Source organism: Pan paniscus, chromosome 12 (assembly GCF_029289425.2).
Source record: "Pan paniscus chromosome 12, NHGRI_mPanPan1-v2.0_pri, whole genome shotgun sequence".
In the NCBI taxonomy this organism is placed as follows: Eukaryota; Metazoa; Chordata; class Mammalia; order Primates; family Hominidae; genus Pan; species Pan paniscus.
Genome location: NC_073261.2, coordinates 55391655 through 55511669, shown reverse-complemented (window position 1 = coordinate 55511669; position 120015 = coordinate 55391655). Strand labels below are relative to the sequence as shown.

Sequence of the window (120015 nt, the reverse complement as noted above, 5' to 3'; positions counted from 1 at the left end):
TCCCATGCCTGGCTTGGCAGGTCCCATGCCCACGGAGTCTTGCTCACTGCTAGCATGCAGTCTGAGATCCATCTGCGAGGTGGCAGCCTGGCTGGGGGATGGGCATGCACCATTGCTGAGGCTTGAGTAGGTGAACAAAGCGGTCAGGAAGCTCAAACTTGGCGAAGACCACCGCAGCTCGACAAGGCCTACTGCTTCTAGACCCCACCTGTGTGGACAGGGCATAGCTGAACAAAAGGCAGCAGACAACTTCTGCAGACTTAAATGTCCCTGTCTGACAGCTCTGAAGAGAGCAGTGGTTCTCCCAGCATGGCGCTTGAACTCTGAGAATGGACAGACTGCCTCCTCAAGTGGGTCCCTGACCCCTGTGTAGCCTAACTGGGAGACACCTCGCAGTAGGGACCAACACGCACCTCATATAGGCAGCTGCCTCTCTAGGACAAAGCTTCCAGAGGAAGGATCAGGCAGCAATATTTGCTGTTCTGCAATATTCGCTGTTCTGGAGCCTCCGCTGGTGATACCCAGGCAAACAGCGTCTGCAGTGGAACTCCAGCAAACTCCAACAGACCTGCAGCTGAGGGACCTGACTGCTAGAAGGAAAACTAACAAACAGAAAGGAATAGCATCAACATCAACAAAAAGGTCATATACACCAAAACCCCATCTGTAGGTCACCAACATCAAAGACCAAAGATAGATAAAACAACAAAGATGGGGAGAAACCAGAGCAGAAAACCTGAAAATTCTAAAAATCAGAGTGCCTCTTCTCTAAAGAATTGCAGTTCCTTGCCAGCAACAGAGCAAAGCTGGATGGAGAATGACTTTGACAAGTTGACAGAAGGAGGCTTCAGAAGGTCTGTAATAACAAACTTTTCCGAGATAAAGGAGGATGTTCGAACCCATCGCAAGGAAGCTAAAAACCTTGAAAAAAGATTAGACGAATGGCTAACTAGAATAAACAGTGTAGAGAAGACCTTAATAGCCTGATGGAGCTGAAAACCATGGCACAAGAACTTTGTGATGCATGCACAAGCTTCAATAGCTGATTCAATCAAGTGGAAGAAAGGATATCAGTGATTGAAGATCAAATTAATTAAATAAAGCAAGAAGATTAGAGTAAAAAGGTAAAAAGAAACAAACAAAGCCTCCAAGAAATATGGGTCTATGTGAAAAGACCAAATCTACGTTTGATTGGTGTACCTGAAAGTGATGAGGAGAATGGAACCAAGTTGGAAAACACTCTTCAGGATATTATCCAGGAGAACATCCCCAACTTAGCAAGGCAGACCAACATTCAAATTCAGGAAATACACAGAACACCACAAAGATACTCCTCAAGAAGAGCAACCCCAAGACACATAATTGTCAGATTCACCAAGGTTGAAATGAAGGAAAAAGTGTTAAGGGCAGCCAGAGAGGAAGGTCGAGTTACCCAGAAAGGGAAGCCCATCAGACTAACAGCAGATCTCTCAGCGAAAACCTTACAAGCCAGAAGAGAGTGGGGGCCAATATTCAACATTATTAAAGAAAAGAATTTTTAACCCAGAATTTCATATCTAGCCAAACTAAAATTCATAAGTGAAGGAGAAATAAAATCCTTTACAGACAAGCAAATGCTGAGAGATTTTGTCACCACCAGACCTGCCTTATGAGAGCTCCTGAAGGAAGCACTAAACATGGAAAAAACAAACGGTACCAGCCACTACAAAAACATGCCAAATTGTAAAGACCATCAATGCTAGGAAGAAACTGCGTCAACTACAGGCAAAATAACCAGCTAACATCATAAAGACAGGATCAAATTCACACATAACAATATTGACCTTAAAAGTAAATGGGCTAAATGCCCCAGTTAAAGGACACAGACTGGCAAATTGGACAAAGAGTCAAGACCTATCAGTGTGCTGTATTCAAGAGACCCAGCTCACATGCAGAGACATACATAGGCTCAAAATAAAGGGATGGGGGAAAATCCACCAAGCAAATGTAAAGCAAAAGCAAAAAAAAAAAAAAGCAGGGGTTGCAATCCTAGTCTCTGATAAAACAGATTTTAAACCAACAGAGATCAAAAGAGACAAAGAAGGTCATTACATAATGGTAAAGGGATCAATTCAACTGGAAGAGTTAACTATCCTAAATATATATGCAGCCAATTCAGGAGCACCCAGATTCATAAAGCAAGTCCTTAGAGACCTACAAAGAGACTTAGACTCCCACAAAATAATAATGGGAGACTTTAACACCCAACTGTCAATATTAGACAGATCAATGACACAGAAGGTTAACAAGGATATCCAGGACCTGAACTCAGCTCTGCACCAAGCAGACCTAATAGACATCTACAGAGCTCTCCACCCCAAATCAACAGAATATACATTTTTCTCAGCACCACATCACACTTATTATAAAATTGACCACATAATTGGCAGTAAAACACTCCTCAGCAAACGTAAAAGAACAGAAATCACAACAAACTGTTTCTCAGACCACAGTGCAATCAAATTAGAACTCAGGATTCAGAAACTCACTCAAAACTGCACAACTACTTGGAAACTGAACAACTTGTTGCAGAATGACTAATGCGTAAATAACGAAATGAAAGCAGAAATAAAGGTGTTCTTTGAAACCAATGAGAACAATGACACAACGTACCAGAATCTCTGGGACACATTTAAAGCAGTGTGTAGAGGGAAATTTATAGCACTAAATGCCCACAAGAGAAAGCAGGAAAGTTCAAAAATCAACACCCTAGCAACACAACTAAAAGAACTAGAGAAGCAAGAGCAAACAAATTCAAAAGCTAGCAGAAGGCAAGAAATAACTAAGATCAGAGCAGAACTGAAAGAGATAGAGAGACAAAAAACCCTTAAGAAAATCAATAAATCCAGGAGCTGGTTTCTTGAAAAGATCAACAAAATTGATAGACCACTAGCAAGACTAACAAGAAAAGAGAGAAGAATCAAATAGATGCAGTAAAAAATGATAAAGGGGATATCACCACCAATCCCACAGAAATACAAACTACCATCAGAGAATACTATAAACACCTCTGTGCAAATAAACTAGGAAATCTAGAAGAAATGGATAAATTCCTGGACACATACACCCTCCCAAGACTAAACCAGGAAGAAGTTGAATCTCTGAACAGACCAATAACAGGCTCTGAAATTGAGGCAATAATTAATAGCCCACCACCCCAAAATAGTCCAGGACCAGACGGATTCACAGCCGAATTCTAACAGTGGTACAAAGAGGAGCTGGTACTATTCCTTCTGAAATTATTCCAATCAATAGAGAAAGAGGGAATCCTCCCTAACTCATTTTATGAGGCCAACATCATCCTGATACCAAAGCCTGGCAGAGACACAACAAAAAAAGAGAATTTTAGACCAATATCCCTGATGAACATCAGTGCGAAAATCCTCAAGAAAATACTGGCAAACCAAATCCAGCAGCACATCAAAAAGCTTATCCACCATGATCAAGTCAGCTTCGTCCCTGGGATGCAAGGCTGGTTCAACATATGCAAATCAATAAATGTAGCAAGGCTGGTTCAACGTATGCAAATTAATAAACATAATCCATCACATAAACAGAACCAACGACAAAAACCACTTGATTATCTCAATAGATGCAGAAAGGCCTTTGACAAAATTCAACAGCGCTTCATGCTAAAAACTCTCAATAAACTAGATGTTGATGGAACATATCTCAAAATAATAAGAGCTATTTATGACAAACTCACAGCCAATATCATACTGAATGGGCAAAAACTGGAAGCATTCCCTTTGAAAACAGGCACAAGACAAGGATGCCCTCTCTCACCACTCCTATTCAACATAGTGTTGGAAGTTCTGGCCAGGGCAATTAGGCAAGAGAAAGAAATAAAGGGTATTCAATTAGGAGAAGAGGAAGTCAAATTGTCCCTGTTTGCAGATGACATGATTGTATATTTAGAAAACTCCATCATCTCAGCCCAAAATCTCGTTAAGCTGATAAACAACTTCACCAAAGTCTCAGGATACAAAATCAATGTGCAAAAATCACAGGCATTCCTCTACACCATTAACAGACAAACAGAGAGCCAAATCATGAGTGAACTCCCATTCACAATTGCTGCAAAGAGAATAAAATTCCTAGGAATCCAACTTACAAGGGATGTGAAGGACCTCTTCAAGGAGAACTACAAACCACAGCTCAATGAAATAAAAGAGGACACAAACAAATGAAAGAATATTCCATGCTAATGGATAGGAAGAATCAATATCATGAAAATGGCCATACTACCCAAAGTAATTCATAGATTCAATGCCATCCCCATGAAGCTACAAATGACTTTCTTCAGAGAATTGGAAAAAACTACTTTAAAGTTCTTATGGAACCAAAAAAGAGCCTGCATTGACAAGACAATCCTAAGCAAAAAGAACAAAGCTGGAGGCATCATGCTACCTGACTTTAAACTGCACTACAAGCCTACAGTAACCAAAACAGCACGGTACTGGTACCAAAACAGACATATAGACCAATGGAACAGAACAGAGCCCTTAGAAATAACACCACACATCTACAACTATTTGATCTTTGACAAAAACAAGAAATGGGGAAAGGATTCCCTATTTAATAAATGGTGCTGGGAAAACAGGTTAGCCATATGTAGAAAGCTGAAACTGGATCCCTTCCTTACACCTTACACAAAAATTAACTCAAGATGGAGTAAAGACTTAAATGTTAGACTTAAAATCATAAACACCCTAGAAGAAAACCTAGGCAATACCATTCAGGACATAGGCATGGGCAAGGACTTCATGACTAAAACACCAAAAGCAATGGCAACAAAAGCCAAAATAGACAAATGGAATCTGATTAAACTAAAGAGCTTCTGCACAGCAAAAGAAACTACCATCAGAGTGAACAGGCAACCTACAGAATGGGAGAAAATTTTTGCAATCTACCCATCTGACAAAGGGCTAATATCCAGAATCTACAAAGAACTCAAACAAATTTACAAGAAAAAAACAAACAACCCCATCAAAAAGTGGGCAAAGGACATGAACAGACACTTCTCAAAAGAAGACATCTATGCAACCAACAGACACATGAAAAAATGCTCGTCATCACTGGTCATTAGAGAAATGCAAATCAAAACCACAATGAGATACCATCTCATGCCAGTTAGAATGGCAATCATTAAAAAGTCAGGAAACAACAGATGCTGGAGAGGATGTGGAGAAATAGGAATGCTTTTATACTGTTGGTGGGAGTGTAAATTAGTTCAACCATTGTGGAAGACAGTGTGGCAATTCCTCAAGGATCTAGAACTAGAGTTACCATTTGACCCAGCGATCCCATTACTGAGTATATACCCAAAGGATTATAAATCATGCTGCTATAAAGACACATGCACACGTATGTTTATTGCAGCACTATTCAATAGCAAAGACTTGGAACCAACCCAAATGTCCATCAATGATAGACTGGATTAAGAAAATGTGGCACATATACACCACGGAATACTATGCAGCCATAAAAAAGGATGAGTTCATGTCCTTTGCAGGGACATGGATGAAGCTGGAAACCATCATTCTCAGCAAACTATCACAAGGACAGAAAACCAAACACTGCATTTTCGCACTCATAGGTGGGAATTGAACAACGAGATCACTTGGACACAGGGCGGGGAACATCACACACCGGGGCCTCTCAGGGGGTGGGGGGCTGGGGAAGGGATAGCATTAGAAGAAATACCTAATGTAAATGATGAGTTGATGGGTGCAGCAAACCAACGTGGTACGTGTATACTTATGTATCAAACCTGCATGTTATGCATATGTACCTAGAACTTAAAGTATAAAAAAGAAAAAAGAAGTGAAGCCTGAAGATGTGACCGAATTGCTGCAATCTCATGATAAAACTTGAATGAATGAGGAGTTGCTTCTTATGGTTGAGCAAAGAAAGTGGTTTCTTGAGATGGAATCTACTTCCAGTGAAGATGTTGTGAACATTATTTGCAATGGCAACAAAGGGTTTAGAATATTACATACACTTAGTTGATAAAGCAGCAGCAGAGTTTGAGAAAACTGATTCCAATTTTGAAAGAAGTTCTATTGTGGGTAAAATGCTGTCAAACAGCATCTCATGCTACAGAGAAATCTCTCATTAAAAAAAAGAGTCAATTGATGTGGCAAAAAAATACAATTTTTTATATATATATATAGTTGCTCTTCCCTTCCTGAAAATGTCATCCAAAAGCCATTAGGTAGGGCCAAGCAAGGTAAGCATCCCCATAAGGGAGAGTGTCTGCCACGGTGAATCCGCATGGGTGTGTTGGGATCCAAGCAGGGAGACATCCACACAGTGTCAGCATCAGATACCTCGGCCACAGTGGGGTGAGCAGAGTCTCCTCAGTAGGGGTGGGGCACAGAGAGGCAATGCAGCCACAGGAAACTCGTTACACACCAGGAAACTGATCAAATATACATACTGAGGAAAATAGGAGACAGATTTCTCACTGTTCGAGAAGGTAGCATAAATACAGAAAAGAAGAAAACTAGAAAAAGCTCTTCCAGCCTGGGCAATATAGGAGGACTCTGTCTCTATAAAAAATGAGAAATTAACTGGGCATGGTGGTGCACACCAGTAGTCCTGGCTCCTCAGGAGGCTGAGGTGAGATGATCACTTGAGCCCAGGATTTCAAGGCTGCAGAGAGCTATGATTGCACCACTGCACTCCAACCTGTGCAACTAGAGGACTCTACCTTAAAAATATAAATAATAAATAATAAAACTCAATAATATAAAAACAAATAACCCAATGTGAAAAAGAGCAAAGGACATGAATAGATATTTCTTTACAGAAGATATACAAATGGCCAAGAAACACATGAAAAGATAGACAACATCATTAGTCATCAGGGAAATGCAAATAAGAACCACATTGAAATACAAAGTCACATCCACTAGGATGGCTATAATTGAAAAAACAGACAAAAACAAGTGTTGCCAAGGATGTGGAACAATTGGAATTCTTATTCGTTGCTAGGGGAAAATGTAAAATGGGACAGCTACTTTGGAAGACAGTGTGGTAGGTCCTCAAAAGTTTAAAGATAGAATTAGTTGTTTGACCTAGCAATTCCACTCCTAGGTATGTACCCAAGAGATATGAAAATATATGGCCACCGAAAACTTCTCCAAGAACATTCACAGCAGGATATATTCATAATAGCTAAACAGTGGAAACAACCCAAATGTCCATCAACTGATGAATAGATAAACTGTGGTATGTCCATACAATGGAATTATTCATCCATTAAAAATGAAGTACTGATTTATGCTACAATACGGATGAACCTTGAAAACATTATGGTAAGGGAAAGAAGTCAGTCACAAAAGACCATATATTCAACAATTCCATTTATATGATATGTTCAGAATAGGCAAATCTATAGAGACACAATGTAGATAGTTACCTAGGGCTGGCAGGGATGGGAGAATTGGGAGGTGAAAGCTAACAGGAATGGGATTTCTTTTGGGGATGATGAAAATGTTCTAAAATTGATTATAGGAGTGGTTGTACAACTCTGTGAATATACATATTAAAAAACATTACACAGTGTATTTTAAATAGGTGAAGTGTATGATACATGAATGATATCTCAATAAAGCTATTACCCCCAAAAAAGGACATTTGGGACAATTCACAAATTAAATAAATAATATAGTAACAAAATATAGCCCATTGAATACATTAGGAATCCATTTGTTGATATTGATCTAAACAATGCACAAAGAGCTTGATGAGGGGCAGGATATATAGATAGTCTAAAAGTTCCTCCCTGCAAAATACTTATTAAATGCAAAGGGAAAAATAACCTTACAGGGAGAAACTTAATTCTTATTCAAATGATCAAAGTTAACATCACCAGTACAGGATATATCAAAATCATGTACCATCTGATAGGACACAATGAGAAGAATTCAATATCACTTCTGTGATATTCCTGCCAAAGATGCATAGTCTGAATTGAATTGTGAGGAAACATGAGATAAATCCACACCGAGGGGCTTTCTACATAATAACTGGCCGTGAAAGTCAAAGACTGGAACTAACTGTCACAGATTGAAGGAGACTAAAGAGACGTGACAACTGACTGCAATACATCTTTACTGCATCCTTTTAATAATAAAGGACATTTGCAGAACCATTGACAAGGGGGTCTGAGGAGTCAATTGTGATAGCATTAATTTTCTAATTTTGATGATTGCATTGCGATTTCAAGGGAGAATGTCCTTGTTTGTTAGAAATACAAAATAAAGCATTATGTCAGCAACTTGAGTTCAAACAGGTAAGTGGAGGAGGGCGTTTCTTTGTAATGCTCTTGACAATTTCTCTGTAAGTTTCAGACTGTTCAAAATAAAACAAGGAACTCCAATATATACAATCTAACTAACTGGTCCATATTCTTCAAAAATATCTATTACAAACATACACAAAAAAAGTTGATAAACTGTTTCCAGGTAAAGGAGGCTAACAAGAACTTAAAAACTAAATGCAATGGGTAATATTGAATTAAATCTGGGACCAGAAAAAAATAATAATATTATAAAGGATATTATTGGGACAATTGATGAAATTTGAATAAGATCTGAAGATTATATATCAATGTTAAGATTCCTAATTTTAATCACTGCAATGTGGCATGTAGGTGATAGCCCTCAGGAAATGCACGCGAAAGTATTTAATAGTAAAACGGCATGGTGTCTGCAACTTATCCTCAAATGCTTCCATAAAAATAATTTTATAAGAGAATGACAATGCAATTGCAGCTTAAAGACAATACTAGAGTTTTGTAATATTCTTGCAACTTTCCCATAAATTTGAAATTGTTTTTAAAAATTTTAAATAATATTTAAAATGGAATATAAAACTCAATACCATGTACATACAATAAAAACGCACACCAAAAAAAGAGAGCTTATTTTGTGAGAATATATGACAACAAAGACTAACAGTAAATACAACCCAGTGGTTTGGAGGAGGGGATTGTGAAATTCAGGGAGAAGGAGAATGTGAGTGCGTGAGTGCTCAGTCTAAAGAGATTAAACACACAATTTTTTTTTTAAACGGAGCTTCACTCTTTTCGCCCAAGCTGGAGCGCAATGGTGCGATCTCGGCTCACTGCAACCTCCGCCTCCCGGGTTCAAGCGATTCTCCAGCCTCAGCCTCCGGAGTAGCTGGGATTACAGGCGCTAGCCACCACGCCCAGCTAATTTTTGTATTTTTAGTAGAAACGGGGTTTCACCATGTTGGCCAGGCTGGTGATCTCCTGACCTCAGGTGATCGGCCCACCTCGGCCCACCTCGGCCTCCCAAAGTGCTGGGATTACAGGCATGAGCCACCGTGCCCGGCCTAAATACACTATTTTAAAAACAGACTAGGGAGGGGAGCTGCCGAAACAATCCCCAAACTTCTCACTTCACACTTCTGAGGAATGAGATGGGGTAGAAGTAGGGACAAGCATGAAGGGAGGTGTCATGTTTTAACTTTATCTTTTGGCACTGTTTGAACTTTTATTATATAAAATACAACCACATAAACAAATATGTAATTTTTTAATACAGACAAAAAAATGATGGAACATCTATATAATGTTACCAAGACAGCTGCTAGGAATGAGATAGAGCTACTTCCATTAACATGTAAGAAAACTATGACCTATTTTTTTAAGGCAATTTGCAGAGTGGCAGGGAATATAAATCATTGTTGCAAAAAACATCTAAATAGTTCACATATGCAACGTAGTAACTATAAGCCATGCTACTTCTGCAGAGAGGATTAAGGAAGGACTTGTATACACTTGTCTGATTATTTTATGAGTTTGTGTTCACTTATAATCTTTAAATTAATCTTATGTGAATATATTCTTATTAAAAATCAAATAATATACGTATTGCTTTTATGATTTAAAATACATATTACTGTGGTTTAGAGAAGAAATTGTTTCTTAAAGGACAATTCCTATTTCTTTCTTCAGCCTCAAGAGTCAGAAGGCAAGACAATTAGTATTTTTAAATAAGGAAATGTAAACTAGTTTTCAGTAAAACATAATTTACAACAATAATGATTATGTAATCATGCCTCTATTAATACAGCAACCGTTTAAAATAATGCAAATGCGCAATAACCAGGCTGTCTGTTTCCAATTTCCTTGGACTGGATGGCGAGAATCCCACTTTCCTGGACTTTTCCACCCACATTTATGATCCCGCGCAGCGTATAACCACTACGTACCTCTCCAAACCCAACAAACTTTGCAGCCTGTGCAGACAAACGTTTCTGTGTTTCTCTCTCCATTTCTACTTGACAAACCCCTGCCTGGGGCTGTACTCGGGAGTCACCTTCACTTCCTTGCTAAGTCAGGTGAAGCCTTACCTGACTTTCTCCAGGCTGGGGAAAGAACCCCCACACCCCTCACCCACTCCCCGGCTCCCATTGCCTCTTCTTTCCTCTCCCTACGGTGCTGCCCACTTTGCGCGGTAATTTTTGCTCCAAGGGCCTGCCTCCCAGAGGCTTGGGGTGCAGGGAAAGTGCTCTAAGGGTGGGACTGATTTAGCCTGGACATTCCTGACCGGTAGCACCACGCCCATAATGACCCGAAAATAAATGCCTGCGTAAATTGCTTTGGGAAGCGCTTGGGCAATTTATTGAGAGTAGTGAAAATGTCCCCTTCCTGCTGAAACAGTAAGAATCTTGAAGAAATAATCCTCCCCAAAGGAGAAAACTATATACACGAAGATTTTAGGTTGTGTATTATTTTTATACAGAAAAACTGGACACGGAAGAATATCAAGTAATTGAACGGTTAAGTAAATTACACAGTAACATAATAGAGCATTACTCGGCCATTGAAAAGTATACTTATGAGGATCATAGCACATAGCAAATACTGAAGTGTGGCCTCAAGTAGAAAAGACTGAATACAAAACTACATGTTCACCAGGACTAACATTATGCAAAATAAAGATGCACATTAAAAAAAAAAAAGACTGAGTCTTTTAGGGGTAGCACGGGGATATTTTTCCTGCTTTCAATTCTATTATTGCTGTTCTAGCCATGCGAACAGTGCACAGAGGTTGGAAGTGGCGTCAAGAGGAGTCTTACCATTGTGTATATGACTGTAAAACTGAGAAAAAGAAGGTAATATCAGCCAGGGTAATATCAGCCAGCATTTCTAATGGAGGGACTTCCTGCACCTTGACCTGCCAGTCGGGGTTGTGGCCCGACAGTGGCATTCCCAGGGGGGTCTCAGAACAAAACGACGGCCACAGAGTCCACCTGCACAAAAGGGCAGGGAAGGGGCCCCTCGCCCTTGACCCTTGGGCTCTGCTCCGGCCACCCTGAGCCAAAGGCTGTTTGGGTGAATGCGTGGGGTGTCTCCAGCGATCGATCCCTTTGGACTGGCTTCCCCACTAGCAACCTGCGCGTCCCCACCAGAACCAGCCGGCTGGCCGAGCGAAAGCCCGGATTCGGGAGACCTTGCGGGGAGAGCAGCTGGCCCTCGCCCACCCGGCCGCGCTTTGTCTAGGGCGCGAGTCCGCCCGTTTCCGGCCCCGCCCCTCGCCCTGGTCCCAGTCCGCCCCTCCCCCTACCCGGCTTCCGCGTCTCCGCTCCCGCGCTGCCGGCTTCCGCGGCTTCCCCCACTTCTCAGCCTGCTTCTCTCTCCCCTCTCCTTCCTTTCCTGTCCTTTCACACTCGCGCCCCAGCCCCCGTCCCATCTTCCCCAAGGACTTGCAAACTTCGCCCCTGAGGAGCGGACTCTTCGGTTCTCCGTGGAAAATCAACCAGACCCAAAACAGAGGTCCCGGGTTTGGGGATACCACGCCGCGCGCCTGAGCATCCGGGCTCCATTTCTCCAGGCGACATCTGCGGGAAGGGAGACCTAAAGGCCAAGGCTGGGGAAGAGAGGCAGGTGCCTGGAGTAGTGGACCGTGGAAATGGCGACGGCGGCCTGCACCCAGCGATCCCGAAAGTGCCCATGTATCCGTCCATCTGGGTTTTTTTTTTTTCTTAGATCATCCACTAAGGCCGGGGTTTCCGAGTGAGGCGCCCACTTCGCATCCCACAGTACCGCCAGGTGTGTTTCCCATGAGCTCTTTAAGAGAGAACCCAGGAGCTCTTTAAGAGAGAACCCAAATAATGTGTGAATACCTTCTGCAATAACTTCAAGTCAGAGGCTCAGACACACACACACACACACACACACCCCTAAAACATATTTATTTCGTGGAAGAGCGTGTATCCCTCGGCTGTCCTTCCAGCTCTCCCTTGGTGCGTGTGCAGGACGCACAGAAGGGTGGAGTGTGGGTTGCGATTATTTTTACACAGAAGGTGTCACACTCTGGGATCTGTTCCGCAGGGAGGCCACAGGTGCCAGGAGACGCGGGAGAGACTGGCTCCTGCCAAGAACATTTCTTTGCATTGTTCAGTGCGGTTTTTTATTTTTATTTTTGACTGTTTGTTTGCCTAAGAGATGACCTCCCTTGCCAGAAAAAAAAAAGTGTTGTAAAAATAAAAGGAAACGGGATAACGATGTAAAAGACGAATAGATAAACCCGGTTCCGCAGATCTGCGGCGCGCGCGCCTGGCGGCCTCGGATACATTCATTGAAGTTGCCGCGCACTCGTACCCGGGTTCACCTCGCCCCTCGCTCATTCCTCCCGACCAAGGCCCATGGTCAGAGGTGTCCTCGCCCCGCGGCCGTCAGAGGGCGCGGCCTACACTCGAATGCCGGCCGAGCCCTCCACGCGCTCGGAACTTGGGCTTCCCGGTGCAGCCTCCCCGCGATCGCAATGCCCGCTGCCTTTCCCGAGCCCAGTCCGGAACCCGCCTCTCTCGGGGACCTTGACCTCGCGCGGACCTCGTCGCCTTGCTTAGCTCTCCCTGACCTGCTTTTGAACCCGCTAATCCCGTCCCGAACTCTCGCCCCGCGGCAATCCCTCGCCCCGGCCCTGGCGCGCTAATTCCCGCTGACCCCGCCGCCCCGCCGCCTCTCTCCGCTCGCGCGGCTGTGACCAGGATAAGGGCTTCCCGCCTCTGAGTGCAGGTGTGATCTGGAGCTCAGGCAACTAGTGACCCCGCATTGTCCCCAGCCCGCGCTCGCACCCCCAGGACCCAAGCAAAGCGTCTCTTGCCTCAAACATTCTGCCCTTCTCTTGCTTCCTCTTGTTTCCCTAGCATAATTCATGTCTTTCTTTAAGAAACCCATCGGACCCACAAAGATCAAAATCTTCGGTAACACACCAAGCTGGCGACGCTGTGGGGAAGCAAGCACTCTCCCACGTGGCTGGCGCGCAGTGAGGGCGCAGGAAAGGTAAGCAGGAGACCCGCCGCTAGGAGCCAGCGCCAGGCGGGCGAGGCGGGCAGGCAGGAGGAACCGCGGACAGGGCGACTTGATCTCATTTTTAAAACCGGAGAGTGAGATGGGACGAGAGCTTGAGCTTCTAGGGATGGGGCTGAGATTCTGGAGAGACACCTGGTAGTCATTTCTTAATCTTTTGTGCTGCTTAGAATTTTTTCTTAGATGCATGTTTTCCTTTTAAAAGAAAAAGAAAAAAAAAAAGAAAAGGCAGAGCGGGGTGGCTCACACCTGTAATCCCAACAGTTTAGGAGACCAAGGAGGGAGAAGCCCTAGCGGCCAGGAGTTCCAGATCAGCCTTGGCAACATAACGAGACCCTCCTCTCTGCAAAAAAATAAAAATAAAAAATTAGGCGAGTGTGGTGGTGCCTGCCTGTTGTCCTAGCTACTCAGGAGGTTGAGGCAGGAGGATAGCTTGTGCTTAGGAGTAGAAGGTTGTAGTGAGCCGTGATCGTGTCACTGCAACCAGCATGGGCGACAGAGTGAGACCTTGTCTCTTAAAAAAAAAAGTAAAAGTCATTATTTTAAAAGTTGATGAAATTAGTTCACACTACACACATTTACAAACACAGGTCACACACACACACAAACACCTCCAAGGCAAGGGTCTGCATGTTTGTTTGGGGTTGTTTTGTCTTGTTTTGTTTTGTAAGCAAACTGAACCCAACACAAGGCACTGTACTCCCCTTCTTGGTGTTTATTACAGGACCATGGAGGCTTAGTAAAAAGCATTTATTTAAGGGGAGTTATTTTCAGAGGCTGTTTTCTAGCCAGGAAAAAAAAAAATCGGATACTTAGACTTATCCCCTGGTATGCGCAACATGTAAACAACCAGGTAGAATGCTCCTCCCACCCCCAAAGATCAAACTCCAGGGTTCCAGCCTTGGCTCTGTATCAGTCTGACTGCCCCTGGAAGGTTGGCCATCTCCAGTGATATAGGCTACATGACCGACTATTCGAGTCTGTTTGGCTCACAGCTGTCCCCTAGTGCCTGGCATATTTTAGGAACTCAATAAACATTTGTTAGATGACAAATATTTCAAAGAATGTGCAACAGCTCCTGGAGAACCTGTTTCCAGTAGATATAAATTCCTAGCAGCATCTTGGGGTAAGAGGACAGGCCCCCGAGGCTGCCACCTCTAGAGGGCCTTGGATAGTGGCCAGTGCCTTCCCACACAGGCCCAACAGTCACCCAAAACAGGCTGTCATTCAGCTCCTCACCCTTGCATTTTGAAAGTCCTCTCCCAGGGTCAAGAGATAGAGAATTCCTCTAGCCTGGTCCCACCCAGGCCAGTGGCTCCTAGAGACCCAGTCCCTAGGTAACCCCTCCTATTCACCATGGACAATAGGCCACTCAGCAGACAGGCCTTGGATGCTTGTGTTGGGACCCACCTGAGCCCAAGAGCAGAGCTTCTGGCTCACATGGTGAAGGGGAAACCAGAGAGAAGGTGACCTAGGAAGAGGTGCCAGAGATGCCTGGCTCCTGATTGCCAAGGTCAGTCTGGAACCCGCTTGCAGGTGACACAGATCACTGATCGCAAATGATTATTGCTTGAGGCAACAGGGCCCTAAACCTGAGGGTTTCCTAGCACTGGGGACATGGGAGACAGGTGGTTAGTGACCTTGAATGTACAGTGTTCTGGCTTGCACAGAAGGCATGGCAAAGACAAAAAGGACAAAAAGATGAAAAGGAGACCTACCTACTTTGTAGTGACTAGTGGCAAAGACGAAAAGAAGACCTGCCTAAGTGGTAAGTCACTGTAGGCAACCTCTCTGAGGCACAGTCAGGAAGGAAAGGTGAGCCACTGCCCTTGATGGAAACACAGAAACGAAATGCTTCAAATCCATTCTAACAATGACATTTAAATTTGTGTTTTACTGGATTTGTTTGACTTTTAACGCACCACAAATTCAAAAGGTATCAAAGGATATAAAGGCCACCCATGCTGACCTCCAGGCCCCTCCCCAAAGACAGTCCAGAGAGCAGTCCCAGTGATCCAAGCTGCACCCTGAGCTTTCCAGGAGCACCACGTGGGAAATGCCTGGGAAATGATGCCTGCCCCCTCCCGTGTCTCCCCCGCGACACACACACACACACACACACACACACACACACGCACACACAGCCTTTGCAATCTCCGTTTGCCTCTTTGCCAGAGGACTCAGATCTTTCTTGGGCTCGAGTTGCTGTTCCTTCCCTGAATTGTTCTTCCCTGGGCCTCAGGAAAGGCTGATGAATAGGCTGGGGTTCTCAGGTTGGGAAAAATGCAGGATCTGGCTTTGGGTATGAGACTGGAATGATAAACTCAGAATGCTCCCCAGGGTCTGTGCCAGGGCCGAGTTGGATGAAGACAGGGCTCCAGCCTAGGCCTCACAGCACAGTGTCCTCTGAGCCCAATGGCCACTTTTGGGAAAAAGAGGGTTGAGCCAACCTGGGAGGAGAATTGCTGTCCTCAGCCTTGGCAGCCAGTTGCATTTCTCCTGTACCCACGACCTGGGACAGGCACTAAGGTAGTCAGTGTGGAGGGCCCTGGAATCTGGGTTCACAACCCGCATGCTGGACAGTCTCCTGCTGCTCCCCTTGGGCATGGCTAACCTCCTCATTTCTTCATTCACCCTGGCAGGAGGAGGAGAGGGAGCAATTAGGGCTACAGTGTGTTCTTGGCTCTAAGCCTTAAATGATACAAGCTTAAATCTTTCCTTCAGCACCCACAGAGTGCCAGGTAAAGTGCACTGGGTTAAGTGCTCTGAATATATTAATTTACTCCTCTTAACATTTCCAGAGGTTGATACTAATATTAATCTCACTTAATGGATGAGAACACTGAAGCCTAGAGAGGTTCAGCAGCCTGTTAGCAACTAGTTAAGTGGTAGAACCAGGATCTGAACCCAACCTAGCCAAGAGCCATGACTCTGAATCATTGCTCCAGAGACTGTATTCCTATAAGGCTGCAGTCCAGGTGGCTCCTCCCCAATGGACAAAACCAGAAAGAATGCTTCCAGAAGGTGACTGATTAGCTGGGGACCCATAGCCATCCAGTGGCATTTCCCAAGCCTTGCCGGGCTCATCTAGCTGTTCCCAAGAAACCTCCCCCACTCTTCTGGTCAAGCGCTGACCTGAAGGCTGAAAACCAGTTTGGGAGTCACAGACGTGCTCACACAAAAGGTAGAAATAATCCAAATTTCCATCAATAATGAATGGATAGACAAAAAGTGAGCTAATCATACAATGAAATATTCTTCAGTCAGAAAAAGAAATGAAGTACTGATATACGCTACAACATGGATGAAATTTGAAACATTATGCTAATAAAAGAAGCTAGGCACGAAAACCACAGATGATATGATTCCATTTATATGAAGTATCCAGGATAGGAAAATCCATAGAGACAGAGAGTAGATTAGTGGTTGCTTAGGGCTGGGGGTTTGAGGAGATAGAAGGCTGGGGGATCGAGATTTCTTTTTGAGGTGATGAAAATGTTCTAAAATTGACAGTAGTGATGGTTGCACATATCTGTAAATACACGAAAAACCATTGAATTATACACTTTAAATGGGTGAATTTTATGATATGTGAATTACATCTCAATAAAGCTATTACCAAAACACAAAATCAACACAACATACACACATAGTTCTAGAACTTAAGGCCACCACCCAGTCAAGGTAGATCCATGTCCTTGCAGTCCAAGTTTCCTTCAGTCTCTGTAGAGGCCGCAGCTCCCCTGCAGTGAATGATACTGCCCCTCAATTCAAAAGGCCCCTCCTGGGCTGTGCCAGGAGCCTGAATCCAGCCTACCGAGAACCTCTCAGACTGGGAGAGAGCCCCCTTCACAGAGTGAAATTGGAGGGAGGGGAAAAGATTTTTGCCTTGGCAGGGCCCTTGGGGTCCCACACAAACCAGCTATATGACCTTGGTCTCAGTATCCTCTTCTGCAAATTGAGACAACTGAGCCCCCGTCCTAAATAGTCTTGTGAGTATTTCATTAAATTATGAGTCTAGCATAGCTTCCGGCACTAGCCAGTGTATTCCATGTTAGAAAACAGATGAAGGATTGAGTGAATTTGGGGGATGACATAGATAAAATCAGAGTGGTAGGAGTAAAGGGATTTAATTTGTTAAGAAAGAAGAAAAAGTTTTAGAAGATTGTCTCAAGTCTCTTGCATCTCTTTTGTTCATTCCAACTCTGCACCCAGTGGGATTGTAATTGTCCGAAATGGACAAGTGAAAGAGGGCACTCCTGGAGAAGGCAGAAAAGAAGAGGGGAAATTAAGAAGCAAGAAAAGGGAGATGGAGGAAGGAGAGAGTGTTGGTGGGGAGGTTACCAGGGAAACTGCCTCGAAGACTCAAGGGACAGGAAGGACAGAACTGCCCAGGGAAGGGGTGGCTGAGGGGAGGGAGAAAGGCTAAAGAAAAGAAGGAGAAACGGAGGCAAAGGGAGGGGGAGGTGGCCAAATCATCAGGTGAGAGGGGAGGAGGAGGAAGAGTCACAGAGAACTACTGGGGAGAAGAAGGAAGAAGCCAGCTAGTCTGGGACCAATCTGGAGACGAGAAGATTACCAAGTCAGGAGTCCAAAAGCCCCCCTTCCAGAACCTGGGGACACTGGTCTCCATTGGCTGCCGACTGGGACCTCTCTCCCTATTCTGGCCCAGCCATCCTCTCCCTGCCCTTGGGCAGCCCTGGAGAATCCTGAGTCCTGTGGATGGAGAGGGCTTTTCAGATTAAGCTGGACACCTGGAGGTTGGGTCCAGTCGTGTCCTGCCTGGGTCTGTTCAACCATCCCCGAATGAACCTCCTCCCCGCAAAACTTCTCCCACCTCCCAGACTCCACCACCCCTGGCTTGCCTCCTCCCTGACCCCACCTAAAGTCCTGACCATTTCTCATTTCCTGAACCAGAGCATGCTGATCACCACTGGCCTTTGCTCCAGCAAAGTGCCAGCTTCCCCAGCCCTCAGGTGGTTCCTAACCAGGCTTCACCTGGAAGGCTTTTAAATATATGGATGGCCACTAGGAACCACTAAGGAGCCATTTGGTCTTCAGCTGAGCACCAGTCATTTTAAGTTGTCTGGGTGATTTAATATGTGGCAAGTGTTGAGAACTCCAGTTTGCCTCCTTCCTTAAGCTTCCTGACCCTGGGCCAAGGCCACAGCCAAGGCAGTACTGCCTGATATATATTTGCCTGGTTAGGTACTTAAAGGATCTCCTCAGGTCTGGCATGTTAGCAGTGGTCACTCCGGTGTGGCCTTCTTTACAGCCCAGCCTAGGCCCACAGCCTCCCTGGTGGAAGCCCTCCTGGGTAGGCCCTGGGGCTCAGCAGATCAGGAAAGTTGCCAGCACCTTGCATCGGGCCTGGCACACAGGCAGCAAATCTTGACGGGCTCTAGAGCTCCCACCACTTGGCTGGAATCCCTGCTGGGGCAGAGAAGATGGAGCAAAGGGGTGCAAAGCAGGTAAGTGCTGCCTTAGGGGGCTCCCTGCTGTGCCCTAGAGGTGTCTTAGGGGAAACTAGGTCCAGAAACCCACACTGAGGTGGCAGAGGGAAGGATTCAGCAGCAGCGGAAGCTATTGTCCTGCAGCCCAGAGCACACAAGGCCAACTGAAGACCCTGTGGGCCTAGGCCAGAGAAGGTAAACGCCAGGTTGGATAGGTGGTGGGTCCAGAGGTGGTGCAGTGGCTGGAGTCTTTGGCTTCTCACCCTGAACCAGGCAGATTCAGCACAGCAAACTTGGGTTCCCTGTTCCCCACTAAGGGGTAACCTCTCACCCATGCTCATAGAGTGCCCCTACAGCCCACGGGTCCTTCTCCTGCATAAACCCCAGAGTGCAACACTGGCATCCAGCACAGACATGCCACGGGTCATTTTGTGTTGTCTGAAATGAGCAGTGACTGAGCCTGCAGGGGCCAGTGATCCAGGAGGGGCCTACACAGTGGAATTTGAGGAGCTCTCCCACCTCTCTGGACACCCCAAGGAACTGCCTATGGTCTCACTGTTGGAGCTAACTCCTTCACTTTCAGTGCTGCTACTTTTCTCAGAAATAAATATATTTTTATTGTTTTATGAAAATAACAATACTTACTGTAAAAATACCAAAATCCAATACCATCTCATCTTAAAATGTCAATCCTTCCCTAGCAGCGGGTGGGATAGCGGGTCACTCCCAAACAGGCTGGTGCAGAGGTCAGGATCCCAGGCACTAGAGGTGGGGCACAGACAGGGGGCTGGAGAAGGAAGCAGGGTGCAGAGGCTTTCTGCCAACTCACTTATGCTCCCTGAGTGGTTTCTTTGAGGATTGTTCCTCTCTGCTCATCCCAAGCTCCCAGCTCTCTTTAGCTGCAGAAGAACTCCCATTCCTGCATGATGGCTGAGCAGAATGGCAGGCAAAGACTGGATTTTTGGGGAGGACGGCAAGTGCCGCTGAGGATTTCCCAAGGGCCTTAAGGTGGGCCCCAAAACCAGCGAGGAGAGAGGAGGGCAGGAGACCCAAAAAGAAAGTTAGTGGAGCAGAGCTGAGGAACCCAGGCTGCCTGAGCCTCTGGGGCTCTGGGTCTGAAATGGCTGGGGAGATGCGCTAGCTGAGAGAGGCAACAGGGTCGTAGAGGCAGAGGGGTCAAAGGGGAGGAAGGAAAGAAGCAGGAGGAGCCCGGGAAGGCACCCGACGCCTGCGCACCGCCTGAGAGAGGCCAGGCCCCAGGCTCAGCTACAGGCAAGCGCACCCGAAGGAGCCAAGCTGAGCAGGACAGAGTCCAGGCCTGGAAAGCCGGCCTGGAGAGCCGGCCTGGTGCACCGGCCAGAGCACCCCGAGGGATACGAAAGAAGAAAGAATGCTGGACACAGGTTCTGAGCACCTGAACCGGATACTGAAGGCTCTGCCAGCGCTCCAGAGCGCTGGCAGTGAAGGACGGAACGGCTCCGCAGAAAGGTACTGGGTAGTGTCTGGGGGAGCCTGGCCTACGAATTCCACCCACTCACATACATCCCTTATCTCCCCTAGCACCCAGCACAGGCCTCACATTGCCGACCCTAGAGAGGGCTGCTGCGGGTCGTGGTGTTGGGGGTAGGGGGCAGGGGAGTGTATTTATCCACAGGCACCAGGGATCCAGTTCCTAGCACCACGAAGGCTCGGGAGGTCAGTCCCTCCCGCTGAGCGGCCAAAAGGCAAGAAGGCGGCTGGTGCGGGGCTGGAGGGTCCCGGGGGAATGACCAGAACGGGCCCACGCCCCGAAAAGGCGGCAGGAATTGGAGGGTGGCGGAGGATGCTGAGCAAGGTTGAATCCAGAGAGGATGGCCTCTTTACCCGACTCCAGCCGGGCTTTGGAGAAACCCCAGGGGATTCCAGTTCTAAGGGGAGCTGGGAGCAGGAGTGCCCCTCCCTGCTGAAGGTCTTCCCATTCCTCCCACTGAGAATGAAGGACCTGAACCACCATTGCCCTCCCCCCACCGTCTGGCATCTCCCTTCCAACTCCCCTAGGTTCAGTTTCTCAATCATCTTACCAAAAAAGAGAGGAAGAGTCGAAAGAAATTATCTGGGCTCCTGGGGTATTGGCGGGTTGAGATCACAGTGAGGCCGCAGGTGGAGACTGAAGGTGAAGAGGAGAGCAGCAGGCCCGGGACAGGTCCCAGCTTCGAATGAGGAATCCCTGATCCCAGTGAATTCGTGCCAGGCGGACTCACCACTCCTCCAGCTCTGCGTCCGTCTTGCACTGGGCAGGAAGTTTCCTCTAGACCCAGGCAGGGACCCAACTTACGCACGCTTTGTTCCCCAACCCACGCACATACTCTGAAGGCGCGGTACCTCACCCCTACATCCCCCAGTACACCCTCACCATGTGTCTGTACCCGGGCACATGTGGCCCAGCCTTCCTCACCAAGGACCCGGGGGACTTAGCGAGGCAAGATGTCCTCTGTCTCTAGGAAGGGGAGGACGCCGGTGGGAGCCTAGTGGCTCCTGCACAAAGCGCCTTCTTGGGGGGGAACTAGACCGCCCAGGCAGCGAGCTCAGGGAGGCTCGGGGGCCGAAGCGGCCTGGGGTTCAAGAACCTATGTTCCAGAGGCTGGCCAGGCTCCCAGCTCGGCCTGAAAGGGGTCTGACTAGTCAGGGAAGGGCTCGGTGAGGAGACCCAGTCCTCCTCTCCACTCCTCCTCCATACACACCCCGGCGCCTCCGTACACAGAAACCCTGGTTTCCTTACTCCATCCCCGCATGCACGTGCACCGGGGCTGGCGCCCCACTGCCCAGACCTGCCCAGAAGAGAAAGCCAGGATTCCTGAGGGAGGCCGAATCTCATACCTCCAAGAGAGAACGTGAGAAAGGAAGAATAAAGGGTGCAGGAGAAAGGAGAATACTGGAACACCCAAGAGTCAACACCCAGCTGGCTTGGAGCTGGGCAGTGCTCCCTGCAAGGCTCCCCGGGGCAGACAGGGAAGAGAAAGCTGCCAGAACCTCCGGGGTCCTGGCTCCGAAGGACTCTATGGGAGGCTTCTGACCTTTCCCAGGAGTGTGCTGACACCTAGGACCTCATCCATGGGCCCTGGAAGAGGACTCCGGGACTAAGACCCGAGTTACTGGTGTGGAAAGATGCCATTTGTGAAATGAAAAATTAAAACCATGACAACAAACAAAGCCTGGTACGGTCCAGCAAGTGCTGTTTTTCCGTTTTTGTCTGCACAGAAACTGGGGGCTCATCTGCAGCAAGCAGAACCGCTAGAGCTAGGGGTAGGGGTGCAGTGTCCAGGCAAGCCGAGTGTTTGCTTATATTTCTGTTTATAATTTTTGTATACTAGATGCATCTTACTCAAGTAATAAAAATAAACTTGAGAGAGCCAGAGAGGCAAAAAACTGAAGTGCAGAGTAGAAGTGGTGGTTGGGTGAGAGACAAGACTTTTGGGGAGCTTGGCGGATGGAGAGGGAGAGGGTCTGACCTGCATGGCAGTCATTAAGGAGTTCACTGCCACTCCCAGGGCCTGGCCGGGAGGAACAGAGTGCAGAGCTCACCGCACATCATGCAACATGGATTCCTTCAGCCGAGCTCGAGCTCGGTTCCACTGGGTCACACTTTCCCCAGGACCCTCCTGAAACCTCTTTCTCACTCCTCCCTCCTACATACATATACATTCCTACAGCCCCGTGCCCCAGGCCCACAAACTCTCAGCACCTACAGGTAGTCCACGCTGCTCTCCCTCTGAACCGTGACTTAAGCCTTGGGCTCAATCCCACCTTTCCTGCCCCCCCACCCAAATCACTTTGTGGCTGCATTTCCCTTCCTTCCTTCCTTTTTTTCTTTCCTTCCTTCCTTCCTTCCCTCCTTCTTTTCTTCCTTTCTTCCCCTCTTCTTTCCTCCCTTCCCTTCTTTCCGTTAGTATTACCAGCAAGACCTCCCGACCTGCCCTTTTTACCATCCCCTTTTCCTAGGTTCTATACCCTAAGTGGAGTAGTTGTTAATCACTCAATTAAATAATTGGTGTGTGTCCCCCCCAACCTCACCTTCTGCCGGGAACATCTGGCATCGGAAACACACAACCATTCACATGCACATTGGACACACACTATGCCACTGAAACACGCACACACTCATACACCTGCTTTCCCACTCACAGGGATAATGGAGGCTGCACCAGGGACACACTCAGCCATGCTACAGCCACTTTCACGGGCATATCCACGCCAGCTCTCACAGACACCCTTAACCAGATTATTGGACAGACCAAAGCACCCTGCTCACGCCAGCAGGTCAGAAAAACGAAGGAAAGTCTGAGATTGTAGTGCTTTAGGGGAAGGGTCACAGGCCTTGTTGCTCGTGCACACATTTGCACACACACCTTCGTTTTCAATCTTTCGTCCAGGCCCCCTTCTGAGTCAAAGAAGGCCCCTTCTGGTGCGTTGAGAGAGACACTAGGCTCGGGAGAGCGCTGGCCTCTCCAGTAAATGGTGGGGATCCGCACGCCTCAAAGGGCTGCGCCCCGGGACCCCAGCTGCTCAGCTCCTCACAGCCTGACCCTGCTTCACTTCCAGCCGTGCTCACCTCCGCCCTTTACCTCTCCTCAGCCTCGGAGAAGGCGGGACCCGGGAAAGCGACAGAGCACGGGGAAAGCTCCGCGGGGGAAACAAGGAAATCCCCACCTTCTATCCCTGTCTCGTGGTGCGGTCCCCTGTGACGGCCTCAGACCTGCGGGGAACCCAGGACTTTGCCGCCTACCACGGTCTCAGCCTTATTCTCGAGCCTCTGGGCGCCTGCAACCGGCTGTCTGTCTGTGTGCCTGTTCACTCTCCCCCGGGGATGCGGGTGAGTCGGTCTGCTTGCCTCACTTTACTAGCCTCATTCGCCCACTCTTGCCTTCCTCTTCCAGGAGTGCCGGGGGAGGGGGTCCTCCGGTCTGGGTTCATGAGTGTGGGTGTGGGTATAAATCTAGGGGTTGGCGCACTGAGCCTAGGCCTGCGCCCCCGCCTCCAGCACCCCCACCGACCCCACCCCGCCAAGCGCCCGAGCAAGGCCAACCTCCTGTTCTCTGCTAGGTCTCTCCGAGGTCGCCTTCTTTGCGCACTTTGGTTATTGATCCTGCTGAACCGGCCGGAGCGCAGCGGCTGCGCTTCTCTGGGAAAGAAGGGAGTGGGGAGGTGAGTAGGCTAGGGGAACGGTGGAGGGGAGGAGAGGTTTATCAACTTTAGGAGGGGGTGTACGGCGTTCCTCAGGGCCGCCCCAGTCTCCCTCTGCCGGGCTTGGAGCAGGGCTAGACTAGTGGTGGAGTGGGACCACCGCTCCCCTCCCCCTCTCCCCCTGGCGCGGAGCTCCGGCGCAGCTGGGAGTCTTGGAAACCTGACTCCCGCCCAATCAGCAGGGAGGGGAGGAGCAGCGGCCGGGAGCGGGGCCTGAGGAGGAGGAGTCGAGCGGGGGCGCGAGGGGCGGGGAGCGGCGCTCCGGGCCAGCCTAGGCTGGCTCCGCCGTAGAGGGGTTGGCAGTGGCGGTCGGCATGGGCGATGGGGGCGCCGAGCGCGACCGGGGCCCCGCGCGCCGGGCGGAGTCTGGTGGCGGCGGTGGGCGCTGCGGAGACCGCGGCGGAGCGGAGGACTTGCGAGCTGATGGCGGTGGCCACAGCCCAACGGAGGTGGCCGGGACCTCAGCCTCCAGTCCCGCAGGCTCCAGGGAGAGTGGAGCCGACAGCGACGGGCAGCCCGGGCCCGGCGAGGCAGACCACTGCCGCCGCATACTGGTGCGAGGTAAGGGGACAGCCCGCGGCCCTGCTCCACTGGACCCTCACCCTACCCATACTGGGGCCCCCGACCTAGCTGCAGCTGACACCTCTCAATTCATATATTCATTCATTCGTCATCCAGTCATTCATTCAGCAAATATTATTTTGAGCGTCTATTGTGTGCTGGACATTAAGCTGAGTGCAAGGGACAAAGCAGCGAATGGGACCGAAGCGGTCCCCGTTTCTCCGCCTCTCGGGCCAGTCCCCTAGTTCTAGGCCCACTCGGAACGGCTACTGTGGCGGGGGCAGAAATGGAGTGCGGGATGCTGAGAGCCTGGTCTCCGTCCCGTGACCCTCAAGGCAAGTGCGGAGAAAAGCGTCACGCGCGCTCCGCGGGGACAGGACGTGGAGGGAGCAGCGTCGGCAACCGCGGGAGGAAAAGGCCCCGGCTCTGCAGGGCGGCCGGGGTGCTTCCTCGCCTCCTGCCTAGCCGCGTTTCCCGTCCCCGGCAATCGGGACCCGCACGGATTGCCCAGGGGAGACGGCGCGGGACGCGGAGGGTGGCGTGCGCGGCGCTAGCCCGCTGTGCTTTACTCTCTCGGTTCCCACTTCCTCGCGGCGCCTGGGCCCAGCCGGCTCTCGGCGCCGCCTTCCCGCGGCCTGGCCTTTCACGTCCTTCCCTTTCTCCCTCGGCCCTCGTCCTCCTCTAGTCTTTCCTGGCCATTCCTCTCAGCCGAACGCGCCTTCCCAGCACCTTCTTCCTGCAAGCTCCTCCATCTGGACTGCTACCGATTACCCAGCTCTTCCCGTCCTCCTCTCCGCGAGGCCGAGGCTCCCCAGGTCCCCAGCGCCAGCCTTTCGCAATGCCAAGGGTTCCGCTTTCCCTCGATCTGGGCCTCGCCCGGCGAGATGAGAGGAGAAAGGGGACTCCGGGGTCTTGCCCTCAGCCCGACCCCAGGCCGCGGCCAGAGCCTGAAGTCCGCTGCCTCCTCCATCCCTAAGCCCCGGGACCGGGAGACCCAGCGCCAGAAGAGGCCACTGGCGGTAATGGCTCCCCCAGGCTCCTTCCTGGGCTCCCTCCTCCCGGCTTCCTCCTGCTGCCTCTTTCCAGCCTCTTCACACGCGCCGCTCGGGAGAGCCACTGGGCCTCTGGAGGCTACCGGCCCGAGCGGATTTCTTTGGCCTCCGCCTGGGGAAGGCGAACAGGCTGGAAGCTGGCCCTGGGTCGTTCCAGCGAGGGGATTATGTTTGATCTGAGCTCGGCTACCCTCAAGCTGACTGGGACACCCTGGGCAAGTTGGGCACTACCTCTCTGCGGCTGCTGGGTGTGGGTGGCTCTGGGGACTGGAGGGTAGAGCATGCATGCAGCCCAGTGTGAGGGTGACTGATGACTGCCTTGAATACAGAGACAGGGGCCTTAGCTCTGGGAAACATTCCTGGTGCCAGATGTCACTGGGACAGTGGGTGCTCACTGCTACTCATAGTTGACTGCTTGAGTCAAAGCAGTTATACCATCAGGAATTCCAGCAGGTGTGTGGACCTGTTGGGCACCAGGGATTAAATCCGATTTTATTCTTTAGACTGTGGGATGTCTTGAGTGAAGGCATAAGCAGACCTTTTGGTTCCATTAAAAATATCTGTAGGACTGCCAGAGAAATCAGTCCTCCAATCCCACACATTCCCAGGGGAGGATCTAAAGTCACTGCCTGTGACACTCATCACCTTGAACCCCACCTATGGGTGGACATTTTCTTCCCCCCAGGACAATTGTGAGTTCTGTGCCCACCTAACATCCTCTCCACTCTACTAACCCTGTATGTAGAGCAAGTAAGTTTTGTGTACAGATGTCAATTAAATAGCCTTCATGGGTAAACTCATAGGAAGTGGAATTCAAAAGTGACCCTCCACCCTGTGAGGTGGGGCCACCCAAGCTGGGAGCAATCCACAGCCAGGCAGAGATGGGCTTGCACTGGATGTGAGACAGCCTGTGTGCATCTTCAGGGGGTGTACTTTTATAAATGTATGTGCACACACAGAGGTGCCAATGCATTTGTAAAATATAATAGAAATATTAGACATAAAGCATAGAGGATATATTTACACACTTGACAGAAATGAAAGGCAAATGGGGCTTTTATAAATCCCTCTGCCCTTCCCCATTTAATGATAGGGAGGTTATTATGGGCCTGAAATGCTCAGGATGTGATTTGCCACTAATCTCTCCTAGCCAGGGTCACCTGTGTTACTGGCAGTCCCACCATGGCTCAGGGCTCTGATCAATGAAACAGGCCTGGCACTGGTGAAGGAAAGTCTGAACTAACTGCCTTGGCCCCTGAATGAACATTCCTTCCATAGGCCTTCAATACACTTTGCCCTTGACCTCAGAGAACACATCCTCCCAAAGAGCCTTTGGAAGGAAACCACTAAAAGGTAAAAGGGAGGCATTTGCCCTTGCTGTCCTATGTCAATGTTGGGTTGGGGCCTCCCCAGGACCTGTCCTTTCTTGGGGAGGCCTCACCCCTTCTGGGTCCTTTCTGCCTCCCTTTCATTCTGCACTCCTCCACCTAAGGGCATACCACAGGGGGGTGGGGGGGCAGGTTTGTTGAGGGAGTCCTTTGGCACAGGGAGTAGGAGGAGAGCTTGGGCACCAGAGTTAAGCAAAGTTGGTTTAGATTACTGACCTTACAGCCCTTTAAACCTGAACCAGTTTCTTTGTTTCTCTTTGCTTGTTTCCTTATCTTACAAAGGGACCCATAGCCCTTACCTTAAAGGACTTGCCAAGAATCAGAGGTGATGTCTATAAAATTGCAAACACCCAGTAGGATCTTCATAAATATTTGTTGACAGAAGGAAGGGTGTAGCTCTGAGGTGACCCACGAACCACTTTTGATGGGTGGGGCAGTGGACCTTCGTTGTCCGAGGCCTCTCCCAAGTCACCCCTTTCCCCCTCCTTCTGGCTCTGGGCCCAGGGCCTGGGCTGTACTGGAGGTGAGCACCTAGGGGTTAAGAAGCCACTAATGGTAAAGGAAAATTAGCACCATCTTGCAGACCACACAGTGCAGCCCTCCCCAATCTCCTTGGTGGGACCCTTTTTGGGCCAGTGACTCAAGCCTCTGCGAATACAGGGTGGAGAGCCAAGGAGGCCAAACGTGGTGCGTCTCCTGCCTCAAAATGAAGACTCCTTCATGTCACACATGGGCACGGACCAGAGCTGCTGAGATGATAGGCCGGGCGCATAACAGGCACCCCGCACATCGCACCGCGGACGCAGCGATCCTCCCATTTGGACCCTAAGGCCTGAGAAGGCCGCTCCACACCTCCGCGTGCACAGTCCCTAGACCTGTGAGGGCGGGGACGGGGAAATCCTTTTGTTTTATGTTGGAAACCTTACGCCAAAGGCAGGCAGGAAGCAACCAAAGGAACAACAGGCCGCCTGAGCCGTGGCTCAAACAGCACAGGGCAGTGGCCGAGCACCAGGCTTTTCGGTGGAGCTGGGATCCCAGCAGGCAGAAGAGGTGGACAACTCTGACCCCAGACTCCCTACAACCCCGCGATCGATGCTCCACCTGCACGCTCAAACGCACCCGTTTCCCAAATTAATCCAGACGCGAATTTAACGACCGATTTTGATAGATCCGGGAAATTCTGTCCACCAGCGTCACCCAACACAGCAACTTTTACAGACAATGCGTGGCGTCCGTTCCTGCTCACCCAAAGCGGCCTCTCTGGGCTGACAGCCACCCCAGCGGGTCCTCAAACCCCACTCGAAACCCTCCGAACCCCTGTGTCTGGGAGCAGTAGGGTGGGATGACTGCAGGATCCCTTGAAGAAGTGACTCGCTGCAACCCCACCACCAGCAGCAAAAACGCTTTCACCCGGGAGCTGCATGGATGCGCGGATGGCTGGGGACTGAGGGGACCGTGAAGCCCAGGCCTCTTGCTTGGGCTGGGCGATTCCCGCCGTGGGACGGGTGGGATTGACCTTAGTGGAGTCCAGTCCTTCGGAGAATCCGCGGGCAGTCGGGACCCACGCTCCGGAAACACCCAAGTCCGAACTCGTACACACAGCACAATGGCGTGCAGCCGCCGGGGCCCTAACTCCCAGAGACGCGTCTGAAGAAGCCATACAAGGGGGCGCAGCTTCGGGGCTCTGGCTGGGAGGTTACTGCAGGGACAGACGCCTCGCCTCCAGCAGCCGGGTCCAGGCTCAGGGCCGGCCGGCCTCTGCTCGCTTTCTGCTTGGATTACCAACAGCCACTGGGCTTGGGGAGATCGGCCGGGCCGCAGGCCTAGCCCTGCTGAGCAGGCGTTTAGTAAGGACCACAGGACTTTAGTCTCAATATCTGAGTCTGTTAATAGACCTGATAACCGAGGACCAGCCCCCCAGGCAGACGTGGAAAGGTGTAAATGGTTCATGCAAGGAACTGCACTTTGAGATTTTTGTATTTGTTTTTATTTTTTGGTTTTAGCATTTGTAGAGGGTTTCTTTTTTGTTTGTTTGTTTTCTTGGAGTTGCTTTACGTTATTTTTTCCTTTTACTTGTTTTCGGCAGGAGGCCCACATTCCCATAGCGTGTCTATTCCTATGCCGGGCCCTCTTATTTGGGTCTTCTTTTGTTTCCCCCCCTTCCATAACCCTTACCCCCACAAACACACACTGAAGCAGACCAGCAACCCGAAAAATCATCTTGTAGATGTGTCTTGTGTGCCCAGTTTTCATTTTCAGGGAACGGTTCAGGAAGATTAGACAGCTCCTTCCCTCCTCAGGCGATTTCTGTTCCCCGCCTGGTCTGGTAGACCCAGGAACCCATGGAACTGCCACCGCATCCCCTTGCCCCACACACCTGCATCTTCAGGGATGGTCCCCCAGGTAGCTTCTGGGGAGTCCGAGGGGCAAGGAGGCCAAATCCTTTGGAAGCCCGGACAAGGAGTGGGTACCTGGGGCTACAGGAAAGGGAGGAGATGGCAGTGGCATGCACCCGCAGTCAGTCAAAGCCACCGGGCTCAAGTCTTCCTCTTTTGCACAGCACCTGTAAGGAGAGAGGGTGTCTATGCATCACGTTGGCCTGGGTGCCATTTCCCCAATTACCCCTTGGCTGCAGGCTCCCTTCTTGTTGGCTACATTTCTTTGATTTCTATTTTAATGGTGGGAGGTGGAGCATATGAATTTTGCCTATTTGCTCCTTGCTTAATATAAAATCACAAATAATGCTAGACCTGACTACCCTTGGAGAGCCAGTAGCCGGTTACCTGGCTGTGCATCTGCAGATTCTGTACCCCAGTTCAAGATACTCTGATAGAAGACACCAACGCTGCATGGGCCTGCCCACCAATCCCTGCGGCGAGACAGGTCTAGGAGGCTAGTTCATTCCTCATACCCCCAACCCAGCTCATCCGGGAAGGCAGTTGGGGGTTTCAGTGTACTGGGTTCTCCCACTGTTGGTGGATGCTGACTGGGGACATTCAGCACTGCAGAAAGAGGTAGCAGCCCCAGGCTTGGATGTGGCCTACAGAGCCAGGGTGAATGCACCTGGAAAGTCAGGGTGAGTGCCAGACTGGAGGAGTGTGCTATAAGGTCCTGGTGGAGGCTTGGGCTTGTAAAGGCTCAGGGCCCTCCTTGAACCATCTCCCCTGTGGCCTTAACATCTTTTATTCTTTCTTTTTTTTTCTTTTCTTTTCCATTTTTTTTTTTTTTTTTTTTTTTTTTTTTTTTTTTTTTTTAGATAGAGTGGTTGCTCTGTTGCCCAGACTAGAGTGCAAGGGTGCAATCATAGTTCACTGTAACCTTGAACCTCTGGGCTCAAGCGATCCTCCCTCATCGACCTCCCAAAGTGCTGGATTACAGGACTGAGCTACCACGCGTTTCTTGTTCTTTAACTTATTCTACAAACATTAATGTGTACTCACTGTGTGCCAGACTGATCCTGGCCGAAGCTGCTGGCACGCAGCTTCCCATAAATGTAAGCTGTTTCTGCCCAGCTCCCACAGTCAGGCCAGAAACAGCTGGGTAGAGACTTCCCCGCTGAAGTCGAGGGGGCGGGCTCCCCGAGCCCGCTTCCCTTGAAGCCAGGCAAAGACCACGTAGGAGGTGGTCACTGTGCCCACCAAATCCAGGCGATCTTCCCGGATGCTTTTAGTGCACTGTAGGCACTCAATAAATACTTCTCGAATAACTTAAACGGGACAAAATTCATCAACATGGCATAATTCTATAGGTATTAGGCGGCCAACGCCTTCTCACGGAAGAACGTGTGTTCTAATATTATCTTATTTTTTGACGTTGCAATGTCCTTCTTATATGAAACAGTGATCATGGCAGAACATAGAATAATAGTTAAAACATGAAGTTGACAACCCCATAGTTTCGGAATTTTGTTTCTGCAATCCGCAGCTTTGGGAAGCACTGAATTACAAAACCTGAAAACCCGCATATATGCGGCGGCTTAGAGGCCGGCCTAGGCTGGAGCGGAGGTCTTGGGAAGCGCTGGGCCGCTCGTAAAGTCAATGGTGAGTCTCCCGGCTTTCGGCTTTCGGCTTTCGGCTTTCGGCGGCAGCCGGGTGTGAGGTTCCACGGGCAAAGCCAGCCAGAGGGTTGACAGAAATAACTGGATAAATCTGTGCCCCTGCCTCTGCCGGCTCACACGGCTGCAGCCCACGGCTGGAGCCAAAAATAACCGCGCAGTTGACGCCACGGTTTCTTTAGCGTCTTGCTGGAGACATTGACTTTCAGAGCTCCTGTCCCGCCTTCCATTCCCCACTACTTGGCAGCCCACCGCGTCCACCCGCGGAGCTGCGGAAGCCAGGGCCGGGCAAAGGACACTCTACGAGGCACAGCCTCCGGCAGGGCCACACCTACAATGTAGACAGGTAAATAGACGATTTAAATTCAAAAAGTAATACGAGCTCGATTTTTTTAAAAACCGGAAGCAAAGAAGGATCCCAGGAACAGCCACTGTTTTCAATTCTGGGCGAGTCCTTCCAGGAGATTTTTCCACGCTCTTACAGACGAACAAATAAATAAAAGCAGAACTATATTTCATAGGCTGTTTTGCAATTTACCATTTCAAAAAAATTTAATCTGCAGTGATCATCTTCTCTGCTGAACCAGTTCTTGCTGTCCCTTGACTGTAGAATTAAGTATTCCTTTAGTTGGGGAAAGCCTAATTCCCCTAAAGACTGGAGGGACCTTGGGGTTGTTTTTCCTTAATATAAACACTGTGAAGTAAGCTCCTAAGGCAGGGGTCTTCTAGACCTTTGACTGTTTCTGTGGGATAAGTTTCTAGCAGTGTAATTACTGCTTCAAAAGATTTACACACACAATTTAAATATATTTCATTTACTGTAATAGGTAATTGTAAAATAGATAATTAATTCATCAAAACATCTTTTTTTCAGACATCAGGAGATGGGGGTCTCACTATTTTGGGTTTAAGCTGGACTCTAGTGCTCACATAGCTGGGATTACAGGTGGGAGCCACTGCACTTTTTAAAAAGTATCCGGTGAAAAACCTCTCCCATCCCTGTCCCCATCACCCACTTCCCACCTGGTTCAAGGACTTTCTAATATGTCCTTCCAGATAATGTGTATGCCTATGGAAATCAGTGCAGTTATATAACTTTTTTCTTCCAATATATCTTGGGGTGTAAATAACTTTTTGTTTGTTTTTTTTTATAGATGCATAATATTCCATTTAAGTGGACTAGGTGGATCATAATGTATATCATATAACCAGTACCCTATTTGTGGACATTTGGTTATTTTCTTATCTGTTGCTATTATATGTAATCCTGAAATAAATAAACTTGTTTCTTGGTCATTTCCACATGTGTGAGTATATCTGTCAGAGAAGTTCCTAAAAGTGAATTACTGGGTCAAATGGTATCTGTGTTTGAAATTTGCAAGATAATGCCAAATTGTTTGTCCTCCATAAGATGGAAGCAATTTACACTGCCACCAGCGATGTCTGAAAGTGGTTGTTTCTCCAAAATTTGCCAGCACAGTTCACATTTTACATCCTGATAAATATAGTCAAGTTATTCTGCAGGAGAAGTTTAGTTACTTATGCCCACCCCTTTGCCCTGTCCCCACATTGGACATTTTGTATCATTTCATCTTTGTCAATCTTCATATTCATTAGCCAGTTGTATTTCTTCTATCTATTGATTCATTTCCTTTGACCAGTTTAATTTGCAAATATACTGTTTCCTTATTGATCTGTAGAAACTCTATGTATTGCTTTCAATATGTGTTGCAACATTTTAATTTACAATTTATCCTTTGATTTTGTTTAGGATGGTCTTTTGTTTTCAGAAGTATAAAATATCTTTTTATTTTTATTATGTCATTATATTTATTTTTTAGAGACAAGGGCTCACTCTGTCACCCAGGCTGGAGTGCAGTGGCCCAACAATAGCACACTATAACCTTGAACTCCTGGCCTCAAGCAGTCCTCCCACCTCAGCCTCTGGAGTAACTGAGACTACGGGCACTCCCCACAATGCTGGCCTAGCTTTAATTTTTTATTTATTTTCTTTAATTTTTTATTTTTAATTTTTTTTAGCAGGGACAGGGTTTCACCATATTGAGGAGGCCAGTCTCAAACTCTTGGCCTCAAGCAATCCTCCCACCTGTGCCTCTCATAAAATATCTTTTAAATTACAAAAGCAATCCATACTATTTTGCTATGTCATGTAAAATTTAAAAGTTTCTAATTTCCCTTACATGATATACTTCCACTCCTAAGATTTACCTTCCAAACTTTACCTAGTAATTGAAAAATATAAATATGTAAGTTATATATTACAAAAATTGGATTTTTTTGCAATGGCTTTTTTCTTAATTAAACAAAATGTCTTAGCTTGCAAGTAGAGTAAAAGAATATTTGTGGAAATCTTTCTTTCTAGAACTCCCTCATTCTTTTTAACCACTGTATAGGATTCTGTTATGTAGATATCATATAACTTATTTAACTGGTCCTCTATTAATGGATATTTAGGTTGGTTGTACTTTTTCATTATTACAAACAATGCTGTAGTGAACATCTTTGTATCCTAATTTGAACAAATGGTTTGTTTTATTTTTAATTATTCTTATCTTTTTATCCCAGGCAACACCTCATTTATAGCATAGAATGAGTGCTCCCTTGAACAAATGGTTTTTTTAAAATCTTATTTATGAGACAATTTGGAACATGTAAAACCAGGTGGGATATTTTATTATATTAAGGAATAATTGTCAATTTTTATTGTGATAATAGTATTGTAGGTGACTTTTTTAAGAGTCCCCCCTTTTTAAGAGATACATGTTGAAATACTCATAAGTGAAATGTTATGACTTCTAGAATTTGCTAATAATTACAGCAGAATAGAAGAAATAAGATTATTCCTGAGTTTCTAATAGTTGAAATTGGGGGATAGGTATATCGGAGCTCATTGTACTGCTCTCCCTAATTTTGTAAACATTTGAAATTTGTCATAATAAACTATTTAAAGTAACTAGAATCATTTTACATATACATGGTATGAATATAATTACAGGATAAATTCCTAGAAGCAAACTTTTAAAATCCAAGGATATACATTTAAAGTTATGATAGTATTTCCAAATTTTATACCAAAACTCTTACATTGATTTATACTCTTAGCCATCTTGTATAAAAGTGTCATTTCTCTACGTCCTCCCAACTCAGGATATACTTAATTTTTTAGACTGAAATCTTTTCAAGTGACAGAATAATCTCATTTTATTAGTAGTTTAAATTGCTAGTGAGGTTAAGCATGTTTTTATGTAGTTATTCTTCATTTTAATATTCTCTTCTGTGAATTATTCATATATTTAGCCATTTCTCTATCGGATCACTAATTTTTTCTCATCTTTGTAAGTGCCACTTATATAGTAAGGAAATGAGCCCTTTTTCTGTGACATGTATTGCAAACAACTCCCAGGTCACTTTCTAAAAAAAAAAAAAAAACAGCAACAAAAAACTTTCTTTGTGGGATTTCTTTTTTTTCTAAACTGAAATTTAAACTCTAACCACATTTAATGGTTGTTCCTTTTTGGGCTTCTAGATTCTAGCTCCTAGTTAGAAAAATCTTCATCCAGCATTTAAAACATTACATATGCATACACAAACATATTAAAATGTTTGCTACCAAAAAAATTTTATTCCCTAGTCTTTTCACCAAAAGAAATAATAAAGAAAGACAAAAAATGAGTTGAATCTTTCCTCCCTGATCGGTTTCCACTCCTCAGAGGCAAGAGAAGAGTGAGATGCTTCTTTTGCCAGACTTGTTCCTATGTGGTTACAAAAACACAAACACACACACAGAAAGAGTTTACTTTTACTGTTTTTTTAATATAAAAATGGGTTTATGCACACTTGCCATTTCACTTAGTAGTATACAATAAACATCCATCCAGGTTATGTGTCTCATTCTTGTTAATGTCTACATATAGCCAAAGTTATTACTAGACTGTGATTTTATCGACAATTTTCCTATTGATAAACATTCAGCTTTTCCCCCTTTTCTCCCTCTTGCAAACTATGCTACAAACAGTGGGTCTGTATTTATCAACTACGCCAACGTTTCTGTGTGATAGAAAGCTCTATAAAAATGCTGGGACAAAGGAACAGTGCATTTTAAGTTTAGCTAGGCATTATTTCTCTTCAAAAACCATATATTATATCAATTTATGTTCTTATTGAGAGAGCTTGAGAGAACCTAATTCTACTCAGCCTTGCCAGTACAATTTTCCAAATCTGATAGATAAAATATGGCATCTCAAAAAACAAGGCTATCTCATTGCTGTTATAACTTTCATTTTTCTGATTCCTCTAGCCCGAGTATTTTTTCATATTTATTAACCACATGCATTTCTTCTTCTCTGAATAATTTGTTCGGTTTCCCACTGGACTGCTTGACTTTACTCACTGGTTTACAGAGGCTGTGTGTATACCAGACATTAGGACTCTGTTAAGAATTCATTATGAATATTTTCTCCCCATCTGTCTCTTACCCTGCAGATGCGTTTATTTTTAGGTACTCAAATATGTCATTTATTTTCCTTTCTAGAAAGTTATTTTATATTTGTTCTTCAATTTTTAGAGCTTTTATTTACATTTAAATTTGTGTTTATTTTTGCACACAGTGTGAGATAAATAGCTTTATTCCAAATAATGAACTAATTGTTCAAAAGCTATGTCTCTAATAACCCTGTCTTTCCTCCAACTAATTCAAAATACTGTCTTCCCAACATACCAGATCCACATAGACACATGAATTTGCTTCATAACTCTTGTGCAGCATTATACCATTTTAGTTGCTGTAGATTTGTAACATATTTGCTGTGTGGTAATGCAAGTATTCACTACTACTGTTTAACTTTTTTTGTTGGCTATCCTTGCATTTTCAATGTTCCCAATAAACTTGAGAATGAATTTTCCATAAGGAATTTTTATAGCAACCACATTATATTTGTAGGTGGGGGCAGGAAGGGCCTTGCACACTTAAAAGTCAGCATATTATCGGCCAGGCATGGTGGATCATGCCTGTAATCCCAGCACTTTGGAGGCCGAGGGGTGCAGATCACTTGAGGTCAGGAGCTCGAAACCAGCCTGGCCAACATGGCGAAACCCCGTCCCTACTAAAAATACAAAAATTAGCCAGGCGCGGTGGTGGGCGCCTGTAATCCCAGCTACTCAGGAGGCTGAGGGAGGAGAATCGCTTGAACCCTGGAGGCGGAGGTTGCAGTGAGCCGAGATCACGCCGTTGCACTCCAGCCTGGGTGACAGAGTGAGACTCCGTTTCAAAAAAAAGTCAGCACATTATCAGCTTATCGTGCAAAGAGACTACCTAGTGCTAGGTAGGAAAAGAAGTGAGATAGGGCTTTGGAGGTGGGGGGGATGTCTATTGGGAGAGGTGCCAGAGGGGCACCAGAGGTCAGAAGCATAAGCTAACTACTATCAGGCCGGGGGTCACCACCTCTCCCAAGCAAAGTCTCTTGGGCAGAATTCACCCTCCCACATACCCCTAGAGCTCACTGCTCTTTGAGGAGACTTGAGGGGTAGCAAAATGCAGGACTCATTCCATTTCACCCTAATAAGTGCCTACCTGCAAGGAAGCCCTGGAATGAAAGCTGTTCCTCTTTCCTGATGCTCCTCCCAAACTCCTCCCAGAAAAGGAGCAACTCAAAAAAAGAGGACTACTTTAATAAGATAGGCTATATTTTGCTGCAGAGACAACCCCAAATTTTAGAGGCTTAACAAAACACAAATGCATTTATCACTCACAGAAGTCCAGCACAAGTGGACAGGGGCTCATCCTGATACTCAGAAACCCAGGCTGGTAAAGCTTCTTCACTCCTGCTTCCAAGACCATCACAGTAGAAAGGGTGTGGCAACACACACACACTCTCTGGTTATTGGGTTTTGTTATTTAGGGCAGGGATGGTAATATCCCCTTATCTTATTTTATTGCCTTCCCAGCACTCGTCTTTGCCTTACATATTTTTAAAATTTATTTTTTATTAGAAATAAATTGCTTGAAGGCCGGGTGCAGTGGCTCACGCCTGTAATCCCAGCACTTTGGGAGACTGAGGCGGGGGGATCACTTGAGCCTTTTGAGACCAGTCTGGCCAACATGGTGAAACCCTGCCTCTACTAAAAATACAAAAATTAGCGGGCATGGTGGTGGGTGCATGTAATCTCAACTACTCAGGAGGCGGAGGCAGGAGAATCGTTCGAACCCAGGAGGCAGAGGTTGCCGTAAACCAAGATCACGCCACTGCACTCTAGCCTGGGTGACAGAGCAAGACTCCGACTCTAAATAAATAAATAAATAAATAAATAAATAAATAAATAAATAACTTTACATTTATTATCTGTCTCCCTCCCCAGTACAAGGTTTACAGGAACAAATGCTTTTCTCTTTTGCTCATTTCTGTATCCCCAGGTCCTAGAATGATATTTGACACATAAGGGCTTATTAAATACTGAATGGTTGAATATATTCAGTTGTTTTAATCTACATAAATGAGATTAAACTACACGTTATTCTGTAACTTACTTTCATACACTAATGTCTGTTCACATAGCTTATTGCCTCATTCTTTTCAATTATTACATGGTATTTTATAATACAAATGTACCACTATTTGTTCAGCCATTTCTCTTGTGGAAAATACTGAGGATGCTTTCAAATTTTTGGTGTTTTGAGCAGTGCAGCAACACGCACCATTGTTGTATATACTTTGGAGCACCTGAGCCTGTGTTTCTCTAGGACAAATACCAACGAAAATAAAATCAGGCCAGGTGCAGTGGCTCATGTCTGTAATCCCAGCATTTTGGGAGGCCGAGGTGGGTGGATCACTTGAGGTCAAGAGTTTGAGACCAGCCTGGCCAACATGGTGAAACCCTGTCTCTACTAAAAAATTACAAAAATTAGGGGGCGTGGTGATGGGCACCTGTAATCCCAGCTACTTGGGAGGCTGAGGCAGGAGAATCACTTGAACCCGGGAGGCGGAGGCTGCAGTGAGCATTGATATTGCACCACTGCACTCCAGCCTGGGCAACAGAGTGAGACTCTATCTCAAAAAAATAAATAAAATAATTGGAGCAAAAGTTATGTGCATCTTTAATCTTGATAAATGCAGCCTTAAAAGATGGACTCAATTATGGTTCTATTAATAGCGTATAGGAGTGTAGATTTCCCTACAGTGCACCATTGTTATTAATTGTCATCATTGTTTTTAATCACCTGTTAATGTGCTTTCAACCTTATGGGATATAAAGGGCTTTCCATTGTTGCTGGAACTTGTATTATATTGATTACTATAAAGCTATGCTTATCCTTTCATACGTTTATTGGCCATTTAGCTGTCTTTTTTTGTGAATGACCTAGATAAATTACTTGACCATTTATTTTATCAGGCTATTTACTTAAATTTTTTTTTTTTTTTTTTTTTTTTTGAGACAGAGTCTCACAGTATCGCCAGGCTGGAGTGCAATGGTGCGATCTTGGCTCACTGCAACCTCTCCCTCCCAGGTTCAAGTGATTCTCATGCCTCGGCCCCTGAGTAGCTGGGATTAGAGGCGCACGCCACCACACCCAGCTAATTTTTTTATTTTTAGTAAAGAAGAGGTTTCACCATGTTGCCCAGGCTGGTCTCCAATGCCTGGCCTCAAGTGATCTGCCCACCTCGGCCTCCCAAAGTGCTGGGATTACAGGCATGAGTTACCACAACCAGCCTCTTTGACTCTTAAATGTATTTTTTTTTTTCAAATCTGTTTCTTGTACTTTACCTTGATTTTGGTGCTTTTGTCATCCAAGTTTTTAGCTTTAATATAGTCAAATACATCCTTTGTGTTTCCTTTACAGCCTCCAGTTTTTTTGCTGTTTGTTTTTTGTTTTTTTTGAGACCGAGTCTTGCTCTGTCTCCCAGGCTGGAGAGCAATGGCGCAATCTCAGCTCACTGCAACTTCCCCTTCCCTGCCTCAGCCTCCCAAGTAGCTGGATTACAGGTGCCTGCCACCGCATCCAGCTAATTTTTGTATTTTTTAGTAGAGACGGAGTTTCACCACGTTGGCCAGGCTGGTCTCGAACTCCTGACCTCAGGTGATCCACCTGCCTCAGCCTCCCAAAGTGCTGGGATTACAGGCGTGAGCCACCACGCCTAGCCTACAGCCTCCAGTTTTGCAGCTTGCTTAGAAATTTCATCCCAAGCCTAGCATTCTAAAAACATCCTCCTATATTTTTTTGTAATGCCCTTATAATTTTATCATCTATGATTTGGTCTTTAATCCAGTTGAAATGTGTTGTTATTTATGGAGCGAGATAGGAATTTAACTTAATTTTATTCCAAACATACAATTTATGGTCACCAATCTGCTTAACATGACTTATTGACTAAATCACTCTTTTCCCATCTTGAATGCCCTTTTATGATAAACTCTATGACTATGGATACATGTGTCTAATATCCCCTTATCTTGTACTTCCCATGCTATTGTTTCCCCATATGCAGTCATTTGAGTCCCATCTTCATTTGTTATATTCATATTACATTTATTTTCTTAATATTTTAGCATAATGCATTTTAAGATTAAATTTCCACTTTAGCCTCACCCTAAGCCTATAAAATTATAGGTTTAAATTTTTTTCTAGTAAACATTAAAATAAATGCCTAACTTTTTAAATGACATGCTTACTTATGTACAATTTTAAATCATCTTACAAACCATAAGTGGAATACAGAGACACTATCGTGTTTTTTCTCCTAATGGATTTGTCAATTTCTGTGACAACACATCACTCTAGCTTTGTGGCATGCTTTGGTGTCAACTTTTTATTTTGAAATAATTATAGACTCGCAAGGAGTTATAAAAATAGTACAGAGAAGTCCCATGTATCCATCACCTAGCTTCTCTGTAGATGGCATTTTACAAACCTATAGTACCTTATCAAAACCAGAAAATTGACATTAATACAACATAATTAACTAGACTACAGACCTTCCTCAGATTTCACCTGTTTTTCCTTGCACTGTTTTTTTGTTTTTTGTATATAGTTCTATGACATTTTATTACATTTATAGATCCATGTCACCACTACCACGGCCATGATACAGTACTGTGGTGTCACCACAAAGGAACTTCCTCTTACTACTCATTGATGGCCAGGTCCTTCCTCCATCCCCAAATCCTGGCAACCACTGATCTGGTCTCCACCTGTATAATTTTGTTACCTTTATATTAAATAAATGGAATCATACAGTGTATAACTTTTGGGAACCATTTTTTTCCCCTCAGTATAATTTCCTGTGTAAATTGTTGTGTGTTTCAATCATTCTTCCTTTTTTTCCTGAGTAGTATCCCAGAGTACAGTTACACCACAGTTTGTTTAACCATTCACCCACTGAAGGACGTCTGATTTATTTCCATTAGGGGGCTATTACAAATAAAGCTGCTATAATCATTTGTATACAGGTTTTTGTGTGAACATAAGATTTCAGCTGGGCTGAAATGGGATTACAGCTCACGCCTGTAATCCCAACACTTTGGGAGGCCCAGGCAGGTGGATCACCTGAGGTCAGGAGTTTGAGACCAGCCTGGCCAACATGGTGAAACCCCATCTCTACTAAAAATACAATAATTAGCTGGTTGTGGTGGCAGGCGCCTGTAATCCCAGCTACTTAGGAGGCTGAGGCAGGAAAATCGCTTGAAACCAGAAGACGGAGGTTGCAGTGAGCCGAGATCGCGCCACTGCACTCCAGCCTGGGCAACAAGAGTGAAACTCTGTCTCAAAAAAAAAAAAAAAAAAAAAAATCAGCCACGCATGGTGGCAGGTGCCTGTAACCCCAGCTACTCAGGAGGCTGAGACATGAGAATTGTTTAAACCTGGGAGGTGGAGGTTGCAGTGAGCTAAGATTGCACCACTGCACTCCAGCCTGGGGGATAGAGCGAGACTCTATCTCCAAATAAATAAATAAATAAATAAAACAAAAACAAATATTTCATTTCCCTAGAATAAATACCCATTTATTCTGGGCATTTATTCTGGGTTGTAGGGTAAGTATATTTTTAACTCTTTAAGAAACTGCCTGGCTAGTAGTACCATTTTCCATTCCCACCAGCAGTGTAAGAGAGATCCAGCTTCCCTGCATCCTCACCAGCTTTTCCACTCTCAGTATTTTTTCTTTTCGCTGTTCTGATAGGTGTTTCTTATTGCGGCTTTAATTTGCCTTTCCCTGATGGTCAGCAATGTTGAACATTTTTCATGTGCTTATTTGTATGGCATGTTTTAATATTTGGTGGCAAGTCTGAGGTTGCCTTTCTCATCTGGGTCATGCCTCCCTGACCCTGAGGGAGACAGCTGCACTTGGCTGCTCCCTGAGGTGGCAATCCCCCTTTTAGGTCTTGTATAAAGAGGGAGGGATGGTTTGATCTCATGTTTAGGGACTCAGGCTCAGATGCTACAGGGTGGGCTTGAGGAGGCTTATTAAGGGGAGGGTAAGACACCAGCTGTAACAGCACCCTTCCTCCTATTCATACCCCACAAAACATGTTTGATAAAATCAGTGCCTTTGAGATGGATTCACTTGGGAGTGTTGCCACAAAGTTCTGAGTCTGCTCTCACAATTGGAAATTATGGAACCTGAGCAAAGGAGGCTGATCCAGTCACAGTGGGGTTACACATATTACCCTATCTTTTTGAAATGTGAACAGAATTAGAGCTGGGGAGCTTGAGTTGTCCTAAGAGGCCTGTAGTTTCTAGAACACATCTTTTTGATAGGCTCTGCCCAGCAGCTTGGCAGGACCTGGCCTGGGATGGGGAGGGAAGCCACCTCTGAGCAGTGACACATCCTCCACCCTGGCTCACCTTTTCCCTGAGGCTGACTATGAACAGGATGGTGCTTGAGAACCTGTGAGATCTGAGCCAGGACTCTTGAGCCAGGAGCCAGAGCATACCCTGGAAGGGGAGTGTCAATTTGCACTGGCAGGACCCAGAAAGAGTCAGTCTCCTGGGGTGGGACACTTGGAGGGAGGGGCTCAGGGTAACCCTCTAGAGCCGGGATTCTCAAGGTAGGTCCCACAGTCCCTGTGGATCACAAGGAGCCTCCTGCCAGACAGCACATCCCGAATACAGCTCTTTCCATTATGTTCTCCAGGGGAGTGATGAACCCATCCAGAAGATTCCATCTTTTACTCATGACCAGGTCCTCTTCATTTCAACCTATTAATTGAATTATTAAGAATTATCAACCGAGGGCTGGGCACGGTGGCTCACGCCTGTAATCCCAGCACTTTGGGTGTCCGAGGTGGGCAGATCACGAGGTCAGGAGATTGAGACTATCCTGGCTAACATGGTGAAACCCCGTCTTTACTAAAAATACAAAAAATTAGCCAGGCGTGGTGGTGGGCGCCTGTAGTTCCAGCTACTTGGGAGGCTGAGGCAGGAGAATGGTGTGAACCCAGGAGGCAGAGCTTGCAGTGAGCTGAAATTGCGCCACGGCACTCCAGCCTGGGCAACAGAGCAAGACTCGTCTCAAAAAAAAAAAAAAAAAAAAAAGAATTACCAACTGAGGGTAGACATAAAGTAAAATGATGGAGCCGGGCGCAGTGGTTCATGCCTGTAATCCCAGCACTTTGGGAGGTCGAGGTGGGCAGATCATGAAGTCAGGAGTTCAAGGCCAGCCTGGCCAACATAGTGAAACCCTGTCTCTACTAAAAATACAAAAATTAGCCAGGCATGGTGGCGCACACCTGTAGTCCCAGTTACTCGGGAGGCTGAGGCAGGAGAATCACTTGAACCTGGGAGGCGGAGGTTGTGGTGAGCCGAGATGGTGCCACTGCACTTCAGCCTAAGTAACAGAGTGTGTCTCCACAAAAAAAAAAAAAAAAAGAAAAAGAAAGACGGTGTTTCAAGAGTTTCTTGGACACTGCCAGTAGGACCTTGAGTAAATTACTTAAATTTTGTTACTCCATTTCCTCATCTGTAAAATGGGGATCATAATAGTTCCAAATTCATGGAGACATTGAGAAGGTTAAAGTGCTTAAAACAGCAGGGTGTGGTGGCTCACACCTATAATCCCAGCACTTTGGGAGGCTGAGACAAGAGGATCACTTGAGCCCAGGAGTTCAAAACCAGCCTAAGTGAGACCCCATCTCATTTTTAAAAAACAAAGAAAAAAATAATTAAAAAATAAAATAAGGCCAGGCACAATGGCTCACACCTGTAATCCCAGCACTTTGGGAGGCTGAGGCAGGCAGATCACTTGAACCCAGAAGTTACAGACCAGCCTGGGCAACACGGTGAAATCCCCTATGACCCCCGTCTCTACAAAAAATACAAAAATTAGCTGGGCGTGGTGGTGTGCTCCTGTAGTCCCAGCAACTTGGGAGGCTGAAGTTGGAGGATTGATTGAACCCTAGAGGTAGAGACTGCAGTAAGCTGAGACGCACCACTGCATTACAGCCTGGGCGTGAGAGTGAGACCCTGTCTCAAAAAATAAATAAACAAAACAAAATTAAATTTAATTAAGTGCTTAGAACAGTGACTGGCCCAGAGCAAGTACTGCAGACGTTTGTCAGCCTTTGTTACGGCTGGAATGTCAACAGCCACTGCCCATTCTGGCCGCGTTTCAAACTCCGACTGCGTGCGCCGCCTGGAGGGTATTGTAATTCCTGCACCTGTGGAGGGTTGCTTTCTTCCTTGGGCTTCCTCAAGGCGGCCTTGAGTTGGTAAGCTTCCCATTGCCAAGGCTAAGTAATGGAAATTCCTGTTAGTTTAGCTTCGTTATCATGGACATCATTTGTAGGGAGTGATTTTGTAAATCCTACAGGATGTGATGCTGCATATTTCCACAATCTAATTTGTAATATAAAATGTTCTAATAACTAGATTTCAAGTCATCAGTATGTGTGGGTCACACATGGATCATCTCCACCCCTGTAGTTAAATGTTACTAAGTTCTTTATCAGGCATGTGTGGGGAACATGGGCTCCAAATCACTCTTCAGTGGGCTCCAAAATATTGGAGGCCCTCTGTGTGGAGGGCATTGGTCAGAGCCCAGGAGTGGCCCTGCTGTTCAGGACTAGGCACATGGGGAGTGGCAGCAGCCCCCCTCTGGAAGGCATCCAGCGGCCTGATATGGTAGCAGTTGTCCTTGGGCTCCTCCTAGGGACGTCAGCTCCCCAGACTGTCCTCTACCGCTCATCAGCTAGCCTCCTCCTCATGGACCCCAGGTCCCAGGTCTGTGGATGCATGACACTCCTTCATGCATGCATGCATGCACAGACACACACACACACACACACACACACAGCTTAGGACCTGGCTCTGACCTCTCCAGTAAGCCTTACCTGATTGATCACATTCAATTCTAACCCATCATCCCCTATGTACTTGAGGACCCAGCATATTTTTCCCATCTGTTCCTTACTCTGCAAAGGCCCAGAATCCTGGCTGGGACAGAGTGAGTCCTTTCTTCCCAGACCACAATGGTAGACCTGGCAGTTGTACTGAGGCCTATTCACATACATTTAGCCACCCATTAGATACAATATCCTGCATTGGGTGGTTAAGGAATCTGGGCCCAGAGAGGGTGAGCAACTTGTCACAGGTCATGCAACCAGATCCAGGCCAGAGGAGCTCCGCGATAGATCACACCACCTTTTATTAAGATGCTTTCTGGTGATCTAACTCCCTAGCTAATGAACTAACCTGGCTCCTTTCATGGCCTCTGCAGATGCCAAGGGGACAATTCGGGAAATTGTCCTGCCTAAGGGCCTGGACCTGGACCGGCCCAAGCGGACACGTACATCCTTCACTGCCGAGCAGCTGTACCGCCTGGAGATGGAGTTCCAGCGCTGCCAGTATGTGGTGGGCCGCGAGCGCACTGAGCTGGCCCGCCAGCTGAACCTCTCCGAGACCCAGGTAAGAGACCAGGGCCAGGCCACTCCACTCTTGTCCTGGCAGCCTGGGAACTCCTGGGGATATGAGGCCCTGTGAGCTGCTACAGGGAGACCCAACTTTGGAGGCGTTCAGACAAGCATGAGGGAAAGACTTTAAGCTACAGGTAAACCAGAGTGAAAGAGCAAATAAATATAGCGCCGACCACAGACAGTCAGGAAATGCCAATGGGGGCCTTCTGGATACATCAGGCACTTTTGGATGGAATATGGAAAAAGTTCAGAGAAACTGGGGGAGAGCAGCCCTCAGGGCACAGGGAGTGGCTTGGGGGGGTGTTGGCATGTAAGAGGAGTGACAAGAAGGGATGGTGAGGGCTTGGCTGGTTGGAAATAAAGATTCTGGGGAAGATGAAACATTATAAAATTGGGCTGGGGACCTCTCGCTTCTCCATTTCTGGCCCTTTCCCACCCTCCATCACCTTCCCTTCACCTCAGGGTGCCTCAGTCTCTTGTTGGAAAGGAGGGGTCTGCACACCCCCTTCACCTGGGTAGGACTGGCATTTTAACAGCAGTATGCTTAACTCAAAAGAAAAAAACTTTTGTAAATTAAGCACCTACCCTGTATGAATGGAGACCCTTCAAGCTGGTACTAGAGCTACAAAATACTACCACCACTACTACTACTAATACTTAGTACTTACATGTGCCAGGCACTAAGTGCTTTGCCTATGTTAAGTAACTAATCCCTCCCAAGAAGCAGATGATGTCATTCCCATGTTACACGTGAAAGGAAGTTATGCCCAAGGTCAGACAACTAATTAGTTCCAGAGCTGGGCTTTGGACAAGCAGTCTCTCATCTTTATGCTGCCTATAAACTGGGCAACCTTCCTTGAGATTGTCAAAGAATAACTCAGAGACCCTTCTTTCAGCCAGAGCTCTAGTAGTTTGCTCTCATATATGAGGGAGATCAATCAATACATGCATTGTAAACAACGGCCAAAACAGGATTGATAAAGTGGAGAGGAAGGGAGGAGGGGAATGCGGAAGCACTGGTCTGGAGCAGTGTGTGGTTTCCTTCCTGGGAGCGAGGCGGGAGGCTGTGCTGGAGTGAGGGCTTCCCGTCTGTGCTGTGTGGCTGCTGTCCTCCCCTGTATCCCTGCCTCAGTGAGGTCAGCTCTCCCTGTTTCCCTCAGCATAATTCCTCCAGCCCCTCAAATCCCACCAACAGAGTGCTGTGCAGCCCACCCCTGGGGAGGGGGTAGTCAGATGCGCCTGGAAGTCCTGGTCCCCTTGAGAGGTGAGCAGGTTCCTCCTGGGGTACACTGAGAGTAGGGCAGAGGAAGAGGCAAGAAGGGATGAGAGGCAGAGGAGGGGCAGGCCGGGAGGAGGGGCAGGCCGGGAGGAGGGGCAGGCCGGGGAAGGACAGCAGCTGCTGTCCTGCAGGGCCGGGTCATCTCCACCTGCACTTGTTTTTCCCCAGCTGCCACTGCAGAGCTCCCAAACAACCCTGCGGGGCCTCCCTCCAGCTGGGCTCAACAGGGGGCTGGGAAGCCGGGCCTGTGCTCAGAGAGGAGGCTGCAGTGACAGGGCCAGGCCAGAACTCCTGGGGAAGTCACCGAGGCCCGTATTCCCTACACTGAGCTGCCCTTGGAGGTCAAGCCCAAGCCCCCCTCTTCCAGGAAGCCTTCTGCAGGCACCTTGCCCTCTTCCCAAGAGACCTTTCCACATGGCGTGACCTGGAGAGAGAGAGAGAGAGTGTGTGTGTGTGTGCCCATGTGTGCATGTGTACATGTGTGTGGTGTTGGATGTCCACCAGTATTTGCTTCCCTAGGACAAGAATGTATTTATAGGCCATGGCTCCTCGTCGTGCTTCTCAAGGAGCCCAGAACACAGCTGGACACATAGTAGGCCCTCAGCGAGTCCTCCGCACCGTTCTCACTCACGACCCTCCTTTCTCTGTCCCCAGTCCTAGGGTTGCCAGATAGTAAAAGTAATGGACAGCTAATGCTTATTGAGTGCTTCCCATGCACCAGGTCCTGTTCCAAGGGTGTGACATAGTCTAACTAGTTTAGTCCTCACCACAACCTTATGGGATACGTGTGAGATTTTTCTTCCAACACCAGGTGTATGGTATGTTCCAACCACCAGCAGGCAGTGCTCCAATTCTCCAGCATCACTGAGTATATTCAACAGTTCAATACTGACACTAATTCCCAGAGCTAGCACAGACCCTACAAGTTAAGGGCTCTGTCCCACAAGACAGTGCCACAGCAGACACAAGTTCCAGGAGCCACCTGTGCTTCTGTATGGACTGGCCTAAAACCGGGGGCTCCCACATCGCCCTCTGCAGATTTGACAATTCACTAGAATGACGCACAGAACTCAGGAAACACCTCCCCTACACTTGCTGGTTTATTATAAATGACACGAGTGAGGAAGAGCCAGATGGAAGAGACACAAAGAGCAAGGTAAGGGGGAGGTGCGTGGAGCTCCCATGCCGTTTCCAGTGCCCCCATTCCCAGCGCTTCCACGTGTTCGCCAACCAGAAGTTCTCCTGGTCTCCTTGTTCAAGACTAAATCCAGGCCGGCCTGGCACAGTGGCTCACGCCTGCAATCCCAGCACTTTGGGAGGCCAAGGAGGGAGGATCGCTCAGGAGTCCAGGAGTTCAAGACCAGCCTGGGCAGCACAGGGAGACCTTATCTCTAAAAAAAGTTTTTAAAAACATTTTTTACAGTTTACACTGTAAACTGCAGGGTGTGGTGGCACACACCTGTAGTCCCAGCTACCTGGGAGGCTGAGGTGGGAGGATTGTTTGAGCCCAGGAAGTCAAGGCTACAGTGAGCCATGTTAGCTTCACTGCACTCCAGCCTGGATGACAGAGCAAGACTCTATCTCAAAAACAAACGAAAAAAGACTATAATCCAATCTCCATTCCCCTCCCCTCCCTAGAAGGAAAGAATGGGGGCGGCTGAAAGTTTCTACCCTCTAATCACAAGTATGGTCTTTCTAGAACCAGCCCCAGTCCTGAAACTACCTAGAGATCCACCCTGAATCACCTCATTAGCATACAACAGTAAGTCTTATTTATTTATTTATTTATGTTTACTGTAGAGACGGGGTCTCGCTTTGTTTCCTAGGCTGGCCTGGAAATCCTGGTCTCAAGTAATTCTCCCTCCTCGGCCTTCCAAAGTGCTGGGATTATAGGTGTGAGCCACCATGCCCAGCCAATAAGAGTATATTGTTTCCACTTTAAAAAGAAGGAAACTGAGGCATAGAAAAGTTAAATAGATAACTTGCTCAAGACTTGCAGCAGGTGCATTCATGGGTAATAGTACCCATGAAGATGGCTTTATGGGTACTATTATCCCCATTTAAGCAAACTGAGCCTCAGAGAGGTTAACCAACTTGTAGCTAGAATTCTGTGGCATTCTCAGTATGTTCACCCATACTTTTGTTCAAAAATATTATCGAATACCTACTATATAGCAGGTACTCTTCTAGGCACTTGGGCTTTGGCTTAGAACAAAACAGACCAGGCATCTGCCCTCGTGCAGCTAAGATCCACAGAGACAAAGACAAACCGCATTTCCAGGAGTGATGAGTGTTGTGAGGGAGCTCAAATGGGGTCATAGGAGAGAGACTAGAAGGAAGTGTTTTACTGGGGTGTTCAGGGAAGGCCTCTTTGAGAAGATGACATTGAGCTTAGGCCTGAGTGGCAAGGGAGAAACAGCCAGATGAGGAGCCAGAAGGAGACGTCAAGGCAGACGGTAACTATGAAGACGTGAGGGGCAGGAACTAGCATAGAATGTTCTAGAAGTATCAGAAGGCCAGAGTGGCTGGAGCTACAGGGTAATTGGGTAAGTAGGTAGGAGAGGATCATGGGATGCTTAGAGACTATGGTAATACATTGAAGAGAAAGTGACAGGAGATGATTGGCATTTTACAGAGGTTCTCTGGCTGCCACTTGGGGAAGGGACCACAGGGGAAAGGAGTGGACAGGTGTGGACAGGTAGGAACTATTGACATGGGTCCTGAACAGAGCAGTGGTGGAGGAGAGAAGCGTACTGATGTGAGAGGCACTCTAATTTAGTGCTGGAACCTGTTAGGACTTGCTCATGGATTATATGCACAGGGCAAGGGAAAGGAAGTTGTTTGGGTAGAACAACTGGGAGAATGGTGACACCATATAATGAGTTGAGAAACTGGGGGAGAAGCAAGATGGTGGGAGCATAATCAAGAATTTTGTTTTGGATCAGTTAAGTTTGAGATCCCAGCGGAGATGTCAAGAAAGCATGTCAGATTTTGGGGGGAGGGCTGGTTTTTCTCTGGTTTAAGTTATCTGAGAGTCTCTGTCAGAGCTCTTTTGGGGGAAAAGATAAGAAATTCCTTCAGGTGCCCTCAGATAATGGATGGACTCCCCAGGGATTAAAAACAGAAGCCATAGCCTTGTTGAAATTCAATAACAGGAACCATGGTGTAGCCAGGAATTGGAAGAGACTGGAAGCCAAAGGTTCTTTTGGGCCCAAGGGATTCAGCACCAGCTACTCACAGAACTTCCTCCCAGTGCTCTGCTGAGTATGTGCTCCAACTGCTCTCCAAAATATCTGCTTCTCTCTCTGTTTCTTCCTCTCCTCTCCTCTCTTTTTATCTCTTCTCTTCTCTCTTTTTTCTCTTCTCTTCCTTCTGCCAAATAGCATCTCTACCTTCTTCCCTGGATACTCAGAGGACCCAGGCATGGTCCCAATTCAGGCAGAGAAAACACAGAGCTTGCTCAGGGCCCATTTCCATGGCTAGTCTCTTCTTTAATCTAGCATGCCCAATTCAGCTGAGTTGTCTGCAGATTTAAATCTGAAACCCACTTACAGGATTGGGCAGGCAGAATGGCGAAGCCCTTTCCTTGGCTCTCCACCACTCACAGGGCTCTACAGGACAAAGGGTCCACCAGAGTAGGAACAGTGAACAAGACACAGTGCAGCTGACCTCTGTCCTGGCCTTGCCCAGACTCCATGGCTGTGCAACAGAGGCTAAGCATGGCTGCCCTGGAAAGCAGGGGCAGCCTCAGAGGAATCTCTCTCTCAAGACTATCAAAAGAATCCTCTGCCCACCTTTGTCAGCCCAAGGGTAGCATACACTGAAAGTTCTTCTCATGTCAGAGAACATGGACAGCCCCACTTAGTCCAGTTCTCCTTGGTTTTAGAAACCTTCTGATACACCTTGTCACCATGCTTTGTTTGAAAAAGAAAGTTTGGTGTTTGATTAAAGCAGCATTTCTCAAGGTATGCTCTGGAGACCAGCTGTACGTACAGCTCCCCTGGGGTAAAATACAGATGCCTGTGCCACCCTCAGCCCAGAGGTTCCCAGTCAGATTTCTAGGGAAGACCCCACAACCTATATATTTTTTGTTCCAGGTGATTTAATGCACAGTGATGTCTGAGAATCACTGGCTTATGGAAAAGTGAGCAAATCTGACCAGATGATGTGATCACCATGTTGCTTAAAAGACTTCATCAACTGCCAGCACTTTAATAAGTCTGTGATTATTAGCCCACCGAGTCATCACAACAAAACTATGAGGAAGAGTTAAGAACCCCATTTTACTGGTGGGGAAACTGAGGCTCCAAGAAGTTAAGTAACTTGACTTAAGTCATCTAGCTAGTTAAGGGAACCAGAATTGAATCAGTGGCTGTCTGACCTCTGATTCTCCACGATAGTTTGCTACTATATATTGTCTCCTCCACTATATTGTTTGCTACTTCAACCAGAACACTTACCATGTTGTAACACTTACTGCTTGCCCATGACCCACCCTGCTAGTGTCTGAGAGCCAAGAGGGTCAAAATGGAGTTTTATTTATTTTTGTTTTTTCAGCACCTGGCAATGCCTGGCTTGCATCAAATGCTTGATATTTCTGTGTTGCCTGAATGAATGACCAGAGTACCAGGGTCCAAGTAGGACATAAGAGGATGTGGCTGCAGAGGAAAGGAAGATGAGAAGCTGGCTCAGGACTCCCCTCCTGCAGCTGGGCTGGAGGACGTTCTCAGGGCCAGGAGCCCAGGAGCCAGGTGGAGAACAAACCGCCAAGTCCCAATATCCCCCCGGGATGCCCACCTAGCTTGGGTAAGAGCTGCTCCAGCCCTTCAGCATTGTCCTCAGCCTCATGCTTGATGCCTCTGCCTCAGATGGCTTCTTCCAGAACAGCACGATAGATGGTACCTTCCTAGTGCAGATTACAAAATCCAAGCCATCCTAGATACACAGATACCACTCACCTCAGATTAAATATGGGCCCATGGTCACAGAAAACAGTCTTCAAAAGATGAATGCCATTTCCAGATCAACAATGAATCTTGGAATTTGATATTGACCATGAGCCCAAAGAAGCTGGTGGATAATCTCCTGGAAAATTCCTCTGTAGTCCTGGCAGCCAAGTGGAAACCGTGCCCATCCCCTGGTGTGCAGCCATGGGTCACAGTGTGGCCCAGAAAGAGATCAGGGAGGGGGCAGTGCCATGGGTCACAGTGTGGCCCAGCAAGAGATCACGGAGGGGGGCGGGGCAGCCACCAAGCACTCACTGAGTCCCAGGGAGTCAAGATGGCAGCCTCTAGGAGGCCACACAGGACCCTGAGAAAACAGAGGAGGGAGACAGCCCAGAAGGTGCACTGGGCAGGTGAGGGGAGAGGCACAGCTCAGGAGGTGTGCTGGCCCCGCCACCCTGTGAAGTCAGCTAGGAATGGTTTCCCAGAAGTGGATAAGGACCGATCACTTTGGATTTAACCTTGAGAAGAGGATGAACCTGAGGTGGAAATGAAGGTTTCCTGGGGCAGGAGGGACACATTCAGAGGGCTCTGAGCCTGTCTGTTCTTCAGAGAGACAGAGAAACAACATTTGCAGGGCCCTGTGAACCTACCCACTAGGGCCTGAAGGGCCTGATAGGCTTGGTGGGCCTGATGGGCTTGATGGTGGGAAGTAGAGAGTTGACCCTTCTTACTCTCACCCTTGAAGTTGGCAATGCTGGGAAGCACATTAGATTCACCCACAGAGCTTTAGAAGAATACCCAGGCCTCAGCCCCATTCCCTAGAGATTCTGATTTAATATGGGTGAGGCATGAGGCCCGGGCATCATCCCAGAAAATTCCAGTGTGCGGCCAAGGTTGAGAATTCCTGACCTAGCCCGTATGTGGCCAAGAAACAAGCACCCCCGGTCCCAGCCCCTGCTCCATCTGCCTCTGACTTCTCCTCTCCTAGGGTCCAGGCTCACCTTCTCAGGAGACGCCCAAACCCAGCACCAGCCCACACCCGCCTCTCCTTGCTACACCCAGAGCTACAGGAAGATGGGATATGTGGGAGAGCACCTTGTAAATGCCTGGTCATTCCTCATCTGTCACACCCCATTACTGCCACCCCCTGAGTACGAATTGCCCTCTGTTTTTTGGGAATGAGTTAGTGCCACTCCCCCACTAGACTCTCAGCTTCCCAAGGACTGGAGTCATGACATCTGTGTCTCCTCTCCCTCTAGTTCAGAAACAGAGCTAGAAACAGAGAAAGCCAGCAGTAAATAACTACTCACATTTCCTGTGGGCCAGGCGTGATGCTAAGCTCCCTAAATGGGTTTTCTTCTTTCATCTCTGCAATAGCCAAGTATTATTGTCCCCATTTTAAAGATAAGACACTGAGGCTCAGGGGATCCTGGAGGTGGCCTGGCCTCAGGTCCTAGGACCGGGAGGTGCTGGCTTGGCTGAGAGGTCAGGAAGCTTCCCAGCAGGGAGGGGGAATGCAGCAGTGTGCAGCGCTGTGGTCCATGAGGATCTGGTGAGACTCCTTCCCTCAGCAGTCAGATTCCAGAAGTGACAAATGGGAAAGGGTTTTCTTCTTTCCAGTCATTGCCTTCAGCTAGACTTGGCTGAATCTTCCTTGACCATCCCTTACTGATATCTTCTTCAAATGTCCCCTCTTCAGGGAGGCTGTATGTGCCATTCCATTAACAAAACAGTCACCCACCTCCTTCCTTTCTGCTATCCTGCCACCTTTCTCTAAAGCAGTGCCCCCCAGAGTATGGCCCTTGGGCCACTGCCAGCCCATAAACTGTTACCTGTCTATGACATGGTAAGTATAGAAATAAAGAATAGGTATTTAGAAAAGGCCTGGAGCAGTGGCTCATGCCTGTAATCCCAGCACTTTAGGAGGCCGAGGTGGGCAGATCACGAGGTCAGGAGTTTGAGACCAGCCTGGCCAACATGGTGAAACCCTGTCTCTAGCAAAAATACAAAAATTAGTTGGGTGTGATGGCACATGCCTATAATCCCAGCTACTCAGGAGGCTGAGGCAGGAGAATCACTTGAACCCCGGAGGTGGAAGTTGCAGTGAGCCGAGATCATGCCACTGCACTCCAGCCTGGGCTACACAGTGAGACTCCATCTCAAAAAAAAACAATGTATATAGCAATCTTTCCAGTAATTCATTTTAATTGTATTTTTTAAAGTATTGGTCCTCAACAAAATTGGACACTTTATAAAGTGGTCCTCACCTCAAATCATTTGAGAAACACAGCTCAAAGCCCTTGCTGCCAATTGACAGACAGGCTTGTTTGTGTTTGTTGTTCATCCTCTGCCTCCCCAACTCCACCGCCCACTCCACGTGGCAAGGATTCACTGGGCTTTGTTCACTGCTGATTCCCTGGGCCTCAATGTATATCTGATGAGTGAATGAATGGATAAATGAAGAAATCAACCTCAAGTAGATCTCATAACTTTCTGATAACTTTTGGTTATTGAATCTGCATCCGCCAGGTGCGGTGGTGTGCACCTGTAGTCCCAGAACTTGGGAGGCTGAGGCAAGAGGATCACTTGAGGCCAGGATTTTGAGGCTGCAGTGAGCTCTCATCACACTAGTGTACTCCAGCCCAGGCAGAAAACCAACACTTTGTCTCTAAAAACAAAAATAAAGAAATAAACTCAATCCAATGTCCTTCAAAACGCCAAACTCACATCTAGTTTAAATCTCATCTTCTCCTGAAGCCCCACGCCTGCTTCCCCACTCAGAACAGCCTTGACTCACTGCTTGCCAGCAAGGTTTGAGGTTTGAGGAAAGCACATCTCACATAGGAGCATGAACACCCAGTCATCCTGCTGAAGAACTACAAAAGGACCCCTGCCCACTCTTTACCTCCTCCCAGTGCAGCCTCTGGAGGGGATTGTGATCTGTCTCAGTCACTTGCTCCCTCTTCCCCCAACAGCCATCTCCTCCAGGATCAGACGGCAGGGGGTGGCTTCAAGGAGGCAGAGATCTTTTTAAAAGACTGGACATCTTCTGGTGTGAGGAGGGGAGGCACCAAGGCCTCACTTTCTGAAGGCCTTTGCTGAAGGGCCAGTCACTCCTAGCAGGTGGTGATGTCTGGCATGGCCCAGGTGGCCCAGTCTGTCTTGGCTCTGCCTGTCTTCTTAACCTGGGCAGCCCTCTGGCTCAAGCCTTCTCCTCCACCCATCTCTTGGCAACTTCTCAAAACCATAGCAGTTGCTGGACTATTAAATCTTCCAAAAGCTGGAAGGAACCAGCAAGGTCTTCCTGACCTTTTCTTATTGGGCCCTCCCCTCCACGGTTCTCACCCTCCCTGCCGGTACACCTGCCCCAGCTCCAGGCAAGGAGCAGGGTTGGCCTCTATGTTCCCAGGGAAACAAGTCTGGGTGCTCCCATGGTGGCCTCCATGACATGGGCCTGTAGATGCTGTGGCCTGATGAGTTTCTGGACTGGGGCATGAATGCCAGTCTCTCCTTCTAGTGCCTACAAGTGATTCTTTTGGGCCCTCCCCCAACTTGCATCTGCAGGGCAGCACACCCTTCCTCCCATGAGGTTTTGTGGCCCCCAGGGGACTGAGCCTCAGCTTCCTGCCCAGTTCCCTTTCCTCATGTAGAGTAGGAAGGGGTTTGGAGCACTGGGTGTTGGGTAGTAGAGGCAGGGCCAGTTCTGCCTCCTCTCAGAGGCCCTGAAAAAGACCTCTTCCATGATTCTGGTGACTTTCTTCAGACTGTGGCACCTCTTTGTCCTCAGCTTTGAATGTGTGGCCAACAGAAGTCCCCCTCAACAACCTGCCACATCCAGTCACACTTGGTGTCACGTTGAGAAACTTGGCCTTTATAGGTGATGGGGTGGGAGGGTGCTGCTGAAAACTTCAAACCGGGCAATGGCCAGATTGGGTTAGAAAGAGCTCCCTCCAAAGGCAGCGTGGCGGCCAGCATGGAGGCAGAGACCTCACCATCCTCAGACGGGCATCTGGCCCCTCCTCTGGTCATGCCCCTCCCTACGGAATGAGGACTCTGCAAAGCCAAGGGGTCTCGCCTGCCAGAAGCCTGTGCCCACCTTTGAGACCACCCATCCCTGCCAACAAAGTGTACGGTTTCAGAATTCCCTGCCAAATGGCCCTGAGCCACATCCGGCACCTGCCTGGGCCTCTCCAGGGTCAGTCTTCCCAAGGGCAGACCACAGACATTATTCAGCACTCCAGGCCCAAGAAGCGGCCAATGGGGGGCTATTTGCAGACTGTGAACAGGCTGGGGCAGCCACACACGTGTGGGTCAGAGCCAGGGTGGGCCATGAGCCAGAGGCTTCCATTTTTTCTCTTGCCCCAGCCCTCTAGATGTTACAGTTTAGACCTGGGGCAGAGACACCTTTAAAACACTGGTTTCTTCACCTTGGAATCACCTGGTGAGCTTTAAAAACTACTAGAGTCTGGGTCCCAGGTTCCCCCGTTCTGAGTTTATTGGTCCAAGGTGAGAAGTGAGTTAGGGGCTTAAAGCTCCCCAGGTTCTCATGGGCAGCCAGGGTCGAGAGGTGCTGCTGTAGAGACAATGCCATGGTCCAGGTCAGAGAGAACAAAGGGAGAGAGGAGGGTCTGTTCTAGGGAGCTGGGAGACAGGCTCCTGCGTGAGTGAGTGGAGGCAGCCATGATGGAAGAGGGAGCGTGGGAAGCCTCTGTTTGGAGGACAGAGCTGCACATGTGGGGTTTGGGGTGTTTTTTGAGATATCCATGGGGAGATGTCTAGCAGGCAGGTGGATACATGGCCTGGATCTCAGTTCAGAGCTCTGGGCCTGAGGTAGAGTTGGAATTACCAGCACATAAATGGTGGATGAGGCTGTGAACTTGACTTTGAGCCAAGGGCATGTGGGCCAAGAGGAGAACATCAGTTGTACTCCCAAACTCCATTCTCTGTCTGTCGATCCATTCCTCCATCCTAGGCCAGAGTCAGTTTAGTAGTAGAGGGGCCTCCATAATTTGGGGGACCAGAGTCCCTAATCAGTTCGCCTAGAGCAGGATGGTTGTGGGGAGACCTTAACAACAATCTGCTCTTCTTTCCCTCTTGCTCCACCCTCACACCCCACCCCCACCCCCATCCACCACCTGCCCCAACCCCATGCCCTTCCTCTCCTTTCCTCCTCCCACCTGCCCCCACTTTGCTTTGCCTGTCCCATCTCCCTCCTTGACACCCCCTCCCCCACCCCAAGGTGAAGGTCTGGTTCCAGAACCGCCGCACCAAGCAGAAGAAAGACCAGAGCAGAGACCTGGAGAAGCGGGCGTCCTCCTCAGCCTCCGAGGCCTTTGCCACCTCCAACATTCTGCGGCTGCTGGAGCAGGGCCGGCTGCTCTCTGTGCCCAGGGCCCCCAGCCTCCTGGCACTGACCCCTAGCCTGCCAGGCCTACCTGCCAGCCACAGGGGCACCTCCTTAGGTGACCCCAGGAACTCCTCCCCACGCCTCAACCCGCTGTCCTCGGCCTCAGCGTCCCCCCCACTGCCGCCCCCTCTGCCAGCTGTCTGCTTTTCCTCGGCCCCGCTCCTGGATCTGCCTGCCGGTTACGAACTGGGTTCCTCGGCCTTCGAGCCATACAGCTGGCTAGAACGGAAAGTGGGCAGCGCCAGCAGCTGCAAGAAAGCTAACACTTAAGACTCCCACCCCGTGACACTGAGTCCCGAGCACAGCACCTTCCCAGTCTCCTGTGCCCCAGCGGACAGCACTGAGCAGGCCCCGGAGAGGAGGGGCTGCAGCCACACACTCCTCCCCACCTGCCCCCCAGCTCAGAGACTCGCGACCAAATGGCCTTGGTCCCGCAGCTTGTGTGCGTGAGTGCAGTGTGAGTGTGTGTGTCTCTCACTGAAATAAAAGGAAAACAATGACAAGAAGGGAAATGGTGCCCACAGCACAACTACTTACCCCTCAATCCCTTCTATCCCTCTTGTCACTGGAAGGGAAAATGGGCTTAGAGTCAGAGGGACCTCAGATGGGAGAGGGCAGAAACTGGGATTCTGGGGGTCAGGGGACTCACGTGTGTGGGTCAGCAGGCACCTGATTCCCACTCAATAGAGGCCCATGGCACCAACACGAATTCTTTGGTTAAATGTTGCCCTTTACAAGCTCTCTTTCAAACATAAAAATACTTGAGAGAGGGAAACATTGTCACCTTGAAGAGGGTGAATGGTGAAAGGGGAGACCAGGTTGAGAGAGAGGGAAAGAGAGCATCAAAGCTAAACACAAGCAAGAGTCCAGATGTTTAGAGACGGCCTACCCATCACAAACTGCAACATGAAACCCTTTAAAATATCTATACACAGCCTGGCCAACGTGGGGAAACTCCATCTCTACTCAAAATACAAAAATTAGCTGGGCATGGTGGCGGGCGCCTGTAATCTCAGCCACTCAGGAGGCTGAAGCAGGAGAATCACTTGAACCCAGGAGGTGGAGGCTGCAGTGAGCCAAGATCATGCCTCTGCATTTCAGCCTGACAACAGAGGGAGACTCTGTCTCAAAAAAAAAAAAAAATATATATATATATATATACACACACATATACATATTATATATATTTCATATTGCTCAAACAATATAAATTTTTTTAAAGTTAAATAAGAGTCTTGCTCAAGACTCTTTTATTTAACTTTTTATTTTGCAGCAACTATAGATTTACAGGAAGCTGCAGAGATAGGACAGAGAAGTTCCTTCCATTGGCAGGAACTCAATAGTATGAGACAGATAGGCTTCATCTTCCCTAACTATAGTACAATATCAAAACTAGGAAATTGGCATTGGTACCGTGTGTGTGCATAGTGCCATGTCATTTTATAGATTCGTGGACTCACTGCTGCAATCCAGATGCAGACCTGTTCCATCACCACAGAGATCTTCCTCATGCTGCTCCTTGATGGTCACACCCACCCCCGCCCTCCACAGGAGAGTTCTTTGAAAGGATGGGCATTAGGAACGAGAGACCTGAAATGGGTCCTCAGGAGGGAGGATGCGGGGTAAGATTTTGACTCTGTGAACAGAAATAACAAGCACAGTCTTCTCCAGTCTGCTCTGAGAAACATAGTAGCTGCTGCTTTGGTTTCAAATTGGCTGTCCTGAGTCACCTGGAGTGGGTGCTTGGGGACAGTGATCCCTAGGCAAACGTACTTCTGCCCTTCCCTCTGCTCAGTGGTATGGTTTGGGGAGGAGCTTAGAAATGCAGAAATCCTGAACCTAGAATGAGGCATGAGGGTGACTAGAAGACCTTGGGTTGGGCAGGTCCAGCTACCACCCAGGGTCCACCCTGCCTTGCCCAGAGGACCTGTACCACACTCCACTCACCAGGAGAAACCACAACTCTTAGTTTCATGACATGAAGAGAGAGTTCTTGGGAAGCAGTGGTGAGGTCTTGAGTGGAACCCAGGCCAGGCTGTGCACATAGTTTGATTTATAACTCCAGGTATTTAGTTATACAATACAGGGACCTCCATTTTACTTTCTGACCTGGGCTGGAAAGGTCAGGGCAGGCCTGCTGTATAGAAATCTGGAGGTGAATGTGAGAAGATGAGACACGGTTCTACGATCAGATGGAGAGAGACCAGCCCTCATTCTCAAGAACTCTCAATAGTATGAGACAGACAGGCTTCAGGAGACCCAGCTCTGTGGGTTGAGACACAGGCTCAGCTTTTGGGGGCTCACAGCCCAGTGGCAGGGACAAGAGAGGCCTCTCCTAAAGGGCATGACTTAGGAAAGAGGCTAGATGTGTAGTAAATCTTGGCTGCTAGAGAATCCAGAGAAGGCTTCATGTAGGAGGTGGCACTGAGGCTGACCAGGAAATAATTCTCTACAGATGTTCAAAAAGATGACAATGGAATTGTCAGGGGGCAGAAGTATCCAGGTATAGTCAGGGCAAGGAGTGCAGGGTAAGGTCAGGTTGCGAGAACAGTGAAGAAAGGGCAGCCTGCCAGAAGTTGGGTGTGGAGAGACCAGAAAGAGCTGTGGTGAGGGACAAGTGTGGGAAAGTTGACAGCACCTGATGGTCCAGGGGAGGAATTGAATTCATACAGTTTGGGGTTGGCAGGGAGGAACCGCCTAGCACAGAAGAAGGAAAAAGCCAGCCCTCCCCTCTTCCCTTCTCCCTCCACATCCTCCAGCTCTCAGGTGGCTGGGGCCCCTCCCAGACCTGCACAGCTTGGTGTGGGGAAAGCTTGGGAGCCAGAGCCCCAGGCTTCCTTGTTTACTGTCAACTTAGAGGAGGAGGAGAGGGAGGGGAGGGGGAGAGGGGAGAGGTGGCTGCAGGGGAAGGCTGAGCGGCTCTCTCCAGCTCCAGCTGGACCTGAAGTCTCAGAGCTGCCACCAGCAGTAGCCTCGGACACTGGGCTCCCAGCTGGGCACTGCTCCATGGCCATGGAGATAGACAGCAGGCCTGGGGGGCTCCCCGGCAGTGGCTGCAACCTAGGTGCAGCCCGAGAACACATGCAGGCGGTCACCCGAAACTACATCACCCACCCCCGTGTCAGTGAGTAGCCCCTCCACCGTGATGGGTGAGGTCAGGGTGGGGAGCTGGGGTGGGCTGCCAGGTTCCCGGGCCCCACTTCTTGCCTCAGAAAAGGAGGAGGACCCAAGACCTGGGGAGACCTGGAGGGCTCTCTGTCCAGCAGAGTGACGCAGTGGGGCCACCTGGACCAGAGGCCACCTCTGCAGGTGAAGGGTTGCAGGTCCCCAGCCCAGCCTTCCCCAGAAGAGAGGGCTGGGGAGTGGCTGTCATCAGCCCAATCCTGCTGTAACACCCGAAGTCCAGAGATAGCTTCCAGTTGCCCCTGAGAGTGGGGTGTGCTGTGCACCTGCTCTTGTGTAAACGTGCCTGTGTGAGGAGTGTGCACCCAAGCACTCAGAGTCAGGCGGGGTGTGATTAAGTGTACTTGGAGTGGTGTGTGTGGCAGTGCAGAGTGTCAGCGCTCTCAGCCTGAGGAAATAGGTGCCCCGTGTGCGTCACATCAATGGGTGCATGTCGTGTGTGTGTTCTGAGGAGGGTGCCTGTGTGCATAAGCAGGTAGGAGCATGTGTCTAGGGGGTGCTCCCACCTTCACTTGGGGTAAGGAAATGTGTGACTGCATGCTTATGCACTCAGGGCAAAGGTGTGTGTGTGTGAACTTAGGTGTGATGTACGTGTGTGCATGTGCACTCATGGAGAGAACACTTGTGTATGTGTTCTGGCAGTGTCACATATCTGAGTATGGTGAGTGTGTGTACAGCTGGGATAAGAATGCGTATCCAGGTGTGGGGCATGGAAGTGTCTACAGGTGCTGGGATGTACCCTTGTCAATTTCAGAGGGGAGGCCCTACTTGTGGCTCCTGTGCCTGTCCCGCAAGGGTGGCCCAGATGTCTGGGGCAAGGTCCAGAGGACCAAAGGGAACTCCTGCATCTCCTTGTCCAAGGTCACTCTCCCTGGCCTGGTGAATTCTCAGGCCGCCCTGCTCACTGGAGTAAACCAGCATGGCCCGCCACAGCTATGCAAAGCCAGAGGCTCACTGGAGTAAACCAGCATGGCCCGCCACAGCTATGCAGAGCCAGAGGCTCCTAACAGGGAGTGTGGTGTGAGGGGAAGTGAGCCTGATGCAGCCACCCCACCTCCCTCTGTTCCTCTGTTGCTTTCCAGGCCAGGAGAGGAGGTGGAGTGAACTCAGAGGGTAGCTGAGGGGTGAAATCAGAGTAAAGGGGCCCGGGGGCACATGGGAGGAGAGCCCTGGGGTGTGGGGCACCTCCTGAGGCCTGAGGCAGGTGCTGAGGGTGGAGCACATTCCAGCTAAGAAGAAATGGTGAGAATGGGGTGGGTCAGATTTCTCAAGCAAGGCCTGTAGGCCCTGCCCCATGGAGCTGGGGGGAGGATAGGAGGTCCAGATACTCCCTAGGCCAAAGCTAGGGTCACCAAGGCCCAGAAATATGCAGTGACTGGGCCCCCTTGGGTCCAGAGCCCAGGTCTGGAGCCCTGAGCTGGCATGTGTGACTCTTGCCAGTCTGCTGTGATGAGCCCCACTCCCTGCAGGCCGTCCCTCCTCCCTGCAGGCACCCGGGAGTTGCTGGGTGCTGAGTGTGGTGTGTGATCTGCACCTTCATGCTCTGCTTTCCTTCTTCCTGGAAAGTGCCCCCACCTCCTGATACCCAGGGACCCTATAGGTACCATCTAACCCCACACTCCTCTGGGCAGGTTGGCCCAAGCCTGGAGCCACCTCCAGCCAGCTCTTTCCCACCCAGCCCCTTATGTATAGTCAACATGCCCTGGAGGTTCTGACCCAGGCTGGAACCCAGGGATGGCTGTGCCCGCCCCCCATGTTTGCATGCTTCCCTCGATGCTGGCTCTATATGGCCTCCACCCAGGAGAATGTGTTGACACCCAACAACCCAACAGTGGACCCAGAGCAAAGGTCAGTGCAGGGGAGCCCCTCCAGGCTCTGCTCCCTGCCAGCGCCTTTACTTTTGCTGCCTATCAAGTGTCCTCACAGGATGCACCGGACCAGCCTCAGCCCAGCCCAGATGCCCTCCCACCCCCAGGGGAAGGCTGGGATTCCTTGGTGTGTCCCTTCATCCACAGTGTCTCCCAATCCCCTCCCCGCCTCACTCACTTCCTCCTCAGGCTCTGGGAGTGGGAGGGATGAGGGGGGTGGTTCTCACTGGGGCCTGTGGACAGGCGCAGGGCTGGCAAGGGTTTGGAAATTTAGGGCTGCACCCTCAGTACACTGGAGGCAGGGCTGCTCTGTCCCTCTCCACCTGTCTCCTCCCCAGCCTGGCCTCCTACCCTGGGTCTGTAAGCACTCCCAGACAGGAGAACTCTGGGAGAAAAGCTGGGGGTGCCTAAGGGCAGGGAGGCCCCAGTGCTCGCTCGGCCACGGCCACGGGTGGAGGTGAGTCCAGGTGACTTAAGAGGCATTCCCTTCCCCCGGGGAGGTGGGCTAAAGAGGCCTGAGACTTTAAGGCTGATTTCACTGCAGTGGCTGAGAGAGGATTGGCTAGAAAGGAGGAGACACTAGAAAGAGTGGAGGCAGCTGGGGAGCTGACCCTGCCAACATCTACCTTGGGAAAGAAGGGTCCCCTGTGCCTCCCGTGGAGCTAGAATGGTTCCCCAAGGGCCTTGGCTCCCGGCTGGGGAGGAGGTATCCTGGAGCTTCATCTGTTTGGGCAGAAGATGTTGGGCTTGGAGGGTGGAGGTGCCCAGCAGGAGCAAAGGTCAGGAAGGACAAACTGGCAGCCTGGTTGGAGGGATGAAGCCAGGTCAGATCCCCGAAGATCCCCCAGGAGCTTGAGTGCCAAACCACTGTCTTTGCCTCCCCACCTCGGTTTCCTCAACTGGAAGGGGAAGGAGTTACACGGAGAGAGTCCCAACAAGCAGGGTCTTGGGCTGAAGAGCCCTCAGCTTCCAGCCCCTGCCCTCCCTCCTCTAATCCCTCCAGCGGGATCAGGGAGGAGGTGCGGGACCTGCTGCCCCGGGCTTGCCCCCATCCCGGCCTCACGCATGGGCGCCTGTCTCAGCCCTCTCCCAGGACGCTGCAGGTGTGGCTGGGCCAGCGCTAATTAGTGGGCCGCGCGGGGGCCCCGCTGAGCCTTTGACAGAAAAGGCGGTAGGGAGGTGGGGGCAGGGAGGCGCTCCACCAGCCAGAAGTCCGGAGCGCAACCCAAAGTGTCAGCTAAGACAATGGAGAGGGGGTGGGCCGGGCAGCTGGAGGGAGTGTCTGCAAAGTCTCTGGAAGGCCCATGGAAGGAGCGCCCTTCGGGTCTTCTGATCCAGCCCTCTGCCTGTGGCAATGCACCCGCTTCCCTCTCCAGGGTCAAGGCGAACATCCCAGGGTTGCAGAGTGGGCCATAATCGCTGAGCGCTGCAGGATACCGTCTTGAACTGTGGTGCGTCCTGCCAGAAATTAGCCCACTTTCTGGGCCTCGTTTTGCCACTCCATGCAAGGGACACACGGAGGTAGGGGCGGCAGTGTACAAACAAAAGGACCGGCTTGCAATCAAGGACACCTCTGTTGCTCAGCCCCCATTTTGGCTGTGTCCAAACCAAACAGCCTAGAAGAAAAGATCAGGCTGGCTTAACAGGGGAGAGGCAGAGCTCTAAGACGTCTGACGGGAGAGACATCCCTCTAGGGTCCCAGTCTGTAGTACCGTGGGATAGCAGTGGGGAGAGGACCCAGTGGGCTGCAGTAGTCAGTCAAGGGCAAGGCCTTGAAGGATGTGCATAGTCCAATGCTGAACAGAAACAGCCGCGTAAGTGGATTATCTGCAATGAAGGGTCCAGGCCATGAAGCGATGTGTTCACCCAGAGCCAGGCCTGGAGGCTGTGAGAAGCCCAGGAAGGCAACTCACAGCTGAGGCTGATGTGCTAAGATGTTGAGCTTCGATATCTCACCCCGGTCACCCGAGCGGCCTGGCCGGGGAAGGCATCTGACTCCCAGAGGACCTGCAGCAAGCACTTTGCAGCTGCCTCTAGGCCCCTTCCAGCCCAGCCCCTCCTCCTGAGGGAAGGGCTGTGTGGATCCCCTAATCCTCTGTCCCCCACTCTGCTGCTGCCCCCACTCCCAGGTGGAGTTGCTGGATGTCAGGGCTAATGGGGATTCTACATGACAGGGGCTGTGAAGTGGGGGAGCAGCTGTGAAGGAAGGGAGGAAGTTGAAAGACTTGTCTCCGGAGGCGGTGGAATTAGAAATGATTCCCTGGACTTTTCTGGTCCTTGGGCCCCATCCCCTCCCACACTCCCACCTCCCTATCCAGCCCACCCACCCTGCATCTTTTCATCACTGCTTTCTTCCCCCAGCGCAGCCCTTTGGTAGGTGTGGCATGCAAGATGCCAGCTCTCCCGGGGGCTTATAAAAATGAGGGTCTCTCCTGCCTGCCCCGCATCCCTTTGCTTGCACAATCCACTAGCAATCCAGACAATCTGATCCAAACACCATGTGGGTGTGGGAGTGCCGTGGCTGTTTGGAGTTTTTTTTAATTGATGGGAAGGGTAATGCCCAAGCCTCTGTCTCCTACCCTTTCTCGTTGAGGAGTCTTCCTATGCGCAACAGCCCCTTAGCCCAGTACATCCTCTCTCTCTTCTACTCTCTGCCTTCTCAGGAAGTATGGCTGGTGCTAGGGGTGCAACCCTTTAAGCTGGTCAATGGGACTCTCATTTGGTTTGGAGGCTTGGGAAGGTCGGAGGGGGCACACAATGGTTCTGATGTGGGAAGTATGAGAAGGAGCAGATGGGGTCAGTTAACACCTTTCATAATCCATCCACAAAGATTTCTTTTTCTTCTTTTTTTCTTTTTTCTTTTTTTTTGAGACAGGATCTTACTCTGTCACCCAGGCTGGAGTGCAATAATAGCGTGATCAGAGCTCACTGCAGCCTCAACCTCCCTGGGCTCAGGTGATCCTCCTACCTCAGCCTCCTGAGAGCTGGGACCACAGGCACGTTCCACCATGCCCAGCTAATTTTTAAATTTTTCTGTAGAGACGAGGCTTCACCATATTGCCCAGGCTGGTCTCGAACTCCTGGGCTCAAGTGATCCACCCACCTCAGCCTCCCAGGGTGCTGGGATTACAGGCGTGAGCCACTGTAGCTGTCCAAATATTTCTTGAGTGTGTACCATATTCCCAGCACTATTCCATGAAGTGGGACACAACGATGAGCACCACAGTTGATGTCTTGCCCTCCTGGAGGTGACAGGTCTTACTGCACCTGAAGCGAGCCTGTGCATGCCAGCCCACTGCCCCTCTTTCTGTTCCACGAAGGCCCTGGATGAGTCCTTTCTCTCCTCTGCCAGAAGTGCCCTTTCCCCAGCTCCCTGGGGGCTGGCACCCCTTGACCCTGAAGGCTCAGCTCAAATGGCCCTTCCCATAAGATGCTTCCTCCAAGCGCGCCCAGTCTGGTCTTCCCTCCCACTCTCATTCACCCATCCTGATCTTTCCCTTAGGAGCACCCACTGCAGTTTGTAATGATGTTATTTGCTCTGTATCCTTCTTTTAGCCTGTAGGCACTTCACATTTTCATTTGTCACTTTCATTTGCCTAGCTTAGTACATAGAAGGCATCCATGCAGTAGATATGCTTGAAGAAAGGAAGCAGGGAGGGAAGGAAGAAGGCAGATCTCAGAGGAAAGGAGAGGAAGAAGTGGAGAGCCAGGCCAAACCTCGAAGTCCTCCAGCACCCAAAGGTCTGAGAGCAAGGAGCGTGAGTCTTCAGAGGAGGCTGACAGGCGGCCCCAGAGGGGAGCTTCCAAAGGACAGTGCACCCAGGCTCTGAGTGTAGCCATCGGAGGCCACTGAAGCCAGAGTGGAGAAGGCCAAGGAGAGGGTGGAAGGTGGGGAAGGAAAGCCGGCAGTGGGGGGCCATGCTTGTGAGGGGAGGAGCTGGAGAAGGACTGGGACTGAGCGAGGTTTCTTTTGTACTGGAAACATCAGAGCTTCATGGGAAGACAAGAGAGGGAGAGAGAGACACAGAGAGAGGCAAGGAGGCTCTGGTCCTTCACCCCATGGAGTCATCTCTAGGGCCTGTTTCCCGGTGCAGGGGAAGGACTCACTATGAAGGAAGCAGGGACACCTCCTTAGTGGGAATAGGAAGGAAGAAGAGGGTGGCTCAGGTGCAGGCCAGGCAGGTCTGTAAGGTAGGTTTGAAGGCAGGTAGCTGAGGGAGATCCCCTGCTCTGGCAAAGTGCAAGTTGAACTTATCTTCTCTGGCTGTCCTCGAGGCCCGGAGTTTTCCAAATGGTTGTTACACTTGGAGGATCCTTATAAAAATCTGTGCAAGAATCACCGTGCCCAGTTGATCTTCCTAGTCCAAGTCCTGGTGAAAAGAGCTTAGATCAAACAAAAAGAAGAAGCTTGACCACACATATCCAGACTGGGAAGGGGAGGGACTTTTGGTTTTTCTTTGGCATGGGGTGGCTCGGGGCCAGGCTTGCCCAAAGCAAGAGGGTAAGTGAGCCGAGAACCAGTGTGGTCCAGCAAGAAGCACAGGGTGGGTTCCCAGCCCCAGCTCTGCTACAGATGTGCTGTGTGGCCCTGGGCAAGGCTTCTCACACTTCTGGGCCCCATTTTCCTTGCCTGTGAAAGAGGGGTTGGGCCACTCCCCTCTGCATCCTGCCAGCCTGTGGCTGACCCAGGGGCCTCACAGACCCCCTGCCCACCTTGCCAAATGCCTTCATCTCAGGCGTCTCATCTCATTGGTGCATCACAAGAACCTCAGAGAAGGGCACTGGTATCCCAGGACTATGGGCAAGGGACTGTCCCAGGTCTCTCAGCCAGCCTCTAGCAGAACCAAAACTAGGCTTGCCTCCCGCAAGTCCACAGCTTCTTCTATGGGAGTTAGGAAGTATTTTTTGGCATCTAACCCAATTCCCTCTGCAAGCTGAGCTCATTTGCCATGTGTGGGTCTCTGCAGCTGCCACATCTGCAGGCATTTCCCTCCTTCCCTTGCCTTTTCACTCCCTCCCCTCCCATGCTGAGCACCCAGTGAGCCTGGGGAGTCCAGGAACCTTGTGATGAGAGCAGAGGCCCCGTCTGGTTTTTCTCACTGACGTCTGCACCCCCTACACACCACATACACACACACACACTGCTCAATCAGTGTGGGGTGAATGGAGGGAAATGCAGTCCTGGTGAGGGCAGAGGAGGGCACTTTTCGGCCACAGCCGGGGGCCAGGAGCTTTTGGAAAATGCTTGGAGTGAGAGGGTGAGGTGGGGGTTGAAGCCAGAAGGGAAGCAGCCTCAGGGATGAGAGGCCTCTATGTGGTGGGGGCGGACTCTGAGGAGGCCTCTGCCCTCTGCCTGGCCCTCCCCCAGCCTCCTGCAGGTGTCCGAGCAGCAGGGGCCCTGCGGGCAGGGGCATGACCCTTACAGCAATGGTGGCTGGCCCTGTCACAGCTAATGACCCTGACGGCCCAGGCTGGGAAGGAGGTGGGGTGTGGAGAGGAAGGGAAGGCAGAGGATGCCTCTGTGTGTGTGAGCAGGGTGTTTGGGGTGAGACCCCTACTCACCCCCGCCCCTCCCCCAGCCTACAGGACTGTGTGCAGCGTGAACGGGCCCCTGGTGGTGCTGGACCGGGTCAAGGTAAGACTCTTCTGCTGCCTCCCTGGCACTAAGGCCAAATCCCAGGGCGCCTCTCCCCTGCCCTGCAGGATTTCTTCTAAATTACCCTTTCCCTCCATGGCCCCCAGGGCCTGCTCTGTTCTCTCCATCCAGGCACCCACTCCCACTCTCCTTCCCTAGCTGTATCCCCAGCCGTCCAAGCTTTCTCCTCCCTGCCTTTTCAGTAAAAACCATAAAAACCCCATGGAGGCCCAGCCTTGGGCCTTGGGAAACCTCCTACTATCCCTAACAAGCTGTCCTGCCTCCGTTTCCCTATCAGTGGCATGGACGTACCTAACCTCCTCAGAGGAAGGCTGGACCACAGCACGGCTGTACCTAACCTCCTCGAGGGCTAGACTCTCCCCACCCTCGACTCTCACAGGATCTTCTTTTAACGGGAAAGAGGAGGAGGTGGCAAGTCAATGCCAACTAAATTTTCTAGGGATCTTGATGGCCTCCAAAGGCCTTTGGAATATCTCAGTCTCAGCAACATGGGTGGTAAGTGAAGTGGGCCCCACCAAAGGTAAGTGGGCTGTGGGCTATTTTGTAGCCCCTGGGAAACTGGCAGACACTGACAGTATCTTGAGTCCTGGGGTTGGGAATTCTTGAGCCATAAAGAGCCCTGCAAAGGTACAAGATCACTCTCTTATCCTCCCTCCACCAACCAGCCCCACTCCCTCAGCCTCCCACCCCACCTCCTAGCTGAGCAAACTGGAAGTCTCGGTGCCCCTTTGACCCCTCTTGTCCCAGACCCCACACCTGCCAGCGCCCATGTCTGTAGCTCCCTCCCACCCCACTGCTACCTTGTGATGGCGATGGCCTTGGGCTCCCAGCCTGGCACCCTCCTATCCTGTCTCCATCCTCCAGCCCTTCAGACCTGACCCTTGCATCAAATTTGCCCAGGGCTCTCCAGTGCCCTCAGCTTACAGGTCTTTTCTTTTTTTTTTTTTTTTTTGAGACGGAGTCTCACTCTGTCCCCCAGGCTGGAGTGCAGTGGCGCAATCTCGGCTCACTGCAAGCTCCGCCCTCCAGGTTCACGCTATTCTCCTGCCTCAGCCTCCCGAGTAGCTGGGACTACAGGCACCCACTACCACGCCCAACTGATTATTTGTTTTTTAGTAGAGACGGGGTTTCCCCGTGTTAGCCAGGATGGTCTCGATCTCTTGACCTGGTGATCCTCCCGCCTCGGCCTCCCAAAGTGCTGGGATTACAGGCGTGAGCCACTGTGCCCAGCTGCTTACAGGTCTTTTCTATGAGGGTGCCTGCCAGCCTTTCCACTCACTCTCATCACTCTCCCTTCCCTGTGTAGAAACCAACACCTGAAATAGTGTCTGCATGGGGCTGCCATTTGAGATCTCTGGGCACTTGCATGCCATTTTTTAAAAATGTGATCAGTAATGTATGTTTATTAACAAATTAAATTACGAGATGTCACCGCCAGTTTCACTGCTATCATTTTAAAGTAGTGATGAGCACAAATACTATTTTGAGGTACCTGCAACGACTGTAATGTGGTATGAAAATATCTGTGATTTCTGATGGTAACAAAGTCACAGGTACCGTGGAAATGCTAATTCTACCGTGGTTTGTTCCTTACATTCAGAACTAGAGGAAACACTAAATTTGCGTAAACGTTAATGAATGTAAAAATGTAACTTTCCCATTCAAGATCACAGAAGCCCTGAGTTCTCTCTGTAGACTCTGAGATAGGTTCTAGGCAAAGAACCCTTCTCACAATTAGTTGGACAAGAGGATAGAGTATGTAGAAAGGAATGACAAAGATTGGGGGCTTGTGTCTGTGCATTTGATAATAGACACACAATAATTGTACATATTCCTGGGGTACACAGTGATGTTTTGATACATATAATGCATAGTGATCAGGTCAGGGCAATTAGCATATCCATCATCTCCAGCATCCTTTCTTTGTGTTGGGAATATTAGTATCCTCTTTCTGGCTATTTGAAGATATATATATATATATATATATATATATATATATATATATATAGTTGTTAACTACAGTCATCCTATTGTGGTATAGAACACTAGAACTTATTGCTCCTGGCTAGCTGTAATTTTGTGCACAGATTTTTCCCTCTGCCTCCTAGACTACACTTCCCCCTATTCCCTCCCTCTGACTCATCCCCAGGGTTGAGAGGTCACCTTCTCCTGGATGCCTCTCCCTCTTCTCTACTTTTTGTGGTTTTATTATTGGCATCCACTGAGGTATTTGGTCAAGATCTGGCCATGTATCTCCTCCCTACCCTTCCCCACACACACCGTGCCCTGCTATTGGCCATGAACTGTGTTTTGTTCATCTTCAGCTCCAGAAGCCCAACACAGCATTTTTACTGAACACGTAGGCTATAGTAGGTGCTCAGCATGTTTGCTCAAAGGAAAGATGAGTACATTAATGAGATAAATGAATGAATAAATGTTAGCATGACTAGCTATGCACCTGTCAAAACCTGAGCCAACAATATTAAATAAATCAGACCCATTCTTTGCTAACAAACAGATTCTGAGTTCATACAGACATTACCGCTTGACCCCCCAGTGTAAGGGACGCCCCAGAAGGAAGTGTGGCTGAGTAGTTAAGTGCAGCACACTGGGTTTGGATTTTAATCCCAGATCCATCCCACTCTTTTCTGCTAGCTACCTGCCAACCCTAGATCAACAGCATTAGCACCGCCCAGGAACGTGTTAGAAATACAAATTCTTGGGCTCCACCTCAGACTGACAGAATCAGAAGCTCTGGGGGTAGGGCCCAGAAGTCTGTCCTCACAAGCCTTCCAGGTGAACTGATGCTCAAGTTAGAGAACCATCGATCTCGGATTGTAAATCCCAGTTTCCTCATCTATTAAATAATAATAGGATTATTGTGAGGTTCACATCAGACAAATGTAGTATTATTCTCCCTTGAGAATAGCCAGCAATATTTCTGCCTGGAATGCAGAAATGCTAATAAGCCTGATTAAACAGTTGGTGCCACCTCCTGCCCCCTCTCCACCTCCACCACACTCTCCACCAGACCTGCCATTCTCCATGGGACCCAGTGTGGCATGGAGTCGGAACCTATAAAGGTGTCCACTTTCTCCACTGTAAAATGAGGTCGATCTAGGAAACCAGAACTAGGTCCCCAGACCTGTGGTTTTGCGACTATCGGATGCATCTGTAGCTTTGGCAGAGAAAAATAATTGGGTGGTGGAGGCACCTCTCTGCATCCCTCTCCGTTGCCCCTACCCCTTTCCCTCTTCCAGGATTTGGCAAATGCTACAATTCTGTTTCTACAGCGCCACCTTCTGCCACATTGAATCACACAGGCAATTACTCTTCCTGCTTCCGTCCTCAAATGTAAGAACATTTGAGGGAAGAATTTTGTGTAGATCAGAGGTTCTTAGCCCAGGGAATTAGGCCCTTGAAATTGTGTGCAGACCTTTGAAGGTATGCTTGAATGTGCCTGTGCATTTTTCTGGTAGGAGTTTCTACAGTTTTGTCTGATTTTTCAGGGTTCGTGACCCAGAAAAGGCTAACTCTCTGATTTGTGTAAGTTGAACAAGCATCAGAATATCAGGGGTGCAGGGGGCTTGTTAACAGGCAGATTGCTGGGCCCCACCCCAGAGCTCTGATTCAGCATGCCTGGGGTAGGAGGCCCAAGAATGTACATTTCTATCAAGTTCCTAGGTGATGCTGCTGGTATGGGGACCACAAGGAGAACCTCTGTTCTAGAGAATCTTCTGACTCCTGTAGTCTGTGATTCAAATTGGTCCCTGTTTGAGAATTGGAGTAAGCACTCACCTTAACCACCAGACTCCATCCCCAATGTCTGTGGCTGCTTTCGAAAGAGTCTGCATCAGCTCTGAAGACAATTTCCAGAGAGGAACCTCCGCACTGCCCTGGCCATTGTCAGCAGGAGGGACCTTAGAGGCAGCATTCCTGTGCACAAATCTCGACAGGCTTGCTAAGAACTTCCAGTCCTCCGTGTGTAGACAGCAGCTCCCCTGTGCCTGGCCACTTGCTGGTTGAGAGCTCAGTTGAATCTCCAGCACGGGGTTACATTGCACTGAGTCATGCCCTCTTCCTGCAGCCCTCTTAGTAACCGACAGTGAGAGTTGATGGGATCAGGCCTGCTCAGTATGCGGCTGGGAAATAGGGCCCCTTAAGATACAAGCTCCTGGACTAGCTATCCCCCACGGGAATTCTCCCAGGTACCCACTGCCATAACTGGTCATGAGATCCCACCACCAACAACAATAACGACGAACATCCAGCACACACTTAGAGCCTCGGGCTCTTCCTAAAGGTTCCAGACACTACACCCTCCATGCCTGAGTGTGAAAACCTGATGGCCCTTCCCCAGATCTGACCATAATTTCTGCCATTTAAAGTTCATTTTCTCTGATTTTGTCCTTCAGGGACACAGAACGCACCACTCTCCTCTCCACTCTCCTCTCCTGCCACCCTCCCTCTCTCACCCACATAAACCCACATGAAAATGATCACTTTTTTTTTCTTTTTGAGACGGAGTCTTGCTCTGTCGCCAGGCTGAAGTGCAATGGCACGATCTCTGCTCACTGCATCCTTCGCCTCCCGGGTTCAAGTGATTTTCCTGCCTCAGCCTCCCGAGTAGCTAGGACTACAGAAAATGATCACTTTTAAATCACTCCACCGCCTGATTTATTTGGGGCACACTCTGGCCTGTGTTCTGTACAGCAACTTTTCCCCTGAGGTGGAAACAGCCCTCCGTCACCTCCAGGGAGATGACAAACAATGAGGCAGGGCCCGTTTCGTATCGAAACACAGGTTATCAGAGTGGGAGAGGAAAACGAGCCGCGACGTGTGTTCCACGCGTTTCCCAGGCCCTCGCTGTCCGTGCTCCTGGGCTCCCTCTTGTGGTTGAGAACCCAAGACGCCTGGGTGTTCGCAGCTCCTCCCACCTCGGAGCCCTCCTCCCCGGCCGGCCTAGTGCTGAGGCCCCCACTCCGCAAGGCTGAGGGGTGGTTTGGGGAACCACAGGTCACCTTCCTGGCATCCTCTTCACAGGACAAGGGAGGACTCAAGGTAGCGCTCCCTTCCGTGTGATTGTCAGGGCTGCAAACCTAGTCTCAAGTTCGACCAGCAGGGGTTCCCTGGCGGAGTGGTCCCTACTTGGTCACACCTTGCTGGGGAATTGGACCCTCCGCCCCAACCCCCAAGCCCTTAAGGTCACTAGTTTGTGGCCAGTAGATGATATAACGATAGTAATGATGATGATAATCACCGGCACTGTGCTGTAACATGTCCTAAAAATGTATTATATTTTAATTGCAAAAATAATACATGCTCCTTGTAACTTAGTGAAAAAGAGAAAAGACACGTAAAGTTAACTATCTGCCCCTAACCGCTTTATTCTCAGCCCCGAAAGACCCTGCTGTATACGCTCAAACACAGGCAAATATGTTAGAGGCTGACCTCGGGGTCAGTCCCTTGGCTCTCAAGGGACTGACAGTGGATCCACTGACAGTGTCAGCGGATACACATTTTACGCATTCTTTTGGATACTGGCATAGCAGGCGATAGTATGGATGTACTGTAACTTACTCAAGAGTCCCATTATTGATAGACATTCGTATGTTCTCAGGTTTTGCCATTACAAATAGTACAATATTGTATCCCTTTTAAACGGACGCTTTTGTGGTTATAGGATAGATTCCCAGAAGTGGAATTGCTGGTTCAAGTACTTTTTTATTCCAAATTAGATATTGACAATTTGGGGCAAGATGGCTTGCCCAGAAGGGTTGTGGTAATTCACATTTCCACCAACCAGGTATGAGAGGACCCACTTCCCCACATCCTTGCTGGCCCTGAATATGTTCTCTCTGTAGTTTTACCTATCTAATAAATGAAAACTAGTACTGTCTCGCTTTTATTTACATTTCTCTGATAACTAGGAAAGTTGAGTGTCTGTCCATATGTTTACCATTTTGATTTTGCTTCCTTCTCCGTGAAATCTTCCTACCAAGCAAGTTGTGCATACGGGAGCTCCTTGTTTATTGCTCACAGGCTATCTTTTGCAACAATAAATGAAACAAAGATTTCATCTATTGTGTCTCTGCCATACAGAAGTTTGAAATACTCATATGATCAAATATTTTTTGTTTATACCTTCTGAATTTCTTGTCTTGCTTAAAGACATTGCTCATCTGTCTTTTAATTGGATTATTCAGAAAGATAGGAAAGAAGAAAAGCTCTTCCAGTATTTTTTAAAAATTGTTTTTACTTTATATTTAAATTTTTTTACATGCCTGGAATGTATTTGGGTTTATGATGTGGTTATCTTCTAACTAGATATCCTCTTATGTTCTATATATTATTTCCCCTCTGAGAATTAATTAATATACAACATTTGTTCTATAATAGTCCTATAAAATCTGGGATCTCCTTCTGGACTTTTTTTCTTTCCTGCTGATCCATTTGTCTACCTCATATCAATTTACTGCTTGACTTCAGCAGCTTTATAACAAGTTTTAATATCTGAAAAGGCAAGTCCTCTATCTCTGATCTTTTTCATAACTACTTTGGCTATTCTCAGACATTTATGTGAACTTTAAAATAATTTTATTAAATTTTAAAATAAACAATAATCCATTAGGGTTGGATCAAATTTATATACTTTTTAAAAGGATTAATGTTTTTATGCTAGTAACTAAGAACATTAAGACAATAATGCTCTTCATTGTTTAGGACTTGTTTTATGTTATTCCATAATATATTTTTTTGTACCTTTCTTGTTATATTTATTTCTAGCTATTTTATGAGTTTTGGCCCTATTGCAGATGGGATGGTTTTCTCCGTTGCCTCTTCTAACTGGTTACTACTAAAATAGAAAAAAAAGGAGGGGGGGAATGATTTTTAAATATTTATCTTATAAACAGCCAAATTATCTTATTCATTCTAAAACCTTCTTTCTAAACCAGAACCTCTTGAGTTTTTCTAAATGTATAATATAATCTGCAAATAAAGGGAATTATGTCTCTTTTTCCGTCAGTATACTTTTACTTTACTTTTTATTTTGAAACAATTTCAATTTTATAAAAATTTGCAAAGATAAAAATAGTAGTAGGAACATCCATGTCACCAACGGTTAATATATTATCTCATTTGCTCTATCATTTGCTCTCCATGTGTGACTGTGTGTGCATAATTTTTTCCTGATTTTTTTTTTTTTTTTTTTTTTTTTGAGACGGAGTTTCACTCTTGTTGCCCAGGCTGGAGTGCAGTGGCACAATCTTGGCTCACTGCAACCTCCACCTCCCCGGTTCAAGCGATTCTTCTGCCTCAGCCTCCCGAGAAGCTGAGATTACAGGCGCCCTCTACCACGCCTGGCTAATTTTTGTATTTTTAGTAGAGACAGGGTTTCACCATTTTGACCAGGCTGGTCTCGAACTTCTGACCTCAGGTGATCTGCCCGCCTCGGCCTCCCAAAGTGCAGGGATTACAGGCATGATCCACTGCGCCCGGCCTTCCTGAATCTTTTGAGGGTACGCTAAGCTCAAGTACTTCAGTGTATATTTCCTAAGAATTAAGATATTCTTTTATATAACTACAGTAGAGCTATCAACTTCTGAAATTTATACTGATACAATACTTTAATCTACCATCCACATTCCAATTTATCAATTTACCTGATATCGGGTAAGCTGATAAATTGGAATGTAGCAATTTTTTTTCACTCCAGTATAGGATCCAGTCTAGGGTCAGGTATTGCGTTTGTCATGTCTGTCTACCTTCCTATAATCTGGAACATTTTCCCACAGCCCTTCTTTGACTTCCCACAGCCTTTCTTTGACATTTTTGAAGAATACAGTCACCTTCAACCACCACCTTTAAAAAAATAGAACACTCGGCCAGGCGCGGTGGCTCATGCCTGTAATCCCAGCACTTCAGGACGCCGAGGCAGGCAGGTCAGGAGTTCGAGACCAGCCTGACCAACATGGAGAAACCCCGTCTCTACTAAAAATTCAAAACATTAGCTGGGTGTGGTGGCACATGCCTGTAATCCCAGATACTTGGGAGGCTGAGGTAGGAGAATCGCTTGAACACAGGAGGCAGAGGTTGCAGTGAGCCGAGATCGCACCATTGCACTCCAGCCTGGGCAACGAGTGAAACTCTGTCTTAAAAAAAAAAAGATAAATAAAAATAAATAGAACATTCTCTGTTTATGTTTAATTTTCTTTTTTCTTTTTCTGGTCTTACTGTATAAACAAAAACTTCCAAAACAATGTTAGGTAACAATTATAATATAGGCATCTCTGTTACTGATTTTCATTGGAAATGAAAGTAACGTTAGCATTTTACCATGTACAAGGATGTTTTTTTTGTTTTGTTTTTTTTGTTTTTTGTTTTGTTTTTTTTTTTTGAGACGGAGTCCCGCTCTTTAGCCCAGGCCGGATTGCAGTGGCGCAATCTCGGCTCACTGCAAGCTCCGCCTCCCAGGTTCACGCCATTCTCCTGCCTCAGCCTCCCGAGTAGCTGGGACTACAGGCTCCCGCCACCGCGCCCGGCTAATTTTTTGTATTTTTAGTAGAGACGGGGTTTCACCATGTACAAGGATGTTGATGTTGGTTTTGGTTAATAGTTTAGTGTTCAAGTAGTTACCTTCCATTCCTGTTTTATATAGAATTGTATTAGAAACAGATGCTTGGCCAGGCACAGTAGCTCACGCCTGTAATCCCAGCACTTTGGGAGACCAAGGTGGGCAGATCACCTGAGGTCAGGAGTTGGAGACCAGCCTGGCCAACATGGTGAAACCCCGTCTCTACTAAAAATACAAAAAATCAGCCGGGCGTGATGGCGCACACCTGTAATCCCAGCTACTTGAGAGGCTGAAGAAGGAGAATTGCTTGAACCTGGGAGGCGGAGGTTGCAGTGAGCCGAGATCTCGCCATTGCATTCCAGCCTGGGGGACAGAGTAAGACTCTGTCTCAAAAAAAAAAAAAAAAACAAAAACCACACAAAAAACAGATGCTGAATTTTATCAGAAGCCTTTTGGCTTCTATTTACATAATCTTATAGGATTCTTTTTTAATCTATGTTGACGAACTCTCTATTATTATGAATTTTGTTATCAAATGTTGACAAATTCCCTAAAGTTGATTGCTCTAGTCTTGCATTCTTGGATTAAATCCTACTTGGTCATACATGTTTATTTAATGCACTGCTTGATTAGACTAATAATTTATTTCTGCATCTATATTAATAAGAAATATTGATCTATAGTTTTCCTTTTGGCTCTATCTTTAATGTATTTGGGAATTGTGGGCTTTCTATTTGGTAGTTGTTTCCTTCTAATTGTTATTCATTTTATTTTATTAGCTTAGCTAGTTCCTCCAGTACAAGGCTGAATAGAATGAGAATAGCAGGGATTCTTGCTTTGCTCCTAATTTTAAACAGAATGCTTTATGCATCGTATCATTGAATATCATATTTTCTGTAGGGTTTGTTTGTTTGTTTTTTGTCGAGACAGGGTCCCTCTCTGTCACCCAGTGCAGTGGTGCAATCTCAGCTCACTGCAACCTCTGCCTCCTGGGTTCAAGTGATTCTCCTGCCTCAGCTTCCCCAGTAGCTGGGATTACAGGCACCCACTACCACACCTGGCTAATTTTGTATTTTTAGTAGAGATGGGGTTTCACCACGTTGGCCAGGCTGGTCTCAAACTCCTGACCTCAAGCAATCTGCCCACCTCAGCCTCCTAAAATGCTGGGGTTAAAGGCGTGAGCCACTACACCCAGCCTATGTAGGGTTTTTTGAGGATATTCTTTTTGGAGTTAAGAAATTTCCCTTTTATTTCCTGTTTTCAAAGAGTACTTTTGTTCTTTTTTGTTTTGGTTTTAATCATGGATGGGTTTTTTTTTTTTTTTTTGACTTTTTTCAAAATGTTTTTAGATGTTGATAGTTTTTAATCTTTTAATTTGTTAATAATGTGAATTACATGAATAGATTTTCTCCTATTAGACTAGCCTTACATCCCTAAAATAATCCCAACTTGATCTTTTAAAATTTCTGTTTATGTGTATATGTTTATCTTCATTTCTTTTCTTTACTTTTTTGGCTTATAACTTGGTCTTTTTTATACATTGCTAGATTGGGTTAATATTTTGTTAGGATTTGTGCATCCATGTTCACAAGTGAGATTGCCTACAAGTTTCCCATAATTATTTTATTTTGGTATCAAGGCTATAATTGCCTCATAAAATGAGTTAAATACAGTACCTTCTCTTCCTGGCTTTGAAGAGCTTAAGTTTCAAATTATTTATTCCTTGACTGTTAGAACTCACTGGTAAAACTATCTGGGATTGCTATTTAATATCTTAAAGATTTCAGGATTATTCTGGCTTTCAATATCATTTTCAGTTGGTTCTGGTTTGAGTTATATTTATTCATGTCATCTAATTTCTCAAACGTGTTGCATAAAATTGTTCATAGTTCCTTTCGTTATCTTTTTAATATTATCAGTTTATCTAGTTGTGACTTTATTCCAACAATTATTTATTCATGCCTTTCTTATTTCTTAATCTGCATTGCCAGCAATTTGTCTACTTTATTCAGCTTTTCAAAAAACCAATTGGCTTTGTTGGTCTTCTCTATTCTATGTTTGTTTTCTGTTTGAATAATTTCTCCTCTTATTTCCTCTACTTTCTTTGGGGTTTTAATGCTGTTCTTTTTTCTGACTTCTCACATTGCAGACTTTTAGCTTCTTCAACATTTTTCTTATCTAATATAATCATTTAAAGCTTTGAATGCATCACACATATATTGACATACAGCTTTTCACTATTACGGGAGCTAAATGTTTTCTAGTTCTGATTATAAATGCTTCTATACCTAGAATGCTTTTCTTTCCAAATGTAAGAGGTATTTCTAACTATTTTTTTGCTGTTGTTATTGATTTCTAACTTACTTTTATGGTCAGAGAATATGGCACAGCTTTATATCTTTCATAGGTAATGGCACAAAATGATGACCTCCTCATTCTTTTCCAGATAATCTGTTATTTCAGTTTTGATTGCCTCTAATGACAAGGAGTAATTCAGAAGAGTGCTTTAATTTCCCAGAATATTAGGAATTTGGGAGGAAAGTGTTGTCTTTTTACCATCAATATTTTGTTTGTTTGTTTGTTTTGGGTTTTTGTTTGGTTTGGTTTGGTTTTTCATAGAGATGGGTCTCGCTGTGTTGCCCAGGCTGATCTCAACCTCCTAGGTTCAAGTGATCCTCTCACCTCAGCCTCCCAAAGTGCTGGGATTACAGGCGTGAGCCACTGTGCCTGGCCCCATTAATTTTAGTTGGATTATGATTATGGCTTACTCCCTGGTAAATCAGCGACTTGGGAAGTGAGGTGAGGGAGCCTAGGGGATGCAATGCGTTTGCTCCAGGACTTTTTCCGGGAAGAAGGTGCAGGTATGGGGCTTAGATCTCTTGGTGCTGATGACAGCTGACGATGAGTGTCAATGGGGATGGTGTGCTCTGCTAGCCCAGCTTCCCAGGCCAAGTCTGTGACCTCCTCTAGCTGTGGGTAAAGACTGGGACTTGGTGGCTCCCAGAGCGTGCACAGACAGCAGAGCTCAGGGATTCCCTGGGGCAAAGCTCTACCTGCCCATGTGCTGCCTGTGGTCCTGGAGGAACAGCCTGATGGTTTGTTGGTTTGGTTTTTGGTTTGGTTTGGTTTGGTTTTCTGAGATAGGGTTTCACTCTGTCACCCAGGCTGACGTGGGACATGATCACGCAGTGGCATGCAGTGGCATGATCATGGCTCATTGCAAGTTCGACCTCCTGGGCTCAAGTGATCTTCCTTTCTCAGCTACCTGAGTATCTGGGACCCTGATGTGTTATAAAAATTGAAATATAACTCACATACTGTTAATTCAGTGGCTTTTAGTATATTCACAGAGTTATGCAAACATCATCATAATCAAATTCCAAAACATTGTCATCACCTCAAAAAGAAACCCCACGCCCATTAGTCCTCACTCCAGTCCTCCCTCTCCCAGCCCCTGAGCACCAACTAATCTACTTTCTGTCTTTATGGAATTGCCTATTCTGGACATTTTCTATTAATAGAACTGTGTAATATGTGGCCTGCTGTGCCTGACTTTTTTCACTTAGCATAATATTTTCAAGGTTCATTCATGTTGCGGCATCTATCAGTGCTTCTTTTTTTTAATGAATTGGCATATTTGTTTATTTCTCAATTCGTGAAAATGTCCTTAATTTGTTGATGTAGGAAACAAATTTCAACTCTGCTAGGCAAAAAAACAAATCTGCTTTGCAATGAACTTCATATAATTCAACTGCATACAGGCAACACACTATATATGGAAAAAGTTACTAACTGAATTATGGGTATTAACTACTGAAAAGAGTTAACAGTTTATTATAATTTTTTTTTCACAATCTAGGAAGCTGGCAGCCAGCAGCAGTTCTAACACAATTTCGGGTGCTATTGGGAATTCGGGAATCTTGGTGGAGCTGTTACTGTAGTGAAACTTGTTTGCAAAATACAAGCATACTTTTAATAGCACATGTGAAGGAATCTCTCTAAAATTGAACTCATTGGTTTTGTTCTCAGCAAACTCATCTGGGCCATTCAACATAGTTTTTATTGTGCCTGGTGTTGATGCCTGTTCTCTTTTTACAATACATTCATGACCATTGGATGATATCAATTTGACATACATGGCATCAGGGCCTTCATAGCCACCATAGGTTTTCTCCTCTCCATCCATTTTGTTCTTATGAAATCCTCCTTTGCTTCCCAAGGAACTTGAGAAGTTTTTCATTAGCCCCACAGCCACCATAGCCGGGTCCCCATGTACTGCCATAGCCCCATTCCAGGGCCGCCCCCTGACTCGGCTGCCTGCCCCCACGGGTTCCAGGGCAGTCCCTTCCTTTTTAATGCTGAACGATATTCTATTGTATGAATACATCATATTTTGTTTATCCATTCATCAGTTGATGGACATTGAGTTATTTTCACTTTTGGCTATTATGAATATTGCCAGACTGCTTTCCAAAGTGGCTGCACTATTTTCTATTCCTCCCAGCACTGTATGAGCATTCAAGTTTCTTCACATCCTCAACACTTGTTATTATTATTTTATTTTATTTTTTTTGAGACAGAGTCTTTCTCTGTTGGCCAGGCTGGAGTACAGTTGCATGATCTTGGCTCACTGCAACCTCTGCCTTCCCGGCTCAAAGGATTCTCCTGCCTCAGCCTCCCAAGCAGGTGCCCGCCACCATGCCTGGCTAATTTTTGTGTTTTTGTAGAGACAGGGTTTCACCATGTTCCCCAGGCTGATCTCAAACTCCTCATGTGATCCACACGCCTCAGCCTCCCAAAGTGCTGGGATTACAGGCATGAACCACCTTGCCTGGCCTATCTTTTTTATTATAGCCATCCTAGTGTGTGTGAAGTGGCATCTATCTCATTGTGGTTTTGATTTTCGTTTCCCTAATAACTATTGATGTTGAGTATCTTATCTTGTGGCTATTGGCCATTTGTATGTCGTCTTTGTAGAAATGTTTTTTCAAATCCTTTGATCAAATCCTTTTGATTATTATGGTTTAAAAGTTCTTCTTCTTTTTTTTTTTTTTTTTGGATGGAGTCTCACTCTATCATCCAGGCTGGAGTGCAGTGGTGCGATGTCGGCTCACTGCAACCTCTGCCTCCTGGGTTCAGTGATTCTCCTGCCTCATCCTTCCGAGTAACTGGGACTACAGGTGTGCACCACCATGCCTGGCTATATATATATATATATATATAGCATTTTCAGTAGAAACGGGGTTTCACCATGTTGCCCAGGCTGGTCTCAAACTCCTGACCTCAAGTGATCCGCCCGCCTCGGCCTCCCAAATTGCTGGGATTACAGGCATGAGCCACCACACCCAGCCTGAGTTCTGTATATATTCTGGATATTAGCCTGATTTTTAAAATCCTTGATCCCTGGAAGGACTGCGTGAGTCAATTCTAGTCCCATGCCACTGGTATCGAAGGACGCCTGAGCAGAGGGAAGCACTTTGCCAGTGTGTTTACCCCTAGTCCACAGGGGCAGAAACAGATATGCTGTCCAGGATCCCGAGGCAGCCCAGTCATTATTACATCTTTATTGAGGTTTTACAAAGTGCCAGGCACCATGCTAATGGATCTGCATATGTTATCTCATTTCCTCCCTGCAGCAGCCGTGGGAAGTAGGTGTTATTATTATCCACATTTTAAAGACGAGGAAACTAAACCTCATTACTTATGACTTACGTATTTAATGAGTTACTGAAATCGTAAAGTAACTTCCACAAGGTCAGGCAGCTACTAAGCTTCAGAGTTTCAGTTGTAACCTGGTCTTGCAACTCTGAAGTGGGTGCAACTGCCTCCCAAACAGAATTCAGACTTTCACTTCCCAGCCCCTTGAGTTCATTTCCACAAGTGTCTGGACACTAGAGGGGAGAGAACAGTTTGGGACTGGGTCAGGGAGGGCCGGAGGAGGAGAAGGGACTTTGCCTCCAGTCTCACTGTCACGTGGCTGCTCTCCCCTCCTGCCAGTTTGCCCAGTATGCGGAGATCGTCCACTTCACCCTCCCAGATGGGACTCAGAGGAGCGGGCAGGTGCTTGAGGTGGCTGGCACCAAGGCGATTGTTCAGGTGAGTGGGGTCAATGGGACATTGGCTAGTTAAATCAGTGAATTAACCCATAAAGTTCGCACACTATCTACAAACTCTGAAGGCAGGAAATGGTCTATTTCCCTGAGAGCACAAAACGTGCCCAGAATGGGTAGCCCCATTCCCTCCAGCAGGCCCCTTAGTGGAGAAACTCCCTCTTGTTCCCACAGGTGTTTGAAGGGACATCAGGGATCGATGCCAGGAAGACCACTTGCGAATTTACAGGGGACATCCTACGAACTCCGGTGTCAGAGGACATGCTGGGTGAGGGACAGGGAGGGGCAGGGGTGGGGGTGCTCCTCTGCCTTCCCAGCCCAGCTTCTCTGACCAAGCCCTCAGCACTCTACACTGTCACTTCCTGTTTACTTCCTGCCTGTCTCCCTGGTGGGCTCTTTGAAGTCTGGGGTATGTCTTCTCTCTGATTCCTGACCCCAGCTCAGGGTCTGACATACAGGTGTTCAATAAATGAGGAAGGTGGGTTCAATAAACTAGAGACACAGTAGGTAGCCACCTATTTGGAGCCAGGCTGAAAGGGACTGCTAAGCCTTGAATATCCCCTAATTCTCTCCCAAGACCTGGCCTGGCCCTCTCCTCTCTCTAGTCCTGGAATCCCCCATTAGAGTCATGGTCCTGGGCCAAGGCCTTGCCTGTAAAGGTTTCCAGGAGAGGAAGGAAGACTCTCACAGGACAGTCCTTGTAGCTGGCTCTCTGGGTTACCTGTGGGCTGCCGGGGAGGGGGACACAGGGCACTCCTGTGGGGAGTGGGTGGGAGCTGGTGGTGGTGTGCAGGGTAGACAGTAGTGAGGGACACAGGGCTAGCCTGAGCACCCTGCAACACTCCTCGTCCACCCTCAGGTCGGGTTTTCAATGGCTCCGGCAAGCCCATTGACAAGGGGCCAGTGGTCATGGCGGAGGACTTTCTGGATATCAATGGTGAGTGACTGGAGGTTCTGGATGGCTTCGGGACCCAGCCCTAACACCTTCCCCACTCTTGGAAGTTCTGCCCAGACTCACAAGCAGAGCGGATGTGATGGGAGAGCAGCAAAGGCCTCTCTATCCCCAAATCTTCCACTGAACCCCAACACTGTCGTCAGCACTCCATGTCCATCCCCTGTAAAATGCCATCATCATTGGGCAGTGTTCCACGCCTGCCCCAAGGCCATCATGCCCCTGCCTTTGGCTTCCTGTCCACAATCCTGAGAATGGGCTGCGGTGCTCTGCCGGCTCTCGTCCATTCAAGCGGGCACCTTCCCCAGGCCTCAAACCCTATCCCATCTGTTTACTGAGGACACACTGGGAGGCCTGTGGGAGCCTGTGGCTTGCCCTAGGCCACACAGAAAGTCAGTGGCAGAGCACAGAAGACTCATCTGCTCAGACAGGAGGCTGAGTCACCCGCAGGCCCTCTGAACCCTGCACTAGTATCTGGAGGTGGTGATGAGGGCTCTGCCCTCTTGGGCCCCGAAGCCTCAGCCTGAGTTTCCACCTGCCTGCCACTTCCAAAGCACAAGGGCAGCTCTGTCCAAGGTAGCACTGGGCCTGTGGCTATTTAAATTTAAACTAATTCAAACAGAAAGAAAGTCCCATTTCAGAGTCACACGTCATGTGCTCAATAGCCATTTGTATCTAGGGCTACATCAGGCAGCACGGCCAGAGCACGTTTCTATCATCGCAGAAAGTTCTGTCAAACAGTGCTGCTCTGGAGTCTGGGGTCAGTGTCGAGGAGAGCAGGGAAGGGTTTGAACCCCTGAGCATGGCTCTGTGATCGCCCTCTCCCAGGCCAGCCCATCAACCCGCACTCCCGCATCTACCCCGAGGAGATGATTCAGACGGGCATTTCTCCTATTGACGTCATGAACAGCATTGCCCGTGGCCAGAAGATCCCCATCTTCTCAGCAGCCGGGCTCCCCCACAATGAGGTGAGGCCTGCAGGGCCAGCAGGCATGGCTGGGGGAGGGACAGAGCAGAGGCTGGGGCTGCTGGACCAGTGAGGACAGCTCCTGTGACAAGCAGGCAGGGGTTGGCAGGGCTGGGGTCGCCAGCATCGAGACTGGCAGCTGTCCCTGGGCAGCTCAGGGACTCAGGACTGCACAAGATTTCCTCCAGGTCCAATCTTCAGGCTGCCCCAAACGAGGGAGCCCATGGGGAGCTCCCAGAGTAGAAAGTCCTGCTTGGGGGAGCTCACAGCCCCTACCACCGTCCCTGCACTCATCTTTACTCACCCGCTCCTGCTTCTCTCAACCACCAACAGTGAACAGCCGCTTCCTCTCAGAGCAGCTGGTGTGACAAGGTCTCTAGATGCTCCTCCAGCCACCCAGGCATGATCACTCAAAATGGCCTGAGTGATCAGAGGGCATAAGTGCCCCCACCCTACTGTGACCCTTCCTTCCCAGCTCTGGACATGGTGTCTTGGAGGCCCACAGACTACAGGCCCAGGGCAACTCTGTGTCCAAATAGCTCCCCCAGCAGGCTGTGGAGGGGTATGGAGCTGCCCTATGCCAAGGTACCCAGACCCATAAAGAGGCAGTTGCTCTTTGGGACTGTTACTCTGTCCTGCCTCTCGTGTCAGGCACCCCCAGCCCACTAGCAGCCCACAATAACTCCCACCCCCCACCCCAAGAAAGACTGTAGCACCTGGGGCAGCCCCCTCACCTCTCTGGGCTTGGATCCCTCCCACCAAAGGCCATGAGCCAGTGGTGCTCAGTGGGGCAGGGGTCAGCTCTGACTCTGACGTCCTCCTGCCCAATCCACTCTGCCCTAGATTGCCGCTCAGATCTGCCGCCAGGCAGGGCTGGTGAAGAAGTCCAAGGCTGTGCTGGATTACCATGACGACAACTTCGCCATCGTCTTTGCAGCCATGGGGGTGAGGAGACTTAGTAGACTGGCAAGTTCTGGAGGCTGTGAGCAGGCAGCCTGTCTCCCTCAGCCCCTGGCATGACCTGATCTGATGGGGAAGCCATCAGTGTCCCGGCCAGCCAGGAGGGGTGAGGATGGGAGCAGTGACCAGGGCCATGTGTCCCTCAGGGTGTCCCAAAGGCAATCACAGTGGTAGGATGGGCCCTGGGTGGCCTGAAGGAGGGGAAGCCAGGGGATTGGGGGAAAAAAGATAGCTTCAGGAACGGGAGGCCTGGGAGGCCAGGGAGGTGGGCAGAGCAGCAGCTGGCGACAGGAGGGGCAGGGATGGCACTGAGCAGAGCTGGACTTAAAGAAGTCTCAGCCTCTCCAGGGGGATCTGACAAGGCCCTATGAGGACTGGGGCAGCAAACCCAGTGCCTGCCCTTTCCAGCCCCTGGGTCACCCCATGGCCTTGGTGCCTTCACCCCCAGCGACTGGTAGCTGGTCAGTCCACAGGCTTTCCTGAGGACACCTGGGAGGGGCCAAGCCTTGCCCTCAGGCCACAGGGCCCTACCTCCAGCCCACCCTGCTGTGTATCCAGGTGAACATGGAGACAGCCAGATTCTTCAAGTCTGACTTTGAGCAGAATGGAACCATGGGGAACGTCTGCCTCTTCCTGAACTTGGCCAATGACCCCACGTGAGCTTTCCCTGATGCCCAAACTGCCCTCAGGTGGGCAGACCCCGTCCCCTTCCAAGACCTACAGTACCAGGGCTCCAGGGCATCCCAGAACTACAGCCATACACCAGAGCTGGGAGAACAACCCTCATTGTGTAGATAGGGAAACTGAGGCCTGGGAATGGCGAGGAAAACTCACAGGCAGAGGGAGCCAGAACATGACTCTGTCTGCTGCCTGTGCCCTCTGCTCTTCCCACAACCCATGTCCAGCCACCATTCCAACTCAGGGCTCCTCATCTCTGTGTCACGTCCACAAAGTCACCCCAAGAAGATCATTTCCCTAAACATTTATTTAGAAAAACTGCTATTATAAAAGTGTAGAAAATGGGAGTTTAAATCTGGGGGTCAGGTGGATGAAAACAATTCTAATAAACTATCCTGGGTATTTCTGGAGGGTACTCCAGAAAGCAGATAATAGAATTCTGGAGGTTTTGGTGACATCCCCCAAGGGGAAGAGCCACAGCTCCAGAGCTGGGAACTGAGAGTGTCTGAAGCTGAGGTACGGTATTCAGGAGCACTCCACGTGGGAAGGGTTCATAGGGCTGGCAAGCATAGGGACGAGCACATTAGGTGTGCTTTGAGCAGTGAAAGGGAAAGTGAGAGGAGCAGTGAGAGGGACGAAACCATCCAGAGGACATGGAGTGAGGGTGCTCCAGCTGACCCAAGTGTGGGTGCCCTAGGATAAGACAGAGCTAAAGCAGGTGCCCCCAACTCATCTACAGTGTGATATGCCAGAGTCCTTCCCCTTCAGTCCACAGGGGACAAAAGCCACTCTCATCTTCATCAGGCACTCCTGGCCCTGCCTGGCTTTTCCCACCCAACTTGCCTCCTGGCCTCAGCCCCTGTCCCCTTTCCTACCTTGGACAGTAGGCGAGGTGTGTGTTGGAGTCTGCCTACTCCCAGGAACCATGGCCCTGGCCTAGGGGATGGGGGCAAGGGCTCATCTTATCCATTCCTCTGCCACTATGCACAACACCAGCTTCCCAGTTCACCTTGCGCTCAGCCTCCAGGCTATGTGGTGCATTAGCCCAGGCCTCCAGGCTCTCTAACACCTGGCTACACCTCCAGGATCGAGCGGATCATCACCCCGCGCCTGGCGCTGACCACTGCTGAATTCCTTGCCTACCAGTGTGAGAAGCATGTGCTGGTCATACTGACGGACATGAGTTCCTATGCAGAGGCCTTGCGGGAGGTAAGCTGGCTAGCAAGGGGTGTCAGATTCCTCCCTACCCCTCCCTAAGCCTGACACCCCAGAGGGTCACCCTGCAAATAGAGGGGAGCTGGTCCACCCAAGCCTGCCCCACTCCCATGAGTTCCAGGGCTTGGTCTCAGCCTGGCCATTCCTCCCCTGCCCCCCACTCCATTTCTCACAGGGTCACTGAACCTCCCACCCACCCTTCCTAGCTTCAGCCTCTCATCCCCTTTCTTACCCCAGTGCCCATGGATATTGCAGGTCTCTGCTGCTAGAGAAGAGGTGCCTGGGCGCCGAGGGTTTCCTGGATATATGTACACAGACCTGGCCACCATCTACGAGCGGGCAGGCCGCGTGGAGGGTCGGGGAGGATCCATCACACAGATCCCCATCCTCACCATGCCCAACGACGGTAGCCTCCTCACAGCCCACTACCCTCCAGAGCTCCCATGTCCTCCCTTTTCCAACCAGATACTTAAAGGGCCCACGTTGCTTTGCACAGATGTGCAGCAGCGCTTTTCCTCCATCGAGATAGACACTGCCCTTTCCTCCACCATCCATGCCCCCCCCACATCCCTATCATTCCCATGAAGGAAACAGACCCCAGGTGGCCCTGAGTGGTTGGAGACCTGGGCCCCCACCCACACTGAGGCCAGTGTGTTTTCTTGTAGATATCACCCACCCTATCCCAGACTTGACGGGCTTCATCACAGAGGGACAGATCTACGTGGACAGACAGCTTCACAACAGACAGGTACTGCCCTGTCCCTGCCCACTTCCTGCTCTCAGCCCAGAGAAACACTGAGGAACAGATGTTTCACTGCCCCCAGGCATGAATTAGGAGGGGCCAGCCAAAGCGAACCCCAAACAGGAGACAGCCACAGGGAAGACTGCATGGTTCACAGACAGAAGACAGGCCTGAGCAGAATCTGGTTTACCTGGCTCTGGGATCTTGAGAAGATAATTTCATCTCTTGGATCCTAGGTTTCCTCATCCATAAAATGGGAATAATCAAATATATCACCCAGACGCATTGTGGAGGATAAAAATAAGTTGGCATATAGAAAGCATCTGGCAGATAGTCAATACTATTTGCCTTCCCTTTCCAGTTATTTGCTTCGGTGGGCAGAAAACAACGGCTAACTGACACACATCCGTCCTGTGTGTAGGTTAAAGGCGACCTCTATGACGTTTTTCTCTTTGCTCGGCAGGTTTTTTTTTTTTTTTTTTTTTCAGCTATTAACCATTAAGCTTCAAAGTGGTTTTTGTCCACATTATCAAAAGTTTTGAAATACTGAGCCTTTTATTAACTAATGCCATGTCATCTTCCCCCTCCACTGTTCTGTCTAGGGCCACATATAAGACAGCTGATGCCCAAGCCCTAGAATTTGTGGGAGATAAGAGAGGGTGGGTGTGGCTGTTGACCCCTCGGAATGTAGGATAAGTGAGGAGCTTCTCCTGAGAACAATTTGGGGACAGGGGGAGCAAAGCTTGAGTCCTGCTGTCCACCACTCCCTTTTTCTTCTCCCTCAGATCTACCCCCCCATCAACGTGCTCCCTTCCCTGTCGCGGCTGATGAAGTCAGCCATTGGGGAAGGCATGACAAGAAAGGACCATGGAGATGTCTCCAACCAGCTGGTAAGGAGGAGAGGGTCCGGGGGCTGGTAGGTCCTCTAGTTTCCGAAGCTGAAGGCCTGAGCCCCATCTGAAGGACAAGCTTTTCTCCTGGCAAAATTCCTTTCCGAACGGGGTCCCAGTGTGGCCAGGCTGGGGGCTACTGGACTCCCGTGGTAAGCCCGCAGCGGCCACCGACGCCTTGCCCCTCCCCCAGTACGCCTGCTATGCCATCGGGAAGGACGTGCAGGCCATGAAGGCAGTAGTTGGGGAGGAGGCGCTCACCTCTGAGGACCTGCTCTACCTGGAATTTCTGCAGAAGTTTGAGAAGAACTTCATCAATCAGGGTAAGGCGCGTCGCTGGTGTGGAGCCAGTAACCTCTTCACCCTCCTTCCGCCCCACACACATTCCTAACACTCCCTCCCGCTCTGTCCCTAGGCCCCTACGAGAACCGCTCGGTGTTCGAGTCGCTGGACCTGGGCTGGAAGCTGCTGCGCATCTTCCCCAAGGAGATGCTGAAGCGCATTCCGCAGGCCGTGATCGACGAGTTCTATTCCCGCGAGGGGGCGCTGCAGGACCTCGCGCCTGACACGGCGCTCTAGCCCCGCGCGCCGTGGCACCCCAACACCGGCAGGGAACCTACCCTCGGCTCCCGGGTCTCCCCTCCCTCGCCACCCCAACCAGCGGCTTCTGCGCCGCCCTCCGCCCTCCGCTGGCTCCGAGGTGGTGGGGGCGCCGCACGCTCCATCCCTTTCCCTCGCTCGATTCCTTTTCCCGCGCTCCATGCCTCCCCCTCGACTCCCGGTGCTGCGGAAGAACCGAAGGTTGCGATGCCTTACTCTGACGGGAGCATCTGTATTTTTATGTTAAAAGCCCACAAAATAAAAATAAAAAGTAACTGAGATGAATTTACCTTCGTTGAAAACAAGACTGGCAAAAGAAAGATAAAAATGAAAGGAAAAGACAATTGTTGAAGCTGGGGGCTGGGGTTATGAGCACACGGAGTTCATTAAACTATTCTCCCTATTTAAAAAAAAAAAAAAAGCCCAACGCGGAGGCTGAGACTGTTGTCCCAGCTACTCTGGAGGCTGAGACGGGAGGATCGCTTGAGCTCAGGAGTTCTGGTCTGTCGTGCCCTATGCTGATATGGTGTCCACACTAAGTTGGGCATCAATATGGTGACCTCCCAGAGACGGGGGCCAGCAGGTTCCCTAAGGAGGGGTGAACAAGTCCAGGTCTGAAACCAAACAGGTCATAACTCCAGTGCTGATCAATAGCGGAACCGTTCTTGGGAATAGCCACTGCACTCCAGCCTGGGCAACATAGCGAGACTCTGTCTCTTAAAAAAAATAATAAAAATTAAATTTAAGCCCGGTGCGGTGGCTCACGCCTGTAATCCAAGCACTTTGGGAGGCCGAGGCGGGGGTCACTTGAGGTCAGGAGTTCGAGACCAGCCTGGTCAACATGGCGAAACCCTCGTCTCTACTAATACAAAAAAAATTAGTTGGGTGTGATATCGCACGCCTGTAATCCCAGCTACTAGGGAGGTTGAGAAAGGAGAATCACTTGAACGCGGGGGGCAGAGGTTGCAGTGAGCTGAGATCGCGCCACTGCACTCCAGCCTGGGCGACAGAGTAAGACTCCATCTCATATAGATAAATAAATAAATTAATTAATTAATTTTTAAAAAGCTGCATTAATGTCTTAACAGTTGACAATAGAATTTTTCTTAGGGAGATAATTATCTTCCTTAAGAAATAGCTTGGGCCAGGGGCGGTGGCTCACACCTGTAATCCCAGCACTTTGGGAGGCCGAGGCGGGCAGATCACTTGAGGTCGAGAGTTCAAGACCAGCCTGACCGATATGGAGAAACCGCGTCTCTACTAAAAATACAAAAAAAAAAAAAAAAAAAAAAATTAGCCGGCTGTGGTGGCACATCCCTGTAATCCCAGCTACATGGGAGGCCGAGGCAGGAGAATCGCTTGAACCTGGGAGGCAGAGGTTGCGGTGTGCCAAGATCGCACCATTGCACTCCAGCTTGGGCAATAAGAGTGAGACTCCGTCTCAAAAAGAAAAAGAAAAAAGAAAGAAAGAAATAGCTTGATAGGTTGGGTGTGATCGTTCAAGCCTGTAATCCCAGCACTTTGGGAGGCTGAGACAGGATTGATTGCTTGAGCCCAGGAGTTAAAGACCAGCCTGGGCAACATAGTGAGACCCCTGTATCTACTAAAATAATTTTTAAAAATCACCTAGGTGGCACACACCTGTAGTCCAGCTACCCAGGAGGCTGAAGCGGGAGGATTACTTGAGCCTGGGAGGTCAGGCTGCAGTGAGCCGCGATGGCGCCACTGCACTCCAGCCTGGGCTGCAGAGTGAGACAGGGTCGCCCCCTGTCTCAGTAACAAACAAATAAACGCACAAATATCTTGATAAATTTCATGTGGCACATGAGCTCAGGAGCCTTGGAAGGGACAACCAAGGCCACAAAAGATGTGTGTGACTCTAAACAGCTCTGCCTGAGAGATGCTAGGTAGAATTTGGTTTGCTCCAGACAGGAAGGGAGAAGAGTTGCTAGGGAGAGGGCCTGAAGGACATGGGGGGTATGAGTGCAGAAGACTGAAGATCCCCAGTTAAGAAATGGATGAAGAGTATTCTATAAATTAGGCTGCCTGATGTTCCTTTGAAAGCTGCCAACTTTTTTGTAATATCAATCCCTCCTCTGTCTCCCCTGCCCCATCTACAGTGAAATCATGAATGCTTCCTAGGAAGGGAAAGAAGGGTGGTTTGGGAGGATAGAACTTCAGCAAAGAGCTGAGTTTCATTTCTAGGTAAACATGTTGTAGATGACGTAAGAATTATTGGATCAAGAGCTAGGACCAAAGGAGGCCCTCCCCATTCCCATCCCAGGATAATTTACAGCCATCTTGGGGAAAGGTTTGGGTGTCCGCTGGGCAAAGAGTTGTTTTTATTTAATAACAATTTCATTGAAATACAATTCCCATACTATACAATTTATTTATAATTGTAAGAGTTAAGTTTTTGGTATAGTCACAGAGTTGTGCATCCATGGCCACAATCAATTTTAGAACACCGTCATTACCACAAAAAGAAACCCTACACTCTTAGCTTTCACCTCTCAACACCTCCCCACAATCCATTCACTCCTCAGCCCTAGGCAACTACTAACCCACTTTCTGTCCATGGATGTGTCTGTTTTATATCATATAAATGGAAACATACAATATGTGGTCTTTTGTGACTGGCTTCTTAGCAAAATATTTTCAAGGTTCATCCATGCATGCATCAGTACTTCATTTCTTTTTATTACCAAATAATATTTCACAGAATGGATATACCACCTTTTGTTTATCCAGCAGTTTATGGACATATGAGTTGTTTCCACTTTTTTGCTATTATGCATAATGCTACTATGAACATTCCTGTGAAAGTTGTTATGAGGACATGTTTTCATTTCTCTTAGGTAGATAACTAGCAGTGGAATTGCTGGGTTGGATGGTAACTCAGTTTAATGTTTTGAAGAACAGCCAGCTGCTTTCCAAAGTGGGTGCACCATTTTCCATTTCCCCAAGCAGTGGATGAGGTTTCCAATTTCTCCACATCCTCAGCAACGCTTATTATCTGTCCTTTTTATTATAGCCATATTAGTGGGTACAAAGTGGTATCTCATTGTGGTTTTGATTTTCATTTTCCTAACAATGAATGATGTTGGCTGTCTTTTCCCATGTTTATTGATCATTTGTATATCTTCTTTGGAGAAATATCTATTCACATCCTTTGCCCATTTTAAAGTTGGGTTGTCATTCTATTATTGAGTTGTAAGACTTGTTCACATATTTGACATACCAATTCCAGTCCTTTACCAATGATTTGCAAATATTTTCTCTCATTCTGTGTGTGTGTTGTCTGTTCACTTTCTTGATGATGTCCTTTAAAGCAAAAAAAATTTAATTTTGATGATGTCTTGTTTATTTTTTCTTTTGGTGTCATATCTAAGAACCTATTGCCTAATACAAGGTCACAATGATTTATGCTTATGTTTTTTTCTAAGAGTTTTATAGTTTTTTGTTTTTGTTTTGAGATGGAGTCTCACTCTGTCACCCAGGCTGGAGTGCAGTGGCACGATCTCGGCTCACTGCAACCTCTGCCTCCCGGGTTCAAGTGATTCTCCTGTCTCAGCTACCCGAGTAGCTGGGACTACAGGCACGCACCACCACACGGGGCTAATTTTTGCACTTTTAGTAGACACGGGGTTTTGCCATGTTGGCCAGGCTGGTCTCAAACTCCTGCCCTCAAGTGATCCGCCCTCCTTGGCCTCCCAAAGTGCTGGATTACAGGTGTGAGCCACCACGCCCAGCCGAGTTTTACAGTTTTGTTTTGTTTTGTTTCAAGACGAAGTCTTGCTCTGTCGCCCAGGCTGGAGTGCAGTGGTGCCATCTCGGCTCACTGCAAGCTCCGCCTCCCAGGTTCACACCATTCTCCTGACTCAGCCTCCCAAGTAGCTGGGACTGCAGGCACCCACCACCACGCCCGACTAATTTTTTGTATTTTTAGTAGAGACGGTGTTTCACTGTGTTAGCCAGGATGGTCTGCATCACCTGACCTCGTGATCCGCCCGCCTCGGCCTCCCAAAGTGCTGGGATTACAGGCGTGAGCCACCGCGCCCGGCCGAGTTTTACGGTTTTAACTGTTATATTTAAGTCTTTCATCCATTGTAATATTTTATATTATGTGACCCAGGGTTCCAATTTCATTCTTTTGCATACGGATGTTCCAGTGTCCCATGTTTTGGAGAGACTATTCTTTCTCCCATTGAATTGTCTTAGCAAAAATCAGTTGACCATTAATGTGACAGGTTATTTCTGGACTCCAAATTTATTCCATTGATCTATATGTCCATTTTTATGCTATTACTACACTTTCTTAGTTACTGTAGATTTGTAATAAGTTTTGATTGGGAAGTGGATGTGCTCCCACTTTTCCAAGATGGTTTTGGCTGTTCTGGATCCCTTGAATTTCCACATGAATTTTAGGATCAACCTGTCAGTTTCTAAAAGGAAGCCAGCCTGAATTATGAGGAGGACTGCATTAAATCTGTAGATTGATTTGGGGAGTATTGCCATCTTAGCAACATTAAATGTTCTGATCCATATCCATGGACAGGGAGTATCTTTCTATTTATTCCAGTCTTCTTTAATTTCTTTCAACTAAGTTTTGTAATTTTCAGGGAATAAGTTTTGTTCTTCTCTTAAATTTATTTCTAAGTATGTTATGCTTTTTGATGCCATTGTAAATGGGATTGTTTTCATAATTCCATTTTCAGATTGCTCATTGCTAGTGTATAGAAATACAAATGATTTTTGATATTGATCTTGTATTCTGTAATCTTGCTGACTAATTTATTACTTTGAATCATTTTTAAATGAATTCCTTAGGGTTTTCAGTATACAAGATCATGTAATCTATAGAGATAGTATTACTTATTCCTTTTGAATCTGGATGCCTTTCATTTCATTTCCTTACCTAATTTCCCTGGCTAGAACCTCTAGCACAGTGTTAAATAGAGGTGGCAAGAGTGGACACCATTGTCTTGTTCCTGATCTTAAAGGGAAGTCATTCAGCTGTTCACCATTAAGCGTGATGTTAGCTGTGGGTTTTTCATAGATTTCCTTTATCAAGTTGAGGAAGTTCAATCTATTCCAAGTTTGTTGAGTGCTTTATAATAAGAGGTGTAGAATTTTGTCAAATGGTCTTTTTTTGGCTACTGAGATGATCGTGGTTTTTTATCCTTTATTCCATTGATATAGTGCATTATATTGATTTTCAGATATCAAACCAAACCTATATTCTTGGGATAAGTTCCCTTTGTCATGGTGCACAATCTTTCTTAATATGTTATTGGATATGATTTGCTAGTGTTTTATGGAGGATTTTTGCATCTATATACACAAGAGATATTGGTCTGTAATTTTTTTTTCTTGTGATGTCTTTGTCTGATTTTAGTAGCAGGGTAATACTAGCCTAATAGAATGAGTTGAAATTGTTCATTTTTCGTTTATATTTTGGGAAGACTTTGTGAATAATTCGTATTAATTCTTATTTAAATGTTTGGTAAAATTCACCAAACATCTGGACTTGGACTTTTCTTTGTCGGCAGTTTTTACTACTAACTACTACTACTACTAATTGATTATCTTTAATTATTATATGTCTATTCAGATTTTCCATTTCTTCCTGAGTCCATTTTGGTAGGCTGTGTTATTATGGGATTTTTTTCCCTTGTTATCTAAGTTATCTAAATTGTTGGCAAGTAATTGTTCATAATATACCCTTGTACTCCTTTTTATTTCTGTAAAGTACATAGTAATGTCCCCCTTCATCTCTTATTTTAATAAATTTAGTCTTCTCTCTTTTTTTTGGTCAGTCTAGCTAAAGGTTTGCCAATTTTTAAAAAATAATTATTTTACTGATGCATAATAGATGTAGATAATTCCAGAGTACATGTGATAATTTAATAGATTCATATAATTTTTAAAGATCAAATCAGCGCACTTGGGACATTCATCACCTTAAATATTTGTCTTGTCTTTATGCTAGAAACACTCAAATTATCCTCTCCTGGATATTTTGAAATGTACAATAGATTGTTGTAAACCATAGTCACCCTACTGATCTATCAGACACTAGGTCTTATTTCTTCAAGTTTGCCAAATTTGTTGACCTTTTTTAAAAACCAACTTTGAGGCCAGGCATGGTGGCTCATGTCTGTAATCCCATCACTTTGGGAGGACGAGGTGGAAGGATCACTTGAGCCCAGGAGTTCAAGACCAGCCTGGGCAACATAGTGAGATCTTATTTCTACAAAAAATTAAACAAAATTAGCTGGGCATGGTGGTATGTTCCTGTAGTCCTAGCTACTGAGGAGGCTGAGGTGGGAGGATCACTTGAGCCTGGGAGGTTGAGGCTGCAGTGAGCCAAGATTGTGCCATTATACTCCAGCCTGGGTGACAGAGTGAGATCCTGTCTCAAAAAAATAAATAAATAAAAAATAAAAACCGACTTTGAGTTTAGTTAATTTTCCCTGTTATTTTCATCAATCTCAAAGCAGTCTCTAATTTTCCTTGTGGCTTCTTCTTTGACCTATTTGTTATTTAGGAGTGAATTGTTTAATTTCCATGGATTCGTGAATTTCTCAAGTTAATTTCTTACTCATTTCTAATTTCATTCCCATGTGGTCAGAGAACATTTCAATTATTTTAAACTTATCGAGTCTTGTTTTATGGTCCAGCATATTGTCTATTCTACAGAATGTTTCACGCGCACTTGAGAGGAATGTGTACTCTGCTGTTGTTGGATGAAGAGTACAACAGATGTCTTTCAGGTTTAGTTGGTTGATAGTATTGTTCAAGACTTCTACTTCCTTGTTGTACTTCTGGGTACTTATTCTATCCATTACTGAAAGTGGGATATTGACGTCTTCAATTATTATTGTTGAATTATCTATTTTTTCTTTCAATTCTGTCAGTTTTTACTTCCTATATTTTTGGACTCTGGTGTTAGGTGCTTATATGTTTATAATTGTTATATCTTTCTGATGGATTGACCCTGTTTTCATTATAAAATGTCCTCCTTTATCTCTAGTAACATGCTTTGATTGTGGGTTTTGTTTTATTTTGTTTTGATGTTCAAGTCTATTTTGTCTGACATTAGTGTAGCCACTTCATCTTTCTTATGTTTACTGTTTGCATAATATATCTATTTCCTTTTCAACCTACCTGTGTCTTTGAATCTAAAGTGTCTTCTGGGCTGGGTGCAGTGGCTCATGCCTGTAATCTCAACACTTTTGGAGGCCAAGGTGGGAGAATCACTTGAAGCTAGTAGTTTGAGATCAGCCTGGGCAACATAGTAAGACCCTATCACTACAAAAAATATAAATAAAAAAAATAAAATGTCTCCCATAGACAGCATATAGTTGAATATTGATTTTTATCCAGTCTGACTGAGTGTTATTACTGATATGGTAGTATATACATCTGTCATTTTACTTTTCTTTTCTTTTTGTTTTATTTATTTCTGACTTCATTACTTTTCATTTTCTGTATATGTCATGTCTTTTTCATTCCTCTGTTTCTCCTTTAATCTTTCTTTTGCATTAAGTGAATATTTTATTATGTAACATTTTAATTCCTTCAATCATTTTCCATTCTATTTTTTTCAGTTGTTTTCTTAGTGGTTACTCTAGAGCTTACTATATTCATTTTAGCTTATCAGAATCTATTTCAGATTTATACTAACTTAATTCCAGTGAGATACTGAAACATTATTCTTCTATTACTCAATTCCCTTTTCTAACTTTTTGTACTATTGTTATACATAGCGCATATATAATATGCAAATAATACATTGTTATAATATTGCCTTGTATAGTTTTATGTCATTTAAAGAAGCTGAGAAGGATAGTAAATATATATTTATAGAGTATATTATATTAATCTTCTATACTATTTCTGGTTCTTGTTATTTGTTCTCACGGGTATGAGTTACCATCTGCTGTTATGTCTTTATTCCAATACAGATTTGCTCCCACCCACCTCATTTTTGTTGTTATTGTCAAATAGATTACACTTCTATACATTATAGGCCCAACAATACAATCATATATGTTGTTTTATACAATTTATTTTTAAGTCAGTTAAGAGAAGGAGAAGAAATATGCATTTATATTGTTTTTGTAATTACATAGTCATCTTTACCAGTGCTCTTTGGATTTGTTTTGTTTTTATTTTGTGAAGATTCAGATTATGGTGTGGGGTCACTTACTTCTAGTCTGAAGAACTTCCATTAGTAATTCTTGTAAGGCAGGGATGCTAGCAACAAATTTTCTGAGTTTTTGTTTGTCAGGCAATGTCTTTATTTTGCCTTTATTTTCAAAGATAGCTTTTCTGGATATAAAATTCTTGAGAGTTGTTTTTTGTTCAGCATTTTGAATATGTTACCCATTACCTTTTGGCCTCCATTGTTTCTGATGAGAATTCAGCTGTTGATCTTATTGAGGTTCCCTTGAAAGTGATTAGTTCTTTTTCTCTTGCTGCTTTGAAAACTTTGTCTCTCAGCATTTTTAGTATGATGAGCTTAGGTGTGGATATATTTGTTTAACTTACTTGGAGTTTGCTGAGCTTTCTTAAATGTGTAGATTAATCTTTTTCATCAAACTTGGCTAATTTTCAGCCATTGCTTCTTCAATTACTTTCTCTGCTCTTTTCTCTCATCTCTCCTTCTGGAATTCCCATTATGAGTATGTTGGTGTGCCTAATGGTGCCCCCCGACTTTTTTTGAGGCTCTGTTTTCCTTCATTCTTTTTTCTCTTTGTTCTTTGGATTGCATAATCTGTACTGCCTATCTTCAAGTTTGCTGATCCTTTCTTCTGCAAGTTCAAATCCACTATTGTTCCTCTCTAGTGAATTTTTTATTTCAATTATTATACTCTGCAATTCCAGAATTCATTGGATTATTTTTTAATGGTTTACCTTATCGATAGTCTCTATTTGTTGAGAAATTGTCACCATACCTTCTTCTACTTTTTTAAATCATAGTTTCCTTTAGTTCTTTAAACATAGCTTTAATGGCTGGTTTGAAGTCTTGGTCTGTTAAATCTGATATCTGGCCTCTTTCATAGGCAGTTTCTGTTGTCTGCTTTTTTCCCCCTATGTATGGGTCATGTTTATTTGTATATCTCATGGTTTTTTGTTGAAAATTAAACTTTTTAGGAAATATATTGTAGTAACTCTGAATTCTGATATCCCTTCCCCCCTCTCGGGCTTGTTTTTGTTGTCTGCTTGTTTGTTTAGGGACTTGGATAGGCTCTCGTAGTGAACTCCTTTTTTCCCTCAATGTAAATCTGATTTAAGGGGTATGACTTGTTCTTTAGGGTTCCTGTCCTGAGCAGACCTCCCCACCCCTACAATATAGTGGGCACCCAGATACCTGCCTTCCTCCAAATCTGGTCCCAAGAGGCAGACATTCCCTCTCCCACCCATTAGAACCTGTCTTTCAAATTTTTCTTTCTCCCCCAAAAGCATTATCCACTTCCTTCCAAATGGATACTCCAGGGTGCTGTTCTGAAAGTCCTGTTTCCTACCCCATTACCACCACAGCCAGAACCCAGACTCACCACTGGAGGACTCCCAGTTCTCACAGCCAAGTTCCCCCACCCTGCTCCCATTCATGGGCGAGCACGCTGCCTGGCCACAGTGAAAGTGTCAGCTTCCACAGCCTAGGCCCATCTTAGGGTGTGTCCCTGCTCAAACAAATGGATCTCAGCACTCCAAGCATAATTCTTTAGTTTCACGTACCTGGCCATTTCTCTGGGGTGTACCACTCCTCCTGGAAGACAGCACAGGGCCAGGTTCCAATGTCCCCTGGGTCTTCACAGTGCCCCTAGCCCACACAGCTCTTTTCTGGGACTATCCCACTGGTTCTAATTCTTTTACCCAATAGAGGCTTTAACCTCAGGACTTTTTACTAGTCAAGCTTCAGTTGAAAGTGACAGAAGCTCAATCTAAACTAGCTTAAGCTTCAAGAGGATCCTGGGGTGGTTTAGAGAATAGATGAGGAGCATCTGGCCTTGGGCACTGGCCCTGGAGTGTACAGACAGTGCCTCTCTAGGTTCTCCCCCAACTTCTCCCTGATGGACCTGCTCCCCTCAGCCTTCCATATCCCTTGCCTGGAGCTGTAGAACCAGTTAATCTGGAGCCACACCCTTACCATCACCTTCCAAAGAAGAAATTGAACCTTTCTCTGGGCATTTTCTGCTGTCTGCCCTTCTCATGGTCCAGCTTCTGTTGTTCCACCAGGCGTTATCTGTTTGCCCAGCTGCATGGCTGTGGCCAAGGGTCTTTAGGATAACACATTCTCTCCTCCCGGGGACTCTGCTAGTTTCCTGTTTCTTCCTCCCTTACTCTATTGACCCTTCTCCCTCAAAATCACCTGCAGCCTCTTGCCTCCCTGACTGAGGCAGAAAGCCCTTAAAGTGGTTCTCAACCCTGGCTACACATGAGAATCACCTGGAGAACTTTACAAATACCAATGCCCAGGCCCCAAACCAGATGAATTAATCAGAATCTGTAGGGGTAAGACCCCTGCATTGGTGTTTGTACAGCCAGGGTTGCAAAACACTGGTATAGAGATGTAAGATACCCCAGTTCAAGATAGTGAGGATGAACTTGGAGAGGTACTGAGATGCTCTCTCCAACCCCACCACATACACAGGGTCCTGTTGTGATTATTAGAATCCTAACACCCCAGAAGCAACAATAGCCCAGGAAATCTTCAAACTGTATCCCTGAAAAGCACTGTCACTTTATCTCAACTTGAAGCCAGTTGCTAAGGCCCTACCTGGGGCAGATAGCCAGCATGATTTGCTAGTTTTGAAGGTGTTTGCCAGGTATGCTGAGTCCTGGCTACTGGGGTTGGCAGACAAGTGCGCTCTCAGAAGACAGTATCCTGGAAAGGGAGAAAGGTGATTCTGGGTGGATAATCTGTATTCTTGTCCCTCTCTACAGGTCACTGTCGTCTTAGGGGACCTTCTGTCCTTTTCTTAGGGGAAATACCTGGAACGCTGGGGTACAGAGGAGAGACCATGGTAGGGGTGGAGTGATGTAGTCAGATATGCCCAGAGTTGACCCTGGAGCCACAGGAGCCTTCTGATAAACTTGGGGTCATTCCTGTTGAGAAGGGATGAGAATGTGGATGGCTCAGTAAGACAACACTGATTCAAGCAACAGTTATTGCTTAGCTACTCTATATTCTAAAAAGTCAAAAGGCAAACTGAGGAAAATATTGACAACAAATATAACATACATAAAGGGTCACTATGCTAATAAGTTTTACAGATCAGTAAGAAACACATTAAGGCCCTCAAAGAACCATGTGAGTAAAAGAATTCCTAGAAGACAAAACCACTGATAATTAAATGTTTAACCCTTGTTGGTAATCAAAGAGCCACATTAGAACATCATTTCCACTACCAAATTAGTGAACATTTACTTAAAATCCTAATATCTGATGCTAGCAATTGTTTGAATAGTTCTTCTTTGAGTAATAGCAGATTCACAGGTAGTGCTTCTCTGCTAGCACTGTTCTCATTGTTTGCATTCCTTCATTCCTTGTAAAGTAGGTGCTATTATCCCCATTTTGCTGCTGTAGAAACTTGTAGGGACCAGCCCCACAGGGTGGGTGGGTTTTTCTCCCCGTGTGCGGAGATGAGAGATTGTAGAAATAAAGACACAAGACAAAGAGATAAAAGAAAAGACAGCTGGGCCCGGGGGACCACTACCACCAAGAGGGCAGAGATCGGTAGTGGCCCCGAATGCCTGGCCGTGCTGTTATTTATTGGATACAAGGCAAAAGGGGCAGGGTAAGGAGTGTGAGTCATCTCCAATGATTGATAAGGTCACGTGAGTCACGTGTCCACCGGACAGGGGGCCCTTCCCTGCTTGGCAGCCGAGGTGGGTGGGGGTGGGGGCGGGGACGGGGGGAGGGAGAGAGAGAGAGAGGACAGCTTACGCCATTATTTCTGCGTATCAGAGACTTTTAGTACTTTCACTAATTTTGCTACTGCTATCTAGAAGGCAGAGCCAGATGTACAGGATGGAACATGAAAGTGAAACAGGAGTGTGACCGCTGAAGTACAGCATCACAGGGAGATGTTTAGGCCTCCAGATAACTGTGGGCGGGCCTGACTGATGTCAAGCCCTCCACAAAAGGTGGTGGAGTAAAGTCTTCTCTAAACTCCCCCTGGGAAAGGGAGACTCCCTTTCCCAGTCTGCTAAGTAGCGGGTGCTTTTCCTTTGCATTGATGCTACCGCTAGACCACGGTCCGCCAGACCGGGTCCGCCAGACCACTGTCCACTTGGTAACCGGCGTCTTCCCAGACGCTGGCATTACCGCTAGATCAAGGAGCCCTCTGGTGGCCCTGTCCGGACATAACAGAAGGCTCGCACTCTTGTCTTCTGGTCACTTCTCACTATGTCCCTCTGGTTCCTATCTCTCTATGGCCTGGTTTTTCCTAGGTTATGATTATAGAGCGAGGATTATTACAATATTGGAATAAAGAGTAATTGCTACAAACTAATGATTAACGATATTCATATATAATCACGTCTATGATCTAGATCTAGATCTAGTATAACTCTTGTTATTTTGTATATTTTATTATATTGGAACAGCTCGTGCCCTCGGTCTCTTGCCTTGGCACCTGGGTGGCTTGCCGCCCACAGAAACTAAGTCAGATAACTTGCCAAAAGCCACACTGCTGATGTGCAGCGCACCCGCTTCACTGCAGGTGGAAGTGGAAGTGAATAATAACCTTCCTGGAAGGCAGTCTGCAAGCCCATATTGACAGCTGAAAAATATTCATTCCCTTTCACCTAGTGATTCGACTCCCAGGAATCCATTCTAAGAAAACAACCAGAGTTGAGCCATTTCGTTCTTGGCAGCACATGTGAAACAATGGCACATCCATTATGACGCTGGGCTCTGGTTGCGTCATAATGTACGTTTAGTATGTGGAGTGACAATGGGCGCTAGCTCGTAATATAATGCTATTAATAAACGAAAAGAGATACAAAAAATAGTCATGATATGCATATATATTGCAATAAACCATGATTTCTGTGCGTGGTGGGATGGTAATTTTTAATTTCCACATTGAATATTTCTGTTTTCTACTTATTAGTTTGATAATCGGAAACAAAAGCCAAGTGTCTTTGTTTGTGTGTTTGATGCTGAGTTTCCTGGGCAGCAGGACTGGGAGGTTGAGTGGGGGTTTTGGCTCAGGCCGGGAGCAGAGCGGCGGGGGGGGAGCGGCAGGCGGGCAGGGTCCCCGGAGGCCCCGGGCTCTGCCCCTCCAGCTAGAGAGGCAGCCGAACCCTAGCGGCCTGGAAGGGGCCGGGAAACCGCGGCCAGCTGGCAAGGAGCGGCCCCCGGGGGCGGGGCGCCGGCGGGTGTGTGAGTAGCCCACCCGGCCCGGGTCCGAGTTCCAGCCCCGCGATGGCCTCCGCGGGCAGCACTGCTCGGCGGGCGGGCTCGGGAAGCTGGCACTCAGAAAGGGGAGAAGGGAGAGGTGCTCGGCCGCAGCCAACTCCAAGTGGCTCCATGCAGCAGGCGAACAAAGTCTCCTTGAAGGCCACCTGGACTGACGCGGAGTCCAAGCAGCCCAGGTGGATAGCGGGAGAAGGTGTCCCGGCTGCGGGGAGCGAGAACCCGGCCCAGCGCCTCCCTGGTGGGCAGGGCCTGGAGCGGGTGGGGGCGGAGGCTGCGGCCCGAGAAGCCCGCAGAGACAGGCTGGGGCTAGGGATCGCCTCCCGAGAGGTGCCCGGGCCGTGGCCCAGAGTCGCTTCCCCACTGCCCCGCCCTCCAGCCAGCCCCTGCCCGACCTCGCAGACCACCTCAGTGCGCAGGCGACTGCCCTCGCCACGCCGCGCCGCCCTGCCTCGTTCACCCCGCCCCGCGCTGAACCCAGCCCCAGCGAGGAGTCCGACCAGACGGCAATCGACCAGACGGCGATCGGGAGCTACTACCAGCTGTTCGCAGCGGCTGTGGGCAACGTGGAATGGCTGCGATTCTGTCTGAACCAGAGCCTCAGGGAAATCCCCACCGACGACAAGGTAAGGTCTTGAGTGTTGGGGCAAAGACCGAGGTCCCTCTCCCGCTACGCTGCTCGGAGTGGTCACCTGGAGAAGAGATATCCTTTTCTGGGTAGATCTTCCTAATTTAACTCATCTTCTGGCTGTGGAAGGACCATTTTGGGGGCAGGGAGGTTGGGTGGGCTGATGAACACACACTGGTTAATTAGCAAAAGGGTGTGAGCATTCCTGGGGACACAGGGAAGAAAGTGAAGGTAACCCCAATAAATTTATATAAATTGTGGACCCTGGGACCTCAGTCCCACTCAGCCTCCTCCTGCCTGCTCTGAACCTCACAGGGCTTCACTGCCATCCACTTCGCCGCCCAATGGGGCAAGCTTGCATGCCTGCAGGTCCTGGTAGAGGAGTACAAGTTTCCCGTGGACCTGCTGACCAACAATAGCCAGACACCCCTGCACCTCGTCATCCACAGGGACAACACCACTGTGGCCCTCCCCTGCATCTACTACCTGCTGGAGAAAGGCGCAGACCTCAATGCGTGAGTCCAGCCTGCTTCAGGAGGGAGGCTTCGGGCATGGGCATGGGCACAGCCCTACTTCCAGGCAGGCAAATCCATGCAGGACAAGCAGAGGGGTTGCTGGAGGTGACAAGGATTGGGTCCCACACAAAGCAGTCAGGAATCCACATGGTGTAATAAAGAGACTGGGCTTTAGCCGGGCATGGTGGCTCATGCCTATAATCCCAACACTTTGGAAGGCCGAGGCAGGCGGATCACCTGAGGTCAGGAGTTCAACACCAGCATGACCAACATGGAGAAACCCCATCTCTACTAAAAATACAAAATTAGCAGGGCGTGGTGGCGCATGCCTGTAATCCCAGCTATTCGGGAGGCTGAGGCAGGAGAATTGCTTGAACCCAGGAGGTGGAGGTTGCGGTGAGCTGAGATGGTGCCATTGTACTTCAGCCCGGGCAACAAGAGAGAGACTCCGTCTCAAAAAAAAAAAAAAAAAAAGATTGGCCTTTAACAGACCTAGTCTACATCCCAGCTCTGCAACTTGCTAGCAGACAGCAGGACCTTAGGCAAGTCACTCAACCTCTATGCCCCAGTACTCTGGCTCCCAAACTTAGGTGTACATTGGAATTACCTAGGGAGCTTAAAAAATATGAACACCTGGCCGGGTGGCATGGTGGCATAGTACCAGCTACTTGGGAGGCTGAGGCAGGAGAATCGCTTGAACCCGGGAGGTGGAGGTTGCAGTGAGCCGAGATTGCACCAATGCACTCCAGCCTGGCAATAGAGCGAGACTGTCTCAAAAAATAAAAAATAAAAAAAATTAGGCTGGCCGCAGTGGCTCACGCCTGTAATCCCAGCACTTTGGGAGGCTGGGGCGAGCGGATCACGAGGTCAGGAGATCAAGAACATCCTGGCTAACATGGTGAAACCCCGTCTCTACTAAAAATACAAAAAAGTTAACCGGGCGTAGTGGCGGGTGCCTGTTGTCCCAGATACTTGGGAGGCTGAGGCAGGAGAATGGCGTGAACCTGGGAGGCAGAGCTTGCAGTGAGCCAAGATCGTGCCACTGCACTCCAGCCTGGGCGACAGAGCGAGACTCCGTCTAAAAAAAAAAAAAATTAAAAAATATAAACACCTGTGTTCCAATCCAAAGGCTGTGATTTAATGGGTCTGTGGTGTGACCTGGGCTTGAGAAGTCAGAAAAGATCCCCAGGTGCTTCTAACTTGCAGCTAAGTTTGGGAATCTCTGTCTCAGTGTCTTCAACTGAAACTTGGGAGAATAGCAGTACCTATCACATGGGACTACTGTGATCACTGAAAAGTGCATGGCATATAGGAGACTGCATTCATTCAAAGTATCAAGTATGCACTATGTGCTAAGCACTATGCTAGAGTCACAGAAATGGTCCCTCTCCTCATGAAGCTGACATTCTAGTAAAGGAGCAGACAGTGAATTAGCAAACAAATAAATGAACAAAATCCTGACAGAGCATGGGAAGTGGTTATGAAAAAAATAAACGGGGTGATGGTGTAGGGGGTAAAGCAGGTAGGGGGAGGATCTATTTTGGATGAAGCAATCACCTCTAAGGAGGTGACATTTAAATTGGAACCTGAAGACAGAGTGAGCCAGCCATGCAAAGAGCCAGGGAAAAGTGTTCCAGGTAGAGGTAACATCATATGCAAAGACCATGTGTTGGGAAAGAGTGGGCAAGGTCAAAGGATAAGACCGAGGAGGTTAGGCCCAGGTCATGCAGATCTTGTGGGCATACGGAATCTGGTGAGGCATAGGGAAAGGGCAGGGGGCTGGTTGGTTTAAGAGTGGATGAGGTTAGTGGTCTCTGAACCAAGCCAGCTCTCCTTCCAGCAGTTCTTAACTGTCACATACCTTCTAAAGTCAGATTTTTACTGTTCACTTAGTCCAATTCCTCCCTTTACAGTAAAGGAAATTGAGGTGCCAAAAGGGACAGACATAGCTAGGATCACCCAGTGGACTGATGGTAGAGCAGGGCTTGGAAACTGGTGTGTCCATCTATCTGATGGACAGATGCTCTTTGTCTTTCCTTTCTGCCCTTATCCCCACTGGTGGGGCCTTCCACAGTCAGACATGCAACGGCTCCACGCCCCTGCACCTGGCAGCCCGTGACGGCTTGCTGGACTGTGTGAAGGTCCTGGTGCAGAGTGGCGCCAACGTCCATGCCCAAGATGCCATGGGCTACAAACCCATTGACTTCTGCAAAATATGGAACCACCGTGCCTGTGCCCGGTGAGAGTGTGAGAACCACCTGGAGCCTGCCCACCCCCTTCCCCTCCCCCAGCCTTTTCCCTAGGGCCCTCACCACAGCTGAGCCTTTAAGGGGAGGGTTGGGAAGCCAGACAGCTGGAGGATGCGCCTACTGCCCAGGATATTTTGGATGAGGCAATCACCTCATCACCTGGGCTGGGGGGTAAGTCTGCCCAGGTCCCCTGCTCTCTGGGTTGATCACTGCCCTCCTTTCCTGCCCTGGGGCCCCTGGCTCCTCAGCAGAGGGTGGTGACCAGGTCATCAAGGACTTTCGTCTTTCACCTAAAGGAAGTAGGGAGCCAGAGGGCCCCGGGCAATGGGGATGGCTCATCTTGCTCCTCTCCCTCTGGCCACTCCCCTCATCCCCATCCAAGCCCTCAGCAGCAGCCAGTCTTCCCAGCCCAGGTGGAAGCTCTGTCACTGTGGGATGACACCCCCGCCCTGACCTTGGCACCAGGTTCTTGAAGGATGCCATGTGGAAAAAGGACAAGAAGGACTTTGCCCGTGAGATGACGAAAATGAAGATGTTCAAGAGCCAGCTGACCCTCATGGAGCACAACTACCTGATTGAGTATCAAGTAAGGGGGACAGCAGGGGGGCCAGGGGACAGCTGCTATCCAGGCATGTGAGCAGAGGGGGCAGTGACCCACATATTGTGGAGGAGTGGCTAGAAGCACTCCCACCCTGAAAGAGCCACCCTTTCGCCTGTACTCCCACCGGGCACTCTGACTGAAATTCGGCTCTTTTAAATAAGCCAGTCTTTTGGTCAAAAGTCTTATCCTGTGTTAGAAAGCCAATTTAAGCAAGCTTAAATTCGCAAGTATTTCTGGGCCCCTCCTAGTGTACTGCCTCTTTCAGGATGAGAACCTTCAATGAGACCAAGGCCCTGCCTGTAACTGGGGCTCACACTCTGGTTAAAAAGATCCACCCTTCCTTCCAGCAGGCACTGGGCATTCACTCTGTGCTAGGAACCTGCTAGACCCTGAGGTCTAAAGATGAACAATATGTGGTCCCCATGCTCAAGGAGCTTAGAGTCTAGCAGAGGAGGCAGGTTACAGGCCCATCAAGGAGGAGAGGGTCCAGGAGGGTGTCAGGAGGCATGATGCTTAAGAGGAGTCTTGAAAGATGCGCAGCAGTTGGCTATATGAAGGAGGGAAGGGCTAACCAGGCATAAAGAGCAGCCGCATGGAAAGGCATAGAGGAACCTGGGAACATGATGTATGCAGAGAATGAAAACTCAGAGCAGCTGGGGATCAGATGTAAGTTGGAGGCTGACAAGATTTGGCAGGAGCCCACATCAGTGAAGGACCTTGGCTGGGGAAGAAAGGGGATTTTAAGCAGGTGTAATTACATAGGGTGCAAAACCCAGAAAACTCAGAAGATACTGGGAATCTTAAGTGAATCCTGAAGTGGGGAGGGCTTTGGGGCTGCTGACTCTGGCACACCAGGTCTGTTTCAGTTCCATTTCTCTCCAGTTCTCAGCCCTATCCTCCTCTGATGTCAGGGTCACCAGTCCTCAGAGTCACACACTGTCCAGAGGAGGCAAGGCCCATCTGTTTCCTGTAGCTCTAACCTTTTCCAGAAGCTCCTTGCATCTTCCCTCATCTCTTATGGCCTCAATTCGATCAAGTGTCCATTCTCGTTCCTTTAGCTAGAACTAAAGGAAAGCCATATGCTGACTGACTTAGGTCTGGGGCAAGGTCTGATGGAATTATGATGATTGGCTTAGCCCAATCAGAGCCTGCGCCTGGAGCTGGGTCAATCTCCAAAGCCTCTGATTGCTTAGCAACAGTCTGGGATAGTGAGACAATGGCGGTGGGGGAGGTTCTATGACAATATATGGAAGGCTCCGTGGAGGCAAGGACAGAGCTAGATTGAGTTGCTGCCACCGGGCCTGGAGAGCCAGCCAACTGTATCCTCCCTACATGACTTCTCAAGGCCCACCACTTCCAAGAAGCGTGTCCACATCAGGCCATCCAGTCCTTTCTGCTTTCTCTTTCCAGGGTCAAGGATGCAGTGTGCACTTCCCATTTGCCTTTTCCCCCATCACACCAGAGACTCTCCTATGGCAGGACATGTCTCTACTATCAGACTGTGGATTCCTTTGGAGAAGAAGGGAATTGTGTTTCTGTAAGACTTGAGGTTTTCCCTAGGGCAGGGACTGTGTCTCCCATGTCAAGTTGGAGTCTCACCTAGGGCAGAGGCTACATCTCTCCCATCAGATTGGAGATCCCCCCTTTGGGAGAGGTGCTTTGTCTCCCCACTCAGCCCAGGGGCTCCCTTATGGAAAAAGTTGTCTCCCCCATCGGAACACCGGCTCCCATAAGACAGGTGTTGCTTCCATCAGACTCAGACTTTCCCTCCCATCAGACTCAGAGCTTCCCTCATCCTTCAGACTGTGGTTTCCGAAAGCTACAGCCACAGGATCTCCTTGCACAGAAGCAGAGGGCAGCAGTCCTCCATGACTCTCTTGTGCTCTCTGTTGTTGCAGAAAGAGCACAAAGTTCTCAGAGAAGCTGCTATCAGAAAGTGGCTCCACGGCAAGCTGCACCCAGGCCACTCTCTGGTCTCCAATACCAAGCAAGCCCGGGCCACCGCCCTCTCCAAGACCCCAGAGCAACGGGAATCGCAGCGTTCCAGGAGCTTCCACCCCTCTGTGGAGGCGCGTCTGCAATGCATTCCACAGCCCACGGAGATGCCCAAGCCCATCTACAGGAAGCCCACGGTCAAGCGGCCCACGATGTGGAATGTTAGCAACAACCCCGCCAGACCCCCCACCACCCAGATCAGCCACTCGCAGGGCATCCGCCTGGGCGTGCATCCAGACCCCACTCCGGAGCACGACTTCAGCAGCTTCCTGGAGGTGAGGCCTGATGGGCACGGCGGTGCGCGGCTGCACACAGTGGACGGCCACTGGGTGGCGCCCGTGCCGCGGCTGCCTTTTGAGGTGCTGCTGCGCATGCTGTGCCCACGTGTATGGCCATACAGAATGAAGGTGCCCCAGGGCTTTTACCCCATCAGCATGAGGGAAGTGCCCAGGAAGCGGCACCTGGGTGACAACACCTTCTGGACCGACACTCTGGCCATGAACCTGCGTGACACATTCGATGAAGCCTTCCTGGCAGCTGTGCGATCTCATCAAGGACTCCCCACCCTGCACTCCCCACAAACCAACCCATAAAGTTATTATGGCTACCTCTCCCCCGAGGCAGCCCAGTGAAGGCTGAAGTGTGGCAATTCACGTTGTGGGTGGCGAGGAAAGGGGGAGGGGTGCCTATGGGCTTCCCACTCCCAAGCTCGAGGAGTCACCCTTCCCAATCAAAAGCCCAGACCCCAGGCCTCCCTTTTCTCTGCAAATAAATCTCTTGGCACCCCCCCACCGCCGCCAGGAAATCCAAGTTAGGTTCAGAGTGGGGGGTCAGACACTATTCTTCACCTTGGCATTGTAAAAGTTGTCACATTTTGGCACCCCCACTGCCCTCCCAGCCCTAAGGGCCCAGGCTTCCAGGATGGAAGGACCCACTGGGAAATTCTGTTTCTTGTTCAGATTAAGCCCTTCCTGCTGCAGGCTCTAAGCTGAGACCCAGAATGGGGTGGAGGGCAACTAATATGTCCCCCTGGCACGGGCTTCCCTGCTACTCTGGGCTGCCATCCTTATTCCCAGCGGCTACTGAGGTTTCTGCAGTTCAGGGAGGCATGGGCAGTACATCAAGGGAGGGGAGGGATGTGTGGTTTCCATTCGAGTCTATGAAAGCACTTGTACTTCCTCCAGGAAGTTAACTGGCTTCCCTGTATCCCCTTGTACACATCACTACAATTCATTCATTAAACAAACATTTATTGAGTGCTTTCTAGGTGCCAGGCACCAAGCCAGGCACTGTTAATACAAAAATTCCAACACAATCCTTGCCCTCAAGGAGCTTACAGTCTACTGGGGAGATGACCATTAGGCAGGCAAATGAGCCCAGAGTGATCTGTGTAGTATGCCAGGGTGGGGGTCGGGAGGAGAGGGTATAGCCAAAGCTCCTTGGAGGAAGTCAAGTCTAAGTTGAGATTTGACAGAGAAAGTACCCTTTCTCTGTGACCAAAAGAAAGGAGGAATCAGAGTGGCAATGGAGAGCCACTGCATCTCTGGATACAGGAGGCTGGGACCCAGAATGCAAGAAGGCAAGTGATGAGACCAGAGAGGTGAGCAGGGACAAGGACACCATGAGTCTCACAAGCCATGCTGAGGGGTCCAGACTTTATCCTGAGAGCAGCAGGGAGCCAAGGAAGGTTTTAGGCCAGAGAGTGACTTGATCAACTATGCAATGCATTTTAGGAAGATAGCTCTGGCCACATGATAGAGAAGCAGTAGGAGGCTGTCACGATAATCCAGGTGAAAGCTGATGACAGTGGGAGTGGCTCAAATCAAGAGATGTTAAGGTAGACCTGACCGTTTTGAGAGACTGGATGTGGTGGGCAGAAAGAGAAAACAGGAATAGAATAAGTTTCCTGTCTGGCTCCTGAGTGATCTCGGGGTCAAGGGAAGTACCCAGAAGGGGCAGGTTTGCAGAAGACAGCAAGTACCATCTGGGCCATGGACCTGAATTGTCTGTGCACCTAGAGGGCAGCAAAACTGTGGTTCAGGTGATCAGGAAGGATGTTGGGGCTGGAGGTCAACTCTAAATTCCTCACCATCCTTGAAACCATCCAGATGGATGGGCTTCCCTAGGGAGCCCACAGCAGAACCCTGAAAGACCCTACTGTGCATGGGCAAGTGGAGAAGCCTGCACGGAAGCCTGAAAGGAACAGCCAGGGAGGTAAGACAACTAGCCACAGAGGTGCCAGGGAAGTGCCATCCAAGAAGCAAGGGGTGATCAGCCATGTCAAATGCTGCCCACATCCAGTAAGACAGGAAAGGGGTCTGCTGGATTTAGCAACCCCTGGGAGAACACTGGCAGTAGAGTGGAGGGGGCGAAGCCACATCATCAAGGTGAGGGACCAAGCAGCAGAGGGAGGAAAGTAGGGCCAGCTGTCAGCCCAATGGGAGGATGATGCAGGCTGCCAGTATCCCCTGCCTTGTCTATCCTGGTGTGCAGAAGAGAAAAGGGCCTGGCAATCTCGTTCACACTAAGAGGAGACCAACATGTGCTCTTCCTCTCAGGGAAAGGGGAAAGCTGGTATTCTTAAGAGAAGGTAAATGCTAAAGCCAAGGAAATGAAGGGCTATGATGGAACTCCAGGCATGATATAGAGGAAATATTTTCAAGCACAGGGGTTTTTCCAGTGGCTTAAATGTATCACATGTGTACAGTTCATCTCTGTACCTGCCAGCCTCACTTTGAGGTATAGAACATGGCCAGAAATGGCTCTCATAGGGACTTCATTCCGATATGTACTGTTGAGCACTTGCAAGGCACTATAGTTGGAGTGCAAGGTCAACAAATGCAGGTCTGTGCCCAAGACCTGGCCTGCCTTCTTAGAAGGCAGATATATCGCCCCAGGAGCCAAGAGCGCACAGAAGGGCCAGGCCTTGGATGCTCTTAGAGTGACAAACAGCTTCTCCCATGAGTCCCATTTCTTTAAAAACAGGCTGCCTGGAAGCTAATTTTTATTTTGTTTCTCCTTGAGCCTAAGATAGTATTCAGCCAGAAACCACTCCTTTTCCCAGAGGAAGATTTATAAATAGGATATTGTAGATGTTCTTCTGAAAATCTAGCCCAGTCCTAAATTGTCCCCTCTCCTACTCCCAGTTTGACAGTCACGGAGCCTTGGGGAAAGAGATGGAAGAGAGTGCATCAGAGAGGCTGCCTATAGCCCCACTTCCCACTCCTTGAGCAGGCTCAGCTCCTCACCCCTGCCCCCTTCCCATTAAGGGCCACAAGAACAGTCCCTTGGGAAGGGCAAGACCCAAACCCAGAAAAGGAGTCCCTGGAGCAGAAAAGTGAGTCCAGTCCAGAGCAGAAGGTTAGCAGGAAGAAAGGAAGATGAACTGTCAGGGTATTAAGGCAAGCAGTGCCACCTAGAAGCGAAGCTTTATTCAAACGGAAATCCGCACTTGGACAGAAATCACCGTTCAACAGCAAAAACTATTTCTGTTGGACATGCCAAGCCATGGCCCCTCCCCATGGCCACCTGCCCAGAGAACTTGTCACCATCTGCTCTTAAGCTTCACAGACCCTGCCCTGCCTGCCCCAGCGGGGCCAGAACCTCCTGACCCACCTTGGAAGGGACAGGGGAGGACTGAGGGACCTCGGCCTCCTGGCTAAGCAGGCTCTGCCACCCTCCTTGGTGCCCTTTGAGGTTACAGCCTCTTGAAGCATCAGATCTGAGCCAAGCTGAGCCCCCCAAGGAGGGTGGGGATGGGGCTTCAGAGTTGAGGGGAGGAAAGCCAGGGCAGGTGGTAGGTGCCTTCCCGACTTCCGGTCCCCACCTGGCATAGAGGCCCAGGGGCCTGACTCTCCTGATCTTGCCCCCACATCCTGCCTGCATGGGGGTCAGTATATCTTCTGACGACTGGGTAGAATGGCCTCTTTGATGAAGGAGAAGACAACCAGGATCCCTAAGCGTTTGCCCCGCTTGCCTTTGGTGAAATAATTGGAGACGACATCATCTGTGGAGATACAGGCAAGAATATGAGAGAGAGAGAGAGAGTGTGTGTGTGTGCGCATGTGTGTGAACACGGCCCTCCCAACCCCGAGTCCAGGTGTCTCCAACACAGGGCTAGACTCAGGTTCCCTCAGTGGACCCCTGCCAACCCAGGCCTTGCTGGCTTGCCCCTACCTCGGCCCCTTACAAATCCCTTCTCACCTCCTGGCTGCATGGTAGAGGGCAGGACGTTCTCCCCGGCCGAAAGTGACACAAAAAACGCAAACGGAATTATCCACAGGCAGAAAGTGAAATAGGCCAGGACCTGGCAACAAGAGAGACTGAGAAGAGGGTGCCCCGGAGGTGCCAAGAGTGGGCTGGGTGTGGTGACTGCGTGTTGGTCAAGAGTGCACAGGGGGCCACACCTGATCTCCAAAGGGGGCCCAGGCCTGGGAAGCAGGGAACGCCACCCTCAGACATGGAAATCCTTCTGTGGGGAAAGGTGGAGGCTGAAAATGACTGAATGTGGCCACAAACCCCACATCTTGGTCGCTAGGACAAGCAACTCCCCTGGACTGAAGGAGGCAGACAAAGTGCTAAGCCATGACTGACTGACCCACACTCCCCAAAGAAGTGACCTTGCTCTTCCCAGAGGTTCAAACTGGAGCAGCAGGGTGTGGAGAAATCATGGGAGAAGAAAACCTTGGCAGCCACTGGGAAAAGCTGGGGCTCAGGGGTGCAGTCCATCCCTGCCCTGTGAGGACTGTGTCAGAGAAGGTCACCCTAGTACCCCTTCCTGACCTCAGGATGACCCCTCAAGGGGGACCCAAAGGACTCACTGAAGAAGAGCAGTGTCCTCCCCACCTCGGCCAAAGGAGCACAGTCTGTCCCCATCCACACAGCTTTCTCAAACCATCTATGTTTTGTTTTTTTCAAACATGTAATCCTTGAACAGATTCAGTTTCAAATCATAGCTAAGTTTATAAAGTAAACCATGCAAGTTCCCTTTTACTACCCTGTCCCTGTTAACAGCTGAATGTGCTGGATACTTCTTACCTCTGAGAAGGGATAATATTCTTCTGCAAAAAACTGAAATGCTAGGTAATGATTCACCACCACTAGTCCTGTTGAGGGAATGAAGAGTCAGTCAGTTTAAGGGGAATAACAGAAAGCTGTACTTTTAACTTCAAAAGGCCCTCAGAAGTTGGGAGCCTCCATGGAGTCTTAGGCCTGACTTTACACTCAACTCAGAGTAGGCTACTGCCTAGAACTGTTTCCCATCTGCTAAAATGGGAGAATGAGCCTCAACCTGCCCACTGCACAGGGCATTCTGAGTAAAATTAGAAGAAGGCTCTTTGCATGTTATAAAAGTGAGACTTCTATGTTACATAATCCAAAGCATCATGATAATGAACCTTGTTTTTAGTGGATGTGAGGGCTAAAGAAAGCTCTCCCACAGTGACAGGTGGGGAGAAATCATGGGTGTGCAGACTAGATGCCCCTAAGAGGCTCTACTCCAAACTGGGCAGCAAGGAGAAGTCCTGCTCAAATAAAAAGGCTCTCACTCCTCAGGAATAAAAGGGCAAGACTTGCTAGATGCTTTGAGGTGCAGTCTTCAGGTTCCTCAACGTTCTGGGGGAGGGGGTCCCTCCTCATCCTGCCCCCAGGTAAGGCATACCGGTGTGAACTGATACGTTCTGGACACACACACACACACACTGCCACCCCTCCTTGGTGTGTAACTGAGTTTATAAAAGAGGGCACGTGTGCATATCCTGGACACAGGCTGCTCAAGAGACAGTCATCCCTGCCGGTTCCCATGGTGAGGTGAAGGGCAGGCACCAGAAAGAACATGTCCCCTGAAACTGACTGTCCCCTCACACACACCTCACAGCAATTCCCATGTCTCCTTTCTTCTCTCCTGCCTCTCCCATTCTAAGGCAAAGACTACAGTTCTGCTATGCCTAGCCACACTCTAGGGCTAAGAGATAATGGGAGGTAGGATAGTGCCTGGTGCCCACAAGATCTTTTGGAAAAACTCTTTTAGGCATTAAAGGGCAGATCAAGGGAGTGAAGTCAGGGGAGCCTGCTGCTGAGGGGCTGGGGGCAGGACTTCTTCCCTGGACAGAGGGGCCTGGTCTCCATGGAAGGGCTTCCTAAACAAACCTCTGCTGAACAAATTCTTTGGTGAAATCACACCAACACCCAAGGAAGAAACCAGTTTTGGCTTTAACAATATGCCCTTTGTGTGGATAATATTCACTCTCCAGGCTCTCTCATAGAAATAGAAAAGTCACTCTAAAAAACCCCTAACTCCATCTGATACCCTGACTGAAAGCTAGGGTAGCCAGCAATGATGAACAGGAGCAATGGCAATCTTGGCAACCAAAATACTTTCCGAAGCCTTTTCCAGGAATATCTGTAAATACCTATATGCACCTACTATATGCCCACTGAGTCTCCCAATAGTTCTTTCAGAAACATCCTCTCTGAATACATGGAGAAGCTAAGGCCCAGAGAGGGCCAATGATTCCCCAGGGTCAGAAAGTGGTGGCAGGGCAACGCCAAGAAGACTGGGTCCTCCACATCCAGGCTCAAGCCCGAGGCAGCGGCAGCCAGTGAGAATGAGATGAGAAGCTGCAGCCCCCAGGAGGCATTCACACCAGGCCAGAGTCTGCAAGGTGCTCACAGCCCCATGAGGCTCCAGTCCTAACCATGACTTTGGGTCAGAGGACTGGACGGACAGCTGCCTGCCTACCGGAAGGGCTTTGGGCTTTTTCTGGCCAAGTGGTTTTTTTGAGGCTGGAACTGCTCAGTTGGGGGCCCTGCCTCAGCCAATCCACAACCTCTTCTTTCCCAAACTCTCCTTCAAACTTACCTCTCTGGGAAAGCCCTCCCTGTCTGAGTCCCCAGCCCCAACAAATTCTATTCACTAGAGCCAAGGTGGGCTCTAGAGTCCTCAGCAGTAAGAACCGCATCTTCCCAACTAGCCTGGCTTCCTGGAGGACTTCAACAGCTGGCTTCCTTTTTCTGTATCCCCTTTAGTGCCCAGGATGGAGATGGGCACACCCAACCACATCAGCTGCCTCCCCAACTCTGTCCCCTCTCACCACACGACAGGATGAAGTTAGGCGAGGTCAGCATGATGAAGGGGAAGGTCTGGAGGAGGCCAAAGTAGACGAGGTTGGTGAATAGGCCCACTCCAATCATGCTGGTGGGGAAGCGCTCAAAGACGTAGAGGCCAATCAGTACAGCGGTGGAGAACTGAAACAACCAGAGGCAGACAGTGCAGGGCGCTTCTTCCAGGCAATGTTCCTGGACTCACCAACCCCCAGCCCGCTCTGGGCAGCACTAGGTTCATGCTTCAATCTCCTCATTTCACAGGTCTGGCCTCCCCAACTAGGTTCTCTGCTCCCAAAAGGCAACATTTTTTTTTTTTTTTTGAGACGGAGTCTCACTCTGTCATCCAGGCTGGAGTGCAGTGGCACGATCTCCTGGATTCAAGCAATTCTCTTGCCTCAGCCTCCTGAGTAGTTGGGACTACAGGCATGCACAACCACGCCCAGCTAATTTTTGTGTCTTTAGTAGAGACAGGGTTTTGCCATGTTGGCCAGGCTGGTCTCAAACTTCTGATGGCCTCCCAAAGTGCTGGGATTATAGGTGTGAGCCACCGCACCCAGCCCATTTCTCAAACTTTTTGACAGCAACCCACAGTAAGAAAAACATCTGCCAGGCGAGGTGGCTCACGCCTGGAATCCCAGCACTTTGGGAGGCCAAGGCAGGCAGATCACCTGAGGTTGGGAGTTTGTGACCAGCCTGACCAACATGGAGAAACCCCATCTCTACTAAAAATACAAAATTAGCCAGGCATGGTGGCACATGCCTATAATCCCAGCTACTCGGGAGGCTGAGGCAGGAGAATCGCTTGAACCCAGGAGGCAGAGGTTGCGGTGAGCCGAGATTGTGCCACTGCACTCCAGCCTGGGTAATAAGAGCGAAACTCCATCTCAAAAAAAAAAAGAAAAAGAAAAACATTTTACACTGTGACCCCAACACATATATACATATATATGATTCAAAGCTCAAATTTCAATTCTATTTATGTTCCTTTTTTTAAAAAATGCTGATTGTGACCTACTATACAGCCAAATAATGAATCATGCCTACAGTTTGAAAAACACTACTGATAAGTACCTACAGTTGTCAGTGCTTAGCAAATGACAGTTGGCTGAATGAAGGGCTAATTACTGTGCCAACACCCACAAGCTGGGCCTCTGGACCAGAGCTGAGGGCTATAGTCTTGCCTCCACTGTGAACTCCCAACCTCAGCCATGCCCAGAGTGCAAATGGCTGCTGACACCAGGCGACTTGAGGGGCTGTGGACGCTTTCTCTCCAATGGCACCCCTACCCCCAGCCTTTCCTGCAGCTGAAGGAAGTCTGTCCACCAGCAGTCACCCCTATGGCTTTGATATCAGTGGCAAGGACTGTGTCTTCAGTAAGAGAAGCCTCCCATGAGACCAGGGAAGGGCGAGGACAGCGAAGCTGTGCTGATCTTAGGACAAATCACTTGATCCGATTAGAAAGATGGCAATGAACATATATGCAAAACTGTCTTATGGCTCCTCTAAGTTTTAAATGCTGTGAGCAGAGCAAAGGGCTAAAGACAGCGGGAGAGAGCTAAGCAAAGTCAAATCTATGGTCTTGTCAACAGAGAAGTACACTTCGCTGTCACCTTAAGGACTAGAGCACAAGGCCTGCAGTGAAACAATGCCACTTGGGGAAGGCGGCCAGGGAAGATCTGGGCCCAGGAGTGCAGACCCAAAAGACAGCGTTCAGGGCAAGGAGGTAAGAGTGTATGCTCAGGAAACAGCAGAGACACAGGCCTCATCATCCATGCCAAACTCTCCCCACTTCCTGCTTTTGAGGCAGGGCAAAAGAGTGAGGAGGACTCCTGGAGAAAGATGCCACTTACCCAGATCATGTATTTTATGATCCTGCTGGTGGCCACTGTGTATTCTTCTATCAGTTCTGCCAGGTAATAGAGTCCAGCCGCTGCAGGGTGGGAGGCAGGGAGACTATCAGCCAGGGTCACTCCCACCATCCTGGTCACCCCTCTCTCTGCAGCCCAGTCCCCATCCACCCTTCATGGACCCCAGAAGGTCAAGAACAAACCAAACATCCCATGTGTTGCCCTTCCAAGTCTGGAGAAGTAAAACTTTCTTAGGGCAACTAAGGACAAATCTCATAAAAATCAACGAAAGTCTGCATTTGATGCCACAGTACAATGATAACCTCTGGCTCAGAAAACGGAATTTCACGTATTCAATAAACACCTGCTGGGCACTTGGCATGAGCCAGGTCCTTGGGCTGAGAATACAGCTGAACAAGACAGACAAGGGTCCTTCCCTGACCCAGCTTGGGAAAGGGAAGGGGAACAGTAGGGAGAGACAGACGAGTTCAGTGTGAGAAATGCTACTTTAGGGAAAGGACAGGGCACTGCTGGACCATCAACCCCTGTGGACTTCCCGGAAAAGATGACATCTCAACTGAGGCCGAATGGGAACTAGCCAGAGGAGAAGTGTCAAAGGTGGAGAGAGCAGGAAGTATGAAGGGCCAGAGGCGCAAAGGCGGCGGTAGGCGTTGGGGAAAAGTTCCGCGCGGCAGGCCCGCGAAGAGTGGGAGCCGCAGCGGTTAGCGGTCCGCAGGCGCGGGGGCGGCACTCGAGTCACCCTTTCTCGCGCAGTGCCGGAGCGGACTCTGTGACACCTGGAAGGAGCCACGGTCAGGCCGGGCTGCCAGGCTCGACAGGAGGGGCAGGATCAGGCGGGATGGGGTTGGGGCGGCGAAGGCCGGGAGCGCCGGGCAGTGGTCCCCCGAGTGGCTCCGAAACCCCCGCGATGCGACCCCCAACGAGCACCGATGCCGGGGCGGGAGCCCGCGCGGGCCGAGGTCGTGCAGTCTCACCGACGGCCAGCGTGATGAAGGCCACCTGGATGAAGAGCGACAGCCAGCTCAGCAGGTACATGAACCACATGGCGCCCCCACCCGCCCGCTCCCCGGCCACCGGGACGGGCCTGCGCGCTTCGGCTCCGGCGACACACAGCCGCCACCGCCGCCACCGCCGCCGCCGCGTCCCCGCCCCGCGGACGACAGGACGACGGTGCGCCGCCGCCGAGAGGAGCCCGGCCCTAGCGCTGCCCGGGGCCAGGCTCGCGCTAGCGCCGCCCGCCGGAGAGGAGGGCCAACCGCCGCTGCCCCGCCAGGATCCCCCGCTCCACTGAGGGGAATGAATGCAGACCGCTGCAGCCAGAGGGAGGCGGGACTGTGCCCAGGGGCGGAGACGACCAAGCGCCCATACTGGGGCTCGGAGTGCAGCCTCCAGTCCCTCCCTGTGCACTCCCGTACCAGCCTGGAGGTGGTCCAGGGCCGGACAGGGCCGCCCGACCGCGCCCCAGCAACCTCCCCAGAACCTGCCTCCCGGCAGGTTGCGGACAAGTCTGTCTCTTGCTATCGCAGGTGATAGGGACAAAATTATTGAATTCCTAATATGTGCCACGCTCTGTGATAAAGGCGAGGTGTGTTCTTGTCGGAAATTTGAGCAGATGATGTAAATCATTTTATAGACGGGGAAGCCGGGGCCAAAGGAAGTTGCCCTGGGTCATGCACCTAGGAAGCGGCACAATCAGGAGTTGGGGTGATTTTAATCGGTCATCCTCCGGCCTAATTCCCCTCTAGGCTGTTCTTTTGGGGTACATTCTGCACCTTTGTATCGCCTGCACCTCACCCCTTGCCGGGCACGCAGGGCGTCCGCTAGGCGCTGGATGCATTTACTACACCTCTGGGAGGGTTCCTGAGGGGCACCTGGAACTGGTTAGTCCTTGTCAACAAGTCTCCCATCTAGTGGCGGAGACAGGCATGCAAAATAAAGTATGTAGAACAAGAGTCTAGTAGGCTTATTTCAGAATCATATTTTTCCTGCATAAAAATACGTATTCCTAAAAAAAACAATTACTACGGTAATGATTTAGCAATTCTACTTCTGGGTATATACCCAAAAGAACTGAGAAAGCAGAGACATTTGTATACCAATATTCATAGCATTATTCACAATGGTCAGAAGAGGGAAGCAACCCAAATGTCCATCGGTTGACGAAAAGATAGACACAAAGTGCTATAAACATACAATGGAATATTATCTAGCCTTAAAATGAAGTGAAATTCTGACACATGCTACAACATCAATGAACCTCGAAGGCATGATGCTAAGTGAAATAAGCCAAATAGGGAAGGACACACATTGTATGATTCCACTCATATGAGGTACCCAGAGTAGTCAAAATCATGGGCAGAAAGTTAAATGGTGCTTGCCAGGGTCTGGGGGACAAAGAATGGGGAGTTACTTTTTAACGGATACAGGGTTTCAGTTTGGGAAGATGGATGGTGCTGATGGCATCACGACAGTGTGAATGTGCTTAATGTCACTGAATTGTATACAGTGTTACAGAATTGTAAAATGGTTAAAACGGTAAATTTTATGTTAT

General features: G+C 48.4%; 5 protein-coding genes, 1 long non-coding RNA gene and 1 pseudogene across 9 annotated transcripts; 3 read left to right on the top strand and 4 right to left on the bottom strand.

The window, feature by feature from the left end:
• Window positions 1-24314: 24314 nt before the first annotated feature.
• VAX2 (ventral anterior homeobox 2) lies at window positions 24315-57185 on the top strand. The gene is made up of 3 exons (XM_003830952.4): window positions 24315-24627; window positions 44846-45033; window positions 56506-57185. The coding sequence occupies exons 1-3, from the start codon at window positions 24381-24383 to the stop codon at window positions 56941-56943; spliced, it is 873 nt and encodes a 290-aa protein (XP_003831000.1). The 5' UTR covers window positions 24315-24380; the 3' UTR covers window positions 56944-57185.
• Window positions 54042-54154, bottom strand: LOC112439018 (small nucleolar RNA U13; annotated as a pseudogene).
• Window positions 57186-59679: 2494 nt separating the features above from the next.
• On the top strand, window positions 59680-89354 carry ATP6V1B1 (ATPase H+ transporting V1 subunit B1). The gene is made up of 14 exons (XM_003830953.6): window positions 59680-59797; window positions 67304-67359; window positions 81953-82051; window positions 82240-82333; window positions 82925-83002; window positions 83846-83985; window positions 84828-84929; window positions 85503-85600; window positions 86708-86831; window positions 87093-87243; window positions 87503-87585; window positions 88365-88469; window positions 88663-88792; window positions 88885-89354. The coding sequence occupies exons 1-14, from the start codon at window positions 59680-59682 to the stop codon at window positions 89046-89048; spliced, it is 1542 nt and encodes a 513-aa protein (XP_003831001.1). The 3' UTR covers window positions 89049-89354.
• LOC130541219 (uncharacterized) lies at window positions 63377-72252 on the bottom strand. The gene is made up of 3 exons (XR_008955262.2): window positions 71870-72252; window positions 71179-71316; window positions 63377-66094 (listed from the first exon to the last, which is right to left on the bottom strand). It is a non-coding gene; the product is annotated as an uncharacterized LOC130541219 (long non-coding RNA).
• On the bottom strand, window positions 74210-81073 carry LOC103783725 (elongin-C-like). The gene has a single exon (XM_063594855.1). The coding sequence runs from the start codon at window positions 80358-80360 to the stop codon at window positions 79779-79781; it is 582 nt and encodes a 193-aa protein (XP_063450925.1). The 5' UTR covers window positions 80361-81073; the 3' UTR covers window positions 74210-79778.
• A 13026-nt stretch (window positions 89355-102380) lies between the features above and the next one.
• Window positions 102381-109282, top strand: ANKRD53 (ankyrin repeat domain 53). 4 transcript variants are annotated; one of them, XM_055107808.2, is made up of 7 exons: window positions 102381-102683; window positions 102884-103130; window positions 103448-103647; window positions 105722-105886; window positions 106362-106482; window positions 107908-108034; window positions 108396-109282. In XM_055107808.2, coding segments are annotated over exons 1-7 (1032 nt in total). In that variant the 5' UTR covers window positions 102381-102513; the 3' UTR covers window positions 108398-109282. The 4 variants fall into 4 exon arrangements, with proteins under 4 accessions (XP_054963783.1, XP_003831002.1, XP_034809246.1 ...); XM_003830954.5 differs by lacking the exon at window positions 107908-108034; XM_034953355.3 differs by having other exon boundaries at window positions 107908-109282.
• A 443-nt stretch (window positions 109283-109725) lies between these two features.
• TEX261 (testis expressed 261) lies at window positions 109726-118627 on the bottom strand. The gene is made up of 6 exons (XM_003830956.5): window positions 118439-118627; window positions 117447-117526; window positions 115584-115737; window positions 113530-113597; window positions 112696-112798; window positions 109726-112498 (listed from the first exon to the last, which is right to left on the bottom strand). The coding sequence occupies exons 1-6, from the start codon at window positions 118506-118508 to the stop codon at window positions 112383-112385; spliced, it is 591 nt and encodes a 196-aa protein (XP_003831004.1). The 5' UTR covers window positions 118509-118627; the 3' UTR covers window positions 109726-112382.
• Window positions 118628-120015: the final 1388 nt, after the last annotated feature.

Coding starts and splice junctions, on each gene's coding strand:
- TEX261 (XM_003830956.5), bottom strand. CDS start 118,508: ATGTGGTTCATGTACCTGCTGAGCTGGCTGTCGCTCTTCATCCAGGTG. Junction 113,598..115,583: donor TAACTTCATCCTGTCGTGTG/GTGAGAGGGGAC, acceptor TTCCCTCAACAG/GACTAGTGGTGGTGAATCAT. Junction 112,799..113,529: donor AATATTATCCCTTCTCAGAG/GTAAGAAGTATC, acceptor TCTTGTTGCCAG/GTCCTGGCCTATTTCACTTT.
- LOC103783725 (XM_063594855.1), bottom strand. CDS start 80,360: ATGGATAAACAAAATATGATGTATTCATACAATAGAATATCGTTCAGC.
- VAX2 (XM_003830952.4), top strand. CDS start 24,381: ATGGGCGATGGGGGCGCCGAGCGCGACCGGGGCCCCGCGCGCCGGGCG. Junction 24,628..44,845: donor CCGCCGCATACTGGTGCGAG/GTAAGGGGACAG, acceptor TGGCCTCTGCAG/ATGCCAAGGGGACAATTCGG. Junction 45,034..56,505: donor TGAACCTCTCCGAGACCCAG/GTAAGAGACCAG, acceptor CCCCACCCCAAG/GTGAAGGTCTGGTTCCAGAA.
- ANKRD53 (XM_003830954.5), top strand. CDS start 102,514: ATGGCCTCCGCGGGCAGCACTGCTCGGCGGGCGGGCTCGGGAAGCTGG. Junction 103,131..103,447: donor AAATCCCCACCGACGACAAG/GTAAGGTCTTGA, acceptor TGAACCTCACAG/GGCTTCACTGCCATCCACTT. Junction 105,887..106,361: donor AACCACCGTGCCTGTGCCCG/GTGAGAGTGTGA, acceptor CCTTGGCACCAG/GTTCTTGAAGGATGCCATGT.
- ATP6V1B1 (XM_003830953.6), top strand. CDS start 59,680: ATGGCCATGGAGATAGACAGCAGGCCTGGGGGGCTCCCCGGCAGTGGC. Junction 59,798..67,303: donor CATCACCCACCCCCGTGTCA/GTGAGTAGCCCC, acceptor CCCCTCCCCCAG/CCTACAGGACTGTGTGCAGC. Junction 88,793..88,884: donor GAAGAACTTCATCAATCAGG/GTAAGGCGCGTC, acceptor CTCTGTCCCTAG/GCCCCTACGAGAACCGCTCG.